This window comes from Danio rerio, chromosome 12 (assembly GCF_049306965.1).
Source record: "Danio rerio strain Tuebingen ecotype United States chromosome 12, GRCz12tu, whole genome shotgun sequence".
In the NCBI taxonomy this organism is placed as follows: domain Eukaryota; kingdom Metazoa; phylum Chordata; class Actinopteri; order Cypriniformes; family Danionidae; genus Danio; species Danio rerio.
This window is the reverse complement of record NC_133187.1, coordinates 28,676,471-28,820,649: the sequence shown is the minus strand read 5'-3', so window position 1 is coordinate 28,820,649 and position 144,179 is coordinate 28,676,471. Positions and strand designations below refer to the sequence as shown.

The 144,179-nt window shown below is 36.8% G+C and overlaps 2 protein-coding genes across 9 annotated transcripts; both read right to left on the bottom strand.

The window, feature by feature from the left end:
- Positions 1-25,130: 25,130 nt before the first annotated feature.
- Positions 25,131-143,174, bottom strand: znf438 (zinc finger protein 438). 8 transcript variants are annotated; one of them, XR_012387705.1, is made up of 9 exons: positions 143,047-143,174; positions 95,450-95,607; positions 79,301-79,384; positions 62,608-62,681; positions 59,012-60,629; positions 56,328-56,707; positions 53,556-53,595; positions 52,873-52,918; positions 47,816-52,750 (listed from the first exon to the last, which is right to left on the bottom strand). XR_012387705.1 is itself a non-coding variant. In XM_009306670.5 (6 exons), exons 4-6 carry the CDS (start codon positions 62,654-62,656, stop codon positions 56,134-56,136), a joined length of 2,241 nt encoding a protein of 746 aa, XP_009304945.2. In that variant the 5' UTR covers positions 62,657-62,681; positions 79,301-79,384; positions 95,450-95,607; positions 143,047-143,174; the 3' UTR covers positions 55,028-56,133.
- Positions 49,263-52,429, bottom strand: znfl1g (zinc finger-like gene 1g). Its single transcript, NM_001145701.1, is given in 2 exon segments — positions 49,263-50,784; positions 52,054-52,429. A coding segment is annotated over 1 exon segment (1,518 nt). The 5' UTR covers positions 50,781-50,784; positions 52,054-52,429.
- Positions 143,175-144,179: the final 1,005 nt, after the last annotated feature.

Here is a 144,179-nt window from a genome sequence, read left to right as displayed (position 1 = left end):
TAAAATTTAAAATGTACCTTTACTTTTCCTACCTGTTTAAATGATGATGATGATGATGATGATGATGATTATTATTATTATTATTATTATTTATTCATATTCGGGTATAGCTTAGTGTAATTGCGTTGTGACGGAGTAGTGAATCGACCCAGTCCTGTGTTACAGAACTCACTTTACAGAACAGTATATATTTTAACACAAATAATTAGAATGTGACTAATATACCTTAAACCTGGAGCTGTGTCTCCTGAAAATTAATTATATTAGTGGTGTGTTCTCGTCCAGGTTCAGTTCTTCATAGCTAAAAGGCATAGATAAATATATCTATGGCTAAAAGTTAAGAGTTGCGCAATCAGAAATCAGCTATCACAGCGCCCTCTAGCTCTGGTAGTCAGCAGAAATATGCTGACTGGGCCTTTATTGAACCTTTTTGTTATGTTTTGAAATTTTAATTCTGGTGCTTTTTCTGTTTGTATATATTGCAGCAATGTCCTTTTGCAAATAATGTCTGTACTGCAGTAATTCTGTGTCTGTATTATTTTTACATTTTATAAAGCTCTTTATAGAGCTTAAAACTCTTAGATAGCAATTAATTTTTTGTATTGAATTTCTGCAGCAAAAGAAACAAAATGCTGCATTTACTAAACCCAACAAAACAAAAGGGTAGAGAGGCTTCAAATATAAGGGCAGACCTGACACATACATTAATGCCGTTTCTGTCATTTCAGCTGATGATAGTGTTTTTTGTCAGTGTGCTATGATTGACAAAAATGTCGAACATGTGTTAAGTGTTTTGAATAGTTATTTGATTTTGCAACATGTTTTCAATGTTTTGTAGGCGTGTTGCAGGGCTGGACTGGGGCAAAAAATCGGCCCTGGCATTTTGGGCCAGTGCGTCCCACTACATTCAATCAAAATGCTATCTATCTATTGATCATAAAAAAGAAATCCAATTTCTTGCATTCCCCATTAATTTTCTCTTTCCACACCCTCAAAACTTGTCTTATGTATTGTCAAACTCTCCTGTAGTGTTTTCCTCTGGCATGCAGGCGCCGTAACATCCCACCCTGTATCCCCTAAACACATATTTATACTTGCAGTTGTGATAGGAGTTGTATCACCCCATCCTGTAAATATACAACATCTAAATCAATAATTTTCAATAATTACCCAAATATGTAAGAGAGTGGGTTCTGAGGGGGGAGACGAAGGGGTCAGGCGTTCATCTTTTGAGCCTATACGAGCAAATGGGTGAAAAACAAACAAAAAAAGGAGGTCTTGTAACCAGGCGGAGGGAGTGACTCAGACACAATCAATTCTCCATGAGCTCTCAGTGGAGCTTCCAAAGCCATGGAAACAAAAACAACACTCCCAACTCAGGTTTACAGCTCAAGGACCCGTCCTGTTTATTTTCAACCTCCAAAACCAACCCTATTATTATTCCTGCAGCGGTCGGAGTTGACTTGTAAAATACTCAGTGTGGGAGGAACGGAGAAAGCATTTTGAGTTCCATCACAACAAAGTTCACTCTAAAGGTGACAAAAGCGCTCTGTTTGCATGCCAGCACCTGGCCCTTATCTAATGGCCTAATTAGTCTGTAATAAAGGAGACTAATGGCTCTGTTCATTTAAACTAATGAAGGTGAATCACCTGGCTTTTGGCACCCACATTAAGAGCAAATGTTAAGTCCTTTAGTGTAATTATAAAAACTCAAAATTAATTTCATTAAGCTCCTGTCAGATATATAAAGCTAGAACTGAACTGACTAAGATGGCTGTCAAATTCGGCTTGTTCTCCTCTCTTTCTTTTATTTTTTGTTCCCTTCTGTCCTTTCCTCCATTCTCCTCTCCTGCAGTGACCACATGATTTATGCCTCTCTCCCAGTCTGAGAGTACATAAATACATATAAAGGTTGTAAACTCCCACCATCCATAAAAATGATTAAAGCACCTATTTTGGTTAAATCGGTGCCTGCCCACAACTGTGTTTGATTTTCCACCTAAACCAGAGCCATGTGACGTTCAGTTGAGGCTTCCAGGTCTTCACTCACTCACTCACTCACTTACACACACACACCCTTTTCCTGGGGGCAGGAAATGAAAGCCAGAACAGGAATGGGTATAAAAATATTTGGATGTCATCGTTTGAAGATGTGTCTTTAAACCAATAGCTGTCTGGATGGTGCAGGGCTTTCTCTGAGCATCAGGCTGATTGGAGTGATCTGTTATTGGTTATTAGAGACAGGTCTGTAGCTACGGGCAAGATCTATGAGATATTTTACCATTGAAACTGCATGCAGATGTTTGAGATCAGAGCGCTACCTTCGTGTGTGTTGTATATGCCATGTGAAATGGTGGTGCATCTGAATAACCTTCAACATGATGCTCTACCGTCATTCCCTCACTGAGATGAATAGTCCTGACCTATGCATTAAAGAAGATAATAAAGCCCATATCTATGCTTCAGCTGGAGAAGATTTATTTAAAGTGCACATTCAGAGACATGCAGGTATATTCACTCACTGGCCACTTTATTAGGTACACCTTACTAGAACCGGGTTGGACCCGCTTTTGCCTTCAGAACTGCCTTAATGCTTCGTAGCATAGATTCAATAAGGTACTGGAAATATTGCTCAAAGATTTTGGTCCATATTGATATAATAGCATAATGCAGTTGCTGCAGATTTAACAGCTGCACATTCATGATGCGAATCTCCCTTTCCACCACATCCCAAAGGTGCTCTATTGGATTGAGATCTGGTGACTGTGGAGGCCAGTGAGTACAGTGAACTCATCATGTTCAAAAACCAGAGGTGATTCACGCTTTATGACATGGTGCGTTATCCTGCTGGATGTAGCCATCATAAGATGTGTACACTGTGGTCATAAAGGGATGGACATGTTCAGCAACAAACTCAGGTAGGCTGTGGCGTTGACACGATGCTCAAGTGGTACTAATGGGCCCGAAGTGTGCCAAGAAAATATGCCCCACACCATCACACCACCACCACCAGCCTAAACCTTTGATACAATGTAAGATGAATTTATGCTTTCATGTTGTTGATGTCAAATTCTGACCCTGAATGTCACAGAAAAAATCGAGACTCATCAGACCAGGCAAAGTTTTTCTAATGTTCTATCGTCCAGTTTTGGTGAGCCTGCGTGAATTACAGCCTCAGTTTCCTGTTCTTAGCTGACAGGAGTGGCACGCAGTGTGGCCTTTTACTGCTGTAGCCCATCCGCAGATGTACATAATAAAGTGGCTGGTGAGTGTATATAAATAACGGTATTCCTGTAACTCAGAGTAAGACGCTTACACTGCCAGTGTCATCGGATTGATGCTCAGGATAAATAATACATTGCATTTTTAAATTAATGGAATAATTTAAAGAGGCAAATTCATTCTTGAATTAAGAGTAAAAGGAAGCTGTAATTTTCTTTGCAATATTGTATTTCCATGATGTGTCCTCACTTTGGATGAATGCAAGGTTACCTCTTAAAAAATAACATAGCAAATTGATAAAGAAATGAGTGGAAAAACAGCAGTTAATAAATCATTTGAAGATAGATGAGTTGTGCACAAGCTTTTTATTTCACCAGTGTCATGTTTTATCATTAAGTATATTTGAGCTTTTAAGGTCTGGCAGATTTTTATTTTTTATTTTTTATTTTTTGTGATAATGTGACGATGCAGAACAGATCTTTTAGCATTATCTTAAACATTATAAGCGTGTCATAAAACAGATGAGAGGCTCTCAGAAGCACACATAAACATCACATCCTTTACTTACCTGGCAAAACTGTCTTGAGCCCTTCAATAAACATCAGTCTACAGACTTTCATAGACAACCTAGAAAATTGAGAAAAGTGTTTTTTTATGTTTTATTAGAAGCTGTTCACACATTGGCAATAAAAAGCAATTCATAGATGGAAATCTGTAGATATATCATTTAAATTGAGAAAAAAGAATGAAACTAATTCTTTATTTGTGTGTTTAGTTAAAATACTCATAAATGTATGATTTTTAAAATGACTAACTAAAAATTTTTGTCATCTTCATCTTGAAGAACCCCCTCATCCACCCTGACTCCGCCCTCTCTTTCCTAGCATAATATAGGGTGGTGTGACACGGCGGCTCAGTGATTAGCACTGTTGCCTCACAGCAAGAAGGTTGCTGGTTCGAGTCATGGCTGGGCCAGTTGGCGTTTCTGTGAGGAAATGTTCTGCATGTTCTCCCCGTGCTTGCGTGGGTTTCCTCTTGTTGCTCTGATTTCCTCCCACAGTCTAAAGACATGTGGTATAGGTGAATTGAATAAACTAAATTGGCCGTAGTATAGTGCAAGAGTGTATGGGTGTTTTTTAATATCGGATTACGGATGGAAGGGCATCTGCTGCGTAAAACATATGCTGGAATAGTTGACGGTTCATTCCACTGTGGCAACCCCTGATAAACAAAGGACTAAGCCAAAAAAAAAAATTAACGAATGAATGAATTCAGGGGAGCTCTCGAGATTTACCTGAGCTCAGATTCCCCTTTCTCCCAATAAAACAGGAGGGAGCCCCGGGAACAGCATGCCAAACACGCTTTATTTATCAACCATCAGATAAGTGTGAACTCTTGAAATTAATAGGGAAATTTATTTTTTTCTGTCTTACAGTTTTTAAAACTGTGAAAAAGCATTACTCATAATTGTAAGAACCATTATGAGTAATTTTGTACCAATAATTACTGACCATAATAGAACAGCAAATCATCATATCATAATGCACAGAGAACTTTAAATCACTCACAGTAAAAAATTGTATGATAAATTAGTCATGACAGCATATGTTTTTATTTTATTGTAAATAATGTTGTAACTTAATTTAATACTTTACACAAGCTTTTTTTAGTCAGTTTAACATAATATAGATTTGAGACAACGTAAAGAACAGTGCTAGAGGCCTGGTCTGCCTTAATTTTTAGGGAGTAGGTGATTGGTTAAGGAGGCAAATTGAGGCGTGGTTTCACTGCCAAACCTTTGTTAACTCCATTAAAAATTTAAGGCAACCAGGATTTTTTTTTACAATGCAGGAATAAATAAAATTTGAAACTACATTCAATGAAGGGACTAAGCCGAAAAGAAAATGAATAATGAACTACAATTATTAAGAAAAGCAGGTGAGTAGTGAGCAGAATTGGCTTCCTTTAAAATATGAAAAAACTTATTCCAAACATTTGACTGGTAGAGTATATTATATATTATTTAAATCCTCATATTTCAAAAGTGAAGAAAAACATTTGCACGTACAGCAATGTTATGAAACTTGAAGGATTGCTTCTGAAGGTTTGGTTTTCTCAGGCAAAATCTGATGCATACCTTCTGGTGAAAGAGAATAGAGTGAAAGCATGTTTCTTTCATTCTTTTTTTTGTTCTTTGAGAGAGAAAAAAACATGAGGGATGCAGAGAGGGGGCTTCAGGTGTAAAAACAGCAGGGGGCTTTTGCTTGGCTCATGAAGAATGTCAGCTGGAGTCTTGATGTTAATGTAAAAATCCTGGGTGAGTCCTTCAGGCAAGCCACTCACCTTCCCTGTTGAGGCCGATCGCAAAGCTGAGGAGTCAATGTTTTATTCCATAAAATAAATGGCTATGAGGACAATAGCTAAAAGGCATTTTCACAATAGACAGAAGCCTTATATAACTTTTTCCTGAACTTGTCAGCCTTACTTTAGGTTTAAATCATCACTGTCATTCAGTTGTTCGACAAATGAGACTAATTAATCATCTAGAGCAGCTAATAGGCTCTCAAATCAACCATCATGATCCATGTATGTCTTTTTGTTCATAATTTCAGAGAACAGTTTGGGTGGTCACCACACTTCACCCCCTCTATTAGTGCCATGGTGGGTAAGGGTTAAACACTGGGATGAGGAGGCCTACTGTTGCTGGATAACATGCCCAGTTGGAGGTTATGTGACCTGGGGTGCAAATCTGTCTTAACTAGGCCCTCTCTAGAGAGGCAGAGATGAGGGCTGGCAGATCCATCACAGGGGGCTGTGTGTCTGTCCACAAAGAAGATCATATTTGAAAAGAAAGTCTGAGTGAAGAGAACGTAAAGAGGCAAAGAGCAAAGAAATGAACAGCTGTAAGTAAAAGAAGCAAAAAAAAAATTGTTATTTTGTTGTTTTTGTTTATACAACCCCCAGTTATTTTTGCTGTAAAAACCTTTTAGCTTAAAAGAATAGTTCACCCAAAAATGAAAATTCATTCTGTCATCATTACCTTACTTGAACATGAAACAAGATATTTAGAAAAATGCTGGTATAGCTTCCCTCATATTTTTCCTACTTTAGAAGTCGATTAGTCCCAGCAAAATTAAACAAAATAAAACAAACTTGAAACAACCACACAAAACAACCATACACTAAAATGAATTCTCTTTGATAATTCTTAGTTAATCTAATCCAATTCCTGTAAAACAACATTGGAAATTTTTTAGATTTTATTTTAGGGTCTGAATATTTAGGACCAAGTTTTTCTTTAAAAAAAAAAAATCTGCAAAAATGTCAACAATTCTGTGTTTTTCTGTCAATATTGAATGCTGTGTGTACAATAATGAGGAAAAAAATTACTTTATATGTATTTATGTTCTCTCAGACTAGAAGATAGGTTAAATCATGCAGTCACTGAAGAGGAGAACGGAGTAAAGGACAGAAGAGGAGATGAAAGAACAGAAAACGAAAGAAAGAGAGGAGAACAAGTTGAATACGCTTTATTTCAATGCAGAATTCATGCTATAAACAAACCTTTCACTTTTAACTAAGTCTTTCAGAAAAACAGCTATTTATAATTAGAATGCTTATTATTTATAAGTTACTAATAGTAAGTAAGGTAGTAGTTAAGTTTAGGTATTGAGTAGGATTAGGGATGTAGAATAAGATCATACTTTATAAGTCCTAATTAACAGCCAATGTCTTAGACATTAGTTCATTGTGAGAATTGGTACTTTGAAGTGTTTCCTTTTTTGAATATTTAAAAATCAATCATGAAAAATATTACTGAAAAAAAAAAAATAATAAAAATAAATAAATAAATATAAAATTATTTTAAATGTGAAGCTAAAGATGGTTATACAAATCTGTTAAAGGGCACCTATTTTTTTATTTTGTGGCTCCAGAATGTGTCTGTAAAGTTTCAGCTCAAAACCCCCCCTTAGATTATTTATCATAGTTTTCAGAATATTGGAATTTCTGCTCTGAACACAATGTAGCTCTTTTTTTTTGTGGCCTGTGGCTTTAAATGCTAGTTCTCTCCGCCCAGCTGTGTCAGATAAACAACACAGTGACAGACATGAAGGAAGCAGATCTCATGGAAAGTTTGTGAGAAATACTACAGTAAAAACTTTCCCAATGATTATTTGATGTATTTGTGACAGGATAAATGTTAATATCCACTGCTGTATGAATATCTGTTATGTTAATGTAAAATATAAACCTGATTAAAGTCCACAAACCGGGATTGAAGCGTCTTCTTTTATAATAGTACTGATATGCAGCAGTGTGAATGTTCTGATTGGCTAAAGTATACATCTCACGTCAGCTTGTTCTAGATGTAAACGCGCTTATTCCGGCAATCTTCTTTTGGTGCAGCATCCCGGCAAATTACCGGTAATCTTACAACTTCTCTTTCTGGAAAATTGCCAGAACAAATTTACCGGTACTAACATATTTTTTTATCTGGTTTTAAATGGTGTGGAGACTATTATAATCTTTATCTTTTATAGTAATTCTTCTTGGTTTGAACCAGCTTTAAAATGGTGTCAACCACCTCAGCTCTCCTCTTTACAGTGACAGCTGGCGTTGTATTATGGCAATATAGCAACAGAACGCCTCGGGCCAGGTGAGAGAAACATTAGGAACAGATCAAGAATGATGACTAAAACCTGAAACCATCAATGGCAGTACTCCAGCTCCGCAGTGTTTATATACACCCAGAATGTCATCACCATCTCAGAAGCCCAATTTCACAAGCACTTTGAATTAACCGTAATTAGAATCTTGGCTTTTGACCCTTGCGAACACGAGGGATAAGGGTGTGTAAATCAGATTGGTTCTACTGTGATCAGTAACATATGTGACTGGGAAGAAGACGAACGTGCTCATGCCAGAGTCTATATCAATGAGCTGTGGTTTATGCAGCTTGTGGTCCAGCTTTAGCCCTGTGCCAATGCCAGGCCTGTGATTGATGTGTCAGATATAAACTGATGTGCTGAGAGGCCCGAGATTTCCTTCATGCTTGTATGTTTTGTGTTAAAGGTGCAAGGCAACAGAAAAAACGCTTCCTTTTATTTTCAGGATGATTCCAAAACATGTGCTAAGACATTTCTTCATGCAGGTAGGGATGCATTTACATTTACATTTACATTTACATTTAGTCATTTAGCAGACGCTTTTATCCAAAGCGACTTACAAATGAGGACAAGGAAGCAATTTACACAACCAAGAGCAACAATGAATAAGTGCTATAAGCAAGTTTCAGGTCTGTAAAGTCTAAGAAGGGAAGTATTAGTAGTATTAGTATTTATTTATTTATTTATTTATTTTTTGTACAGTTAGTGTGATATTCAGAGAGGCAATTACAGATTAGGAAGTGTAGTGGAGACTAAATAGTTGAGTTTTTAGTCGTTTCTTGAAAGTAGCGAGTGACTCTGCTGTTCTGATGCAATTAGGGAGTTCATTCCACCAACTGGGCAGATTGAGCGTGAGCGTTCGCGAAAGTGATTTCTTCCCCCTTTGGGATGGAACCATTGATTTCTCCCCCCTTTGGGATGCGTGTATTATGTTGATGATTCTGAATATATATATATATATAAATATATAACAGGAATTTATTGGGCAGCGTATGAGTGTGTGTGTGTATGTGTGTGTGTATGTGTGTGTGTGTGTGTGTGTGTGTGTGTGTGTGTCTGTGTGTGTGTATGATGGGATTTACCTCTGCCCTGCATGAGAGTCTGAAATGGGTTTGTGTGTGTGTGTGTCTGTGTTCACATGCTGGTAAATGTCATGCTCTTTCTCAGTATGCTCTATCATAAGGTATGGGACCTTGCATAGCAAAGCACTCAGAAAATGGGAAAGGAAAATATCACTCATGCATTTGGCAAACATTATGTTGCAGTGCTTTTGATCACAAATGTGAGTGTCGAGTCGAGCTCAAATAAGAAAAGATTAATTTCCAGAGAAAATGTTTTGTTTTCTTTGCAGAGAAAAAAGCAAGCTGTGTTTTCAAATGATATCCATTTCAAGTGTGTACGTGTGCATCTATTTGTATTAGTACACACACAATTTATATGTTTTAAATGTAAGATTTATATATTTGAATAGGATTTAAAATCTGTGGTTGGATTACACACTTCTAACACAAAACAAACTAATCAACTCGCCTTGATGAACAGAATAATTTTCTTGAAAAACCCATAAAAACTGAGCCCAAACTTTTGACCAGAAGTGTCTATTAATTAATATATTGTATTATAAAACTTATTTGATGTCAGCTGTAAGGTTGTTCTTTATATTTTTAAGTCATTTGTTTTGGTGTGACACTCTCATGTCAACGAAGTTTAAAAGTTCATTCATTCATTCATTTCCCCTCGGCTTAGTCCATTATTTATCAGGAGTTGCCCCAGAGGAATGAATCGCCAACTAATCCAGCATATGTTTTATACAGTGGATGCCCTTTCAGCTGCAACCCAGTATTGGGAAACACCCATGGCATACTCTCGCATTCACACTCATACACTATATAGCCAACTTAGTTTATTTAATTCATCTGCGCTCAAAAAAAGTTTTTTTTTTTTTGCTTGTTCAAACTACCGATTTAATGAGCTGAAACAACACAATTCTTGAGATTTCATTGGGGCAACTTAAATTTATTAAGTTCAATCCAAATAATTTTTTTAAAAGTGTTAAGCTAACTTAATCAATTTGTATTGGGACAACATTAATGAGTTGTGTGGAACCCTGCATTTTTTGCAGTGTGTATTGCATATCTTTGGACTGTGGGGGAAACCAAAGAACCTGGGGGAAACCCACGCGACCATGGGGAGAACATACAAACTCCACACAGAAATGCTGGCATTTAAAAGTTTAACAAAAATAATATTCATACCACAAAATCTGTAAAAATAGCACATATAATATAAAAGATTCATTCATTCATTCATTCATTCATTCATTCAATCCTTTTCTTTTCGGCTTAGTCCCTTTTTTATTAGTCCGGGGTCGCCACGTGGAAGAAACCACCAACTTATCCAGCTTGTTTTAGGCAGCGGATGCCCTTCCAGCCACAACCCATCTCTGGGAAACATCTACACACACTCATTCACACTCATACACTACGGACAATTTAGCCTACCCAATTCCCCTGTATGCATGTCTTTGGACTGGGGGGGAAACCGAAGCACCCGGAGGAAACCCACTCGAACACGGGGAGAACATGCAAACTCCACACAGAAACACCAACTGACCCACTCAAGGCTCGAACCAGCAACCTTCTTGCTGTGAGCAGGCAGCACTCTGCCACTTCGTCGCCAATATAAAAGATTTTTCCATTTTATTTAGTTATCACTGTCATGTTTTAAAACAATGAATATTTTAGTGTTCACATTTTGGCCTGTATCACTTCTATTCACTTCCCAGTCCCTCACTGTAACACAAATTTTGTTTTTGTTGATTTAAAGAAATCAAAGCTAAACAGCTGAAAAAAACAAAGCTAAACAGCTGGTTCTCAACATCAGTTCTGTCGAGTAAACTTAACTATTGAACTAGAAATATTCCATTTATTTTGTGTGCAATATCTTTTGAAAAATACACGTGGGTTCTTGAACTGCCTTAAACCTGAGAAATTCCTCTGTTAATCTCAAACCTTGAACACTGATTGTGGTCGCCTCCCCTTTTGAAGAAAAACAGAGCAGTGGAGTATTTCCATTCAAAGCAGATCACGCCAAATTACAGAAATGTGCTTTCAATTTCACCCTCCTCAAACAATAGATGCTAAACACACTACACTTTAGTTTCAGCCAAAGTTCTACAATGCTATTTCATTTCTAAGTGGTTTTAGCATGCTGAATGTCACAGTAAATATACCGGTTCCTTGATATGAATCCACATGTAAATGGGATTTATTTTTCTTTGCTTTTGTTTTTGTGTGTTTGCATCAGAACATCTTGAGTCATGAAAGTTTAGCTTTTTGTGTTTTTTGTGCACAGTGTGTGTTTTAAACAAAATGTCAGATGATGTCATAGGCTCTTTCCCTTGGTGAGAGTTTAACATTTTTTTCCCTGTCCTCCTCTTTTTTTCTCAACACTGGAGAAAAACTACAGGTCAAATGTCTTCCTGTCATGTTTTAGACTGCTTGTTCATGCAACAGCATTTGCTCTGCATCCCTCAGGACTCAGGAGAGCGACATACATCATAGAAATACTGCAAACTCAGCACAAAGAGCTGCCACAGCCATAACCTTATAGCTTTTCTCCAGTAAGCAGCCTGGCGAGATCAATGTTCTGTGTCACAGTTTAACAAACCAGCTTATTTAAATCATTTAGAAGCTGGATGTTGTATGCGTACATGATGATGTTGCTTGATGACTTCTTGTTTTATGTTTTCAGTTTAAACCAATTTCAGGCGGTTCTTATTAAGCCAAAACTTGCTGTTTGCTAGTCAGATCAAGCTTGTAGGAGAAGGACACTTACAGTACATTCTAGAGAGTATCTGATTGGACAAAAGTCTGTGTGGTGCAACATGAGTCATCAATGTTGTCTTTAATTATTTAAGGATTAATCGTTTTTTTCAATGCATTATTAGATGCCAGTGTTTACTGTCACAACTATGAAAGATTAGATTAAAAAAGTATTATAGGTATTACATTTTAATATTTACATTTTTTAATCAACTCTCATTAAGCAAATTTTGTAGATTTGTGCACTTTTAAATGGTTTTCTTGTACATGCAAATTAACAAAGAATTTTAATTGGGTACTTTATTGTAAAGTGTACTCTGACATTTATTGTGTTACTAACATTTGCAGACTTGCATACTTGTTTTTATATATTTTCCAGTTACTGCAACATAATTTTTCTAGTTCTCATAACTCAATTTTTCCTGTTACCACAACCTAATTTTTCTGGTTCTAATAACTCAGTTTTGTAGTTAGTGAAATAAATTTTCTAGTACTGCAAATTCATTTTTCTAGTTCTTATAACTGAGCTTTTTAGTTAGCATAACTTGAATTTTCTAGTTCTTATAACTTATTTTTTGATAATATTTCTAGTTTTTATAACTACTTTTCTAGTTCTTATAACTACTTTTCAAGTTAGTGAAACTTAATATTTTGAGTTCCTACAACTTTTTCTAGATACAGCAACACTGTAAAGAATTATATGGTCAATTAGTCATGACATCATATGTTTTACTTCATTGTAACTTATTAAAGTAAGTTAATCTTGTTCTGACCTAATTTTATAAGTTACGAAAGCTCTTTTGTCAGTTCAACTTAATACAAGTTCAATGGACTTATAAGATTATTTTAATTCAGCTTAAAATTTTAAGGCAACCAGGATTTTTTTTACAGTAAACTTTTTTTTTCTAGTTATTTTCCAGTGCTCACATGTTGTCAAACTGAAGATATTTTCCCAGTTTTCTCCATATTTGCATGTGTTTTCTTATCTTGCAACACATTTGAGCTGTCTCAACCGTTGTTCAAACAGGAACACTTTTGCATTGTAGGCTATCATTTACATGAAACCGAAAAATAAAGCTAACTTTTAGAAACAGGTTTGATAATTATGTTATCCTTGTGTAACAGCAAAAACACTTTTTGTGTGAATGTGACGTCAAGCGTACAGAATGGTATTAATTGTTCAGTAAGGTATGGTATGGTTTGTGCTCAGCTATGCAGTGTTCTTTTTTCTTTCAAAATTGCATCACCAACTCCTGGCCTTGCATACATAATATGGCATTTTTGTGATTTTCACAGGTCTATGTGAACAAAGTATTTATTTATTTATTTATTGACATTGTAGTCATCTATACACAAACATAAAGAAACACAAAGGGAAAATATTAATACATTATTCTGTAAACATACCCAAAATGTCCCGAAGCAAGAAACTTAACTATTGTGAGCATTTTTAAAAATCAGACAATGCAGAGTAAACAGTCTACTAAGTTTTAAATCAGTTAAAAATAAATAAATAAAAATTATATATATATATATATATATATATATATATATATATATATATATATATATATATATATATATATATATATATATATATATATATATATATATATATATATATATATATATATATATATCTATCTATATCTATATCATTATATATATATATATATATAATTCATTTTCTTGTCGGCTTAGTCCCTTTATTAATCCGGGGTCGCCACAGCGGAATATATATATATATTTGTATTAATTTTTTTGACAACAAGGTTTGATTGTTCGGCAAAATGATACAAATATGCCATGTTAATTGGTTGGTATCTACTTATGCCAGTGTAAATTATTTTCTGGGCACAAATTAATTGGTCAGACAGCCAAAAATAGGGTTGTACCAGCACAAAACCAGTAAATGACCACTTTAGATACCTACAAACCGGCTATGGCTTAATATTTTCCACAATTTCATGATTCATTTGAGTATCACTCCTTAATTTTATTTTTTTCATTCATTAGTTGTCATAACCTCTCCACATGAGGTCTTAAAAGCCTCAAACTGCACTCATGTTGATATTCTTGTGAATAAGCTAGAAAAGTCTCAGTCAGCAAATGTGTTGGAAGGCGTTCAGCAAAGAGTAAAGGAAAACACGAGCTGTCAAATATCAAAGAAGTGCATTCGTGTGAGTGCATACAGAATATGTGTGTGTGCACAAGTGTGCGCTCATTTCCATTTTAGTGGCCAATGAGCAGCACTAGGGGGCCCTGCAGGGCTGCATTACTGTGATTCTATGGCGTGTGTGTGTGTGTATTGCTATGGACCTTAACTATGACAGATTTAATATCAGCCTTGCCAGTGACATTGACTGCTGAGAGTTCATCTTCTGTTAAAATCCTGTTACTCTAACATGACATCAGACCCTCAGTGACCAATAAGCACAATGTGTTCAGTGTGAAGCTGTTTTTCACAGAGACTAAAGAGAAAAGAGAATGAAAAAAGGAAAGACAGGTGGACGCAACAGTTGCTGCTGTCCCTCAAAGCAGTCTGGCCGAAAGCAGAGCACCTGCCGGATGTGTGACGCTCCACCAGGAGAGAGAAACAGAGAGAGACTTTGTGGCTGGGATGATGAATAAGATTGAATTATTCCTGCTTCATTTATCTACATTTTAGGTGGAAATTTTAGGTTTGGGGCAACACGGTGGCTCAGTGGTTAGGACTGTTGCCTCACAGTAAGAAGGTCACTGGTTTGAGTCCCAGCAGGGTCAGTTGGTATTTCCATATGGAGCATGTTCTCCCTGTGTTGGCGTGGGTTTTCTCCGGGTGCTCCGGTTTCCTCCACAGTCCAAAGACATTTGGTACAGGCAAACTGAATAAACTAAATTGTCCTTAGTGTGTGTGTGTGTGTGAGTGAGTGTGTATGGATATTTCTCAGAACTGGGTTGCATCCACTGTGTAAAACATATGCTGGAATAGTTGGAGGTTCATTCCACTGTGGCGACCTCTGATGAATAAAGGGACTAAGCCGAAGAAAAATTAATGGATGCATGGATTTTAGGTTTGAATAGTTAGATCTGTGTGTACAAGCAGTCAAGGTCCAAGCTATTTAAAAGTTTGAATAAGTGGGAAGCAAAATCCAAAACTTAAGAAACTTATTTTATTTTATTTTTTCATTTTATTTTCTATCTGTGAAAGTCATTTTTGTTATTGTATTTGCTGCATGTCTCAATAATTATATTTTATTTTGTATATATTGCACAGGTTTCAATGCCGAAATTCACAAGAGTGTGTTTAATACTGTTTAACTTTGATTATTTAAATGTTATTAGCATTAAGCAGCAATTGGCAAAACAATAATACAATTTTAATAATATAATAAATAACAAATGTTATGTGTATATGGATATGTATAACTTACTGAATGATATTGTGAGATATTAATAATTCCTTAATAATAATAATAATAATAATAATAATAATAATAATAATAATAATAATAATAATAATAATAATAATAATAAAATAATAGAAGCACAAAAAGGTCTGGATTCATTTTTTTTTTACCCATAAAGGATAATTCACCCAAAAACTATTATTCTGCCATCATTTACTTTGTTCCAAATTTTTTTTGTTCTGTTAAACACAAATAAAAGATATTTTGAAGAATGTTGGAAACCTGTACGTAACTATTGACTTCCAAAATTATTCTTATTTTAACCTGATGAGTTTTCTGTGGGAACGTGTGTGTCTGTGATTTGTGATGATGGTGTGATTTGATTGTTTAAATTGTTTGTATTAAATTAAAATAACTCTTACTTACTTTCCAGGACCATTTATATCAAAGTTTATATTGAGCTGCACCATGTCGCTGTTTCGTAACATTTAATTTTTTCGAGGTGGGTTGTTAGCCAGTGACCTTCTTGCTGTGAGGGGACAGTGCTACCCACTGCACCATCGTGCCGCCCCAAATGCCAAATCCTGCTGCTAATATATACCTACGGGTACTAATAAAGTCAACTAAACTGATAATATTTGTTTTTCCTATTGTGGATATCAATGGTTACAGATTTCCAACATTTTCTGTATTCCCAAAAAAGCAACAACATAATTTAGTTTGGAACAAGTCAAGAGTGACTAAATGATAGCTGAAATGTAATTTCTGAGTGAACAATTCCTTTAAAGTAAACTTGCCACACTCAAGAGAAAACGCCAGTCTATATTTGAGTCAGTTATCTCCATCTTCATCAAAAGTCTCAGGAGACGTGTTTTAAAAGACAAAAACACAAAAGTAAAGTCTCGGTTTAATATTTGCTTCTCTTATAAAGAGCAAAGTGATCAACTTTTTCTATCCAGTGTGTGTGTGTGTGTGCGGTTAAAGTGACTTCTCTCCATTGGCCTGTTAGTTGAGCTGTGCCATTTGTTTTCCCCATAGCCATGACGCTGCTCTGTGAGTCTGCTAGGCTCATATGAGACATTACAGGATAGCTGAGCCTCTCTTATGGGCCGCAGCTGCTCACGGCTGTTGCAGTGCCTGTGTGATGTCATCTTTAATGGACATCCATTTCCACTGGGGAACGGGAGGGAGTGGAACGATCTCCATAAAGCCACCTGCATATACTGGTGCATGTGTGCCACTGTATACATGACCTCTAAGAGAGAGAGAGAGAGAGAAAGAGGTGGGCTGGGGTATGAATTGATCAAACTCCAGTCCTTGGTGGGTTTGTTTCCAGAAGATGATAGCATTACTGGGGAACGGAAAAATCAATGATTTTTTTGAAAATGAACGGGGTGTGTGAGTGTGTGTTTTGGGGGTGTAGAGGGGCTGTGTTCAGGATCAGACCCTTTGCCTAAACCCAACACCGTCTTGAGTAAAGGAGAGCCCACTGGGGACGTAAGGTGAGACCTCAGGGCAGATGGAAGGGTGATGGAGGTGTGTGTGTGTGTGCTGATGAGTGTGTGGAAATCTATCTATCTATCTATCTATCTATCTATCTATCTATCTATCTATCTATCTATCTATCTATCTATCTATCTATCTATCTATCTATCTATCTATCTATCTGTCTATCTGTCTGTCTGTCTGTCTGTCTGTCTGTCTGTCTGTCTGTGTCTTTCTGCATTGTTTACTTGCCACAGATATTCATTTTCTTGTCGGCTTAGTCCCTTTATTAATCTGGGGTCGTCACAGCGGAATGAACTGCCAACTTATCCAGCAAGTTTTTTTTTACGCAACAAATGCCCTTCCAGCCGCAACCCATCTCTGGGAAACATCCACAAATATGTTTGTTTTTAAATTTAATATGGATGGTTCATCCTTTTGCAATTTCTTTTCTGTAACAGACTTTTTTTCATGTTTTTTATTGAATGTCTAAGATTAATATACTGTTTGCTTTATTGGAAAGATTCATATAAAATTTTTAATACAGTCGCTTTAGTGCATTTCTCACAACACTTTTTTAATTTCCACAATAGTTAATGCATTTCTCAAAATAACTAGTCCTTTGTGCACATCATAGTAGCAGTTTCTCATTCCTTCCAACAAATTGCGAATGCTTTTGGACATGCATCAATTGCTCTTGTCCAACTCTCTGCTGCTTTGTAACATTATCATTAGCTTATGTCATCTCAGTCAAAATTAACTAAACTTGTGAATGCTGAATAGTCACTCCATATAAAACTAATAGTCCTCATTTCATTACTTGACTCATTACATACAAAAATGTTGAACTAGTTGTCAAAATCTGTCAAGCTAATTTTATTAAAAAAAAAATGAAAATCATTTTCATGGACATCAATACTTGCTTTTGAGGAATGAGCTCTCCATTTTTGCAGTTTTGCAGTTTGTACTAATAGTTTTGAGAAATGCATCAAAGCCACTGAAAAAAAACTGTAATAAGATCATTTTTATTATTCATTCATTCATTTTCTTGTCGGCTTATTCCCTTTATTAATCCGGGGTCGCCACAGCGGAATGAACCACCAACTTATCCAGCAATTTTTTTTTTTATGCAGCGGATGCCCTTCCAGCCGCAACCCATCACTGGGAAACATCCACACACACACGCTCGGGAGCACCCGGAGGAAACCCACGCGAAGGCAGGGAGAACATGCAAACTCCACACAGAAACACCAACTGAGCCGAGGTTCGAACCAGCGACCCAGCGATCTTCTTGCTGTGAGACGACAGCACTACCTACTGCGCCACTGCCCCCCCCCCCCTTTTTTTATCTATGGGTGTAAATATTCTAAAGAATGCTGATGATGAATTTTGACAAATTTTGTTGTCGGTCAAGCAAAACAGTCAGAATGGCTATTGAAGGGAAAATATAGAGATTTAGAATAGTTATTGTCCTGGTTAAACCAAGGATTAGAATGGAATAGAAATTTTATCAACTCACAAAGAATTTACTTGAATTTTTAATTTAAATTGTGTGTGAATAAAGCTTTATGTATGTAAGGACAAAGAGGCTTTTTTAATTAGTGATGTTTGGTGATCAGATCATTTTGAGACATTTTGTAAAAATTGTACTTTGCCTGTAGAGATTTTATTCATTCATTAATTTTCCTTTGGCTTAATCCCTTATTTTTTAAGGGTCGTCACAGCGTAACAAACCACCAACTACTCCAGCATATGTTTTATGCAGTGGATGGCCTTCCAGCTGCAACCCAATACTGGGAAACAACTATACGCTCATTCACACAATACAGCCAATTTAGTTAATTCAATTCTCATATACTGCATGTCATTGGACTGTGGGAAAACCCACGTCAACACAGAGAGAACATGCAAACTCCACACAGAAACGTCAACTGAACCAGCCAGTGCTCAGACCAGTGACCTTCTTGCTGTGAGGCAACACTGCTAACCACTGAGCCACCATGCCACCCTTTATGAGATTTTAATGTATATTAAAGATGTTGAAAAAGTCAAAAGTCAAAAGTTTGTTTGTTTGTTTGTTTCTTTTTTTCTTCACCCCCTCTCTTTCTGTCCATCTCTTTCTGTCTATCTGTCTGTCTGTCTGCCTACTTTGCAATGTTAAAACATCATTTCAACTGAATTTAATAATATTTTAGAATTTAATATATTTAACGATTATAATATTACTCTGGAAAAGACCACAACCTTAGGCTAGAAATGACTGAGATACTGATAAAGGGTATAGTCAACACAAATACAAAAACTCATTTTACTCAATTTATTTACCCTTAAGTTGATCCAAACATTTAAGACATTAGTTTATTGTCAGAACACAAATTAAGATAGTTTGGATGAAATCTGATATATCTCAGACCCTCCAACTAGGGCACAGAAAAAAGTACTAAGATGACCAGAAAAGTATTCAACTACATTTATGTATCTATCTGTGTCCATCCATCCATCCATCCATTCATCCACAAAGAGAGCAAAACTCTATGACCTGAGTGATAGTGAACGGCAGAATGGCAAAGAGCCAACAGTTTCACAGGGAGGACAGAGAGAAAAGGAAGGCAAAGATAAAAGACTCTGGCATGTTTTAATTATTAAACTCTACAAAAGTACTAAAGACTTGGGCTAAAGGTATACTGTCAAACGCAGAATAATCACTCTGTTCTCTCTGTTCTTTCTTCACTGGTTGTTTTAATCTTTCCTTTCCCTTTCCTCTCTGTTCTCATTTTCCTCTGCTTCTCTCTATAAAAAAGGTACTTTCTTCTTTTTCCTCTTCATTGCCTTTTTTTCGTGCCTATATTTGAGAGTGCAGGTATGTTTCCATGTTTGTAAGCAAGCGTAATTCCACCCCCACCCTCCGCCTCATTAGGTTCATTCTGAAGGATTTGATTAAATATTTAAAGTGTGCAACACTTTCTCTGGCATCAGGTGTAAGCCACCGCTGTAATCATAGATAACAGTCTGTAATTACACTGCAGTTAACCATACGTGTGTGTGTGTGTGTGTGTGTGTGTGTGAAATATGAGAACACTAAACCCTGTAATTCTTGTGTACCATCCCAGTCTCCCACACTGTGTTCTCGTTGCTCCTTCAGATACACAAACATACACAAACACACACCTATTTTTTTTTCAGTTTCGTAATCCTCCCACAATGCCTGCATGTTTCTTTTCTCTTTCTTTGATGAGGGATAGAGAGTGCAAAAGCAGTGAAAGAGAGAGAGAGAGAGAAAGATGGAGGGAGGGAGAGATTACACTCATTCTGAATGCAATTATGCACACGAGCATGAATTTCTTAGACATCTGTTTTGATGCTGATATGTGGATGTTTATTTAAGGTTTATAAAAAGGAAAGCTATATTTCTTATTAAAACACACACATACAGAGTAAACGAGGGAGAGAGAGAAGTATATTGTGTTATTCTCATTCAAGTAAACAAATTTTTGATTCGAATGAACACAGTTGCATCATGCATGGCTGTTATTAGAAGAACAACATCATGCAACACTCAAAACCAAGAAGAAATTAAAATGATGATATTCTTCAGTTTCTTGCATTTCCATTACATTGTTGTCCATAGGTATAATGAACAATTATTTTATATACACACCGTAAACCAGAATCCGCCGAATAAAGTTAAATGTGAACTTTGGCACAAAAATAAGTTGATATATGAGATATTTGTGTAACTCTCAGAAGAATGTCATGCTGAAAGAGGAGGAAAAGAAACGAGTGGGATTGAAGCTTCAAAATGGAAAATATTCTCTTTGCAAAGAGAGTGCATGTGTGTTTTGAACAGATCTTAAAGTGGAGTTGAAATAAACAGCGGAATATTTGACCTAAATAACTGCACAATTTTAAATAATGCTGGTAGACCATACCCACCTACATTTAGCTAGTTCCAGTACATATGCACCAACATTCCTATTAGCATGTCTTTTGCTTTTATTTAAGTGGTGAGAGTGCTGTAAATTTGATGATTAAAGGGACATAGTTCACCCAAAAATGAAAACCAAAAGAATGAAAATAAAATACCTGTTTGACTTTTTTTCTTCTGTTGAACACAAAGGACTATACGCTGAATAATGCTGCAAAAACAGCCATTGACTTCTTAAAAAGTATTGTTTGTTTCTTTGATGTCAAAGGCTGCTTTTTTCCATCATTCTTCAGAGTATCTTGTTTTGTGTTCAAAATAAAAGAAATAAATTCATAAATGTTAAGAATCACTTTAGTGTGATTAAATGGTCAAGATTTTCCCCCGCTATCCCTTTAATTATTATTATTATTATTATAATACACTCACCGGCCATTTTATTAGGTACACCTTACTAGTACCGGGTTGGACCCCATTCATTCCCCAGAGATTTTTGTCCATATTGACATGATAGCATCACGCAGCTGCTGCAGATTTGTCGGCTGCACATCCATAAAACGAATTTCCCGACCCAAAGGTGCTCTATTGGATTGAGCTCTGGTGACTGTGGAGGCCATTTGAGTACAGTGAACTCATTGTGATGTTTAAGAAACCAGTCTGAGATGATCCATGGCGTGTTATCCTGCTGGAAGTAGCCGTCAGAAGATGGGTACACTGTGGTCATAAAGAGATGGACATGGTCAGCAACAATACTCAGGTAGGCTGTGGTGGTTACACAATGCTTAATTGGTACTAATGAGCCCAAAGTGTACCAAGAAAATAATCCATGTCTTCTCGAGACTCATCAGACCAGGCAATGTTTTTCTTCTATTGTCCAATTTTGGTGAGCCTGTACAAATTGTAGCCTCAACTTCCTGTTTTTAGCTGAAAGTAGTGGCACCCGGTGTTTCCTTCTGCTGCTGTAGCCCATCCGCCTCAAGGTTTGTGTTCAGAGATGCTCTTCTGCATACCTCAGTTTAAATGAGTGGTTATTTGAGTTACTGTTGCCTTTCTATCAGTTCAAATCAGTCTGGCCATTCTCCTCTGACCTCTGGCATCAACAAGGCATTTGTACCCACAGAACTGCCGCTCGCTGGATATTTTCTCTTTTTCGAACCATTCTCTGTAAACCCTAGAGATGGTTGTGCATGAAAATCCCAGTAGATCCGCAGTTTCTGAAATATTCAAACCAGAAGTCACTTAAATCATCTTTCTTCCCCATTCTGATGCTTGGTTTAAACAGCAGCCATGTCTACATGACTAAATGTATTGAGTTGCTGCCATGTGATTGGGTGATTAGAAATTTACATTAACGAGCAGTTGGACAAGTGTACCTAATAAAGTAGCCGGTGAGTGTATCCTAATTGTACAAGCTCAAAATCAGCACTGGGTTTTTGTGCCCCACATCTGCAACTTGTCTTAATTGTTGTATAGAGGGGAAACTTAAAATCGTATTTTTTAATTATTTAAATTCAAATTTGTTCAACACATAAACTAACCAAAAGCTACTTAGCTTATATTTTCAAAGTGCTGGATGAGGCCTTTATTCCAAAGTTTAGAGGAAATAATGGCATGGCGTGTTACTTGTGGATATGCACGATTGTTCATTCACAGTCCTTGAGGAGAAAAAAACACGTTCATAACTCTACAAGGTTATAAGAATGCCATTTCTTCCCCTATACACATTTCAGCTAGTTCTCTTCACTTTCTTTTTTTTGTTGTATATTTTCTTTTGTCTTCACTGTCCTGAAGCCGAACATGTGTTGCGTGTAATGTTTTCCCAGAGTTAAAGGCATTGCTTGGAGGTTGTGCTTGTACCTTTAGATGATGTGTAGAAGAAAAGGTGTTTAAAAGGCTTGGTTTCCTCAGAGGCACACACACACACACACATACACATCACACACCCCTGCAGTAAAACCTGATATGGCTCTCGTGATGGAGTCTGTCTTTGGCAGGTGCAGTTTCTTGGCGCTCCTTGTGGCCTGCAGCGATGGATTTTTTTCGTTGACCACGCTCTGTCCAAGAGAGCTGGAGAACATTACATCGCACATTATCTCAGAACAATAGGTCATATCCTGAAAGTTTTATTCCCTTACACACATGACAACACACTCTCACACTGATAGGGGTGAGTATCTGGAAGAGTTCGTGGTCTATCCTGATTTATTATTCTTTTTTTTTCAGCCATGTTTAAGAACACAATAAGCAATTCATCAAGACTCTATGTTAGTGGCTATTTCACATGAATTTATATTATATATGAAATCATACAACTGACATTTTATAATTTTTTTTCTCAGAATTGTGCTTGAAATTCACAAGTTCATTCATTCATTTATTTATTTTCTTTTCGGTTTAGTCCCTTTATTAATCTGGGGTCGCCACAGCGGAATAAACCACTAACTTATCCAGCATATGTTTTTACGCAGCAGATGCCCTTCCAGCCACAACCCATCACTGGGAAAAATTCACAAGTTGTACACTTGTACAATAATATAATAATACAATATAATATAATATAATATAATATAATATAATATAATATAATATAATATAATATAATATAATATAATATAATATAATATAATTTGTAACCCTGCTGCACCCAACTGGATCTGAGCTGGGATTGAATCAGCGATTCTTTGTATGTAATATAATGTGTATTTATATAGAGCATTTATTGTGTATGGCCATACACGCAAAGCAATTCACAATGATGACCGGGGTCTCTACTCCATCACCAGTGTGCAGATTCACTTGGCTCACAGGTAAATGGCTCCAGAGCGCTCACCACACACCAGCTATAGATAGAGTAGAGAGACATTGATAGAGCAAATTCAGTGGATGGGGATAATTGAGAGGCCATGATGGGTCTGGGCCAATGGAGTGAATTTGGCCAGGACACCAGGGTTACAACCCTACACTTGTACGAGATTATATGAGATTTTTAATGACCACAAAAAGTCAGGTTTAACATCTCTGTGCAGTGACTGCACTCACAGACTGTATAGTGTCACCTTCATTATACTGGGACATTAGGACTCACACAGAACACAGGTTGAGCACCCCCTGCTGGCCTCACTAACACCAATTCCAACAGCAACCTAGCTTTTCCATGTGGTCTCCCATCCAGTTACTGACCAGGCTCAGCCCTGCTTAGCTTCAGTGAGTAACCAGTCTAGGGCTGCAGGGTGATAAGGCTGTGGCTATGGGGGTTGGTTGCTCCAACAAGGCTAACCATGGCCTCTAGCGTATGTCAGTAGTGCACCTTTAGAGGTCAGAAGAATAAGGTTTAATTGCATAGCACTTCGTTAGCTGGCCTCCGTTACACTCACCTCTCTAAACCTCACTCACAACTCGGACGAGCCCCCATGTGTAATCCACCAGTCCTACGGCAATTCTTTGCATGGGAGTTGATTGCTCTAACAAGGAGGCTAAAGACCATGGCATCTATCATCTGTTGCTCTAGTACCTTTAGAGGTCAGAGGAGTGAGGTTTACCTGCATAGCACTTTGCTAGCTGGCCACTGTTAAAATTATGATATAATATAATAAAAGTTGCGGTGACATGGTGGCTCAGTGGGTGGCACTGTTGCCTCACGACAAAAAGGTTGATGGTTTGAGTCCTGGCTGGATCAGTGGGCATTTCTGTGTGGAGTTTGCATGTTCTCCCCATGTTCGGATGGGTTCCCTCCAGGTACTCCGGTTTCCCTTCAGTCCAAAGACATGCGCTATGAGTGAATTAAATAAACTAAATTGGACAAAGTGTATGAGTGTGCATGTGAGAGTGGGTGTTTCCCCTGTACTGGGTTGCAGCTGGAATGGCATCCACTGTGAAAAATATGCTGGATAAGGATGTTCATTCCGATGTGGCGACCACTGATGAATAAAAGCACTAAGCCAAAGGAAAATGAATGAATACTAAGAGTTATTATTATACAAATTTACAAAGACAAGTCTATATGTGCATATATATTTGATATATTTAATAAAGACAAATTACAAGATAAAAACTCAAAATTGCAAGAAACGCGTAACAAAGCTATAAACTTTTAATTGAGCAAAATTAATTTATAAATCTAAGGAAAACTACTAATTATGAGATTTTAAAAAGTCTGAATCCTCACTTTTGCTTCCCAGATTTGTAAGTTTACATCAGTCAATCCAAACAAAAGAATGGATTGTGAGATTAAAAAAAAACTTTATATTACTACTGTTGTCTAATACTTGTTGATTGCCAGTAAACATGCAGATCGATATACTACTCGAGATCCGCCATTATATGGACTACAGATCCAGTCATGCACTGCTAACACGCACCTGTTCCAGATTCCGCTAATTGCACATGCACGCACGCACGCACACACACACACAGCAGGAGAATTGTCAAGAAACGATAACAAAGACTATTTAAACAGCGAAAACACACATCAGTGCTGAGTTTTGTTATCTGTGACATTATAACACAGTTGCCTTGCCTTGCCAACCCTTGCTTTGTAGTACTGTTTATTCCTGTCTGCTGCCTGCCTTTTGAACACCTGCCTTTTTACTGAACATGACTTTGAATTTCCTGTATACATCTGTTTTCCCCTGTGTTGACCAATGCTTGCCTGACAATTTTCCTAATAAACCCTGCATTTGGATCTGCACTCTGTTGTTAGTGTCCCCATTACATTACAACTTTAACAGAAAAGGTGTACCATAGCTGATAACAATAAAAAAACCTAATATTTAAATTTTTTTTAACACAAATTGTGAAAAATAATATGATTCATTAGTCTCGACAGCATTTATTTTTAGGTCGTTGTTACTTATTAAACTAACAGGCATCATAACAACCTGGTTGACCTCTTATCCATAGGTTATCATTATTATTTTAATTTCTTATTTATCAGAGTTGTGTCAGTATATTATTCAATGCGTAATGTGTGCCAAAAAAATATCTTCAAGAGTGCAACATAAAGGCTTAATCATGTTCTAACTTAATTTTAAAAGTTACACAAGCTGTTTTAAGTGTTTACCATAATATAAGTTCAATGGACTCATAAGGGTTATTTAATACAGCTTAAAAATTTAAGACAACCAGGATTTTTTTGCAGTGCAAAACACATTTGAAAAAAAAAAGAAAAACAGATGAGCCCTTAACAAGCTGGTGCCAGCAAAATAAAACCTTCATAGCCTAACATAAGATATGAGATTATGAGGGAATGGCAAGCCAGTGCTTACCTCAGTCTTTTATACAGCACATTGCCACACTGTTCTGGCACACGATTTTACCCTCTCCTAATTGGCCCTTTAAAAGCAGTGCTGAGGGTTTGTAAGCTGTACTAAGCTCCAGCTTTTGGCTTTTTGTGCTCTGTCGAGTCAGTAATATTGATGTGTGATTTCTCATGCCATTGTCCAAGTAAACAGCAGGTGGAAAGCCTAGAAGAAAATATCAATCCTCAGTTATCAAGAGCCCCGGAGGCATGGCTGTATTGAAAAGCACAAGATCTCAGTGATAAATGTGCAGAGATGCGTTATTAAAGTGTGTAGTTGCGAAGTATGAGTTGAAGTATGTGACTGTGTTGGGAATGCTGCTTGATGTATGGGTTTTAGCAGTGCTGTAAAAGTATTCGGATGCGACATGTGACACGTGCAGCTCAGGTACATGTGTGAGGTCAATGAGCTGCATGCAGAACTCAACTGTCAGCTGGTAAAGGCACAGCCAATGCATTAACTTGCTGAAAAAGCTTGTAAATGCACTCAGCCGTTTAATACAGGAAAGCTCAGAACTGCTCTCCTTATTTCTTGCCTTTTCTTTTTTACTTTCTCTCTTTCTCCCTTCAGTTGCTGCATAACATGGTATTGATTATAAAGACATATGAGAGGTAGGCATTGCATTGACGTCGCTGTTCAGAGCTCTTGCACAAATAACATGTGAAGAATTTTAGGTTGCTTGTAATGTGGTGAGACTGACGGGTTTTGGTGTGCATGGCTCTTTTCCTGTTTGAGACCAAATTGGCAAAACAAAACAAAACCACCACAACAACATTAGTTTCAATTGAAAACTGAACTGTGCGTTTCTTGCCAGAGAGAAATTTTGTACAGTCGTTTAGAGAGTTTTGCATAGCTGAACCCGAGGAGAAAGAATGAGAGGTTTACACAGTTTGGTTTAACCCTGCCAATGTTTGTGTGCAGTTTCTGCCTGTTTATTTTTCTTTTATGTTTATTTTATGGTTTCTCTGTTACCAAGACAGACCTCTCCAAAGAAAAATGAATATGAGAGGTTTCTCAAGAGATCTTTTAAAATTGGATGCCAGATATTTCAACATTGTGAGTAACTGAGGGATAGAGACATGAACATTTCTGGATTAGCTTCGTGACTAGGCACCAAACTATGCATTGGGAAACAGGATGTAATATAAAACTATGGGGAAAATATTCAAGACGAACTCTCTATTTTGGTTTGACTAAATCATGCTGAAATTATAGTTTCAAACAGGTTACGTTTCAAAGTTTGTGTGAACCGGATGTTTTTTTTTTTTTTTTTTTGTGCATCATTGCATTAAGAGCGAGTGTGGTTAAGAACATTGTGGCTGAAGCCGTCAAACTGACGTCAATGGAGAAGGACCACCACCAAGCAAATGGTTGGACTTTGATTAAAGATTACAAATAAACTTCTTTACCAGTGGATTAACAGATTAATTGTTCACCTAAAGAATAACAATGTATACTAGCAAAACAAACATTATGAATTAAGATTTCACACAGAATTTAAGAAAAAGTACCGTGGAAATCAAAATTAGACAATAACACAAAATACATTTTTAAATGTAATATACATCGCTTAAAATTTGAGGGAATTGTGCTAGTAGAACAGTGTTTAACAATGTCACTTTCATGTGTGTAAAATACAGTAATAAAAGATAAAAAGCAGCAACAATTGTAGAACTCATTGCAAAATTTAGATTGTAGAAAGATTGCAAACATTTATGAAAGTTACAGCAGTAAAAACTTAATAGTAAGTGTACAGTAAAGAACATTGATTTCAATGACATAGGCCCAATCCCAATTCTACCCCTTCCCCCTTACTCCTCATTTTGGGCATTCACATGAAGGGGTAGGGGTGTGCCAATTCTCTTCAGCTTGAAGGCGTAGGGCTAAGCTAGACTGAGATTTTTCAGGATCACACTCGAAACCAAGGGGTAAGAAATTTTCCAAGAATACACCATCTACAACGGCAGCATGAGTAGTATTTTTTTCATTAGTATTTTTTTCATTATTCCATTTTTTTTTCCAACAAACAAGCATATGTTTAAATGTATTCATAACTGCATTTGTGTTTTACCGTAATGCTTAAAAACCTCACTAAAATAAAAACCACTAAATTTTGCTATCTATAATCCATAATAAGAATCCTGTATAGCAGTCTCATAACACAGCTGAAACTCGGTGACACTCGAATCCCCTGTCAGAAAAGTCTAGTGGCTGGTTTTTACAGTGTCTGCTATAATGTTAATGTTGTTTTTGGTGTGTTTACATGGATGAATATGGCCACGGTGTAAATGCAGAGTACAGTTACGATCTTATTGGCACATTAGATCATCATGATAACATGATATCGTTGCCTTTAGTAAATTCCTGATGATGAATACCAAAAAAGTAGCACAACTTAAATAACAACAGCAGTCGATGGTCAATCTCATATGAAGTAAGACATTTGATGTAGTGTGCAGGTGTTTCAGTAGTGTCCCATTTCTTAGGGGTAAATTTTGAAGCCCTTCCCCTTCACACTCTGTTTAGAGGACCAAAGGGAAAGGGAAGGGGCAGGAGTACAAAAATAGAATTGGGATTGGGCCCTAATCACATTTGTAACCACAGGACATCAATAGTCTTCATTTTTTCAGAGTTGTTGAACCAGGTTTAGTTCAGGGCTCTGGTCTGGCCATTTCATAATTTGAATATTTTCTGCTTTGATAAACGGCTTGTTTTGCCGTGTTAAAAAGACAATTGCTGGCTGATTAGTTGTTGAATGCAGTGAATAAACCACATGCCACTGAAGAAGTTTCTGATAAACATGTACATAAACTCTACCATGTAGCTTCATAAGAGGGTATTACACTTTTTCCTCTATATTTTATTGACAAAGTTGACAATTCAGGACCATCAATAAGTGCACTCTGGACCAGATCTCGGTTCACACAACGCGCTCCTCAGCAAAGGTTAGTCTGGCCTTTTTATTCTTTCTGCTGATGAGCGGTTTGGTCACTGCAGGGCTTTCAGGGCAAGCTCTGATCGTTACCCTTTTCAGCACTGAGCTGGTAAGCAATACCTAGGTTGTCTGTGCAAGCCTTTAGATTGATTGTGGAAGGTTAGGCTACATGCCTTTCAAGAGCCTCTTTTCAATTCTCATGACACATGAAAAAAATGCTAATTAGGGTTTGGTGGTTGTGTGCACATTTTGCCAGTAAATCTGGATCTAGTAAATCTCCAGGGACCAGTTTTGATCTCCACAGTCACCAGAACTCACTCCAATAGAGCACTTTTGCTTGTGGAGGAATGGGAGATTCACATCATGGATATGCAGCCGACAAATCTGCAGCAACTGTGATGCTATCATGTCAATAAAAACCAAAATCACTGAGGAATATTTCCAGTACCTTTTTGAATCTCTGAGCAAAGGGGGTCAAACCCAGTACTAGGAAGGTGTACCTAATAAAGTGGCCAGTGAGTGTATGTGTTTTGTTTTGATCTGCGTAACACACAAAAAAGATATCAAGCACAACATTGTACCCAAATGAGATCCATTAGCCTAAAAAAACTACATTTGGTTGCTGCACCTCTAAACCTCTGGGATGAATTATAGATTAAGTCTTGTCTAACTAAAAATAAATGAATTATAAATATTTGTTTGCATTTACTACCAAAACAAACTTTTATGATAGCTATTATTTCTTCTTTCACTCTCTCTGTAACATGCACACTCTCCTCTCTCTGTGCCTGCTTCTCCTCCCTCATCTGTCTGGTTATTATTCCTACCCGTCATCTGCTTCCACAGCCCATACATACACCTTTCCCCTCTCTCCATTTTCCTCTCGCTCTGAGTGAATTTATCACCTCTCCGGTGCCCCCTCTAAACCTGTTAAACGCACTGAAAGGAGGAGCATTTTCTCAGGACCTGACAGGGGAGTCTATGCTGTGCCTGCAGAATGTGACTCATGGAAACAGCGGAGCGAGAGAGAGGGGAGAGAAAGAGAGAGAGATATGAATGTAATTGATTCTGACCGCTGAGGTGGGATCCAGGTTTCCTGAGGGGGATCATCACAACGGGAGGCCACACTGTAACACTCCATCTGGGGAAGGAGATGTGAGGGAGGAAGGAGGGATGGAATATAGCTGTAGGTGATAATGATAAAATGCTTTTCTTAATTGCAAATTGCGAGAACTCATTAGCCCTGCAAACTGGCGTGAAAGTGAAAACAGAGGAAAGGACAACTAGAGAGATGAACGATAAGGTGGAATTGTTACCATGGTAGACCCAACACAGGCCAAAGATTTGCTGTAGGGGAGAGCGGTTATTATTGTTAAAAATTGTTAATATTTACCCTTCCTGCGGGGAAAGTTGAAACACATAAAGGGTTAGTTGTAACACATGCTTAGGAATGTAATGATTTATATTGAGTCAGTTGAAAATTGATTAAAATATATGACGATTCAAATCAGTAGAAATGTTGAACGAGACATTTTTTGAACAGAGGGGGCGCTGTGTTTACAGGCGCAAACCCGATGTACCTGCACATCAGCAGCGAGCAAGAGGTAGAGCGGTAAAGTTTACTTACACTAACAGAAGAACGAATATGAGGCACATAAACCCTCAGCACAGTGAAAAACTACACAGACGTCTATACGCAAAACGTTAATAAATTATTAAGATTAATAATTAATAAGTTAATACGTTTTTCAGACTGAAGGAGAAAAATGTTGTGTTACAAAAGCAAGTATCAGATTATTTGTACCCTCTCCTTTTCAAGTTAGTTTATGATATTTTAATAATTTGCTTTTTAATTAATATTTTTATTTTTTATGCCTGCCAGTCCCCTGGATCAGAGGGTCTTTTGACGTTCTCTGTACACACCTGGTACACACTACTTTCTGGTTTAGGAAAGACTTCCCCCTCCACAAAATCCATCTCAGTCCCCAATGATAGACCTCAGATTATGCCAGAAAACAAAGATTTGCAGATATATATATATATATATATATATATATATATATATATATATATATATATATATATTTTTTTTTTTTTTAAATGTAAAATCGCAGCACAGTCACAGTTTAGTTTATTTATATTAATGACTTTTCTTTAGTTGGTATTATTCTTTTTTCTTTGTTTTAAATAGCAATTTAGTTATGGCAGAAAATAAATTAATTTGCAAAAAATGTGCAGCATTTAAGAAAAAAAATTAAATCTTGTTAACCTTAAATTTGTTTCAAATAATTTTGTTTAAGAATCGTGACTAAATCGTGAGGTTAGTATCGCGAATCGTATCGAATCGGGAGTTGAGTTAATCAATACATCCCTAATACTTATAAAGTCAGATTTCACACAATTAAAGCCAAGTTTTTTTCAGTTTACATTAAATAGTGTATTTCTTCAGTACTTAACTCAGTCTTTTTTATTCTACATAGCACAGCATGTTTATTTATTTATCTATTGGATAAACACATTTAGATGTATTTGCATTATTATACCATGCATTTATTTGCATTATGAGCAATAAAATGAATTTTTAGTAAAAAATATTTTCTATTAAAAAACATTCTTTATTTAAAAAGTTGTCAACATTAAGTCCAAAGTAAACAAAAATAAACAAAATTTGGTCGCTTAATTAGTGTCAAACAGTGTGTGGCAAATTTGTAAAACCCTGCTGTTGTATTTTCCTCAAAACTGGTTAGCAGTGACTGTGTGTTTTTTACGTCTTTCAAAATGGTTCCATCTTTTAGCCTAGAAGACAATAATTACAATATAAGATTGTACCTACATTCAATTTTTTTTAAAATAAAAAGATAAATTTATAGTATAAATAAAAAAAGTAGTAAAAATAAAAAATATAGTATAATACAGTATAATAAAAAATACTTTTATGCTGCAAAAATGGTTTCTCCTGTGTTTCTCATCTAAATTTTGATAAACTTTTTTAGTAATTGGCAGGAAGACGTCTGCCGACACTGTGGTGAAAACCTCAATACCTTAAAAACTCAAGTTACATTTTACCCCGCATTACTTTGTGCCCTGCGATTTGCAGACAGAAAATGCTATTAAAACTGTCTTTAATCTTTCACTGCTATTGTTCACACTTGTATGGATTGCTTGGTTCTTTCAATTCAGACCAAAATAAGAAAAGAAAAACATTTTAAAAACCCAATCTAAAAACATGAAAATTGGTATATATTTGTGGCATATATTCAGCTTTTCAAACAACCAAAACAATGCTATGAGCTGGACTAAATGTGCTTGTTGCACTTGTGTTAATGTGATGGTATTTGTTTTTATCAGCTGAGAAACTTTAAGCACTCTTAGTTTGCTTTTTTGGTGCACAGCAAAGAAATTGCACATTTTTTAAATCTAATCTTAAAGCTGTAAATTTTTTATTCTTCTAAAGTATAAAAACAAGATAATATGTTTGCAGATATTTAAGAAACAAGCCAAGTGAACATACTTTTTTATCTGAAAAACAATGCAGAAGATATTCTGCTTTAAAAATGTGAGTTAGTGAAAGGGTGTCTTTGGTTTGGTTATTTTACCCCGCCCACTGCCAGTTTAGCCAGTTATATTTCAGCACCCCTGGTCGCCTTGGTGGAAAATCAGGTATTTGATTCATACTGTCAGTCAGGAAAGCATGTGTCCGTGAAATGCGCCCTCCAGTGGACAGTAGCAGACTCCGAAATGAGACGCAGTTTCAGAGTTCCACAGGAAGTTATAATTAGCAAATAATATAAATATAACAAACATAAACATTAAGTGAGCAGGTACCATTCCACAGACAGATGGACTTGTCGAGCGGTTCAATCAAACTCTCAAGAACATGCTGCGGAAGTTCGTTGCAGACACGGGCCGAGACTGGGATAAGTGGTTACCGTTTGTTCTCTTTGCTTACAGAGAAGTGCCCCAGGCATCGACGGGCTTCTCACCCTTTGAGCTCCTTTATGGATGGCAGGTACAAGGACCCCTAGACTTGCTGAAGAAGGACTGGGAAGGAGAACCTGCATCGAAGAAGGAGGAGAGCGGCATTGTGCACTATGTGCTAGAGATGCGAGACCGTTTGGAGAAGTACAGAGAACAAGCCAAAGAAAATCTGCTAGAGAAACAGCAAGCACAGAAGAGATGGTACGACCAACATGCCAGACTGAGACAATTCCAAGAGGGACAAAAGGTGCTTCTACTTTTACCAACTTCAACTAACAAGTTACTGGCTAAATGGCAAGGGCCATACACTGTGATCCGCAAGATGGGGCCGGTAACGTATGAAATTCATCATCCAGACAAGGGGAAGACCAGGCAGACCTACCATGTCAACCTATTAAAGGAGTGGAAGGAGCCACCCGGTAAGGGACCAGAAACAGCCCTCCTGGTGAGGAAGGTGGAGGTAGAAGAGGATGTGGAAGAAGAGGATATGGAGGATGTAAAGAGACAGCCGTCTGTGGTGAATCTCACTCACCTAGAAGACTCCAAAAGGGAAGAGCTGCAGAACCTCCTAAATCTGTTTCCTGCTTTGTTCTGTCAGAGGCCTGGACGGACTGAGCTAACCCAACACACCATCCACCTTTCTGATCCAACACCAACACGTCAACGTCCCTACCGGGTGCCTGAGAGGCTGGTGGAACCCTTGAAAGAGGAGATAAAGTTGATGAAGGAGCTAGGAGTGATCGAACCATCAACGAGTGAATGGAGCAGCCCAATGGTGATTGTTCCCAAGAAAGATGGATCCTTGCGTGTCTGCATCGATTTCCGCAAGCTCAATGCCCAGTCCAAGTTTGATGCATACCCGATGCCAAGAATTGATGATCTGCTGGAGAAGATTGGTCAGGCCAAATACATTACCACGCTAGACTTATGTAAGGGATACTGGCAGGTAGCCCTCAATCCGGAGTCCAGACCATACACTGCTTTCCGAACACCATTTGGATTATTTCACTTCACAGCCCTTCCCTTTGGCCTTCATGGGGCACCAGCCACCTTCCAAAGGCTAATGGATAGAGTCCTTCAGGGTTGTGAAGACTGGGCGGCTGCATATTTGGATGACGTGGTAATTCACAGTAATTCGTGGACTGAACATCTACAACATCTTCAACAGACACTCAAGAAGATAGCAGAAGCAGGACTGACCTTAAATGTGTCTAAATGTGAGTGGGCAAAGCAAGAGGCCAATTACCTCGGATACCACCTGGGCAATGGACAGCTTAAACCTCAGATCGACAAGGTAGAGGCGATTTGCAGGAGCCCACAGCCAAAGACCAAGAAGGAAGTGAGATCGTTCCTAGGACTTGTAGGCTGGTACAGGAGATTCGTCCCAAACTTTGCCTCTATCGCTGCTCCTTTAACAAACTTGTTGTCTAAGTCAGTCACAAATCCTGTTCCATGGACTAATGACTGTGAAAAAGCTTTCAAAACCCTGAAAGAGAAGATGTGTTCCAGTCCAGTCTTACAGAGTCCTGACTTCTCAAAGAGGTTCCTGGTACAAGTGGATGCTTCTGCAACAGGAATAGGAGCTGTCCTTGCCCAAGGAAATGCAGAAGAACAAAAACCCGTTGTTTTCCTCAGCCGCAAGCTACTGCCGAGGGAGACAAGATATTCAGCAATTGAAAAAGAAGGTCTTGCAATCAAGTGGTCTCTCGACAGTTTACGTTATTACCTCCTAGGCCGTGAGTTTGATCTGGAAACTGACCACCGGGCCCTTACCTGGATCCAGTCCATGAAAGACCACAATGCCAGAGTCACCCGATGGTACCTCGCCCTGCAGCCATACCACTTTAAAATACGCCACCGACCGGGTAGACTCAATGTGGTAGCCGACTACCTGTCCAGGTTCCCGGCCAGTACGCGGCTGGGAGAGGGGGAAGGTGATGTGATAAAGTCACATTAACTGTCACCGCTGGGAAAGCAGCACTGGCATTCACACACACACATTCTCGTACGCACACGCACATTCTCACGCACACACATACTTGCAAACACACACACACACAGACGCGCTGACACGCAGACATACTCACAGGCACACTTACCTCATTCATTCATCATAATGTTCCTCCCTGCCGTTGCCGTTATTGGAGGAGCGGGTGCACACGCGATCTCGATAGCAAATGGTCATATTTCCATAAATCCACTCCCCGAAATTCATAAGTCATCCATAGGCATTTCATACACCTCCACTTCACCTGTTGTGTTGTCTTCTCTGTTTGGTGTTTGTCTGTGTGGGCGTAGTCAGGCTTCCGGTCGCGATCGGTCAAACCGAGCACATAGGAAGTGCTGGTTTAAGAATGATTGGGATTGTGTGCACATGCGCACTGCGATCGGAAGCTGACGAAACCATTATGTCTGTTAAATAGGTGTTTTGTGTTTATGAAGTGTGTATTATGTGTTTATTTATATTAAGAAAATGTATGTTTTGTTGTTAATTATATATTAAGGATTTTTTCTCTATGTGTTTAATGTGGAGTGTGGCTTGAATGTCAAGTTATTTAATGTTTGTGTATTTGTACGTTTTAATACTTACCTGTTGAATGGTTTAGCCCACAAACGGGCGGGAGTTTGGGCTATATAAGCCAGAGCCCAACTTTATTACAACACTTGTTAACCAAGTCGATGCAAGAGTGCTACTGTGGTGCCTCAAGCAAGTATATTGTGGATACCTGATATTATCGTTATTATTATTATTATAATTGTAGATATAATTGGAGTATATTTTTGCAGATTTTATTTTCCTGTTTGTTGTTTCTTTGGTACTTTTTATTACTATTTTTTTTGTTAGCACTTGTAAATATCTTCACTGTGGATGGACTTTTTGGCACTGTAAATAAATATCACCTTGCACGACAGTGCTTTGCGAGTAAGCCATCATTTTTTTTTACGAACTCACATTTCTTCCCCCCCTTGAAGACGAGTTGGTGGGCTCGTTTTCATCACAACCCCGTAATGTGGCAGTTTGCACCAGACGAAACACAAATACAGCTTAAATACGGCCATTCACAAGCACAGAATATGCACTTACTCACAAAATGGTAAGGTTTATAATCTAACTAATGGATATTAACCCTCTTTAACATTATTAAATGTACATGCTGAATCATTGATATGTGAGCCACAGTTCTAAAGTTCAATTTCAAATGGTTTATTTTATTTTCAAGATCTGAGGTGAACTATTTGCTGCTGCTTTCAGTGGTATGGCAATAAATGTCATGTAAAATGGCATTTAAACTCATGTTATTAGCATTTAACACTGAATAAAGCACACGAGGTGTACCTGAGCTGATCACTGTCATCAAGTTTTCTATTGTTCAGCTGCAAGAAATAGAAGCTTTCTAAAATATTAATTTCAGGTGTTGGTTAGGTCAAAAACTACTTTTAATGTGGACAATATTTCTTTCACGATTTAAATTAAGCCTTAAACCAGCGTTTAGGGTTGATGGCACGTTCCTTTTGGTCTTCAATCTGGCAACCAATGCTTGCGTGTGTTTTGGTCCATGGGTGCAATACCTAGTTCAACCACTGGGTGTCAAACTTGCATATAGCACCTTTAAGTGTTTAAACTTAAAAAAAAAATACTATGAAAGCAAAAATTTAACATTATTTTCTTTTGTGGTCAGGAGAAACTGATAAATCACAAAAGAAAGTGTCAAAAAGCGCCTACAAATCCTTGTGGAGATAGTTGTAATGTCACCTAGGTAAATGTAAAACACACTTCTATCGCTTTTGACATTTTCCCAGCATCCAGCGCGGCGAATATGCATTAGCTAATTAACCTATCAGATAAGGTTAAGAGAATTTCAGAGCATGCCGCAGGTAATTGCCATCAAAGGAGCGGAGGAGCATCATCAAAGGTTATGTGTGCAACAGTGTTTGTGTGTGTGTGTATGCACAATTCCAAGTTCTCCCATACATTTTTATGTTGATGCATACGCAAGAGCAAATGATGTGTTTTGCATTCACATCTTAACGTGTGTAGGTGGCCGGCTTTTGAATATTAGTTAATGCAGCACTCACATGCACATAACATCAACATAATATTCATGCATGTCTGCAGGCCCGCGGTATGTCATTAGCCTTATTTGTGAGCACAGAGCAGAAAGCCGTCGGATTGGGTGAATGTAGGTTATCACTCAGGCAGACCTAATTCCCTGGAGTCCCCCGTTAGCTTTCCACTGTCAGGATCCTCCCTCTGGGAAGACACTGGAAGATAGTGGGGGGCGGGACGGGGGGAGAGAAAATGCTCTACATCCTTTCCTAATTACTCCAGACTGCTCTGGTTAGCCTACCTGGGTCTCATTAAAAACTAAGTTTGAGTGCTTCCTCACTCCCCTTTTCAAGATTGGTAAATACTGCTCTCGTTAGGATGCTAAAGTATGACAACCGAGAGCCAATTATCACTAATCTATTCCAATGAATGATCCAGCAATGATTAGCTGAGAATGAAAACAGAAGAGTGTTTAATCAACGAGGGAATAGCTAACTAAAATAATGCATTTGCGAACAACTTCAGTGAGTACAGCGTTTATCTTATCACCTGTTAGTTTGAACATTCCCACACTGGCCCACGGTGAAGTCAGGAGTAGGGGCCCCTAAATTAGGATGGAAGCACTCTGAGCATTATGAAGAAATTAGGAAATGTTTTACATGAGCGGTTTAGTGGCTCTTTTCTCTCTGTGTGTAGTGGTGTGTGTGTGTGTGTTCCAGGTCAGAGTTGTGTGTGCATAGAGAGATGTCCTGGGCAGATGGCTACTGTCCCTCCGGGCGGTCTACTGGAGACCCAGTGGAACGGACTGATTCTGTACCATCTGGACCACACAGCACACAGGAGAGACCAGAAAGAGGCAATGTCACTGACAAGGGCTTCGTACTTACAGTACAAGCGTCTCCAGGTGTAGTACAAATGTATGGCAAATGGAAGCTGTAAGAACATTTAGACTTCATAGATATTTTTAGGTTGTTTATATTTGACGTTTTTTAGTGAATCACACTGCATATCATTCATGTTTTATATTGCAATATTACAGTTTTCCTCAACTGCTTTGGCTTAATTCTCGATTGAAATTTGCTTTTTCAAAACAATTAGTTTAGATCTGTGAACAACTACAGCTTATTGTTCACTTTAGAGTGGTGTTTTTTATTGATTTAAGCAAATCGCAAATGCTTTGGCACATGCGTGCAAGAAGTAAGTACAATTGTCTGCAGTTTGGATAACAACTAAATGCATATGGCTTGTTTATCAAAACTAATGAGTCGGTTCTAATTTAAACTGTCAAACACCACCATCATTTTTCATCGTGTAAGTCATCACACTCAAAACTGTTTATTCAATTATCAAACATTTATATATGCACGTTTACATCATAAATATCTGATATTGACATTGTTTATAATGTCTGCTAAATTAGTAAATGGCCTCTAGTTGCAATCCAATTTGTGTTATGTATTTATCATATTTGGTACCATATATACAGTTGAAGTCAAAATTATCCTCTCCCCTTTGAATTTTTTTTTTCTCTTTTAAATCTTTCCCAAATGATGTTTAAAAGCAAGGAAATTTTCACAGTATTCGTTAATTATCGTCTTAGTCCCTTTATTAATCTGGGGTTGCACAGCAGAATGAACCGCCAACTAATCCAGCACATGTTTTACACAGTGGATGCCCTTCCAGCTGCAACCCATGTCTGGGAATTTTTTTCCTCCTGAAGAAAGCCATATTTGTTTTATTTCGGCTAGAATAAAAGCAGCTTTTAATAAATACAAAAAATAATTATTAAAAAAAACATTTAAGGTCTAAATTATTAGCCCATTTAAGCTATATTTTTTTGATTATCTTAAGAACTAATATATATATATATATATATATATATATATATATATATATATATATATATATATAGATAGATAGATAGATAGATAGATAGATAGATAGATAGATAGATAGATAGATAGATAGATAGATAGATAGATAGATAGATAGATAGATAGATAGATAGATAGCTCATAGCACAATCTGCAGTACATGCTTGTGGAAGAGCAACTGGAGGAAGTGTCATCTTTGGCAAGGCCAACAAGGGCGACAGATTGTCCACCAAGAATATAGAATAAAATATGCAATAAAATAATTAGAAAAACAAGATTGGACTTTTGCATGTAATACATTTGTAAAAATCAAATATTCTGTATAAACACAACTGTTCATTTTTTGTTATTTTTTTCTATGTACTATTCACTCTTTTCAACAAATATCAGATTTTTTAAAACTTTCATTTCCATCATTTTAAGCAGTGTAGCTCACACGATGACACATACACTTTATGTTTTGGTGGCCTTGGCCAAATTACTGACACAACAGCTAGATTTTAAAGCATAAATGAAATGTTTTGAGAAGTAACTACATTTTGCAGACATGCAATAAAGTTCTGAAAATCCAGCAAACCGTTTTGAGATTTTCACTTACAGTTTAGAGAATGTTCAGTCTGTTTTGAAAAATGTGCCAAAGCAATTGAGAAAAACTTGTATTATGATATTTTATATCAATATTTTCGGTTTTTGATGAATGCATATTTCAGACAATTTCCTGGCTGCCTTCAGATTATGTTTGAAATGTAGCTATTTTAAGAAATTATTACATGCGTTCCATTAACTTAATAATTAACATAACTATAACTTTTAAGTAATACTTTACAGGTCGATACATACCTATCTTTACAGTGAGAACATCAATGGTTGTTGCTTCATAAAATGACTGATCCTTACTTCATTTGATTTATAATCAGTAGACTCGAAGTGACCTGAGCATATCCTGAATATAGAAAAGGGGTGAAGGATGAAGATCATTTATAGGGATTTATATAGGATCATTTATATAAGATTAACCGTAAGTCTCAGATGCATGTAATCTTACCACTTTATCCCAAGTAGACACATGTTTATGGCATTTTAAGCGTTATATACAATCTTACACAATAACGCAAAGCCAACTAGTTTTCTTGGTTGTGTTGTAAACAAGCTGTGTAGTAATGCTGCATTCCAGACAGTTCATGGGTGGAAATTTTAGCAGTGAAATGTCCCACTTTTGACCTCAATGTGTTCGAGTCAATGGTGAGGTTGTAAATACTTGACAAATGCATTCACAGTTTCTGAACAATTTACATAATTAACATTTCAGTTAAACTTTTTTTTACAATTTTGGTTTATTATTCTACCGATAAGGGTAACAATAGCATAATAACAAACAAAAAGTGTTTAGCGTCTTTTACATGAAACCATTTCTTTTCAATAAATGAAAAAATCTATTCAAATAGTAAAATATATATATATAATTTTAACATTATTCAGGAGCCATATGCTACCCACTGGCAGGTAAAAGCTGACTAAAAGGATTGGATTGTGATGCAGTGATCAATGTTCACAGTTATGACGGCAGTAAAAAGCAAAACGATGAATTCTGGATATTTTAAGAGTTTTAGAGGAATTAACCAGGTGCATTTTTTATATCCCAAAAAGGTGACATGGTCACCCTTTTTATATGTTTCACTATAACACTATTTGCGCTAATCTCACCAAAGCAGAATAGCCGTCATATGTGTAGTGATATCAAATGGGATTGGATGTTTTAAAATTTAAATACAATTTTGTTATAAAAGCACATTGATCTGCTTCATAAGACATGCGTTAACTGCTAACCATTAACTTTATCAGTTAATTTATGATTCACTTTTGGAAGCTTAAAAAATAGTCACTACCCAACACCATTTTAGAAAAGCCAGGCTAAAATTTAAAACATATTTCACTGTGTTCATCTGAAAGAAGAAAGTCATATAGATGAAGGATTACTTGAGGGTGAGTAAATTATGGGGTAATATACATCTTGGAATGAACTATTCCTTTAAAAACAATGGTTTCAATGACGTATATTAGTTCAGTGGTCCTCAACCACCGGACCGTGGCCACACAAAAAATCCTTAATTATTTCTGTTTTATTTATTATCTGAATCTAAACGATCTTTTATTTAAAAAAAAAAAATGACCACATTCTCTAGCTTACTTCTTGGTCACTTGAGAGCCACAAGCAGCAAAATGAGTAACCGTACGTTCACACCGAAAGCGGCGAGAGTGTCCAAGGTTGCTCTGGCCGCCCTGGCGACAACGCTCTCTGCCTTCAGCTCCTGCGGCGAGAGCGTCAAAACTCGCTACATTGATCTCATATTTAAAGGAGCCGTTGCAGCATATCAGTTACATTCCTGCATAAAACATGTTTCTAGCGTGAAAATGTTGCGCACTTCTTATCAAATTCATACAACAATGGAAGATCAAGTTGCGTGTGGTTTGGCTTTGCTCTATTTATCCAATATGTGTCCATATGTCTGAAATATCCTGAAGCAGCAGTACTGTTTTGTACTGTCACATCGCATGAGATTCCCGCTTTTTTAAGATACATTTATATATCATTAATGAACATGAGTAACTCGCCAGTAACTTATTTAATGTATGTTCCTGTAGGAAAAAAATTTAAATAATTGGAAATCTGGCGACCGCAATAATCAAACCCTTGGGAACAACTGTGGTCGGAACCAAAGTTCACTGGTCTGTGTTCTCTGAACTGCTATCAAGCGATGGACGTCTTCATTCTGATTGCTTGCCGCCGAACCGCGTCATAGCTCATTACCATAAAGTTGACTTCATTTCAACTCTCCTCGACGCTCACGCCGGCGAAGACGCACCGCACTGCTCCTCGCCGCTTATCGCCGCCGGCTCTCATTGAAAATGAATGACTTCCGGCTACTTTGACGCTCTCGCCGCTTTCGGTGTGAACGTATGGTAAGAAACAGACATACAGGATAGTTTCTTTGACCCGCAAACTGGCAAGGAATGGAATTTGTCAACAAATCAGGTGAATCCGCCATGTTTGTGCAAGAAGATCACCTGCTGGAGATTGCAACCGACGGCGGCCTTTTAGGGGCCGTTCACAAATCATGTCTTTTATAGAGGTCGCGCAAGTTCGTTATTTCCAGCGGAGGTGCACAGCTTGTGTACGCAAGCGGCGTGATGCGCTCGTGCCTTCCAGACGCACCAAGTTGAACGAATGCCGCGAGTGCACTGCGAATCACTTGACAAGAACTGACCTCAGCTTTAACTTGTGTGGAATATACACATCCGGTCCACGGCAAAATGATCAAGCGTTCACTGGTCCGTGGTCATAAAATGGATGGAGACCATTGTAAAAAACGTTTAATATCCTTTCTAGTACACAAAATAATATTTACATTAACAAAAGGTTTTTCAGAAATTAAGATGTTTTCACTACAATGTTCTTTTGGGGAACTAAAAACGGTTGCAAAACCAAATTAAGGACCGTTTAAGAGTGAACACTTTTTAAAATAAAAGTTATTTAATGACGTCAATTGTTTCAGAGAAACTTTAAAATCCTTGTACATATTCATTCCACCAAGGGATTTTTTTGTGTGGAATAAGATTATTAAAAGTATTTAAGCTTTTATTTAGTTTTTTTAAAAAGTTCATCTTTAGAGGTGAAGTATAAAATTGGCCAAGTTTCCTCTTCAGTTGTGAACTACACGATCTTATCTTTCTCAGACACACCCTTCACTCATCCATCTTCAGCTCAGCGTCATCTCTCCATTTCTCCTCCGACAAACAAACCACGGATCAATAAAGCTTCTTTCTCCCATTAGTCTCCATTCAGGTTAATGCTGCACTATATATATATATATATATATATATATATATATATATATATATATATATATAATGTCTGCACTCCATATCTCACCTGCTTCTTTTAGTTTTAGTTAGGAGAACTTTTTGTCACAGGCAATCATTCTTTGATCTCGATCCATTCATTACAGTTCATGAAGAATTCATTCTCATCATCTTGGTCATCTCTGTGAATGAAACAGAGTGTGTGTGAGAGAGAGCTTGCACATTACTCTACTTCTGTTTTATTTTCCTCCTCCTACTTCCTTTCTCTCTCGCTGCTACCTTGCCTCTCTCTTTTCTCCAGCCCTACATCCTTCATTTACTTTAAAACAGACACTCTCCTCCTTCTAAAGCTCCATCCTCTAATCCTGTTAGAAGGATGGGCTTTGATCTCCAGTGAGTGATCATGTTTCTGGTGTGAAGAGAGAGAGAGTAGAAGTGAGAAATAGTACCACACAGATTAAAGAGGAATATGCATCGCTTCTGACGTTCCTTCACTCCCTGCATCAGAAGTGACTGCGCTATTGGGACAGAGAAGTTATGATCATTTAATGTAGGCTATAAATCAGACGCTGAGCCGCTCTGAGGAATACAATATAAAATGTGATACAATAATCTTAATTCGCCATCCGCAAGTGATATTCTTGCTACGTTTGTGACCCAAATGATCACATTGGGATTGGAAACACAATGCGTTTAGTTGCTTGAAATGTGTCTATTAATATTGCAATATAATGATGACATATAGCGATAATCAAATGACGCAAGACGTTCAGGCAGACATTATAAAAGCATTAGCACTCCTTCCGTGAATATAGGTTGTTGCGCGTAATACACAACCTAATATGAATCCATCATGTGTCCAGCTCAAATTGATTTAATCCTTGCCTTACACTGCTCAGTGTTCTGTGCAACCTACAAATCAAGTCTTGCGGTAAATGTCTTTGTATGGAAAAGGTAAGCCTTAAGATGCCGCCGCTTACGTGTTTGTTTGTGTTCATTAGAGGGATGATGGGAGAAATCTAAATCAGACAGGCAGGAGGCTGTTGCATACAATACACCACATGCAGTTACATATTTCTTTGTTTTTTTTATTTAGGCACCAATAATCATAACGCTGGGACGATGCTTTCTGTCGTACAAATACTATTCACGGCTTAGTTTCGCTAGAGCCACAAACAGAGACACACTATCACAGTGGCAGGAGAATATTCAGAGCTGGAAAATGACACTTGTGAACCACAAAGAATGTGTTGAACGAAGCCCAAAGTATACTTGGTTTTTATGTGTACGCTATGGTATGTGCACAGTGTGCTAGATTTCATTAGATTTTACTATGTGTGACAATATACTTGTAGCTCAAATATGTGCTTTGAATTAGAGATGCACTGATATGAAAATTTTTCCAAGATTGATGACCCGTCATATTTGGAAGCCAATAACCAATAGATAGAATAATATATTCCTTGATTTGCATGTTTCTGAGCCTGATTACAAACAGGATGGCTATTATAGGACTGCCAATATCCTGCAGATATAACTGTCATATCATACATTTCCTTCTGATTTCTTAACAAAAAATGTAACTATTTTAAGTATTGAAGTATTTTGAAGGAATTTATACAATTTCGTTTGTATGAAAATATACACTGTTAAAGAGCACCTATGATGAAAATCATCTTTTGGTAGCTGTTTGGACAGAACTGTGTGTGGGTATAGTGTGTCCACTGTTATATTGGAGTGTTAGAAACATAATAATTCTATTTATTTAAATTTCCTGACGTTAAAATAAGATCCATATTCCTGCAATTCTGAGGCCAACCGCAACATGACATAGAAGTCTGGATTCCCCGCCCACCGAATTGATTGACAGCCGTGTATTAACAAGTCTTCGTAGTAATGAGCATAATCATATCCACAGGACAGGACATGCAAAAAGTAGGATTAAAAGATCTGTTCAGCTTGCTGTGAACATCAATCATAATCAAATGCGATCAAGAATAAGTTCTAGAAGTTTAAAACATAATTAATTGACAGCCGCGCATTAACAAGTCTTCGTATTAACGCGTAAAATCATAATAGAACCTGTAATGGATATCCATACAGTAGTGAATATTAACGTGTATCCTGTCATGTTCGCCGTCCAAATATAGTTCAAAAAGTAAACGTGTGTGTGTGCACATGTGGGCGAACAATCTGTATAATTACATTGTGTGCAACTCATCATTGCAGAAAGGCTTGAATTAACTCCTCAAAAATACAAATCCAACAAATATAACAAATAACAGTTGGGAAAGTTCTTATTATAGTAGGGGAGATCTGCTTCATTCTTGTCCATCACCGTGCTGTTTGTCTACGTGAAGGCTATGGCTCTGACACGTACGTGGGAATGGTGGGCGAGGAGGACCAGCTCATTTGCAGTAAACGCACAGGCAACAACAACAGCTGAAATGTTAAAACAGCTCAAATTTCCCAGATTCAAAAAGGCATAATTAATATTCTGATGGGTATATTGAGCTGGAACTTTACAGACACATTATGGAGAGACAAAAAGTTTATATTAAAGCTTGAACAATGGGGTACAATAGGTGCCCTTTAAAAATGCTCGGTTGCGCACAATTGATTTGTGTTGGGACAATATGAAGGAATTAAGTTAACTTAAAAAGGTCTCACAAATTTAGGTGGATTGAACATAAAACAATTAAGTTATACCCACAAAAACTCAAGAATTGTGTAGTTTAGGCTCATTTTAAATGAGTAATTTGAACAAATATCTTAACTTTTGAAGTGCATACAATTTTAAAAGGAGACATTCCCACAACCCCCACCCCTAAACATCATTGGTGATGAATGAGCAAATTGAAATAAAATGTATGAATTGCCTTGAGGTTGTGTTGTGCATTCCTACTTTGAATTACTTTGCTATACTTAAATTGTCCACAAACGTGTTTTTGTCTGGATGAATAACAATTTTAACTACGGCATTTTTAAGGAGTAAAGAAACTATTTTAGTGATCATAATGACAAAAGTATTAAGTATACTCTGAAAAACTGTGCATTCAACAGGTTTTTTCAAGCATTTCCAAGTGTACACAAACCAAGTATACTTTGGGCCTAATAAAGGCCTAAAGTCTGAAATATTAAACCAATTCAAATGGTTTGGCTATGTTTAAACAATCAATCACTTTGAACATAGTAAGAGCACATTTTAAACAAAACATTGCTTTTCGTTCTCATTGTAAGGTTAAATCAGCCAAGAGCAATCCACCAAAGACTAGTTTCACAATGAACACATTTAAGGGGCAATTTCAACAAGACAAGCAGTCAGTTTGATGACTGCGAAGATCAACATTATTGACTCTGGGTTATCTAAAATATGAATTCAACTGTGAAAGACAAAATTAAATGGTGCTTTGGGATTTGCAGCCCGGTTTTTTTGCCAAGAATGTAATGTTAGCGAACTTTATCAGTTCATTTTACACAGCACCCGTTCAAGGAGATGACAGAACAATGTTTACAGAACGTACACCACTGAAAGGTTTGAACACACTAACACATTTTTTTTAATCATCACTAAATTCATAATATTTTTAAACAGAAATCAATTACGATACAGTAGATATGGTATAATGTAGTAAGCTACACATTCAGCCTGTCCTCAACTTAATAAACTGTTTTAAAACAGCTCTATTTTACAATGTCTTCTTCTTCTTTGGCCTTAGTCCTGTACGGTTGTGGGGTCGGCTCTTTGGAACAAGCCATTTTAGACTTGTCCATACGATAACGACTTTAAAAAAAATGTTTTATACACATTCCGGCCGTCCTGTCGTCTGGGCCTGTCACCCTCAAACACTGCGGACAATTTAGCCTACCCAATTCACCTGCAGCATGTCTTTGGACTGTGGGGGAAACCGGAGCACCCGGAGGAAACCCACACAAATGCAGGGAGAACATGCAAAGTCCTCACAGAAATGCCAACTGAGCTGAGGTTCGAACCAGCGACCTTCTTGCTGTGAGGCGATAGCACTACCTACTGCGCCACTGCTTCGCCCCTCTATTTTACATAGTCATTTTCTGAAAAACTTGCTGTCAAAATCTGCAGACTAGAAATGACTTTCAGCTTCTTCAGACTGCAAATTGGGGTAAAAATAATATTATTATATACTGTATTTCAGCATATTGTCACCCTTCAGGGAATACTCTCCTCAAACTTCAGATGGTTAATAGCGCCCTGATGATCACTAGCATTCAGTAACCTCCAATGGACAACTTTGGGCGATCAGATTATTAATAACGCACCGATGACATTGGCTGGAAATTCTTTTACTCACCCTTTACATTTCAAACCTTTGAGTTTCTTTCTTCTGAACACTAAATAAGATATTTTAAAGAAAGTTGGAAACATGTAACCTTTGACTTCTGTTTTATTTATTTTTCTACTATGAAAGTCGTGAGGTTACAGGTTTCCAGCTTTCTTCAAAGTATCTTCTTTAGTGTTGAACAGAATAAAGAAACTCATAAAGGTTTGAAACCACTTGAGGGAGAGTAATTAGTAAAAAAATGTATATTTTTGGGGAAACTATGTCTTTAACCCTTATCTATTGTTGGAATGTTTTTATCGACGCTGGGGTGATTTGAGTCTTAATTTTGCCATAACTTGTGTTTCAGATAGCAGAATTATTTTTGGTGAAAAATCTTATTTTTACACATATTTTGCTTAAATGCTTTGATTAAAAAAAAAACACTCAACAATACACTTTGGGCAAATTTACTACACATTTGTTATGGTTGAAATGAAAACATCCACTAAATTAAAAAATGCATTAGATAAATATTTGTTTTTGCATATATCTGTTGATCAACCTCAGTCCTGATCAAAACCTATAAGTTGTTTAGAAAAATCACAGGATTTTAACTCATTCACACGTGATGTCACTGATTCGATTAAAAAAAAAAAAAAAACACAAAATGACGTATTTTCAATATAAAAAGTAATTGTGGACTGTTTTTTTTTTTTTAATCTTTTAGAAATGTCTTGGAAATGTAAAACAACATTGCCTTTGATGTATTGTTTTCGATTTAATATATAGTTTTCTCCCTAATTTTGTGTTGGTGGCTTTGCCCTATTGACTTCCATTATAACCACATTTTTTATTACAAAACCATGACACCATATAATCATGCATTTTTGATTGTTGGTGGTGTTCCCTGTTGGGAAGTGTTAGATTTTGCTGTATTTGGCTTAACCGTTCTTGGGTGGCTCGCCAATGTATTAGATAACTCTAATACATAAAATAAGTAAGCTGACCAAAGTTCTTACGGAGAGAAGACTTTATTGAAGACAATCAATAGTGCAGTTCCTCAGCAGTGATGTTAACCCGTCGGTCTTCAAGTAACTTAACTCAAAGTACTGTCTGTGAGACAGTACTTTATATTAGCATCAAACAAAACATTCTGTTTACGAGGCTCAGCAGGACCCTCTTCAGATGTTTCAGCTGTTGTTTTGCTAATACCCATTGAGATTGTAAAAGGGTCATTTAGTTCACACCTATCAGTTTGTGGGGGTCGAGGCACAGGTCACCCCATCATATCACATCAGAGTTTAATCAATGTAAATGCAACTGAACTAAAATGCACATAATCTTTCAATCCCTCCTCTGATCATATTTGATCATAAAACAAGTTAATCATGTATACAGCAATCTGCAATACAGGCTATATAACTTAAAGTGACAGAATAAAAAGGCATGGTGAAGCTTGCATTTCCTTAAATGCCTGAGTCCATTTCTATTTGAAGTTGTGATGTTGTGGAAGTAGCGGATGTGGTTGTGTTCTGTGAATGTTCAGGTGTGTTCATCTAGGTGTCTGGTGTTGTGTGTCTCTGGTCATTCTCTGGAACATCGGAACACCTGCAATCACACAAAAGAGAAAAGGGAAACGTATCTTGCCCAAAAAAAGATTTTAGAGAAATTGTCAAACTGCCTATAGAAATTATAGAAACTGTCCCTATTTAATATAGACAGGACACTACAGTGTTTATCAGTGGTGGTTTATGTCTTCATCCTCAGGCGACAAGCTAGAGCCTAAAAACTCTAGTCCCGCCATATCTGGACTCTGAAAAACACTACTGTCATCTATCCCTCGTCTCTAGGCAAACTCACGTTGATCCATTTATCAAGTCCCTGAACTTTATTTATTGAATCAGATACTAAAACCTTCTCATATGAGCTCTCACACCTAGATTTTAATGGTAATATCTGAGGTTGTCGTATCTTTACCCATTTTCTGGGCTCTAAACTATGGCCCCTCTTCAGAGGTGACAAAACTTTATTATTGTCCTCATGTACTGCCAGGCTGAGTCTTGCTTTGTATTGGACAAGGCTGTCAGATGTCAGATTTTCTGTGGACATGGGCTGGCTTGGGGCATGTTCAAAAGGGCATAGTCTGTTTCCATCCATACTGCATTGGTTGCCATCACGCAGTTCTTTTGCATCGTCCATCAGCATTTCTTTTTTTGAGTTTTCATTTGCAGTCTGCTTTCTGTCTAAGACTGATCGGTGGTCTTTCTGAAGCTGTCTTAATGCCGCTGTATGTTCACCTCTCTCCTTTACGGCTTGTTTGGCAACACCATCTACTAGGACATCAAACTTGTCTTCATCTGTTGAGACTTCTGTGTCAGCTTTTATCTTACTGTTTGCATACACATTCAGTTCATCAGCTTCTGGAAAAGACGTCACTAGCTGGTGCTGCAGAGAGAGGTTCTTCAGTTTCCCTGCGGCTGTACTGCATTTAGCAGAGTCTGTTTTTGTTGTATTGTTAGCTGCTGAAACTGCTTGAACAGGTGGTCATCATCCTTGCTTTGATGTTTTAAACTGAGCTTGCACTCACGGGCCCAGTGTCCTTCTTCATTGCAATTTCTACATCTTCCTTTAGTTCGTAGTTTTGAGTATCCCATATACTCACGTTCTTTTTGCTCATCCTCAATTGTTCTGTTCTTGTAAAACAAACTTTTCGATTGCAAAGATCTGAGTCTGACATCTTGTGCTCTCTCCAGTTTAGCTGACCATTCAACAATCTGGATGAAAGTTGTTACAGTGCTGTCCCAGTCATCATACCTGATTTTAAGATCTTTAGAAATCTCAGGATTGAGTCCATTGACAAATGTTGTTTTCAGGGGAATTCCAGTGTCTTTGTCAAGATCTTCACTTGTATTCAGACCAGAATGTTCCGTCCATATTTGTCTGAAGCGTTCTTCAAACTCTGCAACACTTTCTCCAGTTTTCTGCATGCATGAGGTAATTCTTGCCCAATTGACCTCTGCAGGTTTCAGTTCAAACAAGAAGTTTTTTATGGCTTCCCATCCATCCTCTATGTTTTCTTGTGATTCACCAATCCTTCTTTCAACACTTTCTGTGAGTCTCTTTTGGTCACTGTCTCTTAGGGTGACATTAAGAATCATCACACCGTCTAGTGGATGTAAAATGTAGATTTTCTGCAGTCGTTGAAGAAACTGCCAAACCTTTCGTGGTTGTTTGTATACATCTGGCAGCTCTTTTGACCATTTGTCAACTTGCTCTGGAGTAGCTGGATGGTATGTCCTGTATGGAACATACTTCTTTACCACTTTTGTCACAGTGCGAGTTCGTCTCTCTCCATTGTCTTCATAGCCCTCCTCATTGTCAATTTCAACGTTAGTCCTTCTGTGTTTGACAATCACAGGAGCTAATCTAATCTTTGAGTTCACTGGGTCATGAACACAGGCGTTGATGGAAAGATCAGCCTCACTGTCAACAAAGCTGCTTGAAGATCTTGATTCCAGCTGTTTGGAGATCAAAGTCAATAGCTTGTTGTTTTCCTTTTCCAGTCTTTCTTTATCCTTCTTTAAGTTTTGCAATTGTTCAGCCAGTGCTCGAACTTTAGCTTTCTCCGCTTTGTTCTCACGTTCTAATTTGTCAATCTCACACTTATGCTCATGTTGAAGAATTTGCTTAACCAAAATCACAGACAATCCGTCCTTCTTGGTGGTTGTGCATAAGCGCTGTGTCTTTCCATAAGCCCTTTTAATGTCCGGCAATGCCCATAATCCACTCTGTGAGTGCTTGATGCTGTACTTCTTGCATACATCATCACAACACTTCCTCAGTCCCAGCCTTTTGTCTAAATATGCATTCAAATTCTCCAACATCTGGTCAATGGTAACACATGGAGGTTCTGTTCCATGTTTTTCTGATGTTGTTCTCAGGGTAGCTCCATTAGCATAGTTTCTTGCAGACTCAGCCATGGGAAGTACAGGACAGTGCTCTCAGAGGTGTGAAACAGAACAAAAGGTGTTAGAGCTAATAAAGGTGCTTATTCAAATTTAAATTCACAGCAGTCTGTTAAACCATTACAAATACATAGACAGATTCAACATTTTTTTCAAAGCTAAATTAGTGGCTAATAAAGTAGCACTTCATTCTTTCAGTCCCAATTCTTATTTGGCTACTAACAATCTTTGAACAAATGTATTAAACTATTACTTTTACAATCTCTACAATCCCAACAAAGAATGTATCAAGCTTTGCTTCTGCATTATCTTAGTGATTTGACCAGAATTATTTTTTCACAGTTTCTACAATCTTCAAAGCAAGAATCAAGTCTAAAATTGCCTAAAAGCTTCTGTCTAATAACAATTCTTTCTGAGCATTATCTTAGAAGGCTAAGTAACTTTCTTTAGGATTTGTCCCTAGTACAATGTGCTTAAATCTTACTGTATCCTTAAACCTAAGGCAAATAGCTTTCAGTTTTATGCCATCATATTTTAACACAGTTAGAATTTTCAAAATTACAATAATGGCTACTGAATTAGCCCACAGTCAAGAATTCCTAATTCTCGCAGCAATATGAGTCTCAAACTATTTATGTTTGCTTTATATGGCTCCTAACCATCTTTGGACAAAGGAGCTAAACTGTTATTTTTCAATCTCTACAATCACAGCTGAGAATGGACCAAGCTCTGCTTCTGCATAATCTTAGTGATTGGACCAGAATGATTATTTAACAGTTCATACAAACTCCAGAAAACTAACCAAGCCTACAATGTTTTTAAGATTTCTGTCGTATCACAGAAGGCTCTGTTACTTTCAAAATTAAAATAGTGGCTACTGAATTAGCACCCAGTCAAGAATTCCTAATTCTTGCAGCAACATCAGTCCCAAACTATTTTACGGCTCCTACAGTCCCCTGGGGAAATGGACCAAATTATTTTCAACAATTCCTACAATCTCCAAGAGAAAGGACCAAATTGTTTCTTAAATAATTCCTACAAGTACCCTGAGAATGGACTAAGCCTAAAATTTCCACTGCTCTTTCAAAATCTTTTGATAAATGGACCTAATTGTTTCTTTAACAATTTCTGCAAATATCAAGAGAAAGCCTGAAATTTCAGCAATACTATCACTGAATTTAGTTTTTTACTGCACTACATATACAGGTCAATCTGCTTACTTTAATGGTTACTTATAAAAGATGTCTCTTTTAAGGGTTCTTTAAGAGAGCTGATAAGTTTCACTCACCAAACTAGGATCTTTGAGATGAGATCCAGTTGATAAAATAAAGTGTGTCCACAGATACAATATGTAGATCCAGGACTCGTCCACAAACAAAATCTGTTTATCTTCAGCTTTAACTGTAGATTCTCCAAGATTCTTCAGTTCATTTCTTGTTGCAGTTGATGAGTTTTCCTCTTTTCAGTCTCTCCTGGCTGGCTCGCCAAATTGTTAGATTTTGCTGTATTTGGCTTAACCGTTCTTGGGTGGCTCGCCAATGTATTAGATAACTCTAATACATAAAATAAGTAAGCTGACCAAAGTTCTTACGGAGAGAAGACTTTATTGAAGACAATCAATAGTGCAGTTCCTCAGCAGTGATGTTAACCCGTCGGTCTTCAAGTAACTTAACTCAAAGTACTGTCTGTGAGACAGTACTTTATATTAGCATCAAACAAAACATTCTGTTTACGAGGCTCAGCAGGACCCTCTTCAGATGTTTCAGCTGTTGTTTTGCTAATACCCATTGAGATTGTAAAAGGGTCATTTAGTTCACACCTATCAGTTTGTGGGGGTCGAGGCACAGGTCACCCCATCATATCACATCAGAGTTTAATCAATGTAAATGCAACTGAACTAAAATGCACATAATCTTTCAGAAGAGGTCAAATTTGTCATTTTTACTGTTGATCATCAGTTGGCACTATTTACCCTTCAGATGGCCCTGTGCAAAAAAAAAAGAAAAAGAAAAAAAAAGCTTAGTTTCTGGATTTTATATGGCGTATAACAGCAAATAAAAGTGTGTATGTGTGTCTGAGTGTGTGAGAGTGACCTTTACGCACTTACCTTAATGTGTCTGAGAAAATCAAAATATGCATCTCAGCTCTCAGAACTACATGGAGCAAACAAAAACAAAGACTGTATTTATGCACCATCAAATGTGCGTATAATGGAAGTCAATGGGGAAAAACAGCCACCAACAGTAAATAAGTGGGAATAATGAAAATCTAGCAATGCATCAAAGACAATATTGTAACTAATTGTCTGTTCTCATCTCCAAGACTGAAATAAAAGGGAAAAAAAAACAGCCCACAATTATTTTTATATTAAAAAATGTAATTTTTATGTGTTTTTTTTCTTCACCAGATCAGTGACATCAAATTGTGAATTTAGAAAATAAAGAGTTAAAATCCTGTAATTTTCAAAACAATTTTGTAGTTTTGATCAGGATTGAGGTTGATTTAAAAGATTATGAAAAAAATAATCTGATGCATTTTTTACAGCAGTTTAATTCAGTGGATGTTTTCATCACTACCATAACAAAAGGGTAGTACATTTGAACAGTGTACAAGGGTTAAGCATGCTGAATTGATAATCATCAGTGTTGTCAGAGAGAGAGAGAGAGAGAGAGAGAGAGAGAAAGAGAGAGAGAGAGAGAGAGAGAGAGAGAGATTGGATGTACAATTTAACAAATTAGCCACTGCATAAAAAGCAAAAGTGATAAGACAGAGCACTGTTCTAATTCTTACCTATATCAATATGCAAATATATTTCGAAAACATGAGCCATCTGAAATGAAGAAAGTGATCAACATTATTTATATTAAAAAAGATAAAGCAAGAGCCACTTTGTTTACTGTTTGAATGCATGCAGTTGACCTTTTTTTGAATAATGAATTCAGCTACTGATATAGACAGCTGTTTTGTATAATTCAGACAAGTGACTGCTGTTTGGCTGTAGGCTTTGCATGTGTTCAGGTGACAACACAGTTAGCTTTCATCGCCACTAATGCCAGTGGCGTGTCAGTGATATAGAAAGAGATCCCATGTTTGCTGGATACTGTCCAATGTTTAGATCTAACATCCATTTCTTTGAATTTTGTTTTGTAAGGAAATTCACATCACATGGAGTGGACTTGTGTATATATATGGTGAATAAATGTTTACTTTGAAACCTTATGCACTGGCCTTTAGACAAATTCTGTCAAGTGTGCTCAAACCTTTGATAGTGTAGTCGAAGCTGCAGGTTGGATTAAAATAATTAAGACATTGTAACAGTTAAATATATATCTCATCATTAATTATTAAATATATATTCTCAATATACAGCTGCATATAGTATTTATCTATATATATTTGTACTTTATCTATACAAGTATACATATACAGTGCATCCGGAAAGTATTCAGAGCGCTACACTTTTTCTACATTTTTTATGTTACAGCTTTATTCCAACATGCATTAAATTGATTTATTTCCTCAAAATTCTACACATAATACCCCATAACGACAATGTGAATTTTTTTTTTGCTGCATTCATCTTTCCCTCTATCCTGACTAGTCTTCCAGTTCATGCTGCTAAAAAACATTCCCACAGCATGATGCTGCCACCACAATGTTTCACCGAGCGGTGCCTGGTTTTCTCCAAACTTAACGCCCGACATTCACTCCAAAGAGTTCAATTTTAGTCTTATCAGACCAGAGAATTTTGTTTCTTATGGTCAGAGAGTCCTTCAGATGCCTTTTGGCAAATTGAGGAGTGGCTTCCATCTGGCCACTCTACCATACAAGCCTGACTGGTGGATTGCTGCACAGATGGTTTCTGTAAGGTTCTCCTCTCTCCACAGAAAAACGCTGGAGCTCAGACAGAGTGACCATCGGGTTATTGATCACCTCCCTGACTAAGGCCCTTCTCCCCCGTTCACTCAGCTTAGATGGCTGGCCAGCTCTGAAAGAGTCCTGGTGGTTCCAAACAGTTTCCCACTGTGCTCATTGGAGCTTTCAGAGCAGCAGAAATTTCTCTGTAACCTTCCCCAGCCTTGTGCCTCGAGATAATCCTGCCTCGGAGGTCTACAGTCAATTCCTTTGTCTTCATGCTTGGTTTGTGCTTTGACATGCACCATCAACCCTGCGACAGGTTTATGCCTTTTCAAATCATGTCCAATCAACTGAATTTACCACAGGTGATCTCCAATTAAGCTGCTGAAACATCTCAACAATGATCAGTGGAAACAGAATGCACCTGAGCTCAATTAAGAGCTTCACGGCAAAGGCTGCAAATACTTCTGTACATGTGATTTTTCAGGTTTTTTATTTTTAATAAATTTGCAACAATTTCAAAAAAAAAAAAAATTCACATTGTCATTATGGGGTATTATGTGTGGATATTTGAGGAAATAATTAATTTAATCCATGTTGGAATAAGGCTGTAACATAAAAAATGTGGAAAAAGTGAAGCGCTATGAATACTTTCCGGATGCTCTGTATAACAATAGGTAGTTTTTTAAAAACATTACTTTACCCTTTTTAATGAACGGAAACACATGCTTGAACAGACTGATAATATAAATCACCACACATTTCACCATGGAAAAATAGTTTAAATATATAGCATTTCCATCCAAAAACACAACACACAATATTTATGACACAACCATACACACACGTTCATACTGAATCTAACAGATAAAGCTTGACCAAATGGAGTTCTTTTTTAAGGGATATTTTAAGTCCTTATTTTTGGACCTCCCCTGCTGAAAAGTGACTCTCAGCAGAGGAATTATTTATTTTTCAAACTATGTGTTTATCTATATGTATTCGTGGAACGTCATTGATTATTGGTGTTACTTAGAAAGTTCTCTGACATGTTATTTCAAGCATGCTAATCATGCCCCGTTTGTATTCAGTCAATTGCAAATTGTCAATTTGGCCGAGTGGCAATGTGTTTTTGATGAGCGTTTGTTAGTCTGTTTCACCTGATTCACTCATCTGAAGCAGTCACTAACACACTACATCTCCACAAAATAATATGATTATCATCCTTACGGGCAGTTATATTACATCTGCACCTGTGCTATGGACTGAATTTGAGGTTTAAGATGAATATTTTATGAATATATAAAGTTGTAATGCATATCACATCCAAATGTTAAAGAGAAAAAACAAAAGCACAAAACAAATAAACACCATGAAATCCAAGCATTACAAAAGATCAACAACTTAAAAATAAATCGAGTAGTGATTTTTTTTTTTTGCATTAATGTCACCGCATCCTGCACAAAACACAAAGTCGACAAGTGGAGCAAATAATAAATTACCCAAATTACAGTTAATTTGGCCCATCAGTAGGCAAGTTCTCCCCTTTAAAGTCCAGAACATCCCAAAGTAGGGTGGGATTTTCACAGTTGTGCTGTGCGCTCCAATGCTCAATAACCTCTTGTTTCTTATTAAACACCTTACTGCAAAGGATGCAGTTAAAGTGAGATCCCACCCTCAGGGATATATCTTTACTTAGACCCTTACCTATCACCATCTTTTCTTCTTTCTCCTCCTCCTCCTCCTCCTCTTCTGGACTCTCTTGATGGTTAGAATGGAGGTGGTGTTTAAACTTGGAAAAGGAAAAGAACTCCTCGTTGCAGGTGCCGCAGTGAACAAGATTGCGTTTCTCATTGAGCTGCCTCCAGTAATGCGCTGCATGCTTGACCAGTTCATCCTCAGCTTCCCGGCCCCCGTGCATGGCCCCGTCCCTTAGTCGCACCTGGACCTCCTCCCCGTGGACGTACAATAAATGCAGCTTCATGTCAGCAAAGGTAGGTGTGATGGCCTGGCAGCGCCCACACTTAATTTGTAGCTCCACTGGGTCAACGCGCTGTTCTGAGGCCTGTTCATCAACTTCCGAAGACCTGCAGGACGAGGAATATTTGCAGTCAAAATAAAACTTTCTAAGATAAGACTAGTGCTGCTTCCCAATTTGCATAATATACATCCTAAATAGTATTCAAAAACAGAATTAGCATGTCCCAAACCATAGTTTGTGGAATAGAGTTTTCCAAAGGTTCCTGGATGGTCTACTATTTCAATTAAAAATACCAAAAGTGTAGAAACATCAATACTCTAACCGCTAATATTGCCCACAATACGTTAAGCATTTGACATGAAATTAATTTAAACTACAAAGGTGGGGGAAAAGTGTAGATAAACTACAAACATGGTGGATACGCGAGACCAACCATTAAGTAGAGGCTTCGGTAAAGTAGTTTGAATGACTGTTAATCAAAATGTAGCCAACTAGAACTTATGTGTTTTCCGTGTTATACTTAATCTACAACAACAACGTGAACTTATATCAAGATATGTTTGGACATTAACATCTGAATGCATAATTACCCAAAGACCTGAGGAGATTTCTCTGTATGAAAGACTGATGAACAGCATTTTATCCTCCTGCTGCTTCTCCAATAAGGTAGGAAATTAAATATGAAAGAAATGTGGATGATGTGTTGAGAGATGATTGACAGAGGATGTAACTATAGCGATCTGTTAATGACTAAGTAGTATGTCCCAAAGCTTGCTTACTCTTTTGTTACACACTCAAAAGTATATACTTTTCCTTTACAAAAAAAGTGTATACTTTTAGGGCCTAGAATATGTGAATTGGGACACAACATAGGTGTAGTTGAATAGTTTTAGGCTCTGTCCACACAAATAGGGGTATTTTCAAAACTGCACATTTTTCTACGTGGTTTGGCTGTTTGTCAACATGTAAACGCAGTGTCAGGTGATTGAAACCAATACTTTCTGAAAACTCTGACCAGGGTGAAGATTTTCCAAAACTCTGGAAAATTTACTCATGCAAATTCTTGTGTTTGGTGTGAACCCAGCATAAGTGTCATTATCACCACCTGTTGGTTCGGCATGTCTTTAAAATGCATTAATTAAAAAAAAAAAAAAAAAAAAACGAAAGCAGAGGAAGCCTGTTTATAAAAACATCCACGTACATGTTTACATGTCTTTAGGACAACTTAAGGCTAAAAGATTGTGATCCACTTGTTGAATAGTGGATGCAGGGTTTTAAATAGTGGATACAGGCTGTTTAAAAACATTTTAAACTTGTAAAACTCATTCTTGATAACATTTGATGATGATTGATGATTACAGAGAGCTGAACAGATCTTTTAATCCTGGTTGCTTTGTGCACATCCTGTCTTGTTGATATGATTATACGCATTAATACGGAGACATGTTAATATGCGGCTGACAATCAATTCGGTTCGTGGGGAAATCGCACTCCTACGTCACGTTGCGGTGGGCCTCAAAATGGGAGGGATTTGGGTCCTATTTTAAAGTCAGGAAATTTGAAAAAAAAAGAGACATATTGTCTTTATATCACTCCAATATGACAGTGGACACACTATAACTACACACAGTTATGTCCAACAGCTTCCAAAAGATAATTTTCATCATAAGTGCCCTTTAAAGCTGCATTTTAGAATGAAAATGCTCCTCATACAGAGTAGAGTTTTTAAAAATGATTGATACATGACTGTTTTTGCTAAATGGGCAGGTCCATATTTTACATCTGTTCTTGCAGTCTACAGGTTGTGTAATGGTCATATGAGAGTGGTTTGATGAATCAGGGAAAGATACGCAATATTTCAGAATACTAGACAGAGAGTGATTATGGCGAGCCTTATTTCCTTTTTCAAAAGTTTGCATTTCAGTCACTTAATACAGAAATGTAACACTAAAACAGGGTCTTCAATGATTTCAAAATGCTCTGTTTTCATGGGTCGAAGCTACAGGAATAGGGTGGACACTGGAGTAACCATAACAAAACATGTCTGTTTAAAAAAACACACTAGTGTAAACAGCACCTAAAAATTCTATAGGAACTACATCATAGGAACTGAACCTGGTTGAGAGCAGAGACTATCATCAAGGCTAAAAGTAGTCCAACAAAACAATGAAAGGTGTGTAGATATTGGCAAACTGACAGTCTGAATCATACTATACATTTCTATCAAAGTTATTTGCCATTGTTAAGATGAATCTCTTCTAACAGTTACTCAGTTTTTCTGAGTCACATTTGTGAGTCATATTTCCGTACCATTTTAAAAACTATAGGAAATAAACTGTGATCAACTGAGAAACGGTTGAATAAAGCTTTAGAACGAATCAAAGTTTAAATGTAAATATTTAATTCTTACTCTTCAACTGAAATGCTTTCTTCATGTTGACTGATGGACGGCTCAACGGTAAGTATTACCCGGTGCACCTCTCTCAAATGGCTGAAGTAGACACCAACATAGCCAAAAGATTTCTCACAGAATTCACAGCAAAGGCTCTTCCGGGGTTTGCTTTCCGCATGGTGGAGTTTCATATGAGTGCTAAGACTGCCTGAGTGAGCGTAGGCCTTCCTGCACACTGGGCAGACATAGGGCCGGAGGTTACTGTGGCTGTTCATGTGGCTCTGCAAGTGATGTTTGAACTGGAAACACCTGTTGCAGGTAGGACATCGGTGCAGCAGACGACTTGATGTGTAAATGACTCCACTGTTAACTTTACAATTAAGCACAGGCTGCCGATCAGTAGCTTGTGAAGACTGTGGTGCGCTCAATGTTTTCCCTGATATCTGCTGTCCTGCTAAGAGATCCTGATCAGGGTTATCTGATGCGGACATTGATGGAAGGGGTACAAGTTGTGGAATAGTTGCTTCCATTACTAGAACCGGCTTGGGACGAATACTTCGATACTTTTTAGATATGTCCAGGAACTTCTGCTGAGAGGCAGAATTCTGCACACCAGGTGGAGGTTTCTCAGGTACCCTCCTCCTGAAAAACGACAAGGATCTTTTCTTTCTGGCCTCGAAGGCTAAAATGTCCTCCATGGTCTTTCTCTTCCTCCCTGGTTTTTTGCCTGAAGGTTTCTTAAACTGGGTGTTATTGAGATCTTGGCTAAGGCTTTCGGTTTTAACTTTGTTATTTATGAACTTGACTTTGTTTTCAGTAGGGTTTTTCGGGCTGCTTTTGGCCCAACTTACAGTCTGCTTGTCTGAAAATGGGGTGCTGGCAAGGCTGGTTGGTGCCAGAAGGGAGTTCTTCACCTTGGCATAGGGTAGGATGGGCAGCTTGCCCTTGGGTGGAGATGGAATGATCTGAACAGCTTTGCTAAAGATAGTGGGAGAGAGGACTGTGATGGCACTGCCAGCAGAGGCTGGACACTCTATTTGTGTTTTAACTGGTGAGATTTTCTTGATGGAAGCAACAAGGGAGGTTCCTGAAGGGTAAGGCTGGTTTCTGAGTGGGCCGACATCGCTCTTTTGTTCCACTTTTTGATCCACATGTGAAGCTGGCAGCAGGGGTGCAATGCTAATATCAGATGAAGCAGGAGTGTCAGGCAAAACTAGCTGCTCAGACAGTGGCTCTGAACTCTGTTCTGTTTTTAAAATAGATGATTGAGCGTGTGTGGTTGCAGAAACCTTTGTTGGACTCTGAATCTTGTTACCGCCTTTTTCTGGAGCGCTTTTGCTTCTCACTGGTTGGTACCTAGGAATAGGCAGCTTAAGGTTCTTCTGGATTGGCTGTTGCTGTTGTGTCTGAGGTAAGGCCACCAATGAGAAGGTCCCCTCTTGTCCAGCCACCTGCATGAGTGCATAGTTCTGGGCAGGGACCAAGATGGATTTGGGGCTGACAGCCGTGGATGCTTCTGGAAGGGCTGAGGGTGGTTGGCAGGACAAAACAGCAGATGATGGAACCACTGCTGGGGCTTTGGGGGCAATGCTGCGAAACTGGAGACCCTTCATTTGGGAGTGGGTTCGTGCATCACCTGTCAAAACAAGATAAGATAATGCCTTTGAATTTGTAATTGAAGAAAATAAGTATATGTAACAAAGCAAATAAAAAAAGGTTTGAACCTGTTCTCTTTTCATTCTATCTCACAAGCCCAGGTACCAATTCACCCTGAGGCAAAGGTTTGATCCTCTTTTGATTCAAGCTCAGCGTACTGCTTTTGTTCATGCTGCAGCTTACTTATACATCTTTATGCTTCTGATACACACTTATACCCACACAACTGACATAGTAGTAACTGTCCTTTACAATATAAAAGAAGAATGCTTTATAGAAACGTATAGTACAAACTCTATTACTTGAAGTGAAATAACCATTAAACAACCAAAATAACCATTAAACAACAACTCAAAACATGTCACGACTGTCTAACATAACAGATGACTTGACAAATAACAAATTGAACAAATATGGAAAAATGGTATGTTTACAATTACTAATTTGCCAGACTCAATCATTCCTACAGCTTTCCAGTGTGGGGTTGGGCGATGTCGACCAAATTGGACTAATATAAAATGTAAAAAATGATAAAAATTAAAATATGATAAAAATTATCACCTGTCAATCACTTTTTCCCTGGGACTCTGGCATGAATAGGCAGAGTGATCTGTGTCGTTATAATGGCGCCAACAAACTTGGTTGGTAAAAAAGGTGCACAAAATACTAAAGCTAAAATTACTAAAGCGAAAGATTGAAGCAGTGTACTGATGCTGTGACAAGTTATCTGATAGATTAAAAAGACAGAAGAGTCGTTAGATGAGACAAAATTAATTAAATATCATGTTTAATAACTATAGTGAGACGCGATCCAGCGGTACATCCTTAATAAACTGTATATAGTGGTATAGTGTGAATGGAGAGATTTTTTCAGAAATGCTAGATAAAACGCCAGTGTGGACGTGGATTTTTATTATTCTAAAATACCATTTTAAAACCAAGACGTATTAGTGTAATCGGGGCCGTGTGTATTTTTCACAAGCGAATTGCTGCTGCCACAGGGGCGGGGCAGAGGATCGCGATGAAGGCTCAGCATTGTGATGTCTATTGGACGATGGCATCGTCTATCGACCCAACCCTACTCCAGTGCATCCAAAATTAATCAGGTTTCTTTGGACATAAAACCAGTGATCTCGTCAACACTTAGCTCTACCAGTCACACAATGGAAATAAAAGAAGATGGCACACATATATTAATTACTATTTGACAAATAAGAAAAGCTTTGGTACAGTTTACCGTTTTCTATTAAATAGAATGTAAAGGTGACTAAACTAAACATTACACAAGAAGATAGTGTCAAAAAGAGCGGTCATAAAGAGCGCAGATTAAAGTGAGAAATAAAAAAGGTGAAAATTAACAGATGAAAGGGAAATTGTTTTGCAGAAGTCTGTCTTTACAAAAAAGTTTGATTAATAAACCTGTGTAGGCCAAAATAGAAATAAATAGGTTAAAATAGGTTATAAATAGAAATAACACAGAGCCTAAAAGTGGAAGATGAGAAATTTTGAAGCGCTCTATTTTAGGTGCAAGAAATGGGGACTTATTTTTAGCCGCAGAAATGTTCATGAAGGAAAGAAGAGCATCACGGACCAATTAGCAGGATGAAAGGTGAGGAGTTCAAAGGTGAGGTCTGCTGTTTATGTTAGAAGAAGGGTTACGCTCCGGCCACCACGTATATCTGTGTGCAGGTCTGTTTTTTGTTGTAAGTACCAGAATGTGTTTGTGCAAATGAATTTAGAGTGCATATGTGTGTGTTTACACCCTAGCCATCCGTAAAGGAATGCAGGCCAGATGTTGGTCAGTAGGTCATGGGACTCACCTGATAAGCTAATGTTACAAAACGGTCATCTACTTTTGCAGTTTAGATATTAGTGACTATAAATAGTGTGAGTTGAATGGAACAAAACTTTCAAATGTCCATATTATTACTATTTGACCCAAGCTTATCTATACTCACTCTGTATGTGTGATTTCAGAGGGCTGGAACGGTGCTCTTGGGTTTTCATGTCTGCCACAGTGTCACTGAAGATCCTGAAAAAAAAAAACAAATAGAGAGAACAGAACTGAACCTCTGCTGTGTAATTAACACAATAGATGCTTCAAATTACAGTGTTTAGAGGTGTCTGCCTGCGTTCAAACGATCACTTCCCCCCCAACTCTCTCTCACTATCTCGATCAAAACCAGAGGACATTCCAGATGTCACACAGGCTCAGATTAGAGTCAAGGCAAAGGCAGAAAAACAACAGGAGGGGAAGGATAGAAAGGGAGGGAGAGATGTTCAACTGAGAAGGAGGGGACAGTGAGCCAGGTGAGATGGAAACCAACTTGAATGTGTGTGTGTGTGTGTGGTGGAGGATGGTGGGGGTCTGTCATTTGGCCTGTACATGAAGGTCCTCATCTGTGGCAGTGAGATAGCAGCCTTGGAGTGTGTGTATGTGTGTTGCGGGGGACTATATTTTAGGGAGGGGTTTGCCTAGTACCCTGTAGGTCTGAAAGGAGATGAAAGGAAAGGATCTGCAGGAGATAAGAGAGGTGAGCACACACACACACACACATGGCCATTCTGGCTGGAACATACATATCCAGCGGCCATGAGCTCCAACCGCTACAGATACACACACACCTACGTACACAGCACATCTGTCATATCTCTATGCCTCTACAAACTTTCCGATCTCTAAACAGCACCACACAGGTCTGTCGTACAATATTTTTGCTTGCTTAATCAAGCCTGTGTTGGCTAATTCCCCTGTTGTTCTGGGCAAGCTGTGAAGTCGTTAACACGTGTGAAAATAAACAAAATAGTTGAACAGATGAAAAAAAAAAACTGCACATGCTAAACATTCTTTGCCAAGTTACAAGAGAAAGTTCAATGGGAATTTTCCTTCTCAGAGAGAAAGTCCACTGATCTTTTTGAAATCACAACACAAAGAGTGTTATTTCACAGATTTACCCAAAGGAAGCATTATTTGATGTTATGTCCTGTTTTCACTAAGTGGTATGGTTCGGTATGCTTTTATCCTCGTTTCCACTGTCACTGTCAGGTACCAAAAATCGAACCGTACCGTACCAAAGGGTACCTAGCACAACAAAAAAGTTAATGGTTTACATTTTGTTAAAACAAATGCTAATGGTTTACAGAGAAATGTCACTAGCTTGTAGAGCATGAAAGCCAGGAGAATGAAAACAAAGGAAGTACCATTTTTAAATACACAGCCAAGACATTACACCGTAATAATATATACATATAATAACAAGCCATGGTCGACCCAAGCTTAAACAAACCTTGTTGTCATCCTGATGAACAGCCACAAAGCCAAGAACAAGAGCAGAATCTACCTAGTGCCTCGTAGTTGTTTACAAGGTCGTCTAAAGCGATAACAAACTTCTTGAGCTGATAATAATAACGAGCGCGTGATTATTGAAGTGCTTCTGACATCTGATCCTTTCAGAAACGGACAAACTAAAAAACAAAGACGAATCCGGAATAAACAAAGCAGCAAATGATTTTTTCAGCCAACTAAAAGATGAAGAAACTGCCATGTCATTTGGTGGCTATGTTCTGGAAAAGAGTTATTCAAACCCTTGAGAAATGGCTGCGATAACCTTTACTTTATTCACCAAGAGTTTGTGTTATTGGTGATACATCCACTCTACGGAAGGGAATATCTAAAGCACAGACTGGGCTAGTCATTGCAGGATGTATTATGGCTGTAAGACTGGTGCTGCGAAATTGGAAGAACTTAGATACTACCTCTTTTAAGGATTAGATTGAGCTGATGACATCTACTGCATCATATGAACATATGTTGGCAAGCCTTTGGTATGGTAAAAATATGGTAGCTTTTTACAGAATTTGGAGAGCATGTAAAGACAAAAATTAAAGGTTGTCATTTTGGCTGTTTGTTGTACTGTATTATTTTATATTTAATAGTTGTTATAATTTTTGTTTTTTTATTATTTTTATTATAATTTGTTTACATTATTTTCCACAATGTTGATATTGTATTGTAAATTTTATGTTGTGTGGGGTATATCTTCCAATGCCAAAAAAAACAAACAAACAAAAAAAAAAAACAAATAGGGACTAAATGTATGTTGTGGGTAGTTTTTTTAATTGGTAACCTATCGAAGACCGTAAGGGTCTGTATGTGTTCATATACGTTGCATTTATTTATCTATATTATATAACTGCAAACGTTACAGTAGGCTATTTCACACTGATCATTGATCAGCAGCAGTTATAATCAAATCCTGTTCAAAGAAAGGTTAGTAATGAACATTTATACTCAAGTATTTATGCGTAAAAAGCCTCTGTTTTGTTAGACGTGCTTCTCATATGATATGTGAATGAACCATACAGCTTTACTTTGACATTTCCTCAAGCAAGAATGACATAGACTGACCATTGGTACTCTTTTGGCAGTGGAAAAGCAAACCTGATAAAGGTGACCCTTACCGTACCGTACCACTAGTGGTCATTAGTGGTCAAAAAATTCATTTTAAAGCACATGTCAAACAATGAAAAAGTATCTTGACAGCAGTTGATAAAAAATGAAATTGCAAAGGACACCAGATTTAGTATTTGCATATGCTTTTAAATGCAGAAGTAGTGCCTTTTGTCTTGTAAAGTGCATCAGAAGGGAAAGGACTATTGAAAATATTTGAAGGCAGTGACTTGGTTCTATCATTTAGTTGTAAACTAGACAGAGGCAGATATGGATGTGAAAAAGGGGTGGAGTTTAAGACAACACAATGATTAAAGATATCTAGCAGAAAGAAGTCAGCACAATTGATTATTACAATTGAATTAAAAATGAGAAAAATAATGTGCATGGATAAATTATTCTCAATTTCTGTCACACCAACTCTGTCCAAACTATTTTTTAAAATGTATTTTTAGCTGTTTTCATTGATATTGTCCTTTACTTCTTATGAAGAGGTTAGATCTTATCATTGTTGTTTGGATGTATACGAGTGTGTGTGTTTAAACGAAAGGTCAGTTCTTTCTCTCAGTAGAGAAGATATTTTCAGAGATACATATCTTTATAACAACATATATTTTTTTAATTCCTCGTTCAAAAGAGACTGGGCTTTACACTAGACTAGCAGATGCACAGTTTTTGAACACACACACTTACACCTGCAGTATCTTATCGTGTGATGACCACAGCAACAAAATATTAACCAGAGGAAATGAAAACACAAACATGCCAATACATAGTAACACCCCATGCACATGTGCCTGTAAAAAGACTGCTCTGGAACAATACAACAGATGTTAAAACATGTCAGTCAACTAGAGGAACGTAACAATAGAACCACGTGAAATAATATCAACTCTGCATAACACACGCACAAACACACTCTTGAGTAATTAGCTGTCACCTGAGCCAATCAATGGGGAAGGGGAAAAATCTATTCCAATTTCAAAACTACAGGCTTGCCCGTACACGCAGATGTGGACTGATCAATAAGAAAAGCATCCCACATCAGAAAGACGAGAGAATACAGAACCAAAATCTACTCTCTGACTCAACCATTTCAATGTAAATCACTGCGTGAATAAAGCAGTAGCTCTCATAAATGCTGCGGAACAGGAATACATTTTACAGCATAACCCAGCAGCTTTTTCTAAACGATGAAAGTGAATGGAAATGAGGACTGTCAAGCTCCAAAAAGAACAAAAACAAAAATATCAGTCAGTATGATTATGAATAAGTATAGTTCAAGCTTTCTGAGGCAAAAAAAATAATCATGATTTTTGTGTGTGTGTGCGTGTGTGTGTGTGCGCGCGCCCGCAAACAAGCAGAATTAAGTTATTCAGTAGCTGTCAAATCTGAATCACTTTTGCTTGCATACAAATACAATATCGTACATACCCAGGTCTACATTTCTGGGGAGAGCGAAAGACGAAACTGGAGGTATGTTTGTTTGCAGTTTTTGTTTTTAAAAATCCACCAGAGGCCACTGTGTACTCTTTTTTGATGATCTTAAATTTCTCTTGCACGTTCATTTTTCTCGCACAAATTCACCAGAGGGTGCAATATAAACTTTAGCCAGCCAGGGGTGCATTTCTGAAAACCATCGTCAGCCAACTAAGGTCGCATGTTGCGTTGTTACAAACATAGGTCGTTGATTTGCCGTTTCCCAAGTCCATCGTTCCAACGAACATTCACAAACTGCGTCGCAAATGTGTACGTACTACACAACTACACCTCTAGAGCTATAGTTAGATTCATAGTTCTGGTTGTGTTCTATTCCCAGTTATCCCCCCATATGCCCTATTCCTTTCAAACTTACTAACAATTAAACTTGGAATGTTTAAAAAATATTAAAATCATCTCTTAATTTGCTTCAGAGTATTTTTACAGTTTAGTTTTAGCGATCTTTAAATTGACAACTGTGCTCCCTTCACAATGCATTTTGAAAACATTTATGTCATTCTGAACACAGCCATGCTTCAAGATGGACGCTATAGATAACCTAATATTTAAAAAAGAATTTATGTTACATCTCCAAAGCTTGTGAAACCAAAATATATAGCGTACGTAAATGCTTTTAATTTATAGGTTATTTATTAAGAAACGTATCTGTACTGTATATGACATGGGCCTGTTGGTTAGAACATTTCTGCAGTGGTTTGAATGTGTCAAATTGTAAAAGTAGACTTTTAAAAAAATAAATAAAAAATAAATAATTAAAATTCCTACTTAATAATAATACATTTGTAATAATAATAATAATAATAATAATAAGTTATTATTATTATTCTTATTATGATTATTAAGAATGTTAAAAAAATTTGTGTAGAAGCGGTGGCACAGTAGGTAGTGCTCTTGCCTCACAGCACGAAGGTTGCTGGTTCGAGCCTCGGCTGTGTTAGTTGGCGTTTCTGTGAGGAGTTTGCATCTTCTCCCCATGCTTGCGTGGGTTTCCTCCGGGTGCCCCCGTTTCCCCCACAAGTCCAAAGACATGCGGTACAGGTGAATTGGGTAGGCTAAATTGTCCGTAGTGTATGTGAGTGAATGAGTGTGTATGGATGTTTCCCAGAGATGGGTTGCAGCTGGAAGGGCATTAGCTGCGTAAAACATATGCTGGATAAGTTGGCGGTTGTTACTCCACCGTGTTTAGGGCCTACTCACACTATGCTTTCCGAACCATGCCCGTTTCCCAGATCGTTTAAGAAGTGTAAGTGCACTGAATCAGGCTCAGGCACGGTTCACTTGGCCAGTCCTGGCCCGGTTGGAAGAGCCAAACATGACGCAAACATGCCTAGGCTCAAATGTAATGCGAGTTCGGGCCGTCGGGGGTGAGGGGAGGGGGGGACAAGCGTGCTTTGGGCCGGTTCAAGGCAACTGTTATGGCTATTTTACATGATAACTAACATTCTTCAAACAATGGATCTGCAAAAAAAGCAACTACGGTTTTGGGAAAGACTCGTCAGTACATCATCTTTTTCCCAAACGATGCATCATACTATGATAGTTCAGCTGTGAGTCATGACGTTATCTGAGAAACGCACCCCAGGCCAGCTTGCAGTCCTGACTGACCCATCTGCCCCCTTCCCCAACCAAAAATGTTTTCAAAAGCAATCTAGAAAAAGAAATGCAGCTGCAGAAGTGTGATTTCAACACGTTTTCACCCTGTTGTTTATTTTTTATGCTTTTGTTTTAATTGATTTCTGGAACCGTTCTTCGCCAGACTAAAACCCCATTGTCGCGGTCAGCTATGTCTCAGGTCCATCAGTGTATGCGATGAGCTGCTAGAAGACAAACAAGTAGCATCGGAAATTTCACCCACATGGAGGTAAGCAGTTGGCGGGAGCGCTAAATGAAACAGAAGCCGTTGACGGCATCATACCACCCCATAGCATTCATTTTAAAGATGAAATGCAGCCATACGTGCCTCTGGCTACATAATTTGTGCTCTGCAGAAATGTAGACAGAAGTACGCATCCACAATGAGCCTGTGTTGGCTAAAAGACTTGGAACCTGAGACTTCTCAATAATGACTGCACACAATAATACCAGATGAAATCACTTTGCAGCACTTGCACTGTGTCTTTCCTTTTTTTAAGCTCAAAAACACTTGATAAGGAAAAAATAAATAATACAAAATAAAAATCATTTGATAAAACTTTTTTTTTTTCCAATTACATCTTCAAAGCCATATCTTACTGCTAAATAATATGTGCAATAAAAATTTCTGGATGCTCCAGGAAAAGAAGGTTGAAAATTTCATGGAAATGTTGCAGGACTCAAAAGATAACGATGCGTCATAATTTCTCGTGGCAGTGATTTTTTTTTTCTTGAAGACACTGCGGTGAGGAGCCTCATTTCCGCAGAGCCGACCAGACAGGATGCTGTAAATCAAGGTATTGAACTCTGACCCACGGAATGCAGTCGCCAAGGGCAACTCAGTGTGTGTCACCTCTACGGTGAAGTGTTGGAAAGGAAGTGACTGCGACAGTCAAAAAGACTCTCAGCACTTGGGTTGATGTTGCATGAACCTCCACAGTAGGAGGGGGCCAAATGCAACAATTATGAATTTAGATGGGTCATTTCAGCTTATTAGCTTCTTAAATAAAGGAGTGAAAATGCATAGGCAGCGTAGAAGATTGGTCTTCGAATAATGGCAGTCACCCAGATGATGCGATCAGCGGGTTTATGAACATGGCCAAGAAACCGTAATGAAAGTGTGAGACACTGTGACCAGAGGCTAAGTCTACGTGAGTCACCTTATAGAACCTTTAAATGACCTTTTGCTGTTTGGTGTGACATTTGTATTCATTAAGTAGGTCACAGGAGTAGAGAAGACTGTAATGCTCTACCTTCAGCCAACTCCCATAACAGCATCCCTCCCTCATTTCATCACTATGCCCTCCTTTCCAAATTTCTCTGCACTTTTTCCCTCTCTGCTTCTCTGTATCAGCACAGAAGTATCATCAATGCTTCATTCATTAATTAGCATTATTTTTTAAATGCTTTCACCACCATGATGGGATATCTTGTCAATTAGGAGACAAAGCTTCCCAGCCATTGACAAATTATTATGGTAATCCATGTTTTAGGTAATATTACAGTAGGGGAAGCCCTAGCACATATCCTGAATCAGTTATGGGACTTCTGGGAGTGAAAAATAAGCCACTCAGAAAAGTGTAGATGGAAAAATAAGGAGTTATACAGCTTTCCTTTGGCTTGTTCGCTTCTTTATTATGGCTCACCACAGTAAAATGATCTACCCATGTTAATCTGGATGAAGTTTTGTGTGTACATGTTTTTGTGACATTTCAGGACACAAATCTGTATAATGACACAGGAATTAAAAGAAGGTGATGATATACGAAGACGTTGCTGATGTCCTCATTTATCAAAAAGCTTTTAAATCACACAGAGTTTTTTTTTCAGAAAGTAAAACTGTACACAGTTTTGTATGTTTGTATACATACAGTATAACCACATTTATTCATTAATTTTCTTTTCAGCTTAGTCCCTTTATTAATCTGGGGTTGTGACATGAACCGCCAACTTATCCAGCATATGTTTTATGGATGTCCTTACAGCTGCAACCCATCACTGGGAAACATCCATACACAATCACACACATAAACTACGGCTAATTTAGCTCACCCAATTCACCTATACCACATGTCTTTGGACTTCAGGGGGAAACTGGAGAACCCGGGGGAAACCCACGCCAACACATGAACATGCAAACTCCACACAGAAACGCAAACTGACCCAGTAAAACTTAACAGTGGACAAAACATGGATTACCATTAGTTACAGTTACTATTATTGGTGTGCAGATAACAAAAACCCTAAAAATATAACTGGAACAAGTAAGGAAAACTAAGCAAGGAAGGCCAACTTTATAGGAAAATAAAGAAGAAGAAGATCTGATTTTGCATCAAGTTTTTTAGATCATGATGGAAGGTGTGCTTAAAGATCTCCATCTTCAGTTTGGTGTATAATATCAGAACAGAGAGGCCAGGGAAAAGGAGCCTGTTATAATATGCACATTTTTAATGCTAGAGAATATGAAACTGAGCATCAAAGCTTATGCAGATACTCCTGCCTCAGTACTTGTTCAGGTCTAGAGACCCTAGGGAGTGAACTCAGGTAGCTTTAAAGAAGTAAAAAGAGGAGCAGCGATTATCCAGATAGGGGTAGAACCAAGAAGAAAGTATGTCTGCGCATAAACACAGTGTTGGAGTGTTTGGTGATCAACATAGCTTCTAAATCCACAGATGTGTGTTCTCAATCTCTGCTCTTGAGGATTAAGAAATAGATCACCTGAAAACATTAAACTTGCCACCATTCACTTGTTTCATTTTAAACCTGTATACTGTAAAAAAAAAAAAAAAAAAAAGCTGTTCTCAATAATAAGATAAAGTGCAGTTAACTTACTAGTAATAAGCTTGTTCACCTTACAATATTTTAACAAGTAATCCTTTTTAGCACATTAAGTAGTTAAACTAAAGAGATTCAAGTAATATTGACTAACAATAATATGTACTTACAACTTTTGAGTGTCATGTGTCAGAAACATGTTAATGATAGAGAATGGTGAAGAGGAAACAGGTGGCGCAGTGGTAAGAGCTGTCGCCTCACAGCAAGACAGTCACTGGTTCAAACCTCCGCTGGGTCAATTGGCGTTTCTGTGTGGGGTTTGAATTTGTCCTGGTCATTAATGCTGATGATAATTCTGAATTGTTGAATTATGGTGTTTGAGACATATGCGTACAATCCTTAATTTTCTGCTTAAAATCTGTCACTGACGTGATTTTTGTGAATACAGAAGACTGGGCGGATATTTTTGCATTTCGCGCGCCCGCCCTCCCTGTGGTAACAGCTGATGCTCAGCTCACGTCACGTGGGATTTTGTGGTTGCAAATACATTACATGAAGACAGAAATTACATTTTTAAGGTGAATTATATCTTATAAATACAGCATGTGACTCTTTCAACACCATTTGGAGGTGTCCACGTTGCTGAACATCGTATGTAAAACAATGTGAAGACTTGTGCGGCCACCATTGCATCTCTACTGAACTTAAAAATATGATTGACAGAATCGTAGAAATGCTGGATTAAGAACGTGTAGGGGATCGAATGGAAATTGCAAACTTTGTACGATTAATTGTGCAGCTCTTATTTGAGAATTGCTCATAGATTTCATTTTTGAGCAGTTGTTATGTTTCTTTTGTGTTTAGAATGCATAAAATGCATGGTTGTCTATAATAGCAGTTTTTTTGGTGCTATTGGTCTAATTTGGTCACCACATTGATTTTGAATGATAATTCAGATTACTTTCATAAAATTATTTCAAAGGTTTTTTGTTTGTTGTTGTTGTCGCTTTTTTATACTCAAGCTTTGAAGGAACGTGTTTAAGGATTAAATACAAACTTTTTAATCCTGAAGTTTGAAAATTCCACACATAATACTCCATAATGACAATGTGAAAAAAATATTGTTAATTTTTTATAAAAAAAAACAAAACCTGAAAAATCACATGTACACAAGTATTCACAGCTTTTGCCGTGAAGCTCTAAATTGAGCTCAGGTACATTCTGTTTCCACTGATCATTCTTGAAATGTTTCAGCAGCTTAATTGGAGATCACCTGTGGTAAATTCAGTTTATTGGACATGATTTGAAAAAGCATACACCTGTCTATATAAGGTCGCAGGGTTTACGGTGCATGTCAAAGCACGAACCAAGCATGAAGACAAAGCAATTGTCTGTAGACCTATGAGATAGAATTGTCTCGAGGCGCAAGGCTGGGGAAGGTTACAGAAACATTTCTGCTGCTCTGAAAGCTCCAATGAGCACAGTGGACTCCATCATCCGAAAGTGGAAGATGTTTGGAACTACCAGGACTCTATCTAGAGCTGGCTGGCCAACTAAGCTGAGTGATCGGGGGAGAAGGGCCTTAGTTAGGGAGGTGATCAATAAACCCGATGGTCACTCTGTCTGAGCTAAAAAGCATGTCACCAGGCTAATACCATCCCTACAGGCAAGCATGGTGGTGGCAATATCATGCTGTAGGGGTGTTTTTCAGCAGCAGTAACTGGAAGACTAGTCAGGATAGAGAGAAAGATGAGTGCAACAATCTACAGAGACATCCTGAATGAAAACCTACTTCAGAATGCTCTTGAACTCAGACTGGGGCGATGGTTCATCTTCCAGCAGGACAATGACCCAAAGCACACCACCAAAATATCAATGGAGTGGCTTCACAACAACTCTGTGAATGTCTTTGAGTGGCCCAATCAGAGCCCAAATCTAAATTCTATTGAACATTTCTGGAGAGATCGGAAAATAGCTGTACAGCGTTGCTTTCAATGCAACCTGATAGAGCTTCAGAGGTACTGCAAAGAGGAATGAGCAAAAATTCGCCAAAACAGGTGTGCCAAGTTGTGGCATCATATTCAAAAACACTTGAGGCTGTAATCGCTGCCAAAGGTACATCAACAAAGTATTAAGCAAAGGCTGTGAACACATATGTACTGTACATGTGATTTTTCTGATATTTATTTGTAATAATTTGCAACAATTTCAAAAAACCTTTTTTCACATTGTCATTATGGGGTATTATGTGTAGAATTTTGAGGAAATAAATCAATTTAATCCATTTTGTAATAAGGTTGTAACATAAAAAATGTGGAAAAAGTGAAGCACTATGAATACTTTCCAGATGTTGAAAGAAAATGTTGAACATGAAAAATGTTTTTTGGAAAAGTAACTCAAAAATTACTTTTAGCAGTAATACATTACTTTTTGGTGTAATCGATAAAGTAATTGAGTCACATTTTAATTTAAGTAACTAGTCACTGTAACTAGTTACTATTTTTCAGTAACTAGAACAACACTGCTAGCAACAGACTAAAATGTACAAGTAAAATACAGCATGCCAGCCATATAAGGTGCTTTTATGGAGCTTTTTGCAATCTTTGGTGATCAACAACATTCAGTTACCTCATAAAAGAGCTACTCCAGCAATCAGGTGAGTAAATGATGACAGAACTTTCATTTGTTGGTGAACTATGCCTTTAAGCTTCGGCACGCGGTTTCCCTCTGAAATCTCACAGGAATCACGCATATTGTGTTCAACAAAGGCCCCAGTTGTAAATCTAGACTTCAGAGAGTATGTCATGTGATGGAGGAGCTGTCTCTCATTTCGCTGCCATAGAGAGGGTCTCTCTGATATAGCAGCTGTTTCTCTGATGAGTTGGAGAATCTGGGAAACATTGTCTGGCGAGATCAAAGTGAAGCAGGGCTGTAATTATCACAGTAACCAACAGTAAAGCTGTTAAATTAAGCAGGCTCAACCTTCAGTCTGTTAATGAGAAATTTCTCTCCTTCGCTCATTAGAGGAGGTATTTATGAGGCGAGTCAAAACCGCACACTGGGGTCTGGAGAGCTATTTATTGATTGAGGGCATTTATCATACCTAAACATTCCCTAAATAAAGAGTTACGCAGTTACAAGAGAACTAATCAGGTCAGCGCTAAAGTCAGATCAACTTAAAAGTAGGTGTCCTTTAACACAGCAACTTCAGAGAAACGTCCCGAGGTCCAATGTGTCTGAGAAAACAGCGTAACTGTGTAAATACAAGGCTTGATAGTGAAATCTGTTTGACAGCTGTCAGTTATTGATGTGCAGCTTTAAAACGTTTGCAAAAGCTTTGAAGAAAGTGTGAGTTGCTATTTTTATTATTATGATCTTTATTTTACCAGGAAACCCACATTGAGATTAAAAATCTCTTTTACAAGAGCGTCCAGGCCAAGATTAGGCAATACACGTCACATGGGTCTAACAAACAAGAAACAACAGTTAACATGAATCACAATGACAAACTATTCAAAACATCTACAAGCCTGTGTTTCAGTTTCTAAATCATTTATACTCTTTAAAAGCATTTAGTAAAATCAAATCTTTAAACTGCAACTTTGTAGATTAAGATGCTGCGTATTTAAAAGCCATCTCAGTCCACACTTTACGAACAGACAGTAATTTTTGAAAATGTATTCAATATCATGTGCATTCTAAAGGAATATTTTGTTTTGAAAAGTTGACTGAAACAGCTGTCTATTTTATAACGAGGTCGATGGTAGCTGAGGGAGTTCTCAGATCTCCTGAGACGCTCCAAAGGGGATTTTGTCAAGGCCTTGGTCTCTAGTTGACTGTAAACACAGGAAATGTACAGCTGGATTCAGCACATAGTATTGCAGATTATGTACTGTACACTGTATATTGCTGCAGAAGCTACAGAGTTTTAACTGATGGTTTCTGCCCAGCCCCTCCACCACAGTGATTGGACAGCTGGCTATTAAGTGACGGTGATGAGCATTGTGTTTTATCCAACATTCTTTAGCTCTCTGGGCCAAGAAAAAAAAGGTCAGTGTCTTTTTAAAACATAGCACTTCAACTGCAATATAAAGCTAGATTAAAGAGAAGCTTTGGTGGAGGTACAAAATCAACATTTAGCTGAAATTGTAATTTCGTAAATTTTCATTGATTGTGACAGTATGGAGAAGATTTGAGGAGTGATTTTCACTTTTAACTAGCAGCTTTCATGGAGGAGTGGAGTGCATGAGACTGATTCCTGAAAGACCACAGACAAGTCCCCGCACTGGGCCACCCTGATCACCCGCAGGTGACCTACTCATACCTGCATTTCTCCACAGTAGACATCCCATGTTCTCCAGCCTCCAGCGCCTAGACTGCAGCTCTATTTAGGTAGATTGGCCAGAGGAAAAATGGTCGTGCCCAAAAGAGCCTGGTTTCTCTTAAGTTTTTTTTTTTGTCTTCTTTCACTTCGTAAGTTGGTGAAGGTTTTACCTTACCACTTTGATTAGTTTGGGACTTGTGGAGCTGCTTATCAATGGATTGTCTGATGCAGTGATTTAAACTACACAGAACTGAACTAAACTGAACATAAAATCTGGACTTTACTAGAACTTCTATGTTAAGCGACTTTGACACAATCTACACTGTAAAAGTGCTAAAGAAATAAACATGAATTGAATTGTTTTATAGTTTTCTGGGAAGTCTAGTATTCAAATATTGAAATTAAACAATCAAACTTAAAATATCATGGTAATTATTGAATAAAATTTAGTATACAATAATATTAAAATAGTCTTTAATAATATCTTTATCTTTTAATCTTAATAAACAATCTAATCCGGGATTGTGACAGCCGAATACACACATTGACATATCGAAGCTCAAACGATATATTGTTCAGCCCTAGTACTATCCACGACCTAAACTTAACTTTTACAGCAACTTAACTTAAAAAAAAAAATAAAGATTTGCAGTTTATTGGTGGCAGAAATCATAGTTAATAGTGAACATGTGTTGCCCTTACTATTGCTAAAACTTTTAGCTAAAAAAAAAAAAAAAAAAAGTCACTAACTTGCTGCTTATTAATAGTAAGGTAGCAGTTGGTTTTAGGCAATGGATAGAATTAAGGATGTAGAATAAGATCATACTAATAAACAGCCAATGTCTAAATAATAGCCCAGTAATAAGCCAGTAGTTAACAGAGAGAATTGGTACTTAAACTAAAGTGTTACCCTGTGTTTACAATTTTTGATTAATGGTTAGTCATAAAACTGGTACAAAACATGACAAGACCTTAATGCAAAACAGCCCACTGTGAATTCTGTGCTTTGGAGTTCACCCCTTAAGTGAGTCAAAACCTCAGTGATGCACCAGGAATGAGACCGTATGCCAAGTAATGACTAGAACAGCTCCCTATTGAGGCTTTTGTTAGGACTGCTAATTAAACACTATGACTTATCAATAATTGCTTAGCATTATTGCAATAGGCTGCAGTGCACTACTGCGATAATAGCAGCAGTCCTAGCAACTCTGACCTCAAGCATATCAGCTTAAATAAAGATCAAATGTGTCACTGTGGCATGAGAGAATAAGATGCTCTAGGAAACAAGGTCAAGTGATTGTTTCATACAATAGGATATAAACCAAGCAGGCAGCCAAAGAGCAACCACTGCAATTGGCTCACTTTGATGGAGTATAAGTGCACATTTCTTTATTTATCAGACGCTTTTATCTAATTTGACAAATGAGAATAACAACATATGCAATTGAACTAATAGGAGTATCAATTTGTAAGTGATGTGACAAAGTCTCAGTATTTCAAATAATGGACCCTTTTCACAACACTGTTATGATGCGCTTAATGATCATTAGCATTTTTAATAGAGCATACGAACACTTATTTGTATTTACGTTTGTATATTATCATCTTTGCATCAAATTACAAAATACTAGTTACTGCTTATGCGAGGTGTTTCTAATGTTTCTAAATTTGACGTTGTTCTCTCTTCTGGCAGTCAATATCAGTCTTCCACAATTTTTTTTCCTTTTTCTGAAAGTCTTGATAACATCGTCTTAAGAGTTTTTTTTTTTTTTTTTTTTTTTGCTATTTTAGCAAACAGGATTGTAAAAAAAAAATAATTTGTTGTACTCTCTTATTCATTGCATGACGACTTCAACTACTGAGAAACCTGAAAATGTGTGAAAAGGGTCAATATATCTAGCATTTTTTAAATGTGTATAGTAGAAAGTAAAGCACATCCAAGTTTAAAGTGGAAGTGAAGCAGTCAGCGAAGTATACATTATTTTGTAAATTGATTTCCACTTCAATGAGGTCTATAAATTTAATATATATACTCGATTAGCATACCAACACAACCATTTTGAAGAAACGACACCTTAGCTTTAAAAGCTAGGGCATTGTTTCTTCAAAGTGGTTACATCAATTTCCAACAAATATTTTGCAATGGATTTAAGCTGTTCACACAATTGCCCATGACATTTTGGTGAAGTTTGTTTAAAGTGACCATACCTTTAAAGTAGAAGTGAAGCACTCAGTCAAGTTTATTACTTTGTACATTGGCTTCCACATTAATGAAATTATATTACACAAACTCGATTAATGTAACCATTTAAAAGAAAACGACATGTTTTACTATAGCTTTTATACTTAGCGCACCACCATCCTAGAATATCGCTGTGTATGATGTCATATGGTGGGTTCCGTTCCCTCAGCTGAACAGACACAGTGAAAGTACTCGACTGAACACGGAGACTGGAAAGCCTAATTTAACCCAATGCATTAAGTTGTAAGCGTGGGGCTGGTGCAAATACAAGCATCAGATGTGTGTCTAATAAAAAAATATATACAGTTGAAGTCAGAATTATTAGCCCCCCTGTTTATTTTTCCCCAGTTTCTGTTTAACGAAGAGAAGATTTTTGCAACACATTTCTAATAACTGATTTATCTTTGCCATGATGACAGTAAATAATATTTTACTAGATATTTTTTCAAGATACTTCTATACAGCTAAAAGTGACATTTAAAGGCTTAACTAGGTTAATTAGGCAGGTTAGGGTAATTAGGCAAGTAATTGCTTAAACAGCTTTTATTCAAGCCGAAATAAAACAAATAAGACTTTCTCCAGAAAAAAATATACTATTAGACATACTGTGAAAATTTCCTTGCTCTGTTAAACAACATCTGGGAAATATTTGAAACAGAAAAAAAATTTCAAAGGGGGGCTAATAATTCGGACTCCATCTGTATGTATATATATTTATATATTCTATTTTTCTTTTTTCCTTTTTAATTACAGATTGTTTGATGCGCTTTGGTCCACTTTCTGTATTACGCTGCCTGACTGCCTGTCTGAGCTTTAACCATGGTTTCAACAAGGTCCGGTACTGATGTAATAGTAGTGGGTACTTTCACTTTTTACTACTGCAGCCCCTTAGCCTCTTTTCGTGTTCAAACCAAACTAAAATCTGTTTTTTTTCCACATGGCAGGTTTTTACATCCGTCATACATGTTGAGAGGTAGAGTTGATGAACTTGAAAAGTGAATATGTCATGACATAATCCACAAAGTTGTGACTTAGTAAAGCAAGAAGTCATGTATCATTTTAATCATTGCATTAGTGTGATTTTAAATGCCCTTGTCAGGCAACGCTGCACCAGCATGAGAGATTCGACCATAGCGCATCAAACAAAAGGTATTAAAAAAAAAAAAAAAGTAAAAAATAAATAAATAAATGTTTTTGAATATATTAGACACACATCTGATACTAGTATTTGAACCAGCTCCAAACCCACAACTTCAGGCATTGGGTTAAATTAGGTTGTCCAGTCTCTGTGTTCAGTCCTTTACTTCCACTGTATCTGTTCAGCTGAGAAAATGGAACCAACCTTGTGACCTCAGACACAGCGATATTCCAAGATTGTGATCCCCTAGGTCTAAAAGCTAGAGTACAACATGTCGTTTTCTTCTAAATGGGCACAATAATTGAGTTTATGTAATTTAATTTCATTAAAGTGGAAGCCAATGTACAATGTAAACTTCACTGAGTGCTTCACTTCCACTTTAAAGGTATAGTTTCTTTGGTCAAACGTCAATAAAAGTCATCAGCAATTGTGTGACCAACTTAAAATATCCATTTACTGTGGTATTTCCCTTGCCATTCTTCCACTGTGATTGGACTACTAAAATATAATTAGTGTGACTTTTTAAACTACTGAAACATCCTTTCTTTCAACAAGAGTTACGGCCTAAATGTGACTTCTGTAATAAATACCCCAAAAATCTTCAGTGTCCCTGTCCCAAGACGGCTAACAATCCTCTTCTTTCTCTTCTTCTCCTTCCACAGTCCTCTGCTCACCTGAAACAACCACAGAACAAACACTTTTAAAGCACATTTACACCTAGACCCTTTATGTGTTTTGATCGATCGGGTTGCTGTTCAATAGAGTTTGTACAATCCATTTACACTCTGCCACATAAATATGTCTCCACAATCAAATATAAATCTGATCTACAACTCTTATGCTACGTGCAAACATAGTTTACTTCTGTGATGATGCTAATGCTAGGCAGCAAGAATTTCAGCAGCTATACTCCTCAATGAAGAATCTGTGTCTTCTATATTTTATTATACTAAGGGTGTCACGATCCTCCAAATCCTCGATTCGATTACATTTTCGATTCTAAAGGCACAATTCGATTTTCGATTATAATTAATTAATTAATGACCAATTAATTACTTGTAGCCTACCGTTTAAACTACCTGACCTGCATGGTCTTTGTTTTACCTATAAACAAATCATACAGTAAATGAATAAAGGCAAGATACACACATAATTACCACCTGTCAATCACTTTTTCTGCAGGACTCGTGAATAGGCAGTGATCTGTGTCGTTATAATGGCGTCGGTAGAAAAAGAGGCACAACCAACAGGAACCAGCCAACAGTATCTGAGGTGTTCACTAAAATGACTAAGTACAAGTGAGTGAAAGATTGAAGCAGTCCTCTGACTGCCTGGACCTGCTGTCTCGAGCGCATGGCTGTGTGCGTCTGTGTCTGTGTGGTCACGTGATGTGCATTTTCAGAGGTAGAGAGGAAGGAGGGCTGCTCAGAAATGCTACACGCCACTGTGGATGTCAAATCGTTGTCGTTCTAAAATGCCATTTAAAAACAAAGACAGTGTAAACAGGGCCTGAACGTGTACTTTTCACGAGCGGATTTGCAACGGGGGCGGGCGGAGGATCGCGATGCCGGTGTTGTCTATCGGACGAATCGTACGTAATACGTACATAGCAGAGCTTGCAAAACTGTGTTTTTTTTGTCGACAACACGAACGTTGTCAACATAACTCACTGGAAATCCAAAATGCTTCCACACCGACGACTTCATTGAAAGAGGAGAGGGTTTAAGTTCTGTCGATGGGTCTCCTGCTTCTGCAGTTTAACAAGCACTTCAACAAGCCGTTTTTTTCACGCTTGGCAAGCCAAGCTGACGTGACATGGGGGCGTGGCAGCATTGACGATTCTATTTTTTAATTCGATAATCGAAATTGAGCATAAATTTAGATCGATTTCGATTAAAAATCTAAATCTGGACACCCCTATATTATACCCTTGTATTTCTTGTTAGAAGTTATATTTATATGTCGCCTGAACAACCAGATGCATTTGGACTAGGTCTTCTTATGATCCTGCAAGTACACTCCCTCAAAACTCCCTTTAAAAGTAATGGAAAACTGCAGTCCTGGAGGACCACTATTCTTCAAAGTGTAGTCCATAATCAAACACTACAGCCTGTAATTTTCTGGCAATCCTGGAGATATAGGTTATATTTTTCCAGGTATGTTTTATTAGGGTTGGATCTAAACTCAAAGATAGTCGCCCTCCAGAACTGGAATTGCCCATCCCAGCTTTAAACACATAATGAACATTTACGCAACTGAATATGTTTGTCGGCCCCATGTTTGAGTCATTAATACAGTTTTATTCACATTTTTGGGTTAATTTATAGGTGTAACTCACAACCATTTTTTTATTAAAGAAATAAAAGACATTTACCAGACAAGCAGTTGGTTATGTCAATGTGCGTGTAGCATGTTTTGATAGGTGTAGTAGGCATGGGCCGGTGATAAGATTTAGCCGAGGGGTATGTTTAAATTCATACTAGAATTCGAAAAACAGTATGTTTTAAGTACCCGCGTAACCTACTACTTCTGGTGAGATTCTGAAGGGATGCACCATGAGAGAATTCATGAATGGGAGTGAAACGGGTGTCACATGATGATAACAAAATGGCATCAGTACGTCGAAGCTCCATTCATACTAATCACATTTATACTGTTGAGTAGTCAATTCAAATTCAAATGCAGTACCTTCTGAGTAGAGGGCGATTTTGGACACATACAATATATTTAAAGAAATATTTAAAATATTTTGGGACAGTAAACATTAATTTGTTTATTTATTTATTCATTTTCTTTTCGGCTTAGCCCCTTTGACAGTAAACATGTCAGGCTAAATATTTCAAATGAATTATTGCCTTCTGCTATCTTCATTAGTTTTAAAAGCACAGATTTCTTCACAATTTAAAACTGCATCTTTGGATATCTTTTTTCCCGGAGATCCTGTTGGCTTAAAAAACAGGACTCTATTATAAAGCTGCTATGTAAATAGAATGTTGAAACTTAAAAGTGTAAGTAGATGTGGTTTTTATCCCAAATGCTGACTGTTTATAACTAATCTTTCCAGGAGGGGTGTGAAATAATGACCAAAAAAATCTTTGTATTTCTTTGTAAACCTTATTTCTATTTTTTTGTAATAATAATAACGATGATGACTTAATATTTTGTGTTTTTGTACTGGTATATTGGCTGATGGATTAACAAATTGAAAAATAAAACAGAATGAGTCCTGAATCCTTGATTGCATTGATTCATTCAAATCGATTGATTTATTTAGAAACCAAGCAAATGACTTCTTTTTATAAATGGATTGTAAAATAATTGATTCAATAGATTCATTCAAAACATATTCAATCAGTGACAAACTACCGCGTTAATGATCTAAAACACATAAATATGTTTTGAATGTTTTTTTGGTGCTTAAACTATACATAAAATGACTTGCCATAATAGACTGATGGATTAAAAATTTTGAAAACTAAAACAGCAGTGAGAGGCAAGTTCCAGACTTTATGGGTGATTCAATGAATCCTTGATTTCATTGATTCATTCAAAATGGTCAATTCAATTAGAAACCAAGCAAATGACTACTTTTATAAATGGATTGATAAATAATTAATTAATTCAAAACATATTCAATCAGTGACAAACTATCACAGTGATGCTTAAGAACAGAGACGTCCAAAGTAGGGCTCGAGGGCCAAAGTTGGCCCATTGTAACCTTTCATTTGGACCACCATCCCAGCTAACAAACTTTTTTTGGTTGTTTGTTTATTGCTGACCTACAAAAAAGCTCAATGAATTTATTGTTTCAATTAAATGTAAATAAATCAGATTTTTTTAAAAATGTAAATACTGTCACTCGACAACAGAGGACTATGCAGAAGACACCAATAAGCAAATCAAGGCAAAAACTAGTGTAAGTGTTATGAGTGTTATGAGATTTGTTGTTTTACTGTAACAAGTTAATTATAAATTGTAAAAACAATTATGGTGTATTAGTTAATTTAATTGATTATTTATTAGTTAATTGCTTACTAGTTATTTTTAAATATTATTAAATAAATGAAGAAAAATTCCCATGGCAACTATATTTACCTTCAGCCCACAAGCCTTAATCAAGTTTGGTTTTTGGCCCTTCATAAGCAAGCGTTTGTGCACCCCTGCTTCAGAACAACCAAATGTGTTTTAAATGTTTTTATTGTGCCTAAAACATAACTTAAAATCAATTGACAGTACTTCAAAAAAATTGATCAAATGGCAAAAAAATCTTACAAATATAAAAAGTGAAAACCCAAACAGGGATTTTTTGGCCTTTCAGAACTTGAATCATATAGTTATTCTAACTGCACTCAAATGGCCTTCATTACAGTCATAACTTTCAGACTACCATGACAAAACATGTTTCCGTTTAATTTCCTTGAACTATATGTCAACTCACCACAGCCACATCTTTATCTTCAACTCAGACAGCAGAAATTATCAGTTCCAACACCTCATTCATGTCAAAACCGCATTTGCTAATGCAAGCTAGTACACAGACATGCGCTTGCACATCATGGTTCGCAACGCAGGTGCTGAAATGTCCACCAACACACAGGAAACAAGCCTGCACTGTAAACATGCTTCCTCTTTGAATCTTCAGCTGTAAATTATGGATGTTGTGAGTGTAACAGTGTGATAGACGAGGGCCCTGGAGTCCCATCAGGGTAAAACACAAAGCTTACAACCCTCACCTTGAATGTGTGTGTGTGCGCGTGTGTGTGTATGTGTGTGCAGAGGTCAAATGGAGTCAGCATCACACAAGGACACAAGCAGATGCTGAAGCACTCAGTCAATAACGTTTAGCCCCCAGACACAGTTGACCTCACCCGGAGGTCCGTATGAAATCGCACTTTACCGTCTGTATGATTATAATCTGCTCTACAGTCAAGGGAGAAATGATCTCTTTATAAGATGTATTACTGAGGTTTGCTTATTGATTATTCATAATGCTTCACAAAGTGGCTCTCTATGTCTCTGAATAATGTATAAGAGACTCAAATACACGGTATTAAAATAAAATGAATCAACTTCAGGGCTTTTATTTGGAAAGTTTTAAAAAGTGGGACATGCTGTGTTTTTGTAGCGATTAGTATAACGAGCGTAATGAGAGTATGATGTTGGTGTCACGGTGCAAATTCATTAATCATGTTAAATTTGCCTTGCATCGATTGTTCATCTAAGTGATATTAAGAGCATTTAAAAAGAGCTTAAACTGAACTTCTTGTGCCAAATATCTACCGCGTGGTTTTGGCAGCCATAAATAAAAAATAAAAAACAAGAGCTCGGCAAAGGGGTGCCACATACAGTTCATGTACTGTGCTTTTGTAGCAAGTTGTGGTGAAAAATCAAGCAAATTTGTATTTTCTGAAAACGTCACTCATGCTTGTCATGCACAGTTTAACTCGAGTCTACAAGATTTTCTCTTCTGTTTTTATTGTCCATCAGCTTTTTTTTTTTTGGCTTAAAATCAAGATCATGATTTTCTCACGATTGTGTAGATGTAAAATAAAGGTTGACATGAGTAGGCTATTATTATTGTTGTTCTCAAATATATGATAAAACAACAATAATAATATTAGGCCTATGTGTCGTTCTACTGTTGGTTGAAATGCTACATTTTGTATAGATGTGGAATGGTGGACTTGAACAGACTTTAAATATGTCCTGGTTACTATTTAAAGTAAAGTTATGACATTAAAATACAACTACTAAAAATTCTAAAGCTGAATTATTATGTTTGAGACATACTTTATTCTAGACATTTGTCATTGACAATATTATTAGACAATTTTTTTCACTAGGTAAAATGAGACATTTGCCATTATCAGATTCCCTCTTGCATTTTATTCAATGCTATATAGGCTAGAGTATTTATATTGACACTGTTAAAAATTTATTGTCATGCACAACACTTTGTGTTTGCTATGAAAGAAAAAACATATCAAATGCTTGTCGTAATCATAGCTCTAAATGCCATATGATCTTTTAAATTATGTGCGCACTTTTGGTTTAACTTTTACTGCGCCCTTGTCATGGCTGTCGTCACTATGAGAAAAAAACATACATTAAAAAAAATCATACTTCCCACACGGCTTCCAAACAATCGCTCTGTGTAACAAACCTAACGTTATATACAACTTTATTACCTGTTATTCACAGCCTATGCAGGTTCTGTTCACTAAAGTAGACATGTCCTCTCTGTAATAAACAAACAGTGCGTCAGCTCATGTGTGATTTATCGGCTCCGAATACATCATTACATTAGGACAGTAATGACATTTTGGGGTGAATTATAACCTTATAAATACAGCATGTGACACTTTTAACACCATTTGGAGGTGTTATTGTAAATGAGCAACATACACAGTTGAAGTTAAATTAATAATCCCCCTTTGAATTTTATTTCTTTTTAAAATATTTTCCAAATGATGTTTAACAGAGCAAGGAAATTTTCACAGTATGTCTGATAATATTGTTTCTTCTGGAGAAAGTTTTTAATTTTTTAAATACCATTTTAAGGTCAATATTATTAGCCCCTTTAAGCTATATATTTTTTTCTGATAGTTTACTTATCAAACCACTGTTATACAATAACTTGCCTAATCACCCTAACCTACTTAGTTAACCTCATTAACATGGTTAAGCCTTTAAATGTCACTTTTAGCTGTAAAGAAGTATCTTGAAAAATCTAGTAAAATATTTTTTACTGTCATCATTGCAAACATAAAATAAATCAGTTATTAGAAATGAGTTATTAAAACTATTATGTTTAGAAATGGTTTGAAAAAATCTTATATCTGTAAAACAAAAACTGGGGGACAAATTAACAGGGGGGCTAATAATTCTGACTTCAACTGTATAAAACAATGAGAAGACTTGTGCGACCACCTTTATGGTTCTCACTGGACCTTAAAAATATAATTGGCTGAATCATAGAAAAGCTGAATTAAGATCGTGTGTAGGGTCGAATCGAGATAGTAATTTTTTTTTTCAATTAATCGTGCAGCCCTAACAGGTAATAAGGTAAGGTCCACTCAATCCTAGCCAAATTATAGTAGGTCTCCAGCACTGAGGTGTCCCTGCAAACCAACAAGTGTGATTCTCCTCAGCAAAATATATTTAAAAGTCATAAATATACTGTACTGGTCTAAAGACTAACATATTAAAAAAGTCCTTTCTATAAGTCATTCTATTATAAAACTTTCTATTGTATTATTACTACTCGATAAAAGTAATTACAAGTAACTTAATCCTGTTATGAAGCTGAGTTTTTTTGTCACATGTGCTGCGTACAATTTTTGTAAATATTCTGTGATTTTTTTTTCCCCGAAAGTAATGTAGTCATTTAAGCACAGAATAAACTAAACACTAAATCACTAAAATAACCACCATCCACAATTCAAGACAACTTGAGACGCCTTGAAGCAAAGGTGACAAACTCAGTTCCTGGAGAGGCGCAGCTCTGCACAGTTTAGTTCCAACCCTAATTAAACACACCTGATCAAAATAATTGAGTCCTTCAGTCTTGTTTGAAACCTACCGGTAAGTGTGTTGAAGCAGGGTTGCAACTAAACTAAGCAGGGCTGCGGTCCTCCTACACCCCTGCCTTAAAGGGTCATGAAGATTTTGCATTGCACATCAATGTTCGAATCTAACAATTTTAAATAAACGGCAAAAACTGGCTAATTTTGAACCCTTTATACTCATATTTTATTTGGGATGGGGCAAATAACTATCATCACTGCAGTAATTATTTAGTAGACTGCATGGCCTTCTCCTGTGAGAAGATGCTTTGCTTAATTATTCAAAACAGCATGCACCGATTTCTTATGACAGGTGCTTAAAACTGTAACAATGCATACAGCAAGTGTTTATAGATCACTTAACAGCTTGTTTGTGATTTGCAAGAGCCAACACAATTTATTCAAACTGTGATTTTAACTAGTCAAAAAATAAAAACAACTTCTAAAACTTTAACTTTCAATGGAGAGTCCCAAAAAAAAAAAAAAACGCATTGTATGTGCTTGTGCATTAAATTACAGCAGATACAGTATATATATATATATATATATATATATATATATATATATATATATATATATATATACACATATATATATATATATATACACACACACACACACATACATACATATATATATATATATATATATATATATATATATACACACATACATACATACATACATACGTACGTACGTATATATATATATATATATATATATATATATATATATATATATATATATATATATATATATATATATATATATATATATATATATATATATATATACACACACACACACATATGCCTTGATGCTTTCAACCCAATGAGAGTAAAACTGAATGCTTTTAGTATCTTGCATCTTAAAGCTCATCTAGTATCTTGATGGGTAAAAAATCACTACTCCTTTCCAATGTCAACATGCAGTAAGGTGTGCCCATTTTTCAGCATCTCTTCCATTAATATATTTGGTCTAATAATGTTTTGTGTAAAATAATAAGTTCAAAAAAACCTATTTCTTGTTGAATAACATGAGAGTAACTAAACAATAACTTTACTTCATTTTTGAGCCTCCTTTACAAGTATTTACTCTCTCATAAATGGCCAATCATTCTCACGTAGCAAGGCCAAGTCACCTCCAAATGTAAACAATTACTCTTTGATTAAAGCTTTCCCCTCCAAACATTGCATAGTGTTTACCCCGATAGAGCTGTCGATAAAATACCAGCAGACAGCCAAGTGTGTGAGCGCGTGTGTTTGTGTTTGTCCGCTGAAATGGTTTTCAGTGAACACATGATTATCTCAGGCACACACACACACTTTATAAGCACTGTTGTGACCTGGAGTTTGTAATTTCCGAACAATTGTGTTTGACTCCATACTACATCATTGCTCTGCGTGACTCAGGTAGGGTTCAGTCGATTTGAACATGTACAATTTTAAAAATGAGGTGTGGCTCCCAAACCCACCCCTAAACCCAACCATCATTGGGGGATAAGCAAATTGTACTAAATTGTATGAATGAAATCAATTTTATTTAGTGGCTAATGCGAAATAAAGTAATGAATTGCAGTGAGATCGTGCTGGTTACTCGGCTTGACTTGAGTAAAAATGTCTTTATATACAAGGATTGTGTTTCAAATGTGTATAGCACCATGCACTTATACACTTAACCATGTAGTGTATGAGTTTAGTGTCCTCTCAAATAGAACATTTTGACTAAATGGAAAATCAAACTGTGTCCCTGTCAACTGTTGCTAAAAGTAAAAAAAAAAACATTCAATTCTATTCACCTTTATTTTTATAGCAATTTTACAATGTAGATTGTGTCAAAGCAGCTTCACACAGAAGATTATAGTGAATTAAAAGTGTCTGTTCAGTTTTCAGAGTTTAATGTTAGTTCAGTTTAGATCAGTTCAGTTCAGTTCAGTGTGATTTAATATTTACTGCTGAGATTCCAATCACTGAAGAGTAATCTATCGATACGCAGCTCTACAAGTCCCAAACTATGCAAGCCAGTGGCGACAGAGGTGAGGAAAAACTTCACCAATTGGTTAAAGTGAAGGAAAAAAAAAACTTGAGAGAGACCAGGCTCAGTTGGGCACGACCATTTCTCATATGGCCAAATGTCTTGTGCAGAGCTGCAGTCTAGGCGCCGGAGGCTGGAGAACACTGGACCTTAGTGAAGACTTGTTTGAAAAACATGCTAAAGACCTGTCATGAGTACCAAACTACTAAAATATATGACTTTTCCACGACTTTCAAGTACATTTTCATGACCTAATGTTTCATGTAATGTGATAAATAATACAATAATAATAATAATAATACAATGCACATTCAAATTTATTACAGCATATTATAAAACACAACAGTCTATTTAGTTTCAATTAATTTTTATATCTATGTAAAATCCAGAGGTGGAAAATAACAAATTACATTTACTCACGTTACTGTACTCAAATAGGATTCTTGTGAATTTGTATTTTTTAGAGTAGTGTTTAAAATCTATAAAAAAATAAATCTGTAAGCTTTATATCGTCTTGCCCTTTTGACAAATAGTTACTCTTTACTCACGAGTAAGTAAATTTTTTTGGAAGTAACAGTACTTTTACTTGAGTAGAATATTTTATTAATCTTTCCACCTCTGGTAAAATTTATTTAGATAATGCTTCCATAGCACTAATAATGTGAGAGCATGTGTTTGGCCAAGGACAGAACCTATATTTAAATATAGGTTTAAAATGTATAAATATTTAAAATATATAAATATTTGTTAAACTAATTTCCATGACTTTTCCAGGTTTTCCATGACTGTATGTGCATAAGTATGAGATTTGGGATGCACCAAATGTCCTTGTAAATTTGCCATTTGTTATGCTGACAGCATGACTGTGGTTAAGGTTTAAGAGCAGACAACAATCATTCTGATGTTGAAAACATGAAGTGAAATATTATAATTAACATGAAAAATAAACATTTGAGGTCTTTTAACATATCTCAATAAATCGTTGCTGCCTTTTCATGGTCTCTAACTGTAATGGAGACACAAAATGCTTTCAGCACATCACTGAATCAAACGGCAGCAGCAGGTGTTTTTGTTGTCGTCTAAAAACACTAGTTTAGCAACAGACACAAACAGATTTAACAGGGTATGGTTAGAATTGCGCACAGCTGTACCCGGGACGAAATTAGACCGGACTGACTGCATGTCAAAAAGAGGAGAAGCAAAATTATAGCCTTCAACAATGGACTCTGGTATTAAAAGTCAAGTGGAGAGCTCCAGTGATGTCATTATTATCAGCCATGTGACCAAAGGGAAGAAGCGCTATGCCAGTGATGTCTAATAAAAATAGTCTGTTTAAAAAGCAAATTTATCATCTCAGTACTGAGGATCAATCTTATACCTAAACTAGACTTCAACAGACTTTTCAAGGTAATTCTTTGATGTTTAAAATACTTGCCTGTACTATTTTAAAATGATACAATATTCAAGCAACAGATGCTATTAAAAGGAGCTTAAAATACGTTTATGAGTATTTTATTTAACTCTAAAATACTGTTGATGTTTCATATGATATGCATTTGCTTATTTAAAGGAATAATTCACCCCTAAATTAAAATGTACTCACTATTTTCTCACTCACAAGAGGTTATAATATTTATGAGTTATTTATTGAAGAAACCTGAAACCTGTAACCACTAACTTCCATAGTAAGAAAAACAATTACGATGGAAGTCAATGGTTACAGGCTTCCAGCTTTCTTCAAAATGTCTTCTTTTATGTTCATTCTGCTTGTGACGTAACTGTTTCTGGGTCCAAGCTGCTGCTTATTTGTCTTGAAAAAATAAGTATTTCTGACCACTTTTAGTCATATCACACATTAAAACAAATTTCTTATAAAATCACGGTGTTCACAACAGTCTCTGGACTTGCTGCATCCCCAACACCAATATCTGAACAATTGGTAAAAACATTTGTAACTTTCTGGCCATCTGACATTAGGCATGGGCATACATATTGCAATCGTGATTTTTAAAAGTATTACATCGTTTTGTAAATGTTTATTACCCCCATTTGCTGAGCCTCCTCATACAGTTTGATAGCTTGACGTCACACTTAACAAGCAGATAGAAGAAAAAAGTCAAACAGGTTTGAAACAAGTAAAAGGCGAGTAAACGATGACAGAAAGTTTATTTTTTTGAGTATATTAGCCCTTTGTCATGTACTCATGTCACTGTTAATTCCTACTGTGCGATGTTTGAGCCTTAACAGGTGTTCCTAATAGTAAAACATCAGTCCCTGCAATGTAAACACCTTGTACTTCCACAAAACAATTCTAAAAAGAAACCCTGACAAAGTTCTTCTGATGCAAGTGTTCCTACAGTATAAAGACAAGAAATATGTCTTAGAATCATAGACTGTAAAATATATGGACGTAGTATCCATTATGTCACCCATAGGTTTCTAAAGAGCGCAAAAGAAGGCACAAGTAGGCGCGGCCAACCGTCGCCATTTTGTTCGCGCGTCATCACAACCACGGCGGGATACCAAACAAGGGCAAAGAGGCGGAGAGTGAGCGGAGCTACAGACACCTGCTGGTATTTAGCTTGGACCTGGTTCAGACACTCTTTACTTTAGGAGAAATGCTTAATACTTTATCACCTGTGACTCGTTTGTATTCTGACCACTTGTGCTTGGTTGTATACTATATCAATAAAGTGTTTAGACTTTTAAAAACACTGCTGTAATACATTGAGCCACTAAACATTGTTCTTATGACGTTTTTCAACAGGAGGAAAACGCGAATTACTTCCAAACACTTCAGATATAGTCTGTGTTAGTTAATGTAAGACTATTGATGAAATCCAGCATAACACTGTATGACAACGCTTCAGATGACTGTTCTAGAGCCTACAGCTAAACAGTCTGACAGATTCTGGAGTGCATTACAGCTCTAAATATAAATATAAACGATAAATGATCTTAAATAAAACAAATACATGTATAGGGATGGTATATAAGTATGTAACTTTACTCACATGGGAAACGGAGGCCACGTGAATGGTTTGTGAGCACAATTAAGTTCACTCAGCATGCCATGCCATCTAATAATTGTAGGAAACAAGTCCAAAAGGCAGTTGACTGTGTAAAGCCACATAAAACAACACAGAAATACGATAAATATGCCGAGTTCAGTGGCTAATCTGCTGGATTCAGCTGAGGTGACGTGACGGCGACCAACGAGACCTAGCTGTCACTCAAGTGGCCACTCCCTTAATTATGCAAACTTAATATAACTTAATTTAAAGGAAACGGATGAGTTATAAAAAAATTCACCCCCCTCACAGTTGTCATGAAGGGTAATATTAGCTGTATTAACCAAAATCTTTTTTGTACCAGGCTGTAAACACCTTTTTTTCTGCTGTAAAGTTGGCCATTCTAACAGTGCGCTCAATTGAAATTTGCTTTGTTTTGGAGCCAGGAGCGGCCAGGACTAGCGGAATTTCGGATGAATTGCAGTTTTAGTTACTTCCGTATTGGCTTCCTGAGAGAGAGCGGGAGGTTGCCGCTTGCTTAGAATGCGTTTCATGAAGACTATGAATAGTTATACTATTAAAATTTAACTAAAATAAATAAAACTGTATTTTTAAAAAAGTTACGACTACCTCTAGTCAAGGCTAGATAGACAAAGAATTGATGTAATTTCAAAGCAGGCATTTATATTTAGCATCTCCATTAGGCCCCTGTCTGAACTTGTTGAGCTAAAGCGGGAGTGAGTCACTTCTGAAAATGAATGTGATGATCATTTGCAGAGTAGTAAAGTTTCCCTCTCTCATATGGTTAGTGTGCCACTTTCTGCCTTGTTTTTTGAATGATAATGAAATTTATATATATCAGTACAATTTTTAAAAATTCTTTAAAATGAGCTTATCCTGCTCACTAAGGCTGCATTTATTTTATCAAAATTTGTGAAATGTTATTGCACTATAAAATAACTGTTCAAAACCATGTATCATTTAATTTAATAAGTTATTCCAGTAATTTTAAAGAGGAATTTTCAGCTTCAATACTCCCGTCTTTCAATCCAGTCATGATCCTTCAGAAATCATTCTAATATTAATTATTATTACTACTATTATTATTATTATTATTAGCAATATTGACTGCATGACTAATACGCCAGCTGTACAACAAACTTTAGTTCTGACATCTGCAGACATCACGTGATGTTCTGAACGTTTTTATTGTTTTTTGCGACAGATAGACGCAAGTGGCTGTCTGTATTTCAAAAATTTCAAAATTCAGGGAAAGCAGAATGACCATTATATGCTGACTTCTCCATTTTGGGCCATCACCTAGCAACAGCTGTACACAAAACAGGAGCTTGATGATGCAAGCGTACCGGGGTTCAAAAGGAAAAAAGACGGGGTGAACACAAACCAGCCGAGAAGGTGGCAAGGGGGGACAATCGAACTTGGGTTTGGTCCAGGCAATTGAACCAAGTGTGAAAGCACCCTTAATAAATTTCGCCATGATGAACAAAAAAAAAAAAAATAAAACATGAAAAACTGACCCCAAACTTTAGACCAAAAGTGTATATATAAATGTTTTCAATAGATGTTCAAAGTCCCCCAGTGCATAAAAAGTAGATAAAACCTCCCACTGAATACTGATTTAAGTCCAGATTCTTGATGCCAACACCCTGCAGTTCAAAAAAGCTCAGCCGTCCCTAAACTCAGCAAGACCATTATCGGTTCAAGAGTCAACACTACTCATTCAGCTCAATCGCCTCGATACAGATACTGTATCTGTCCTTGTTTCTCACACAATGTGTCTACTAGTAGGTCTTTGTAGAGTCACTGGAGATTCATGTCTTGACAAAAAGCCTTTGCTCTGTCCATTTGCTCGGTGAGCGCTAACAGCCGACAGCTTTCATTTCCTCGCTTTTGTGCGAGTGTGTGCATGTGTTTGAAAGAGAGGATCTGCAGCGCTGTATGTGAATAATAGATTCAAGCCCGCGGGTTCCCTTCAGCACGCTCTGCCTGTTTAAGTGAGAGTAGCCTACGGAGACATCTATTACCCTCCTGTCTGTCTCTCTCCTTCTCACTTACTCTCAAGCACCACATTAAAAGGCCAAAAAATGATTTCCCTTTTTAGTGCAAGACAAGGTCTAACAGAGTGCACGCACACACAAAAAAAGAAAAAAGAAATTCAAACATCACATCCCTCGGGGAGTTGAAAGAAAAACCTCATTGCTAAAGTCCAATCCACTTTTGGAAGTGATCTTGATTATATTTTTTCACCTACAAAGACATTTACTCTTTAACTGGTGCCAGGAAGTGGCAGATTGGATCTGTGAACAGAGACCCCATACTGATTGGCCGATTTAGGCCAAGAGTGATCGGCCAACCACCAGAGAGCAGGTCGCCAACAGATCAAACTGACACCCCAATGCATCTGGCTCCAAACACGCTGCATTCAGCCAACAGAGAAAACAGGAGAAATCAAGGAAGAAAGGAAAGATGGAATAACAGACAAGAACGGGGAGGAGAAATCCTTTCAAATTGATCCCATAGAGACCCTCAAGGTTTCATTTAAGAACCTGGATTAAGCCCTCCAACAAATCACAGGATGTGAGGTAAGAGAGAGAGAGAGAAACAGGGGGATGTGAAGGAGAGATAATATGTCCTCTGGCTCATATGGAAAAGCCCACTGCTGATGGAACACCTTCCCACTGATAGAAAGTAGGTTACAACTTCATCAATGTTGAAAATAATCCAAGGCTTTGAAAAGTTTTCAGGATAATATAATGGCTTAAAGTGTTATGCAGAAGCTCCTCTGCAAAGTCCAGAAAATTAATATTTAAAAAGAGTCTCTCAAACGCAACTCATTAATCCAAAAGCAGAGCATTGCATCTCCAACTATGCGATTGAGCTTTAACTTGTTGCACATTTTATGTGAGTTTCTAAGCCAAACTTTGTCTCACATAGGCAATCTTAAATATTAAGTTTTGTATGTAGGTTTTTGACTCTTAATATGCTTGCTGATATTTAAGAAACATGCCAAGTGAATATTCCTGTTTATCTGAAAAACAATGCTGAAGTCAGATATTTAGCTTTGAAAATGTCTGTTATGTGCCAGAACGCTGTCTTTGTTTTGGTTATTTTTAACCCACCCGCTGCCACTTTAGCCAATTATATTTCAGCACCATGGGTTGCCTTGTTAAAAAACCATGTACTTCATTCATTTAGAAAGGCTCTTAAAGTATGCGCCCTCTGGTGGACAACAGCAGACTCCTAAATGAGACGCAGATTCAGAGTTCCATATGAGGTTATTAATTAGCAAATAATATAAATATTACAAGCGTAAACATTAGGTAAACAGGTTACATTGTAACTGCGTGCCCCAACAACACACTACAGTGCAGTGATACGTAGGGCCAGATGGAATCTGCAGCCATGGTTTGCTATTTTTGCACAGAATTTTGGTAAAAATCTGTGGATTCATGCGAAATGATTTTGTGAGTATCATAACCAAAATCTTAATATATGAGATAAAAGGTAATACCTTTTTAACTTGTATTTAATGTTTACAATGCAAATCCAATTAGATCCACTTTATTTCGTAAATAAAGCAAGTCTCTCGAATAATATATCTACTAAAAAGACAGAAAATATTACTTTATAAACAATATTGTAAAAAAATCATATGAATATTTTCATATTAGTAAATAATATTACTGAAATTAATTTAAATATATATGGATAAATCATAATTTGAATAAATATGAATTTACACACATTTATACAAGTAAATAAACAGAATGAATGATGGGCTAAAAAATTGTGGAATTCTGCACGCACAGATTCTGTGTGGGCCTAGTTATAAGCAATTTTTCTGTTTGCATCAGACGCAACGCGACCACTAACACTCACGAAAGGGTAAGGTTTATAATCTAATGAATGCATATTAAACTTCTTTAAAATTATTAAATGTCCATGCTGAATCCCTGATATGTGTTGATTGTGAGTTCTAAAGTTATTTTCAAGATCTGAGGTGAACTATCCGCGACTGTTTTCAGTATATGGCAATAAATGTAACGTAAAATGGCATTCAAACTTACATAGTTAGCATTTAACATTGAATAAAGCACATGAGGTTTACCTGGATCAGTTTTCTGTTGTTAAGCTGCGCCAAAAGCCTAGTGGTTAAGTGCGCTGACATATAGCATCAAGGTGCTTACAGCAACCCAAATTTGATTCCCCCACTCGAGGTCCTATGCCGATCTGCTCCCAATGCTTTCCTGTCTGTCCTTCACTGTCCTATCACATAAAAGATGAAAAAGGAGTCAAAAAATCCTTTTAATATGGAAAATATTCGTCTATCGTATTCTGTTACTTAAAAATAGAACATGATTTAAATCAACCTGGCAACCTGTGCTTGCATTCCTGGATCAAAACTAATGCAATACCTACTTCAACCCCTGGGTGTCAAACTTACATACTGCACCTTTAAGTGGAATCAAATGAACTACACAAGTCGTTTCAACTTACATTACATTAAACTGATTTAAATTAATTTTAACACGGTTAACTTAGTTTAAGTTAAATTAACATTAAAAACAAGTTCAAGTAACCTACTAATCATCTAGATTTTAAAGTGTTTATTTCTTCCAAAATATGTTAAACATGCTTGTGGCACATTTCAGTACACTATTTGTTGCAGATATCATGACTTTTCAGAAATTAAATGTTTGGCTCTAAAGGGTTAATACTCTATTGCGTTTGAAATTAACACACTATTTATTCTACACCTAACTGAGTGATATTGGCATTGCCATTGCAAACTCAAGCACCAATCACACACTATGGTAAAGACTTTAAGAAATGCGAAAATAGTTATTATCAATTAACCTTATTAATATATATTCTGCACTGTGTAATATTCACTCTGTTCCAGAAAAGGAACAAAAATTGTTTGTGTGTTTTACTTGGAAACTGCAGTGAAATTTATAGGTATGTTTTTGCAGTTTTGCAACAATTTACGTCAGTCCAGTGAGTCTGGCTTGATAGTTTCTGAAGGAATTGTGCAATTGAACAAGCTACAAACACCACACATATTTATGAATTATGTCCTCCATCCAATTATTGTTATTGTAATAATATAGGTAACTCAGAGAAAACTAAGGTTGTTTTCAGTTCAGAAGCTTGGGAACTTAACACATCTTTGTTTCCAGATGGGACTCCAATAGTGTAGATGTGAGCCAGATCAGATTGGATATGGAGAAGATCTCTGCCAGATCTTAACATTTAGAGTGTAATACGCATCACACAGTCAGCGAACAGTCTGTATGATGTTTTCAGAGCCAACAATGGCCAGGCAGCAGTTTGGGCATGAGATACTCTCCAACTTGGGACCAAAAGTGACAACAAATTTACACACCTGAAGTAAGAGGAAGATAGAGAAAGTGTGTGTGTGGAAAAACATGCAGGAGGAGAGAAAAAAAAGCGTTGTCTTCTTTAGTGCACTGTAAGTGTTGGTGGAGCTCTGCTGCACAAACCCCTCATGATGCTGGGCTTTTTGGTAAAAACTTTATTTACTCACCAACAAATCCACCTACAGTTTCTGGGCAAACCCCGCATCAGACTGCAACTATGAAACTATGTCATGTTCTGCTCGTGTAGTTGCTGATCAGCAGCAGTTTCCACTGCATGACGTGGCTCTCGGTGCCCCTTTGGTCTGGCAGTTAAACGGCGCAGTTTGACTTCCTTCAGCACAGCTATGATGGATGGCCCACACTCAACATGAATAACTAAACAGCCTCATAAATTAGCCAATCACTACTAATATCATTACACCCACCCCCAACCTCTGCCAACAACACGCCTACTTATCCTCCTGCCTGAGCTTTTCTGCTGATACCTGCCTTGTACTAAATGGAAATTTTGTAATTTTATAACACTGTTTATTTATTTAGTATTCTGCACATTTCATTTAGGTGAAATCCTTATGGATTCCCCTCACTAAAATCAAATGCATGGTAAACAGAAGGGGAATTTATGTAAAGGGCTTATGTCCTTAGTAAATTAATAGGTGACCTCACTATGAATCTGAGATATCACATGCTAAGCGTAGCAAATTGATTGTCCACAAAGCAGCCACATCATTAAAGCAGATTCTCAACAGAGATGGAGATGCTGAATGTAAAAACAAAACCTCAGTTCAACTCAAATTGAAATCTTTTTGAATAGACATCAAAAGATAAAAGCCCCAAATCTTGTCGCAGTATAAATAATTTCATCTTATTATAAAATCCATTATTAAAAAGTTTGAGACCAGGAAAATGAAAGCAGTCTTGTAGGACTTTCTAAGAAAGAACCTTAAGAATCCAATCTTATCCAATCATAAGTGGTCAGCTGAGACCCATTACCATTTCTACTTGGTACCATTATGTGTTCAAAAGTGTCTGTTGTGCCACTTGTGTTCTGACCTTGTTGAGACCACTTTCTCTCTTATTTCAGCATGTTCGAGATCACTTTCTCATGAGCACTCAATGTGACACGAGTACTACTGCATGAATGAATGAACCCATGTTACTCATCTAACAAGGAAGATTAAAAGTAAGCAGAGGAAAAGGATGCAAATGGCAACTGTTTTTGTTCATTCACACAACACATCCCATGATGATCACGTTTGGTCAGTATGCAAAGAGTAGAACAACTTTAACGGCTTTCTATATACATTTATATACATTTGACCTCAAGAGCATTGCAAAAAAATAAAAAAATAATCTGATTCAATACCTTTTCAACTATCTCTAAAAAAGGTGGTCGTAATTGGCTCAAAATGTTAGACCCCATTAATACCTGTATTAAGTGTCTGTCAGGGTTGGTGAGGGGAAATGGGGAAAAAGGAGCAAGGACTCAAGTGCAGGAAAATGGGGAATTTATTAAATAATAAACATAAAATAAAATGCAAAATAAACTACCCCGAGGGGGAAAACATTAACAAAACAAATACATTCACATACAAACAGGACTGGGCAGACTGGCAAGGATGAGGAATGGAAACACAACAGGACTAGACTTCAAACGACGAAATGTGATGATGAACTGGCACAGGACAGCAAATGTGAGGGGTATATAAACTGTAGAAAATTAACACACAAACAGGTGAACACAATTAACTAATAATGGGTTAACAAGGAGGGTGGGACAAGACAATAGACGGGAGAGCGCATGACACAGAGACAACCCAAGCCATGCGCTCACTTAACAGGACAAGAACATGCAGCCAATGAGAGAACTCATTAACCGCATGTTCATGACAACAAACACAACACTGAAGCACACGACAAAAGCACGTGACCACAATGTAAACACCGAGCCACGTGCTTTGACAAGAGACGCAAGACACGAGCACACGATAGATAAACACCTTACCGTGCGCTCACACATAAGCAATGCGCATGCTTCATCTCAGCGCCAACCAAAACTGAAACCAACTAGACGGAGGCGCTGAGAATAAAGCAGCGCGCTGCTGACAGAACAAACACAAACACTAGTACAAGAGCGCGTGCGTCTGAGGGACGCAGAGCGTGCGCGGCCACATGAAGCGGCAGCGCGCACACTCTGCGTACACCCATGACGGCGCGCGCGCACACAGAGACAGAAACAGGACCAGGCATGAGTAGTGTCAGAGCTCTGCCACCAAAACAAGAATTTACAAGATCAAAGTGGCAGAACCCTGACAGTGTCGTCCGCTTGACTGACATTGCGATATTTTTTTATTTCTGTAATATATATTGTGATATGAATATCAATTCACAAAATGAATTAAGTAGCTGTTAGGAAATAATTGCAGTGCTTCCCATAGGTTTTAAAAACACTTGCAGTGGTAGCCGGATTGAAACACACCATTTACCCACATCACAAAAAATAGTTAACTATATGCGACAAACAAAAAAATATATTTTTAACAATGATTTTATTTATTATGACACTGTTTTACACTGTTTCTTTTCAATGGGTTAAAGTAAAAAAAAAATCCACTACTCCTCTTTTATGCTATTCAGGAGCCATGTGCACCCACTGACACTAGCCATGTGCACCCACCCAGGTAAAATCAGCCTGATCTCACAAAGAAACGTGAGTATTTTCCGTTTTGTAAGTTTAGTGGCTAATTCGTACAAATTTGAGTTCAGTGGTGCAAAAATGTACGATTTTATAAAAGGAGGCATGGCACCCAACCCCACTCCTAACCTTAACCGTCATTGGGTGATGAGCAAATCCTACTAAATTGTATGAATTCATATGAATTAGCCACTAGATCAAAAATTTACAAACTGCCATGAGACTGCGTTGGTAAAATCTGCTTCTCTTTATCTGCTAGCAAACTTGAATGCCAAAGCATTTTAGGTATAAAATAGCCAATGTAATTTAGCCTAATGACATCATCAAATAATAAAATAATCAGCAAATGCGAAACAAATGACAGAAAAAGGAATTACAGACAATATCTCTAAAAATTATAATTATTACAAGGCCATTTAGACCAGTCATTTCGTCCTCTCCGGGTATAAAGTTTTTTTTTTAAGTCATTAAGATTTAAGAATGAATTATGGAATGTTGCAAAAGTAGGCTTAAGTAAAAGGGTAAAGCAAAACCTCATACAATTAACGAACAGCTTTAGAGAGCAAAAGTCGAATCCCAGACATTTTAGGAGATTTAGAAACCTGTCTGTGAGAGTGTTGACACGTCTCACACACAGAACGAAATGGGTAAAAGCGAGAGGATTTTACACTACTTAATTGATCGTTTGGTTATATTAGGCGAATACAAAATAGTGGAAAAGGATGATAATAATAGTAAAAAAAACGTGTCAGTAAATATACTTGGACAGCCATTATTATACATGGACGGCCCAAGTAAAGTCTATGTATGGGAAGCAGTGAATTCATAATTTTACATTGATTGGGATGATTTTGTAGGATCTGCGTAAAATATTCTAAAATATATATAAAACTTAAACATATTAAGGCACAGATAAAAACAACAGAACAAAGACAATAACAAATCAAAAACTAACTTTCCAACTTTCGGTGGAATCTAATAATATTGAAGCACGTAAATATAACTATCAAATCTAAAATAACCCATCTTCATTTCATAAATAAAATAAATTTTCGTAAAAGCACCAAAACTTGTGCCTGAATTTTTTAATTCGCTTTAAGTCTTTAACAATTGTAGGTCTTAATAACACATCCAAGTAAAAATCTTTTACACCATTAGATTTTGGGTAAAATTCACAATGACTCCACAAATCACATGTAATGCACTATAAAAAAGTGCAGTGTTCCACACAATTCATTCATGTTGTCCCAACACAAGTCGAGTAAGTTAACTTAATTTTAAGTGGATTACACATAAAACAGTTGTCCCAGAAAAATCTCAAGAATCGTGTCGTTTAACCTCATTTTAAATAAGTAGTTTGAACAAGCAGCAAAATCAACTTAACAAAACATTTTAAGTGTAAACTGTGGTTCCTGGTTTATTATAATCCCAACATGACATTTCAGATCCTGCGATGTGACTATTGCAGACGCGAACATTGCGATATCGATGCTTAAACAATATATTGTGCAGCCCTAAATTAGACCGATGAAAACACAACTTAATATCAGAAATTTGTAGGGTCTTAAGGCTCATTTCTACTGAGTAGTATGGTTTGGTACAGTACAGAGCAGCACAGTACAATATGAATTTATTTTCATTTCCACTGTCAAAAAGACACCAACAAAATACCATAACATCTTTGGCACAATAGTATAGTACCAAAAAGGTAGAACTAGACTAAATGTTATTATTACACAGAATCATCACTTGCACATTTAACAAGCCAGGGAAATAACAACACAGGAAGCAGCATTTTTAATACACAGCTGAAACATGACACATGATAAGTTGCATTAAAACATGTAGAAGGTGTGAGGGATGCTGCTTCTACTCTCTATTTGTAGATGTTTGCCACTCTTCTATATTTGAAATAATAAACTTGAGTGCTCTAAAGACATGATCTGTGATCAGCCCATATAGCTTTCTTCTTCAATCAAGAATCATGTCAATTGTAACTTTCTGGCGTACACCACAATTGAAATAAGGGCACTGTTGGCAGTGGAAAACACCAGCCTGATCACTGCGACCTGTACTGAATCATACTATAGTGTACTAAATTGTACCACTCAATGAATGAGGATTAAGACACTTTCAAAACTGTATGGCTATTGACTGGTGGGGCTCAACAAAAACAGCATTAGGCCAGATGTGAATGAGAAACCGAAAGCACCATTATGATAATCGGATCCTGTGGAAAAGGGCTGGTGGGATGCAGCAGTTTAAGGACTAATGCTGACTAATGACTTCTGCTTTCGTACATGCTTCCTTGTTTTGTCCGTGTTTTACTGCAACTTCCTGAGAGTGTTAAAAGCTGCCAAAAGAGGTATGAAAGAGTCAGTAAACAAACAGCTTCATTGGAAATGAAAACCAGTCAGACATACCACTTGCTGTAGCCGATTATGTTTCAAAGATATATTATAATTAATTTTTACTTTTGAATTTGGTTCTATATTTACTGAGTATTCAATTTGGATAAGCTAAATATAGTCATACTTTGACTATAGTGATTAATGCAACTTACTGATTATGTTAAAAGCAGCTAAAGTATGAAAGACTGAGGGCTTTGTCATACACCTTACACAATTAGGTGCAAGAAGTGTTTGGTGCGATTTGTTGCTATTTTCAGACCAATGCAACACTAATTTTCCCACTTTGCACCATGTTGTTTACATAGCCAATCCATTTGCGCTACTTTGTGGACTCATGGGTGTTCCGGTTTAGAAAGGAGGTGTGTTAAGGCACATTGTTGGCGCGTCAATATTTTGAGGAACTAAATTACACTGCGCAATCGACCAGCTGCAAGCAGGTCTGAAGTCCAGTGCAGAGCATGTTAGTTGTGTGGCTTAAACACGTACACATTGCTTAATACACACAGGATATACAGCAATACGCAAATATCTTTACATATAAAAAAAAAATTCAAGGAGTAAAATATAAAAAAAAGATTTTTCTACATAATATAAAAACCATAACTCCATTTTGTATAATGTTATTATTATTTATTTACTTAGATTTGTCCTGCTGTCAGATTTTTAAGAGGCATAATAATAGGAGGTATGTGTTTGGATATAACTGTGTGTTTTTTGAACACACTTCGTTATTGATGTTCATTTATTCGTTTGCTACAAATTAGAACTGAATTTAAAAAGTTTTGAAACAAATCTTTGTGCTTAACAAACAAAATTCAAAATGAAGGCAAATGGATGTCATGAAAGTAAAGGAGTAAATTAAAGAGAAAAAGTAAAGAGAAAGTAAAAAGGCAGAATGGTGGAGGCTCGTTTTTTAACCTCGCACTGCAGATGGTCTGTTTAACTGTTTTCTCACTAGTGGAGCTCTCAGTTTTTCTACTTACAAAGTTTGCCATGAGAAAGAGAGAGTTTTAATTTAATTTTATTGGGGGGGGGGGGTGAAATTCTAGGAGTTTTCCGGGAAAAATAACAAAACGGGAGGGTGGCAGGACATGGGTCTAAAATACAAGAGACTCCCAGGAAAAACGGGAGTGTTGGCAGCTAAGGAATAAGCCATGTGCTGAGCGCAAACTGTATTTATTCATCATTAAAATAGCAAAAGTGGATTCGGACACATGCTTGATGCTTTTGCGCCGTGTACTTTAGACTTTTTGCCTAAATCATTAAAATTGAGCCCTGAGTAATTAGACACCATTTTGGGGGCAGCTTGAAAAATACTTGTTATTAGTTGTAGTATTTGTTTTTAATTTGGTTGTATTTTTAAATCCTTGAGACATTTAGACAATCAATTCAGGCTAGCTTAATAGCCAAGTTTTCACTAGTGTTTTAATGCAACTTCCTGGATATGTTAAAAGCAGCTCAAGTATGAAATATTCAAAAATACAAACCATTTCATTTGCAATTTTGACAAGATATCTGTTGTAGAATCTGTATGCATCATACCTGATTTTAACAATTTTACTTTGGCTTTTTTTTTTAAGCAATTCTGGTTTAGCTAAATATAGTCTAGCTTTGAGAGGTGAATTAAAAGAGACCCCACAGCTCAGATCACTGTCACTGACGTCAAAACCTTCACAGTTGTATATAAAAAGACAGGAAGTTCCCAACTACAATGCAGAATGTAAGCCTGAACGAGAGAGGAAGAGACTCGCGCTCAGTTCAAGCTGCAGTGTCATCATCACACATGCTGAAGCAGCAGAGGGCGAACATCTCACTCGCTATCAGCTGCGCCGCTCTATGGCTTTATTTAGCCGTGGGAGTTCGGGAGGAAATCCGGTGGGTGGCGGCCACTTCCTCTTTGAGACCGCAGGTTGAGCTTTGGTCACAGGTTTGTGTAGCTCTGCTCGGAAGCAGGTAGCGTACACAGCATCTCATGTTACTTGGCAGACAGAGTGCTTTCTACTGATTGCAAAACAAGCAAGACTGACATGGCCTTTTAATGTCGGCTGTTTGAGAAGTACATTGAGCTACAAATTTATATAGCAACCCATGACCCCCACCCCCCCACCATAGGATATATTTAATATCTTAATACATATATTAATATAATCCCATAATATTTAAAATGTATAGCAGGACAACTTTAAAAAAGTATTATTAAACAAAAACCTAACTGTATTATGAAAAATAATTGTTTTTTTTTTTTGCAATTTTGTTTTACACTACATAGTACAACAATATAGAGTGCTCAGGATATACAAGTACACTCCTCAGAAATCTCTCTTTTAAATTCATATTTTTAATAGGAAGCTATACATTATTATAATTGTGCATATACATTAGATTAGTCAGTACTGAAGCCAAATCTGTAAAAAATAATACAGGATTATTTTTTTATGTTGTATAATATAACTTGTATTATTTGAAAAAACTAGTAAACAAAACTTAGCTATTTTTAAACAAGAATTCCAATTTATTTGTTTAGAACAGAGATGTCTAACGTATGACTCGTGGCCTAAATTATGTTACTCAAAGGCTTCCATACTAAATATGTTTGGTGACTAAAATATTATTTTAATAAATATATCTGTTTATTAAATCTGTTGTGTTTAAATGTACCAAAATTCATTGGCTATATTCACTGAAAAATGAATCAAAATATTCATTTTTAAAATGGGGTGTACTCAATTATGCTGAGCACTGTATAATATAATAAAACATATAGCTTTTGTGAAAAAAGGAAGATTTTCTATGTATTTATTATTTTTTTCTCTAAATATCCTGTATACATTTTTTTCTAGAATAAATACTCAATGATAAATAAACTTAATCAACAAAAGCTATGACATACTCAAAAATACACTGTAGTTTTGCTGCTAATAGTGTGTATAGTATAACTTGATTATTGCCAATTATACACAAAACTACTGAAACTACTGAACAACCTTTTTTTTGTATTTTTGCTTACAAATATGCAGCCTAACTTTTTCTCATAATACAGGATTAATTTTTTCTGTTGTATATTATAACTTAAATATAAATAGTAAACAAAACTTAGCTATTTTCAACCAAAAATTTCACTTTATTTGTTTAGAACAGAGATGGCCAAAGTAGGACTCATGGGCTAAAGTTGGCCCATTCTAACCTGATTTGGCCTACCATCCCATCTGAAAATGATAGAGAGACTTAAGGCAAATTAACAGAGATTATCATTTATAATTTGACGTAACCTGTTGTTTGTTTGTTTGTTTTATTACTGAGCTACAAACTGAAATTAAATGTTTCAATTAAATGTAAATAATATGAGTATTTAAAACGTAAATACTGCCACTCAACAAATATGCAGAAGACGTCGGCAAAAAAAATTAAGGCAAAAAGTAGTGTAACAATTTTCTGTTATAATTTTATATTTATTTTTTTGTTTTTACAATAATAAATTCATTATAAAATGTGAAATATGATGCCGTCTTCAATTATTGATGGCTGATAGACATTACGATGCTAAGCCGGCATCATCATCCTCCACCCCACACCGTCATAGCAGCAACCAGCGCGCAAAAAATAAACACGACCCCGTTTACACTAATACTTCTTTATTTTAAAATGCCATATTTGAACGAAAACAATCCACATCCACACTAGTTTCATCAAGCATTTCTAAAAACATCGCTCTCTACACTATACCGCTGAAGTCACACATCACGTGACCACACCCACACACAGGCATGAGCTCTAGCATATGTGCACATCTAAGCTCCAGGCAGTCAGCGGGTGCTTTGAGCACAAAACCCCACAGAGCAGAGCACGTCAGACAATTTATCAGGGATGTACCGCTAGATAGCATTTCACTATAGTTGTTAAAGGTGATATTAATTAACCTTGTCTCTATGAAATGACTCTTCGGTCTTTTGAATCTATCAGGTAACGCGTCACAGCATCAGTACACTGCTTCAATCTTTCTCTTTCACGCTTGTATTTAGTAGCAAAAACCTCAGATACTGTTGGTTGTGAACCTTTTTTTTCCACCAACCAAGACATCATTATAGCGACACAGATCACTTTGCCTATTCAGTTTAATTAATTTGTAATTTGAGTGTAACTTAACTTTATTTATATATTATTTGTTCATAGGTAAAACAAAGACCATGTGGGTTAGGTAGTTTAACGGTAGGCTACAAATAATTAATTTCCATCGTCCATCTTAATTAATGTTTGAATTAATTCAAACATCGTCCATTGTGATGTTTCACCTTACATATCGTACGATGCAAAATTGGTCAACATCGCCCAACCCTAGTGAACATAAAGCAATGATTTGTTATTTTTAAAATATTATTACATAAATTAGGAAATTACCCATGGCAACTATATTTACATTTGGCCTACTAGCCTTAATAAAGTTTTTTATTTTGGCCCTTCATAATAAAAAGTGTGGGCACCACTGGTTTAGAATGTATAATAATGCATTACCATAGTATAATGTAATATATATATTATTTTTTTTGGTAAAAATCAGTAAAGGTGGTTGTTTGTCATCTTTTTTTACACATGGGTATTAGCTGAAGTTAAAATACAATGAAACATTAGAAAAAATACACAATCGATTTCCAGTTCAATGTGCTCCGCATGTGCAAGCAAGCACCTGAACATATAGAAAAGCTCTGGGTTGATCTCCATGCAGATCTGCTCGGTCAGTTCAGATCGTTCTGGTATTTGGCTCCGGCACAGCAGGGGGGCAGCAGTGACTCGACTCTCTTCCCTGTTTAAGAGCTTTCAGAGGCTGGGAATGATTACTGCTCACAGGCCAATTAGTCAGTACACCATGGGACTATATTTAGACTGTCTCAGCAGGTCCATCACTGGGTCAGGCCCAAATAACATCGCTCTGTTTGTTCCGTTCATTCCTGACTTTCCATTTACAAAGACTAGTGTTTTTTGGTCAAAGCGGGGGTGATCGCATGTCCAAAGATCTCGCCTTCTCTCTCTCTCTCTCTCTCTACATCCATCTGTCAGGTGCTTATGGAGAGAAAGTTGGTAGAGAATCCGTGGGAAAAGATAGTAAAAGGGAAAAAGAAAAAGGATGAACATCAGGATTTTAAAACACAAACCAGTTGCCTGCCTGTTCTACGCGTCTTTTATTGGAAGTATGGCGTTAAAACACGCTGATAAGACTTTTTTTATGATCATACTGGGATTTCGCAGCAGGGGAAAAGAAAGGCAATGTGAACCAGCAGATAGTTCTTCAAAGACGTCTACTCTAAATGCGTCTAAACAATCAAAGCAAGCTTTCAACAGGAAATATTGAGCGTCATGTGACTATTTATCACTAAGACTGATCACAAGCCAGTCTTTCATCTGGTGCCAACACGACTGACAGCTCCAAACTCAATGAGAGTCCTTCAAATTCTTCTTCCTCCCTGAAACATGTAGTGCTGGATAAAATGCTTCAGAATGGCCTTATGATAGCCAGGCTCTAAATAATTACTTGAATTATTGGAGAAGATGTAACATTGCTCAATTGAGCACTAAAACTTGAGTTTCACCAATCAGCTTGGTCTTACTCTGTGCCAAATGACTGGTATAGATTTCACAAATAACTGTTTTCCCTTGCCTGCGATCAAGGAAGGCTGAAAAAGAAACCATGTTTCACCACCACCGTTGTCAGGAGGCAAAACGCGGAGAGATTTTTATCCTTAAAAACAGGAGGTTCGCCCACACGCTCACCTGGGATCTCTTTTGGCCAGTGTAAGGAAGCCAGGAGGTTATGGGAGCCTGGGAATGTTTAGTATGAAGAAAGTGATCCGAAAGGAGCTAGAGCTGGGGGAATTGGACAGGAAACATGGAAAGTAACCCTTTCCTGTCTTAAGAGGGTGAGAGAGAAGGGGGAAAAATGCTAGAAAAACAAGGCATTAAGGATTTGACTTATTTCCACACTAATGCCGGGTTGGAGACCTGTCAGCATAGGTACAGACAGAAGCCGGGAAAGTATAAATGCTGATTTGAAGAAAAACATGGAAACAAGCTGAAGCAAAATGCTCCATTGTGACTGTTTTGTTTCCCACACTGTAACGGACAGACAGTCAATGTCTACACAAATGTAAAAATCTCAGGCATTTATTACCATTAGGGTTGCACCATACTGGAATTCGGGACAAATCGATACTGATATTTTAAAAATGTTTTTTTTTTAAAAATCCATTTCCGGCTAACATTTGAAGTAGGGATGCTCATCATTTCGGTTAATTTTGCCAACTGACAACCACCACTCGTTATCCAAATATTAACAGTTAACTGGTCAGATTAATATTCAATTATTATTTAATAAAAAAAAAAATTGATGTGTCTCTTTATTGTGACACATTAAATATTGCATTTTAATATTCTTTTTTTTTTCTTAAATATGCGAACATATTAGCTACAGAACATAACAACAGAACATCTTCACGCACCTGCAGTGTTTCCAACAGCATAGAAATAAAGAATAAACTAAATAAAAAGAATAAAATAAATAGTCCTGTCCTAAATATTTTCACTTAAATTACAAATTTAGATTACAAAACAAAAACACTGACTGAATCCTTTGAGAACCAGCGTTTCTTTCCCATCATTATCTTCCGTCAAATAAAAATATCAGGCTACCTTTAATCGATCGCTCCATGAAAATAGACATTCATTTAATTAATGATGCGCTCTAATTATTATATCACAAGGTTCTGTTAACATTTTTAATACAAGTCATTAAAGATTAAGTCCTGAGCATCTGATTTTACCTGCTTGTGTGCTTTTATTTCTTCTCTTACTAGCGGTTCATGAGCGTGCGCTGCGTGTGATGACAGACAATGTTAAGGCGTATTTGTTGACTTTTTGTAAAATATAGGCTACTATAGCATATAACAATTTTGTTGGTTAAAAAAACATAACAAAATTTTGCGGCACTAATCAAACCCCATTCAAACAACTAATTAAACCAGCATCTTCCACTTTCAGGATATAATAACCAAAGAGCTGCAGTGCTACTGCCGAGTTCAGAGTACACTATATTTTATATTTTACTGCTGCGATAGCACCACAAACCTTTCATCTATTTAACCAAGAAGCACTTATACCATCGTCTCTTTTTTGTTTCAATACGTTTGAGAACTTCTGGCCTCCTAAAGGTCAACGTGAAAGAGCCAATTGTGGATGACTGAAAAAAAAGCTAGACTTTCTGCCAGGATGTCAGAGGGTGTCCACTATATACAAGATAATACGATCAAATCTTGAAACACTACACCTATTGCTGTCCACAAATCACCACAACACTACATCAAAAGGACTTGTGATATTCTGGCTGATATCATCTATTCTGAGAGTGGCAGGAGTTATTTAGAGACGAAGAACTAGTGTAAGAGAGCGTTCACAAGGAAGATAAAAACTTGCAGTCTGTTCTCATTGATTTTTATAAATATCTCAAATCAATCCAACTGCCCAGAGCTTTTCTTTTATCTGGCCAGAGGACCCTTCTGCATGATATTGAATGTGACAAACATTACCTACGACAGCTCAGGAAACAATTCGACTTCATAAAGCAGTCAGGCAGTGATTACAGTCCTGCACATGCAGAGTCACATGATCACTTCCCATAAAGGGGAAGGGGCTTTTTTAAGAGGTTAGAAAAAGAACAGCTTGCAGAATTCAACATTAAAGTAAAATGAAATGAAATGGTGTAAATAACACTTTGACTAAATATTACAGTCAATATAAAAGCAGCATTGTAACGGTTAGAGGATGACAATGAGAGAAACAGCTAATCACACATCATTTCTATACAATGACAGTCCAATTAACCCATAAGAAGTGGACAAGAATCATAAAAATGGTCCATTAAATGTGTTTCGACAAAAAGAATATATAATGGGAAACGTCAATGTCACTTTGTCGTGTTAATACATATTTAGGCTGAGAAAAAGGCAACAGGTTAAGTCTGGCCATTCTCCTCTGACCTCTGGCATCAACAAGGCATTTGTGCCCACAGAACTGCCACTCACTGGATATTTTCTCTTTTTCGCACCATTCTCTGTAAACCCTAGAGATGGTTGTGCATAAAAATCCCAGTAGATCAGCAGTCTGTGAAATACTAAAACCAGCCCGTCTGGCACCAACAATCATGTCACGTTCAAAGTCACTTAAATCACCTTTCTTCCCTATTCTGATGTTTAGTTTAAACTGCAGCAGACCATGTCTTGACCATGTTAACATGCCTAAATGCATCGCGTTGCTGCCATGTGATTGGTGAATGGAAATTTGTGTACCTAATAAAGTGGCCGGTGAGTGTATATGTCTTGTAACATTTTAAAATGCTGTTCCAGTGTTCTGTATGGCATGCATATATGACTAATTAACATACACTTATAGCACTGTAGACCTTACTGAAGGAGCAAATTACATTTACCAAGTAGATTTCCTACCACTAAAACTATTCACAGTCAAAAAGCAGGCAGGAACAAGGAAATATGAAAAGGTTCCTCCAAAATAGAAGGCCTTTAAGCGGGTTGAACTACAATTTGTGAACTCTGTCTAAACAACAGGATGACTGTAAAGATTGGCTCAAAATAACGATTCATTCGCTGTTCTTCTTTATTCTGTTACAGTTGTTTTGGATTTAGCAACACCAGAGGGCAAGATTATTTTCTGTTTCTCACAAAGCTGTGTGAAGATGTTGCATAAAATTGAACCTTTAGTGCTCCATGGAAAAGCATACAACTTTGAAATAAATTGAGCAAGATAAATAATGACAGAATGTTCATTTTTGACCAAACTAGCCCTTTAAACATCTCCCACATGTCCCCTCATAAAAATCCAGAAACACTTCCAGAATTACAGAGCTTTATGATTAAATCACTAAGATAACATTCTTCCTCAAAATAACATTAAGAACCCCAAATTGGCATGTAGCAGAGAATAATTTTCCCTGGAGAAATCCCCATGAAATATCCAAAGAGGAAACAACGTGTGTAGGAGGACAGCAAGAGAGAGAGAGAGACTGTGAGTGGAAGAATGAGGAAAGGAAAGAGAAGAGGTTACTTTGGCAATCTGACCAGGTGATAAAACAACAGACATGCTCGATGGACAGCGTATAAAAAATGTTTGTTATTTATCAGTCAACTCGAGCGAAATGAAAGAACAGTCTGCCCCTGCTTTACACTGCTCTGTGTATGGGAAACCGATTCAAGCACATCCTTGGGGTGACATAATTTATTGAAATAAAATTCAGATGACTTTAAATATGTATAACAAACACATCATGAGCAGGGCTTACTGAGAGTACATTGGGGATTATATGTAGCGTGACGTTGGCGCTCTTTTCAGCAGATGTCCCATCTGACTGAGAAATAAAGCGGCTGTGATAAGAGAGCCGATTCGTGTCGTTTTGTGTCACTCCGTGTGCCCAGTTTAAATAGAAGTATAATATTTTGCAATCCCTGGGCAGCTTGAACAAAATAAAAGAGACGACTTGCTGCTGAAAAGGATTGCGGTTACTTTAGCTTGTGCATTTCAATGGCCCATGGAAACTCTGACATGCACTCTTTTCCCTGTCCGAAAGAGAGGGAGATATTCTGAAGATTTACATTTCATAATTTTCCGGTGGTATGAGTCAAGCTGTGGATACAACATCGATTCTTAGCCAGTTCTCATGACAGGGTATGTGCAGGAATTCTAAAGGTAATTTCAATACCTTTTTTAGACTTTTTAAAAAGCTTAACAGAATATTTTACAACTTCAAGCCACTTCAAGTTCTCATCAGTATCAAACTTTTAACCTAATAAACAGTTGTTAATAAACAGTTGTAGTTAAATAAATCAATAGAGCACAACCATGCAATAGAACTTGGATAAGCTCGGAGGAAACAAAGCTTGAAAGAATAAATTACATGATTGTTTTCCACTGTTTAAACTTGTCTTTCTTCAATCAGGGGTATGCAAACTTACATTTTCCCTTTTTCCCGTCTGTTTCGCACTATGGTTTCACTGTATGCAGTGTTACATCACCTTCCTGGGTTTGTCACAAATGACATGACATCACCCGGAAGGAGGAGCTTGGCTGGACGCACCCCGGCCCGAATTAATCGTGTGGATTAAGCATGCCGTTGTTAATATTAGACGGAAAATAAATATATGAACGTATTCTATACTGTACAGAAGACAAGGCAGGGAGTAGATTGATTGACAGCCAATCAGGATGCAGAACACAATGCACTGTAAAAACAGCAGGTTAAATTGCCCAAAATCCACGAAATTGCAAGGCTGTGAAAGGTGAACCGAGTTATAGCAAGGGACCACTGTACTCGAAATCAAAAATGGCATCGAATAGCGATAGTTTTCAAAGTTTCGTATGGAAATTGGAAATTCCAGTATTGTGACAACACTACTACACTGTAAAACCCAACAGTCAACTTTATCAAATGAAATGAGTTTAGTTAACTCAAAAATCAACAAAGTTAATTCTACTCATTTGAAAAGAGTTTTGAACTCAGCGTTGAAGGTAATGAGTTAATCAAATACCTCAGAACTTCAACTTAAATCTAGCAAGTTCACAGTACTCATATAGATTACTTTACCTCAAATGGTTTGTAGCAATTGGTTTTCTCAAACGGTTTGAGTTGCCTTAACTTATTGGGTTTTACAGTACTCAGTTGGCTTGAGTTCTCTTCATTCATTGGCTTTTACTGTGCTTAGATTGCTTCATTTACTCAAATAGATTAAGTTCACAGTACTCATAAGGATTAGTTTTTTAACTTAAATGGTTTGTTGCAATTAGGGTTGTAACAATATACCGGTATGACGGTTTACCACGATTTGAACGTGCACGATTATCATACCATGAACAATTGCATATCAACGGTTTTAACCCTTAAAGACCGAGACAGCCGCCCGCGGCTAAAAATAAGCATTGCTCTTAAATGTTTAATAACTTTTGATCCGCTGATCCGATTCATACAATTCAAAGATTGGCATAAAGAAGAGAATCTCAGCTTTCCAGTGCTATATCACATTCGCGGACTTTCAGAGGCTCCGGAATCAGTGCGGTTACGTCATCAACATTTGACAACGCTGATTTGACAAAGAAACGCTCGTCTCTGTGTCTCCGGACAAATCAGACATGATACATTGATGCATTGTCCCTCCTCCATGCCCAGATTGGTTCAAACTCGCTATATCACAACCAATAAGCATAGGTTTCGCTTTTGTTTGTGGACCAAGGCTGTTTCTCAATTCCAAGAACGCAGAGAATGGACTTGCGTTCTTGTAGAGTGCGGTCTTGCCAGCTGTCCTCGGAAGAACGAACTCAGGAGACCGCGAGGGCAGAGAACGCGTCCTTTGAGAAATGGGATGCTGCGTTCTTCCTTATGGTCATGTGACCTTCACGCGTTTTAAATGGAAATTAATTAAACATTACAGCCTTCATACAACGATTTATTGTTTCCCCCCTCTTCAAAATATATACTTTGCATAAAAACATTATAAATATACTCTGCACATTATAAATAAAACAAATTTTAATACGAATTTCATCAAACAAACACAATTAATGTGTTTATTCCTTTATTAAGATGTTCATGTTATTTACCTTCACCGTTTCATTTAGGGAAACTCCTGAGGTAAATAAGTAATATCTCTTAACTTTAATAATAAATCTAAATAAAATGCTGCGCTTCCCACCTCCAGTCGCAATGACTTCTGGGACTTCCAGAGCGAGCTCGCTGTTGAAGTCTGCATCGGTGCGTCCTCGATATCAAGAACACATCCGGGAAGTTTCACGCGTCCTCCGTACTTGCGGTCTTGAGTATTGGAACTGAACTTAGGCAGCTGATGATGACGTTTCACGAGGACACAAGACCGCTGAAGAACGCATATTGAGAAACAAGCTTTTTGAACAACACGGAATGAGAGAAAGGCATACATTTATGCGCGGCTAAATAAAACGCAAAAAAAAAGTTTTGCATGAAATAATTCTCATACTAAGTACTTTTGCATGCACAGCAGCACAGAAACATGACAAAACAGTGACACAGCAAAGACGAACTGCTGCTCTTGCGGTTTTCAAAAGAAGCAAATGAAGATGCAGCTGTTTGTCTGCATTGCAGACAACCATATCCATATCCATAGACAACCATATCCATGCTGGCACATAAAACCTAAGGATGTTCCATATTTAATCTAGTTTCGTTATGTAACTATTTATAGTATAGTAAATATTTATATCTATTTTTTTACTGAGGATTTGCACCATGTTTATTTGGACTTTGACACATTATTTATTATTTTCTTATTTTTATTTGTTCATTGTAAGTGGTGTTGTTTATAGTAACTAAAAATATATTATTTGAAAAAAGTCAAATTTGCTTCACTGTTCTATTATTTTGTAACATACCGTATACCGCGAAACCGTCAAACCGTGGTATTGTTTTAGACGATTATCATACCGTGAAAAATTCATACCGTTACAACCCTAGTTGCAATTGGTTTCCTTAAATGGTTTGAGTTACCTTAAAGGGTCACGAAACACCAAAACACATTTTTGAGCTGTTGACACTGCTAAAAACACTATTAGGACACCTATATTTCACTAAAAAGTGTAAATTGGTTGTTTTTGCGTTATTTCAAGCAAATTCGTACTTCCGGTTTGAAACTAATTTTTGAAGCTGCGTCACGGTCATGACATAAAAGCGTTGTATTCCAGCGTGCAGACTGGGCGTCTGTGCCAGAGTGAGATCCGGATTCGCTTGTAGTCTCCTCTAAATAAAGACACGGCTCTAGTTGCTGGTGATTGTCCTGTCTCTACAGATTTGGTAAGTGGGCGACCAGTGCTCTTTGTTTATTCAGTTCGTATTTTATTCGTATCGAACAAACTATTGCACTGAGTGTAAACAAGTTAGCACTACAACCAAACAATAACCTCGTTTTGGATTTTGTGACCGAAATAACACACGTGGCTTTCTGACGCTACCTGCCGTGTGCATCTAAGTTTCCGGGAAATGCGCAGGGTTTTTTTCTCTCATTCGCCGTGCGGTATCAAACATTGCATAAAAAATACACGCTTAGAGCAGTTCCTCGAATCAAATATCACGTTTGTCGCGAGGGACATGAATGAATTCCCTGAATGAAAGAGCCAAACTGCAGTTTAAGTCCACCATTTAATAATTTGGCAAATAATTCGACTACAGATGTCCATGTAAACACAGTCACTTTGTCCGCTGTGGTTGTGTGTTTTGACTCTGAAATTCAGCATGCCCAAATAGACACTCCCACACCAAGCCTCTTTTGTTCCTCCGACACTCCCCCCTAAACAGAGCTGGACACGCCCACTTTTCTGACTTTTTCCAAAGTAGAGGTGTGAAAACACCCTGCTGAAACAAGGGGGTTTCATGGCCCTTTAACTTTTTGGGTTTTACAGTGTACGAACTTCATTATAGTCTCATTTTGTTTAAGTTACTTCAATTTTTTGGCTTTGCCTGCAGTATATCAGGTCAAAGTATTTTTTGTTCTTTTTTTTAAACAAATATATATTGTTTTAATGTCATTCATTAGAACACTTACCAATAAAAAAAGTCCCATTGTATCAGTATTAAAAACATAAAGTATTAAAAGTAAACATACAGGCACTTCAACAGTGAACTGATGGAGTAAAAACAGCACTACTGCAGTTCTGCCAACTGCCCTGAGCCTCTCTCACAAAAACCAACCATATAATTACTGTTCAGCCCTGGCATATACAATCTATATCCACACCCCATCTATTGCAGTATTAAATAGAGCATCCTCTGAAATAACCAGATGACTTTGGCTAATTCGTAATTTGCTCAGCAAGCATATCCTATGCCGTTTACAGCTAAGTGATTGTGCTAGATTCTCTCCTGCTGTGTAATGTGGACTACAGCTGGTCATTGCTAAACTTCCATTCTGGGTCATGTGACCCTAGTTTGGAACCGGGATGGAATTTGTTACTGACCCCTCCTTAAACCAATCCTCCCCCAAACATACACACACTGACACAAGCATGTGTGTACGCACAAACACAAACCCACACAGACACGCAAAAACCTAGCCAGAGAAGCTAGGTGGAGAACATGTGAGCCACCTTGGGTGTGTATGTCCACCTCTGCCATTCCAGACAGAGATTTGCATATAAACAATACACGCAGACTGGGATAGGAAGAGAGGAAGATACAAGAGAGATGAATACCAGGAGAGTAGAAGAGGAAAGGTAGTGTCCAGCTCGGGCAGCTGTGTGCTATTACTGCTCTCCTCCACTCCTCCTCCCGTGGCAGGAAATGAGCAATCATTTAGTAGTGACAGGTACACGCCGAACCACTGCATCTCTCCCCTAAAACCCTGAGAGCATTGCACCACAGCCGGCCAGCATTAACCCTACAGACCACAACCACACGCCTGAGTCCAGCATGGGTGTTGTTTATTTCACTTGTTTAACAGAGACACACCGACGAAAACTTGTTCTAGCTCATCGGTTCCCAAACTTTCCTGCCAAGGACTAATTTCAATCAGATCAAGACATCCATTTTAAAGAAAGTAAGTTCAGTCAGTGGCCATATTTACAATGCCACTGGGCAGCCATTTGGGGCATCCTAGTCATGTCTGCTTGAACATGAATGTCTTGAAATCTGCTTGAAATTTCACAATTATACAACATATTTTAAAACAGCAACTGTGCAATATGATGGTTTATATCGTATGGACAAAATAAAAAAAAGTGAACTGTTTCATACTATGCTCTGTCATTTATTAAATTACACCGTTTACAGTAATACTTTTTCACTATTTACATGAGCGCAATATTACATGACATTACCAGATGCAAAGAGAAACAAGAATAACAGTATTGTGAGAAAGTTTTAATGTTGAAAGTACAATGTTTAAATTCTACATTTTATATAGCAGTATTTTTTTATTTTTATGTTGGACCTGTGATTTTTAGTTTCCCAGTACTGGATTGCGGCTGGAAGGGGCATCCGCTGCATAAATGCTGATTTATACTTTCGCCTGGGGCCACATCGTGGACCTCCGCTGACTGCGCACGCACATCACGAAGCGGACGAGGCTTTTATACTTGATGCATTCGCTGTTGTGATATTCTTTAAATGACAGGGGGCAGTCAAAAGAAACCAACCATAAAATCAGACGGATAAACATACAAGTAGAAAGTTTCCAGAACTGTCATGTCATTAATATAGTTCAAGATTTTTTTAAACTAATTATTTCTATTATTTTTTATTAATTATTTTAATGGTTATAAAAGATTTTTATAACCGTTCAAGATTTTTTTTTACTCAAACCCCTCTACCTATTATAGTATTACCGTTTTACCTCAACTTGCTAAAAAGGCAATAATGGTCCAACAAGCCTGACCATTATCACTAATAAAGCCCAGAAAAACGGCACCAGTATATTGTAAACCAATAGGTTCAAACGTTCCTTTCCAGTCATCAAATAAATAATTTATTAATTCATTTTAGTTTTGTAACTATTCAATTGTTTTTAATTCAAATGTGTAATATATACAGTAGTTACATCAGTGTTAAACTTATAAATGGTGGAAAAACATATTCTGTAATAGTGTATTAAAACCACCTTCTTTTGCCATGGCCTCTCTTTTTGGTTTTAACAAACTTACTACTCAAGTTTTTCTAAACTTTTAAACCAAAAACTTTTTTTCTTTTCCCACTACTGTTGCGATTTAGAATTTTAGAAGAATTATTGGCCATATGGTTACTCCTATGATCACGCATGCACAGAAGATAAAGATGTCTGTACAGGCGTACCTGCTTCAGACAAAATCAAATGCGATGCCACGCAAACTGTTTGCTCGAGTTTCAAAAAATTGTGTTTTTGAGCTAAATTGAGCTAGCCTCCGCAAACACAGCGTTGACATCACAGTCGCCGCCCGCACTCAAGTGAACTAGCGAACGTGTTGAGTATAAATCAGCCTTAAAACATAAGGTGGAATAGTTGGTGGTTCATTGCTCCGTGGAGACCTCTGATAAATTGGGGACAAAGCCAAAGGAAAATTTGTAAAGGAATGTAATCTTTATTTTTACAAAAGTATTTTATATTTTCTCCATATTTATTTATATTTCTACATTTTCAATCAAAAATTTGCCCTGTAGTGGTAAATAAAGTGAGAAATATGTTTAAAAACACATTACATGTGGTATCAAACTATTAACTGATTGAATTTACATAAATTGTACTATATTGTGATATATATCATTATCAGCATATGAGATAACTTATATCGTGATGTGAGATTTTTCTCATATCACTCAGCCCTACAACCAAATCTGACATCACTGTTTCTACAGCAACCAGAGTTTCTAATGGCTGCTAAAGTGATGTGATTACTTTAACAGTTGGCAGCTTATTCTGCTGTACTGCACCATGTTCCAGTCACAATGAAACATAAATTGGCACATTTAAGGCTTTTCACATCTGAAGAATGTTAACCCAGGGCATTTAAGGCCCTAACATCACCGCAATGCAAAATGCGAATGAAGTCCAGATATAAAAATGCAGTACACGACACGTATAAAGTGGAATGTCAATTTAGCAAATTGTTGATAAATAAATTGAAGGTGTCGCTGCATGCCTAATTACAATGTGGATAAGGTCCGTAACTGCAAAAAGACTGAGCGTCTGTGCCAAGCAATGGCACAATTTTGTTTACAACACAGTCAAGCACATTACAGTCATGCTTGTGATGATCCACTTAAGTGGTGACATAAGGAATACTGTTACTGAGTCCTACTCATCTAAATTGAGAAAATAATCATTCATGACCACTTTTAAATGATGTCATTCATTAAAGGGATTTTATTTAAAAATATGGTGTACACAACAGTCTGTGGTCTTTCTGCATCACAGACATCAATATTTGAACAATTCATAAAAAATGTATCACTTTCTGGTTATCAGATAAATTTCATGGATACACATATTGCGATAGATTTTCGAAAGTAATAAATCACTTTGTAAATGTTTATTATTACCATTGGTTGAGTCTCCTCGTTCAGTCTGACACGAAAGACACTTCAAGTGACATCACACTAACAAGCGGATTTCAGCACTTTATAAGAACATAAACACATCAATTTATTTCCAGAGCTGCCCAGAGTAACCATTACTTTTTCTTTTTGCTTTGAGAAAAACTATTATGTCATGCATACAAAGACAATTAAGTGTGTTTTCATGACAAACAACTCAAATGAATCAAAAGAAAAAAAATTGTATCATAGAATATACTTTTTAAAGTTGTAGCAATATTACTTCTAATAATTATTATTTTTTTAATGTAAGAAATATTCACACAATTGTTCTTCCATGTTTTATTTGTTATAGGAGTACAATAGAATGAGAAAAAAAGCATAACTTCTTTAAAGTGATTTAGAAAATGTAATTGTTGTTAAACTCTTAGTAAACTTTTGTTATATTGAGTAACTTTTATGATTTCTATTAACTATTTATGACCTCTAAAATGTATTTTAATGACATGAAGTCTGTAAAAACAGAAACTTAATAAAAACAAAAACTGATTTTGGATAATTTATAACCAATTTTATAGGGTGTTTGGTCCCACTTTATATTAAGTGTCCTTAACTTCAATGTACTTACATAAAAATAAATACAATGTACTTACTGTGTTTATAATGTATTTGAAAACACGGGGTGCTTTTAAGTTGGGATAGAAGTTGGGTTATGGACAGGTTTGGTGGTATGGGTAGGTTTAAGGGTGGGTTGAGGTGTAAGGGATGGTAAACAGTGTATTTAAAAATGTAATTATAAAAGTTAATTACAGATGTTATCACATACAGGTATTGAATCAAGCATAAGTACACAGTAAATACATGTATTTACACAATAAGTACATTGTAACAAACTATCAATTCCTGTGTAGGTACATATTAGTTAAGGCCACTTAATATAAAGTGGGACCGGGTGTTTTTCTAAATGAACAACTACCCAAATCCTTAGTAATAAAATCGTCACACCATACATTTGATATTCTAGCTTTAACATCAAATTTGCATATTAATGAGGTCAGTAACGCTGACAAGCCAAACAGCCTGACATAACAACTGCTTGTCCATGTCCTAAAAATGCCCACGTAATAAGGAAAGCTACCCTTACATTTGCTATAACTGAGAGGGAAAAACAATTCCTAAAAAATTCAGCAACTGTACATATGAACAAATTCAAGCTACATATTTTATACATGCTAAACCAGATTTAAAAAAATAATTTTATGATTGTTAATGTTATTAAAATAAAATAGCTGACCCTAAACGTTGCAAAGCAGTATGTAGTCTTGCTGTTATTGTAATAGCATACATACAATGTAAAACCCAACAGTCAACTGTCTCAAATGAAATGTGTAGTTAACTCAAAATTTACTGAAAGTTAATTCTACTCATTTGAAGAGTTTTAAACTCAGTGTTGAATGTAATGAGCTAATTAAATACCTCATTACTTCAACTTAAATGGATTAATTTCACATACTCATTGGGATTAGTTTTTTAAACTTAAATGGTTTGTCGCAATCGGTTTCCTTAAACAGTTTGAGTTGCCTTAACTTATTGGGTTTTACAGTGTATCCAAAGTCACACTTCTACCAGCTAGAGATACTGCTACACTTTGAGGAGCACAGCACTAGCTGAAAGTGTGTTGTTTCACATTTTTGAGGGATGGCGATTGAGTCCAAGTCTCCAGTCGACTACGCCAGGTCTGGAATGAATGACTTAACACACAACTGGCAAATGAGCCTGGGCTTTACAGACAACAGCTTAAAAGCTTACAACAACACAGCATTTCCAATAGCACCCTGACAAGATGAACAATCACTGTGTGCTTGTCACTTCCAGGTGAACATCCAAAGAGAACAGGCCGTAACAAAAGTTAAATAAGACCCACACGAGCACATTTTAATAATGTAGCTGGCAGAGAGCATTCAGACAGAAAGGCAGCCTGCCGCTTATTCATGCATGTGCCTGATGCAGAGCGACATAAATGTCCTCATTACAACAGCCAGGTTGCCTCTAAACAGCCTGTGCAGACTCAACTTCATAAGAAATGAGAAAGAAAGGTTTGGTGCTGCACGAATTCTGCATTCATTCATCCGAGCTTTGCACAGCTCTCATAGATTATCAATTTTAGATCTGTTCGCATGCTGCCTAGACGAGATTTGGTTCATAGTCTTGTTTAAACTGCATTGCTTTGCTTTACATTACACGCCTCATTAGAAATGGTCAGTATTAACAATAATTGGATTGCCGTCATTATTATTTATTCATACACAAAGAAGTGCTTTGTCTAGCTTCGTTTAAATGCTTTCAACATAGTAAAATATTTAAATTTAAGGGAAAGGCCAAAGCAGAAAAGAAACGCAATTAAATAAGTGCTCTTAATCATTACTGAATGGGCTAATGTGTTAAACCTCCAGCTTGGCAAATCACTCCGATTAGAGAGTAGTTCTAGTCAGCACTTCAGGTACCGCATATACTGCAACAATTCCTCAGACATGCTGAATTCAGCACTGCAAATGCACTGTATTTCACTGGAGAGCAAGAGACAGGGCTATCTGCGAACAGAACAAAAACAAACAAAATCAGCCTCCATATTGTTTGGTCTGTAACCCACTACTCCCTCGGGCTCGGAAACCTCATCTTACGAGACAATTAGCCCATAGCCAAGAGAACAACTGTCTCATTAGAGCTGTACATGTATGCATTTTTCCTGCATGAACACTCACAACATAACCTTACACCTACATTGTTGTTTTGGTAGGAACTTCTGAAATGTTTAGATCGCTTAAAGCAATTGGTTCAATCAGCACATTGTTAAATCTTATTCTATTTGAAAGTCTGCTTTTGTGATTGGATTAAGTGTAGATACAATTTCTATTTGGCAATTTTAATAAACAATGATCCAGTTACAATACAAATAATTGCTCAACCATGTTAACTCATATAGCCTATGTTTACTGATCAATCTTACTGTTCATTCATTAGCTGCGTTTCCATTGTTGCGCCTAAAGCAAGTGTGCAAAGGCGCCGCGTTTCCAGTCAGTTCCGGTGCCTGATCGGGGTAAAGCGGGGCTTCCTCTGGGCCAGCAGCCAACCTTTTTGGGCCAACCGAATACCTTGGGTCAAAGAATGTCAGATATTGTGGAGTGAAAGCAAAGGCGGAGTTTGTCCGAGTCTGATAAAGATGGTGTGTGTCCCAGATCGCATACTTATGCACAATTCTACGCCATTTTGTAGTATGAATAGTATAAGTAGTGAGTGTACACTGAAAACTCTAAAAATAAGAAGCGCACTTTAATTACCTGGATGATGCACTCATATAACCGGTAAAATTAAGTGTGTAATGTTGCACACTTCACGCACTCAACGACCGCAGTTTTGCACACGTAGTGGAAGTGCAATTGGGCGCACATGTTGGATAACTTTATTTATTTTGGATTGTGAAAGTGAAATTCTCCTATGAGAGTAATTATGTCGCCTCCCGATGGAGAATGTGGTAATAATCACAGCAGGTATTATTTGGTACTTTGTTCATTTATTTCATAATTTCTGCTTAGTAAAAAAAACAGTGTTCCATTTGGGACGACACTACATACATATACCATGCTGTTGAGTGTGTAAGTGCATAGGTACACGCAAGAGTACATAAAAAAATTTTTTAAAAAAACATAGCTACTGGTCAGTTTCAAATATTGCATAAAACACCTTATAGGGGTCTTTTTTGCTTAAGATCACCCTTGTTTCCCCTTTAAATATAAGGGTGTTGCATAAAATAATAATTAAAGTACTTTTAATTTAATAAGTGATAGCTAATTTCTTTTCTTCATCCTCCTTGATGTTTCAATAATGCATACCACATTAAAGACACCGCAGCCAAAAACTTCAGTTATCAAGAGTTTTGTCAAGTTTAAAAGGTGGCTCTTCACACTTCTGTCAAGTTCACACCGGCTTTCATCAGACTGGTGTGCTTGAAACGTTACACGCTTTCTGTTAGCCTTTTTAATTTATTAAATTGGTATTTCTTTGAGCTTTGGTGTTACTGCCTTTTTAAAAATATTTTTGCACGAGCGTGTAACGTTTCGAGTACACCTGCTCGGGGTATAACTGATCACGATTGATCCGTGATCACAACACACAGTTCGAAACGCACATGACCCGCAAATTAAAAACTTTTTTGAAGTCGTGGTTTAATCCAACATTAGTACCATTTGCAGAGAGATTGCCTCTCGCATCATTTATATCACGTCAATGAAAGTATTTTGGCTTACCTGTAAAATTAAATGATGACGGAAAAAAAATGTGGTGGGACCTAAATGCTTAGCTATTAATTAAAGATGTTGAATGTCACTTTTTGTTTAGTCTGCATTAATGCATTCAGTGCAAAGCTGCACTATTAAACATTAAAAGATTGTGCACTGTAAGCCCGGACAGGTTGATTGAACTTAAAAAAATTATGGAAACTCGCTGCCCTAAAAAAGCTAATTTCGTCTTGTTGAAAAAACAAAACTTTTTAAGTTTATTGTATTTAAGTTTTCAAATGCATTTGATTAAATATTTAGTTGACTGAAATAAAGGTTTTTAGTACAACACTACTGAAATCTTAGGTACAATAAACCTAAAAAGTATTGTTTTTTCAACAAGACGAAATTAGCTTTTTTAGGGCAGCGAGTTTCCATAAATTTTTCAAGTTCAATCAACCTAAACTTGAAACATAAAATCTTGAGCTGAATGTTATGACATAAATAATTTTAAACTTAGCTATTCACTATAACTGATTTAATGAAAATACCCCTAATTACAAGCAAGGACAAAGAATAATAATTTACTTTACTTAAAACCATTTAGAAATATCACTCCGAAACAAGTGACAAAACAAGAAAATGCCTTGTATAACAATTTGTCGATATTTATTGTTATAAATCTTATTAAAACACTTGTTTAAAATATTTCAATAATTTTTTACAAACATATCCAAATAATAAACAACCACAAGACATTATTACATTGTAGTATTATCGAATATTTACACTTGCCAAACACTAAGGCATAGTTTTAAGTTTTTTTAACTCACAGTTAGGACAGCAAGCCTGAAGGAACATGCCTTTTTTGTACCAGTTTACATGACACGCCAGAATCTTACCCTTCAGCGTCTTCTTACCCAAACTTGTTGAATAAAAAGAAGGGTATTGTCCACGCATTTTGTGTAGCCTAGGTGCAGTGCATAGGTTGATCCAAAAAGACACATGGCCTGGGGTATATTGTTTATATTGTCCATTACAACATTTCCCTCCAAGATGATTCCCACAGGGGATGGGTGGAGGTGGAAGGACAGGGGTTGCAGAGCCACATCGTCATTTTCTCGGTTAAGAATTCCAACGAGCATATGTTGATTTGAGTCTCCATCATCTGAAGCCTGACAACAATACATAGATTACATAAATCTATCTTAGAGGATGTACATTTGATTTTAATATATATGAATTGTATTTAATGTTTTTTAGTTGTATGCAAGCATAAATTGTTAATTGTATACCCAAGCATATCTAGTATTCAATGATATATAAAAATACTACAAAATATTAAATTGTTTTTTTTTTTGTATACAAGTCATTGTATACGGCATAAAAAGATTTGATATAATTAAATTACTAAAGATTTTATTAATGATACTTACAAAACATGCTTTGAAGAACTGCTTCAAACTACTGGAAGCACTCAAATGAAAACACCTCGCATGTCAGTGAGGTCAGAGGCCTGAGGTGTTGCAGAGAAACAACATTATATCATTTGTCAACATGAGAGAAAGTGCATTTTCATGTATCATAATTTAGTCTCTGTTACTGAGCATTTCTAAAGTAATTATATCAATTTCAAAATTCAGCACACAATGGCATCAATTTATATCAATGGCATGTACAAACAATGGCATACACAAACCTTGACATCTTGTAGTAGATAAAAATCTGTCCAGTGAGACCTCTCTGTGACCTGAACATCTGAAGATCTGAATCAGTTGTGGGCAGTGATGATCAAGAGACCAATATAATTTTTGCTAACTATCTGGTTGAATTCCTGATACACCTGTAGTAGTAAAACACACAAAAAAGTTCATTAACATCAGAGAAATGTCAAAATTAAACAACTGTCAAACTAGCATGCTATCATGTGTATCAATACTGTACTCATTTCATTACAAATACATTCCTGATATATGCATGGAAATGGCTGGCTTCTTGCATAGCTCCCATGTTTAAATCTGCAATGTTTTAATAAGTACCATATTTTGTTACAAGCAAATGAGCAATACTTACATTTTCATCTCATCCTGGTTGGCCTTGCTTTGACCTTTCTGGAAGCTACAGTCACAAAAATATACATTAGATTACTAGCTGACAAAACACATTTACATATTTTGATCTGTTATCTCCAAATTTCCCACAAACAGCTATTGTTAACCAAAAGAATTATAAAGCTAGTTAATTATTTATGTAGCTTTCATTCTAATTAACTGAAAATTCACTTGCTAAGACTGATGAGCACGAGGTTGCATATCTTTCAAAAAATGCCAACTAACATGAATTCGTATTTCCGAAGAAAGGGGCAAATCTCAATGTATTCTAGTCTGTTAATACTTCACTTACAAAAAAAAACCGTTTAAAACAGCTCAGGTTAATGTTACGCTAAACATCTGACGATGCATAATCACCACTGCAAAAATAATCATTTTACACAACAGATAATGCGGATGACTCATCGAATACAGCATCAACATTAAACTTTATATGTGACGACCTCATAAAGCATGTTTTCACGTACAGCAACTGTAACGTTAGTTACAGCCGCAATCGGTTATAACGTGGCATAAATGAACACGCTAACACAGGCAAAACTTACATGAACTATTTTACATAATATATGATCGATATCATGATCCTATAACGCACGTCTTTGCACTTTTCACGTCTTAGAGCTGTATATAAATGTGGCGATGGCGGTTGCGATTGACCGGAACAATAACATCCTAACGTCAGACACAGTTTAATCTTACATGTGGTTTTCTTGCTAACGGTTACATACTTTGTTTATTAATGGAAAACAATGTGGATTGTTTGAGACAAAAGTATGAAATCGTACTCACAGTGATCAGCAGCCATTAGAAAATGCGCGCTCACGCTGTGTTCACCAGTGACGTCAGCCCAAAGACAAAGAGCCAATCACATTTCCCCTTACACATCACTCCTTTGACAAGAGACTAAAACAAGCTCTGTTAAGTACATTCAATTTAAACAATCCAGTAGAATCAAAAATGTCATGCAAATCGTACAACAAACTAAACAAATTGAGTAACTGAGCAAAAAAGTTGGAATTTATGTTTATTGAATCTAGGTATTTTGAATTAATACAACTTTAGGGATAACAGTGTGATCTCAAATCAAACCCACGCAACATGAATGATAAATGATAATGATTTGCATTAGTTTATTAAACTTTCGAAGCGCTGCATTCAAATCTGCATTTGATCGAGAGAGATTCAGTTTTTACACTTTTTCAGTTAGTTACAAACAATTAAATAACACAGAAAGAATGGAGGAACAGTTTATAGTTCTGATATAAACACTAATGTTTATGGTAAAGATTAAAATCACTGTTTAATGGAACTTGACACTGGTGAATGTTGTAGCAATAACATTGTGTTGCCAATGAGTTTTCAATAATGATACACGTACAATCAAACATAAAATTTTATGTGTGAATTGAATAATTAATTGAAAACAAATATGAGATGTTAGATTTTTATATTTAGCATTATCAGCAACGGTAGCAAAAATCCTTTTTCATAATTTTCTTTTTTCAGGTTCTAAGTTTTGTTTATTAAAACCAATGGTTTTTGCAATAATATTTTTGTATAAATGGAAAGCAAATGACATGTCTCCTCCCTTTTTTGCTGATCTGAAAAATGGTCCGACCTGTGACTCAAAAACCGTAGTGATCTTAACCGTGAGTTCAGTTACACCACCAACACCGGTTCTTCATCAGACTGGTGTTCTCGAAACAGTTTGCGTGCTGCGATGCTATTGGCCTGACAATGGAAACGCAACATGATTTCGATCTCATTGCTCAAGCTCCCAGGCTATTGGCCAGGACCGATAAAAGCTCTGGCTTGCACTGGCCCGACAGTGTAAATGTGACTACTGAGTCTATTCACTAATCATAGAGAAAAATAATTATTGCAAATATACTACTGATGATGAATGAGCCAAATCTTTCCACAGTCTAGTGTGTACATATTCTTCAAATTGGCCACCATGTGATAGTTTCAGGTGCATATATTTATCACATGCTCCTCATTCACTCTGAAACTCTATGCCTATATTGTCTTCCTCTGTGACATAAACGCACATACATCACCCTACAGAATACTTTCAGAGGCAATAACATGAATTTAATGCTTCATCCTAAAAATCACGTTGTTGCTGCATACACCATCTAATATCTCTCCTCGGGCCACACCCTTACCCTCTAGGTCATCGCAAAAAATCCCTCCCCAACAAACAATCTAACACCACACAACAATAACTTTCAATCAATTTAATGTGGAGAGGGTGGACCGTGTGTTAAAGTGATCCGTCACTGGGGAGAGGAACGGCATTTCATAGCCATTAAATGACACTACAAATCTCTGACTGACCACAGAGACCTAGTTCTAGAGGCTGAGAGGAAAAGAGCAGCAGAAAGTTTTGCGGAAGGTGTGCTTATTACTTTATAATTTTAAAAAAAGGGCCAAAGTTAGTCTTGGAATCGAACGTCGCACCCTGGATTACTGGCTGATGCATGTGGTAAACAATATAGGAAACATTTTGGGAGTTTTATAGACAATGTTTAGGATAGAATTCTACAGGACTTCTGGGAAATGAGTGTGTTGCGTTCTTTAATTGTCTGCCTGAAAACTTAGCTGTCGTGATGACAAATGCCCCATTTAAAAAAGGGAGCTTTCGTGTTCACACCTACGACAATCAGAACTTAGAATCAACTAAAAAAGTTTACATTAATAATCACCTGTTTCTAAATGGTCTGTCTCTAGTCCCCCCAGTTGCTACGCCCCTGCTTGTGGGACTGTCTTTATGCTTCTCCAAAACTTGAAAATATAATTGGATGAATCGTAGAGATGCTGGATTAAGATCGTGGGGGGGGGGGGGGGGGGGGGGGTTGAATCAAGATTGCGTTCTTTTTTCGATTAATCATGCAGCCCTACTTAAGACCATGTGATATTTCAGGTTTATATATATATATATATGCAAAACTGTCAACAATTCTGTTTTTTTTTTTCTATAGATTCGGGGTGCTGTATTTACATCAATGAGGGAAAAACTTAAACGAATTTAGCAAATTATGGCTGTAATACAACAAACTGAAAAACTTAAGGGAGTCTAAATACATTATTTACCCATAGTATACTCTTTAAAAATTTAGACCAATAACCAACTTACAGGTAAATTAATATAAATCATAATATTACATTTTCTAAGCTTGAATGCAAAATACAAATAAACAAAAGCAGTAGACAACTGATTTTATTTTAAAAACGTAACTGCAGAAAAAAATGGGAAGGAAGCATAAAGATTTTCTTTTCCATAGTATATCATTTTTTATAAATAGTACTGACCATTTTCATAACACTTTAAATATTGTGACATGATATGGTACCATTGACATGTGGATCTAAAGAAGTTGTAAAGTTTACCAAGAAAATATCTACAACTTATCATTTATGTTAAGTGTTTAAGTTGACCTCTGATAGAATAAAGTCATCTTAAGGGAGAATTAAGTTGAAAAAATATCTTTGTATTTTTAAAAGTGTATAAAACGCTAGTCCTCGTGCTAAATAACACTTGGGAATCTTCAGGGATCCTAAAAAAAAATGCTGCTACTTCCTCTCCCTTTAGCCTCTTCCATCCCTACAGCGTCAGGTTTCAAAACCTCATGGCATGCGTGTATGTGTTCGCGTGGGTTTGTGGCAGTAATGGTTTGCGTGTGGTTTGGGCTCAAGTCTCAAGAAGTTGGTGAGGATTTGAGACGGTACTCAATCCACCACAAAGCCACGTTAGGAACAACTGAGTCACACACTACAGTCACCTCCTCAGGTGGACATAAGGAAGAAATGAGTGAGAAGAAGAGACGAGGCCGGACGATGACTACAAAAGAAAAACATCACGTTGAGTGATACAAACACAAGAAATGAGAGAAACAGAGTGCTGTTCATGTCCAAGCGACTGCGGAGTATTGGAAAAAAACAAGGGCATGCCACATTAAATTAATTACAGATTTAAATCATGTAGAATAGATCCTGAAATGTACAAAATATACCAGAGGGATCCGTCATTATGGTATTTCACTGTTTCCTTTCATTCGCTTGAGTAACACTGAAAGCACCTATAAACTAAACAGTACTTCCTTTCTGGCATACGTTTGTCATGCCAAACGTGTAGGCCAGATTTTCACTGGAAGGAGGTCATAATGTCGTAACAATATTGTTATATAAAACTAATAATTGTGTCTTTTATTTAGTATTGGAGCTGCGGTGCCAATTTCCTATAAGGGGTTGATTAACATGGATTCTCAAATGAGCACAATCTTTATTGTGCAAGATACTTGTGCTCTGGGAAGGTAGGTCCAGATGTGAGTAATCAACAAAAGAGATTGATATTTCCTATCAAGTTCCATATATGCAACTACTCATTCACTTTAAAAAGGCTAAGCAAGAGAAAGAAAAACAGACATATGGCTTGTTACTGACTGAAAAGTGCACATCCTTGGTCTGAAATGCTGCATTTTCTCTAACATTAATCTAAAAGTCAGGTTCCATGCATGTCACTTGTGCTTCCGGACCAGTGGTGTGATGTCTAACTATGTTTACGTTCCATATGTTCACTATACATGCCACTGTTTTCAAGCTAAGTGTGTTCATATATATATAGCTGTGTGAAATTTTATCGTCACTAGCTATGTTTCCATACACCTACTTTTGGGATATTTGTAAATATACATTTTGGATATGCACATAAAAAAAATATTTAAAAAAATCGGTTGATGAAAACTAGCGATGCACCGATAACATTTTTTTTTGGAACAGATCCAATCTCGATACCAAAATTCTGAAAAATCAACCCTTACAGATCCGATTCTTAGACATTTTTTTAATAATAATACAGTTTCTATAGCTCTGGTGATAAACTCAAATAATATATACTCTTTAAAAAAATTGGCAAAGCCTGATATCTTCCTACAGGTTTGGTGTCAAACTAAACTGTCTGAGGGGAGTTTAACTTAATAATTCCTTACCAAATCCCACCGTGATTGAGACGGAGAAAGTTCAAAACAGAGTCTGCTTATATGCTTCAGCGCCAAAATACAAACTAGTCTGTTTAATAAATTAATATAAATAAAAATACAGTAAGATATATAGAGTAGCCTATATTAGACTAAATAGTTTTCTGTTAATGACAATCCATATTGTGACCATCAGTTTCACTTTTATTAATTTATTCAACCACAATGAGCCAGGTTTTACAAACTATTCGCAGCACTGAAAGTATTCCCCTCAGAAGAATGAACTCGGTCGGAAGAATGAGAGAACAGAAACTTAGCCTACTGTGAGAATAAGTTTATGAAGCGGCGCACATTGCATCTGCGCAGCTGGTTCATGAATAAAGAAATGAGTGCGTTGAGGATCTGTCCAATGTAATACTGAGCCTTGTCTAATTTAAAGTTTTAGGTAGGCCTACATTGTGTGTGAAGAGCAGGTAATAACCTTCTCTACTCCAGTGTAGCGAATGTGATCTGCTGATCTAACAGACACAGCGCAACATGATTTAGAAACAGTAATGAACTCCTTCCTTCTTGCAGTTCAAAATGAAGCAATTTAATGCAAAACTAAATGCATTTCTCCACTGATTATTTGAACCAATATTAACAAATAGTCTTGAAGAAAGTTTTTTGTATTGTCAGGAATGCGACACGCAGCTTGAATTGTAAATGATTACCAGGCGTGGAGGCGGGAAGCGTTGAACCGAACATGAATTTAACCACTTAAATATCCAACTTTACTGCATACTAAAATATAGTATGGCTTGGTATATAGTAAGCCTATATGACAACTTTCTAGGCTCTTATAATAGGCTACTTTTATGGCTTTGTTGGCTTATAATTTACACAGAATATAGCGCATGGGCAAGATCGGATTTGGATTGGTTCCAGCGGGCCAATACACGATCCAGCAAAAATGTAAAAAAATTGACTGTTAATATTTGGCACTAGTTTATCAGGGAGTGCCGATTTCGTTCTCTTTGACTCGTTATATGGAAACGCTGTTTTATTCGCACGTCTTTTATGCAATTTTCCAGTTTTTCCATACAATATGCATTTTTGGATGGAAACATGACTACTGCCAGCCTTGTGGCCCACATCAGGATGTTTGTTAAAAGTATTTTCAGACTTTAATTTTGGTTTAATTTTTTTGTATGTTCTAATTGCAAGGACAAGCAACAAATAGTGGCTGCAGTTCACTAAACGGCCACTGGTTTTGCTAAAAACAAAACATTCTAAATTCTGATGTCTGTTTAATATAAAATCAAGCAAATTTTGTTCAGGGCTTGTAATTAAGTTAAATAAAAGGCAATATTCATTAAATACGTGCAGTCGAATGTGTCAGCAAATAAATATATTTAAATACCACCATGATGAGTAGCACAAGGTGTTTACAAACAGTAGCTAGGTAATTTATTAAAGGGCTATGAAACCCCCTCGTTTCAGCAGGGTGTTTTCACACCTCTACTTCGGAAAAAGTCAGAAAAGTGGGCGTGTCCAGCTCTGTTTAGGGGGGAGTGTCGGAGGAACTAGAGTGGGAGGGTGTGGGAGTGTCTATTTGGGCATGCGCGAGTTTCAGAGTCAAAATACACACACACACACACACACACACGCACGCACGCACGCACGCACGCACGCACGCACGCACGCACGCACGCACGCACGCACGCACGCACGCACGCACGCACGCACGCACGCACGCACGCACGCACGCACGCACGCACGCACGCACGCACGCACGCACGCACGCACGCACGCACGCACGCACACACACACACACACACACACACACACAAACAAACAAACAAACAAACAAACAAACACAGGAGAAAGTGATGGTGTTTAACCTACATGGACATCTGTAGTCGAATTATTTGCCAAATTATTAAATGGTGGACTTTAACTGCAGTTTGGCTCTTTCATTCAGGGTATCCATTCAAGCCCCTCGCGACAAATGAGATATTTGATTCGAGGAACTGCTCTAAGCGTGTATTTTTCATGCAATGTTTGATACCGCACGGCGAATGAGAGAAAAAAAACTCAGCATTTCCCAGAAACTTAGATGCACACGGCAGGTAGCGTCAGAAAGCCGCGTGTGTTATTCCAGTCACAAAATGCGGCGAAAATCCTACACGAGGTTAAAGTTTGGTTGTGGTGCTAACATGTTTACACTCAGTGCAATAGTTAACTTAGTTCGATACGAACAAACTGAATAAACAAAGAGCACTGGTCACTCACTTACCAAATCTGTAGAGACAGGACAATCACCAGCAATTAGAGCCGCGTCTTTATTAAGAGAAGACTACAAGCGAATCCGGATCTCAGATCCGCAGATGAGAACAGCTCTCAGGTAAACAATGTTCCTCCTTAGACACGTAAGTTAAGTTATTGTTGTCGAGCGCCGCGTACACTGTTAATCCACGCGTGACTCCAGCTGAACTCTCACAGAGAGACAATGAAAACGAAACTTAACTGCAGCAAACTATAAAAGCAACACTTCACACTTGTTTTGCCAATACAACGTGGTGTGTATGTCATCTAAACACTATGACAGTAATGAATATTAATGAAGTTGCAAAATAGAGCGCTGATTGGTTTGAACCAAGCCTTACTCATGCATTAATGCAGCACACTGTAAGACTTAATAAGACACACTCTGGCACAGACGCCCAGTCTGCACGCTGGAAAACAATGCTATTATGTCATGACCGTGACGCAGCTTCAAAAATTTGTTTCAAACCGGAAGTACGAATTTGCTTGAAATAACGCAAAGACAACTAATTTACACTTTTTAGTGAAATATACGTGTCCTAATGGTGTTTTTAGCAGTGTGGGACACATATACGACTGTCAACAGCTCAAAAAATGTGTTTTGGTGTTTCGTGACCCTTTAAAGGTAAGAAGACAATTTCACTGTAAGATTAATATTATTTGTCCTTTTGTAGATTTGCCATATCTCACACACAAAATGACATCTGTCTACTACAAATGCTTTGCAAGATGTACTACAAATGAAAACTGAAGTCAGTGGCTATGAAAAATGCAATAAACTGTAATATACTGTAACACAGACTATATATGTCTGACCAGGAGCATGTAAATAAAAGTGAATTAGAAAGACACTGTCCCCGCTGTGAAGCATGGTGATGCCTAAATCATGCTGTGGGGAATGTTTTTGCATCAGACCCTGAGGGCTAGTAAGGCTTGTTGGTGGGTGAAATAAATGCAGTAAAAAACAGGAAAATCCTGGAGGAGAACCTGATGGAATCTGCAAGACACCTGCAACCTGGAAGATCTATTTTTCAGCAAGACAATGACTTGAAGCATAAAGCCAGATCTACACAAAGATGACTTAAAAACAACAGAATTAATTCCATGGAGTGACCAAATCCACAGTCCAGATCTTAAGCCAACAGAGAACTCATGAGTGAGCATGAAAAAGCCTGTTCACTCATGATCTCCTCGCAACCAAACAAATTCAGAGAATTTGGGGAATATTACAATGCTAGATGTACACAGTAGATCCTAAGCTAAAGTGCACACACAAACTAAACCCCTCTCAAACCAAAGATCATCTTTCTGTGTGAACACAATCACATACTGGGTCTGGGATGGTAACCTAAAGCATTGTAGCACTTCAGCAATAAGTCCCTGTGTGAACAGAAGACAGAACAAATGTTATAACACTGTGTCCTAACTACACGCAATGAGAAAATATTCCAGCAACAAGCAATTTGTCTGTCTGCACCAGACACGACAGAAAAATTTAAATACCAGAGCTACATTGGCAGAGAATTGTCGACTCAACTTCCAACAAAATGGTAAAGTTTATAAACTAATTAATATAAATTTAAGAGTCACGCTTCTAACTTTAATTTTCAAACTATGCTTGGTAGTTGTTTTATTTTCAAGATCTGAGGTAAACTATCTGCTGCTGATTGGAGTATGGCAACAATTGTCATGTAATTATATTCAAATCTCACATTGGTAAACTTTAATTCTGAATAAAAAAAAACAATCAGGACCTGGGGTGATTATTGTCATAGTAGTTTTGTGTAAAGCGCTTTGAGTGTCTAGAAAACGCTATATAAATGTAAGGAATTATAGTTTATGCTGTTGTTCAGCCACGTCATCTCAGAAACAGAAACGGTTTCTAAAATAGAAATTTGCACATCGCCATGGATGGTAAGGACGTAAACTCCTTTTAACATTGAAAAGATGCCTTTTATGGTGTATTTAGGACAGGGTCTAAAGATTGTGTCATAGTAATGACATAGCTATCACCGGATTAAAGGATGTGTGTGATTACAGAAAAACAATGGCAGTGTGACTGAACCAAAATCAAACAATCCCTGGACACATTATTAGTGTATTTGCCAGAATCTCAGTATGAAAGAGACTGTAGTGTGATTCACACACACACACAAAATAAATAGAATTCTGACATCAAAAACAAACAGTTCTGCCTGCAAATCTGTGAATATCAAAGACTTCATTAGCACCTTCACAACAAAAGACTAAAGTTTCCAACATGCTGCTGCAATACAGCAGTGAATGAAACATTCACCAGTCCATTACCACAGCTACTCTGCCCTTAGTCCAATGCCACCACATTCATAATTCACACTTTTATGCATTTTCCTTGTTCAAGGTGCTTGCCTTTTTTAAGTACAAAGGTGAGCTTTGCTTCACAGACAGTCTAGAGTAAGTGGCTGTCTTCCCACTCCTGCTAAATCAATGTACTCTTAACTACCACCCATGATTGGTGAGATGCTGTTCTATACAGACAATAAGGACGTTGATAACACTGAGAAAAACAATTCAATGTAAATGTGCCACTAACAGTCTGAGTAAGTATAGACATGATTAATTCAAGAAGGCTTGCTAACTGCAAATCCTTTCTGAAGGATAAATGCCTTTCTGTCCCAGAAATAAACAATGATACGATATCATCAATATGCAAATATGTAAATGCATAAATTAAGTATTTACAGCTATGAAACATCCTTAGCCAGGCCAGCCAAAATGTGAGTAACTTTCTTCCTACAATTGAAAAGTAAAGATATTAGCTGAAACGGTCCAAGAAATGCCGGTCAACAGCCACTTTATAAGACCTCAATATAAACAGGAGTCACATATATTCTTAGCCTTGTTAGCATTTGTTTTTTTTCATTTTTGACTCTCAAAGTGCTGGCAGCCATTGACATGCATTTTACGGATCACCAAGGACCACAGCTTTAGCTAAAATTCTCTTTTAATGTTCTACTGGGAAGGAAAGCCAGGTGTAAATGTCAGGTGAGAAACAGTTCATTTATCCTGCTACTCAAACGATCCGGGAAACGGAAGTTTCTTAGTAGGCCCTAAGAAGACAGCTAGCAAAAAATGAAAATTCTGTTATCATTTACTCAAGTCAGTCCAAATCTGTATGCCTTAGGAATGCTCACATTACCCGATTAACTGTTAACCAAAATGATGCATTTCTAACCAATTAAAGGTATCAGTTAAACAGTTAAAAAAATTATTTTGTATTTTTAGGTTATGCTGCATAATAACACTCGATAACACGTACAACTACAGAAGAAATTTGCCAAATAAGCAAAATGAAAAAAGCAAAAAGCAATTGCTGGTCACAGTTCGCCAGACGAGTTCATGCCAAACCAGCGCTGATGGCCTCTCTCCTGGATCTGTGCCATAAAAACCTCAGTGTCTTTGCACAAGTGGAGAAAGAAGCTGCAAACTTTCTGAAATGTCCACTGCTTTGCAAACAAGCCAGCCACAAGTCGGAGCATCTGGGATTTTTGTCCATCAGAGCGCGCTCCACACCAAAACAGATGTAGTTTTGATGATTTAGTGTACAAGCAACAATCCAACCTTTTTTCCATTTGGAAAATTGTTATTAATAGTTCTTATAAAAAAAAAAAACTATTAAAAAAATTAGTTTTTAAAATATAACCCACATAGCCAAATCTACAAATCAAACAAATCCAATGATTTACATTATTTGATTTTCGCATAATGATAACTCATTAACCCACACACCAAACAGAGGCTTTCACTTCTAGCCATGTAAACTATAAAACATATGCAAATCAATGCAATACTACATGTAAAAAAACTAAATTGTTATACTGTATGCTATAGCAGCCGTGCTCATACTTTTAAAAAAAAGTCAAAATATGCGTCTTGTTGTTTGACTCTTATTATGCGCAGCATGAGACCATGAACCACGAGTGAGACAGAGAAAATGAAAGCACAGAAGCTCTAAGGTAAAATCAGATGCTAAACTAATGACTTCTATTAAAAATGTTGGCAGATGTTTGTGATATAAGAATTACAGCGGAGCAATAATTAAATGCATATTTTCTGTGGAGCGATCGATTTGAGCCTGCTATTTTTATTTAGTGAAAAAAAAAAACATATAATTGTAAAAAATGGCCTATGCCAGTTCTTAAAAAGATTTCAGTCAGTGTTTTCGTATTGTAATCTAAATTTATATTCGTAATCAAGTGCAGGCCAATTAATTTTATTCTTTTTATTTAGTTTATTCTTTTTTTCTATGGTGTTGGAAACATTACAGGTGCGTAAAGATGTTCTGTTGTTAATATGTTCTGTATGCTGCTGTTCGTATGTTTTCAAAACGGACGCTTCAATCAATTGTTTTTAAATTAAATAATAATTTTATATTAATCTGACCGGTTAACAATTAATTTTCGGTTAACCAGCAGCAGTTGACGGTTAGAAAAATTTACCAAAATGAGCATCCCTACTATGCCTTTCCGTTAAAATGACTGTAAAGTTTGAATGTTTTGGGTTGGTTTTCTGTTTTGGTTATGCGCATGTGTCTAAAAAAATTACTAAACATATAAAAAAAATGAGTGTATAGTGGAAATCTGACTGCAGTCCACAGCCAGTAAAACAAACAGTAAAGCATGAGGTTTCGCCACACATTGCTGTATGAACTCTTTGATTTCTGCATATGTCAGTTCATTGTGGAAATTCTGAATCGTGAGATCACAGCAAACCTGGTCCCCTTGAACAAAGAGATGAATTGCTCATAAAATATGCACAGCTCCATGTTCATATGTTTACTTTGGCCACACGTCACACCTTGCCGTGAAGCTCTGCACTGCTACAACAAAGACATTTGTTCTGCATCTGCTCAGAACAATCCCCGTAATTACAGCTTCGTTTCCTCCAAAGTTTTGATCCCTAATTGCAGAAAGCTATGGATTTCTGACCACACACGTTTCGGTTGAGCACCGTGCAGATAGGTGAATGCTCTCCTGTGAGCAATCACTACAAAGTTACCGACCAAGGAGTTGAAGGAGAGTTTAAGATAGCAATCTTTTCCCTGTCTATGTTTGCAAGCATGGGATATATGTTGCGTTGTGTGTGTGTGTGTGTGAGTGTGTGTGTGTGTGTGTGTGAGTGCATGCAGTGATGTTGACATGGTTCTGATTGACCGGAAATGTTAAATAAGCATCTCTGCTATGAAAAGGGTCTCCCTCCCCCTTTCTCTCACCACATGTGAAACCACACAACGTCATGACAACTGCCAAAATAAACCTCAGCATCCTCCAAAAGGAGAGCGTGTGTGCGCGCTTCCCTGCCGTGCAACACGTCCATGCAGCAGCGTATTTAATAACCTTTCGCAAAATCTCTGAAGGAATGTGTTCAGTGACACCACAGAAATGAATTTCGACTGCCAACAGCTACACCATAACCATCACATGATTCGGAGCGATCCCCTAAATTTCACTCCAGAAGTTTTAAGTTTAAAGTCAAATATTTTGATGAGGAAAAAAATGTTACTTGAGTAGAAAAGGATTTTCTCAACTTCTGCATTGAACTTAACCCCTTCTTAAACACTGAGGAATTTAACAGACGTATATTACATATATATATATATATATATATATATATATATATATATATATATATATATATATATATATATATATATATATATATATATATATATATATATATATATATATATAGTATATAGTAGTTATTCAAAATTTTTGGTTACATCGTTTAATTCTGTTGCTATTATATTAAAAAGCCACATTAACTGCAGGTTCATTTGAATCGCAGTTCATTTTTTTATTACTAGAATTATACTCGCCCACTCACCCTGATCCTTCAGGAGTTGCCGCAGCGGAACGAACGGCCAATTACTCTGGCATATGTTTTACATGGCGGATGCCCATCCAGACACAACCCAGCAATGGGAAACACCCGTACTCTCTCTCATTTACACACACACACACACACACACACACACACACACACACACACACACACACACACACACACACACACACAGACACACACACAGACACACACACAGACAGACAATTTTATTTACACATTTAATCTATACCAAATGTCTTTGAACTGTGGAGAAAAGCGGATCTCCAGAGAGAAAAAAAAAAAAAACACACACACATACACAGAAAGAACATGCAAACTCCAGGAAGTCAAATCAGCAACCATCTTGGTGTGATGTCACAGTGCTAACCATTGAGCCACTGTGCCACCCGCGAGTAGCATTATAATTGAGGCTTAACTTGTATTTAGCATGATAAAACAGCTCTGCTTCTTCCCCACATGACAATGACTGGAAGAACCATAAGCTGTCAACTGTGGAATAATTAAAGCTCCGCTGCTTTTGTGTCACGTTGCTCTTGTCTTTCATCAACAGTTACTTCAGACGTCTGGTTTGGCTTTGATACTTTTTAGCCTTACTCTGCTTCATACAACCCTGATAAAAAGTTTTAAATACTTTATCTCTTACATGAACATGATTTCTGCAGGAGCCAAATGGGATGTGATGAAGATGACAACACCCATGAATCCACACTCTGGTAGAGCATCACCAAACTAAGCCTTTGTTTGTTATAAACATGTGCTCACTTGTGGCAAAAGTGACAAACTGTGGCTTTAAATCATGTAGACACAAAGTTCAGTCACAGTTCTGTTCAGTCATCCAATGTCAATGTCTTTATTAACTCCATAAACTGGGCTTGAGTGCAAAACCGCTTAATAAGCATCACTTATAATAAGCGAACATGGCAACCCTTCAAGAGCGCACACACTGCAAAGCATGCGCCAGTGGTTTAGTTAAAAATCACAGAACAAAACTAAGTGTTTGGTTGCTGTAATTTATTATTTTGATCAATAATAGAAAATAAGGAAAATGCCAGAACATTTTCTGAAATATGATGGTGTCTTTTCGGGTGCAAGTTGTGTTCCGTCACAGAATGATAATCTTGTACACTATTATTATTATTATTATTAATATCAATATCATTTATTCACTTCTGTATTTAAATGTGATTCTTACACTTGAAACCTTATAAGTGTTTGGCAAAAAGCCCTAAAGAGAACAGCTTAACAAAAATAAACCACACAATTCTGTCAAAATGCTTTACTCTCTATCACTGAAGACAAAAATGATAAATTTTTAGATGTTCCTGCTCAATCTTTTTCAGCAAAGGCGAAAAAAATAAAGTCATAGAACTTTTTATGATAAACACAACAAACTTTCTCTGTTTGTGTCAATATATCTTTCAGAAACCTTTCTGTACTTTCTTTGACACATCACGTTTGACAGTCAGACACGTTTAGTTGAAGCAAAGTGATATAATCACTCAAAAATGGGCTAGCTCAAAATCCAACCTGGCTGTCACTCTTATTTCCAATATGTCTGACAGAATCCTACAATAAAGCTGTTGCCATTTCAGTCAAAACCCCTGACAATCCTCACCTCCAAAAATCGCAACCACTTTTGAATTTTACAAATTGCTGAATAAAATCTTCCCGACACTACTACTCATTCAGGAAGCCCTGCCATAATAAATACGATGATGCTAAATGATGTTAAACTTGGGGCAAGTTTCCAGTATACTTCAAAACTTATTCAAAAAATATTATTATAGCATTTGTAAAACAACACAGAACTTTTTACTTGTTCAAAAAGTCATTGGTCAGGCATGTATATGTAAATAAACAACTACAGACAGGTAAATTTACCTATGATATTTGCTAGATGAACTAGGCCTGCTTCATTTTCCAAAAGAAAATTACAGGCTGTAAAAAGAATATTTCTTATTTTTTATAGATTACAATATCACACAGCCTGTCTTAGAGTGTTAGTGATTATAAATAAATGTAGGTGTGAGATTTAGTTAAACACTTAAAGTTTGTTTAACAAATTAGAACCCTTAAAGTTAAGGCAAATGCTCTAAAAAAAGTTATATAATTTATATTTAATATCAACAGTATATTGCTATGCAGCCTTTTACAAAACAAAACAATGCACTGGAGCACAATCCTCACATATTGTTTGAAGAAAAATATTAGGCATATGTCAAGTTGCCTAGAGTAACAGAAACTAACAACATTTTCTTGCACATACACTGTTGGTGTGAAAACTTCCTGCTTTACTGTTGCTTTGCATGTTGCCTGAGCATGTGGTGTGAAACGCTTCTCGTTTTCAGTTCATTTAAGGCTAGGGCTGCACGATATTGTCAAAATTTTACATTGCAATATTTTATTCCTCTGCAAAATATATGGTGACATAAATACAAATTCACCAGATTACTTAAGAAGCTCTATTTACAAAGCCATTACTTTAGATTGATTGGGATGATATTGAAGGGGAGAGAAATGTACATATCTTTTTAATATATAAATATAATAATAACCAAACTACAGTCATAAATAAACACAATGGACCAAATATTAAAGTAAATAAACTGTGTTTTATGGTTTTCTGGAGAAGGTCTAACAGTATTCAGGTACAGAAACTGAATAATCAAATGTAAAGAACACTGCATAGTAGAGATCTCCAGATCTGATCATGTGATTGGAAATCATGCCCAATCATGCGGTTTCAGACCCGATATCAGACGATATCCTTAATATATATCTATCCTCTTTCTTGACTTCACACAGAAATCGCAACATGTGTGGCATGACATCACTTTGATGCAGAGACACTATTGGTTAAATGCCAGGAAAGTAGAACAGCTTAAAGTGGAAAGTGCGAGTATGTCTGTGGTCGGGAGGCATTGTAAAGTTGATGACGACAAGATTGCCATAGCAAACTGTGAGATATGTAAACTTGAGATTGCCTGCCGGCTATTTTAAGTTGAGGTGCAAATTTGTTTTTATATGAGATTCTTTTATATTTACTGCTGCACTAAAATCAAAAAGTGAAGAATTGATGTTATTTATTATATGATTGTTCAAGCTACCTCACAGAAGTGCTCCATTTGATAACAGGTTGCTGAATGTTAAAACAAGGTGAATTAAATAGAAATTAAGAAACATACTGGATCTGTTTCTTCGCTCTTCTTTATTCCTTCTTTATGTATTTTAAAAGTATTGGATCTGGTTTCGGTATCAGTAGATCAAAATCAAATGACTCGGACAACAGACTCGGGCTAAAAAACTTAATCAGGACATCCCTACTGCATGCATTAGACTTCTTTATGCTCAACTAAAATGGTTTAAACTCTACTAAAATGCTCTCATAGTCACATGCCTTAAAACACATGCAGGTTATGATGATACACTTTTACTATCATGGTTCAATTCTGCAGTATTTCAACAAATCTTCTGTGTTTTGACCTGTGGTTTCTGGTCAACTATAAACCTAACTTAACATTGCATGTCTTACGATGTGACTATTACTCATGCATACATTGCGATATCGATGCATAAGCGATATATTGTGCAGCCCTATTTCAGACAACACAATGTAATCCAAAATATGAGTATAAAGTATTAACATTTTTTTAACAGGATGGAATACAATAGCTGAATTTAGACAACATTACATTAACAAAGTGAATCTCTTATTTGAATCATCAATGCATAACCCAAGTAACATACACAGCAAAACAAACATTAAGACCTCCTAAGCAAAACGTGAGAGTAACTCCTAATATAAACAAAACACCAGCATGCAGTATGTCACATCATCATCATCACACAAGTTTTAACATTATGCTTACACAAGTAAGTATAGTGGAATAAGTAATAGTGGAAAAGGTCTTCCTAATACTTCCATTCAGTCATTACGAACATGATTATGGGAAGTTGTTACAGTATAATGACACAAGTCTTTGAACACTCAAAGCACCTGTTGATAACAATGAATGTGAGAACTAACGTTATCCCAAAGCCAGCATTGAAATGTACAGTACTAGTTTCGTCTTGAGTAAGCATTTAACACAGAGGCAGTAATATGATTTACACATTTGTATATGATGTTATTACTAATATACGAAGGAAACATCTCGCTACGCAACGTCTCTGTATTTACAAGGCATTTGCAGCGTCTCTGCATTTAGATATGCAAATCCACTGCATTTATAATTGGGTGGATTGATGTTATTACTTTATTGTTAATGCTTTATATTACTTTTAAAACCGCTGTTGAACGAGAGCTGAATGCATACAGATATAAATCGTTCCGTGGGAATGCGAACTTTGCTATGTTATCACGAACTTATGGTTGCAGTTTCTGAGTTAAAGCTTTGTTTTTATTTAGTTTAAAGCTCGGTGATGTGTTTTATTCTGCATAAACACATCCTCGAAGGCCCTGGCCTGTGATCGCTCTGTGATTCCTATTGGTTGACAACAAATTCGTAACACGACTGCACGGTGAGCCTATTGGGTTCCTCTTTTTTGCACGAAATAACCGAAATAACGGAACATCTTATGCCTCACCTTCCAGAAATATCCTCCGGCTCGATCAGAGGACCCTTGGTTAATTTGCAGCATGCGCCTCATTAATTAGATGAGTGGATCGACACATCTTCATAATTGTTTCTCCACAGCCATTTTTGGACGAGACCTCGAATCCTAAAGAGTGGGTGCTGTTAAAGTGGAAATGAAGGGACCATAGGTCAAAAGCATTACAGTACACTTAACATTATATTGTATTTAATCCGAAATCAAATATGCGTAGATGCAAACAGTGCTTTTTAAGAAAAACAGCATTGATTTACTCACAATCTATAATAAAGTCTCACAACCACCCCTTTTAAGAAAAATGGTACGGCTGATACAACACCGGTTCACTTCTGTGAATGCAGCCAATCGGCAACGACGAAAATGTCACTCGCCAATTAGAGCACTCCCTGCTCTATGACGAGTTTACAGTCGGAGTTTTTTTCTATCAGATTCAAGGAACTGCGGGAAATCTGAGGGATTACGCTGTAATCTCCTTCACGCATGTAAAGGGGAATTGCACCCAAACAAAGCTAATACAGCAAGACTAGCAACAGAGTTTTTAATGGTGATGTCAAACGTTGCGTGTTGAACCTAAAACATTTAGCTACAGTTTTGTTCATCTAGAAACTGGATGAATGCTGAAGCTGAAGCTCCTAACAGAGTGAAAGTGAAGGCATGAACAGTCAGAGGCTGGAGGTAAACAAGCGAGGAGTTTCACTCATCAGCAGCTAGTGTAATGCTCAGTTTATTCTGTTTGTACAGACACTACACAATCACTGTAGACTACAGGTAAAAGAACATGGACATTTATTTATGTCTTCTTGTAAATTAAAAACGTTATCACTAGGCATGGGCCATTATAAGATTCTGACGGTGTGATATCCTTGGATTTAAATATTACAGTTCCACAGTATTGTGATTACTGCTTTCAAATATATTATTTTTAAACATCTGGGTAAAAAACAACAACTTGTTCCCCTTTGAACACAATATATTTTATTTTGAAAAACATTTTAAATATTTTAATGTCAACATTTCAGGCTTAGTAATTCAAATAAATGATTGACTTCTTCTGCCTTTATTTATTTCATAAAGACAGATTTCATTGCAATTTAAAATGGCATCTT

Coding starts and splice junctions, on each gene's coding strand:
- znf438 (XM_009306670.5), bottom strand. CDS start 62,656: ATGAAAACCCAAGAGCACCGTTCCAGCCCTCTGAAATCACACATACAG. Junction 60,630..62,607: donor TCTGAAATCACACATACAGA/GTGAGTATAGAT, acceptor TTGTTTTGACAG/GTGATGCACGAACCCACTCC. Junction 56,708..59,011: donor GAAAGCATTTCAGTTGAAGA/GTAAGAATTAAA, acceptor CTCGTCCTGCAG/GTCTTCGGAAGTTGATGAAC.